The sequence below is a fragment of the Eumetopias jubatus genome, unplaced genomic scaffold (genome assembly GCF_037043125.1).
Source record: "Eumetopias jubatus isolate StellerSeaLion01/CBP00866 unplaced genomic scaffold, mEumJub1_p1.0 scaffold_9, whole genome shotgun sequence".
Classification (NCBI taxonomy): Eukaryota; Metazoa; Chordata; class Mammalia; order Carnivora; family Otariidae; genus Eumetopias; species Eumetopias jubatus.
The window spans coordinates 126,364,195-126,506,835 of record NW_028274815.1 but is presented as its reverse complement, the minus strand read 5'-3'; the positions used below and the strand labels follow the sequence as shown (position 1 = coordinate 126,506,835).

Below are 142,641 nucleotides of genomic sequence, written 5' to 3'. Positions count from 1 at the left end.
TGCTTGTCACAACTGAGGGACAAGGGTGCTACTTGTAGGGTAGAGGCCAGTGATGCTGCTGAACATCCTGCATCGTGCAGGACAGCCCCCACCGCAGAGAAGGATCCAGCCCCGAGGTGGAGAAGCCCTGCGGTCTAGGGCTTGTTTGTGAAGATCAGGTGAGGCCACGAGAGCGGGCACTGAGGGCTGGGCGGGGGTGCACCGCAAAGCTGCAAGGCAGGGAAGCGGAAGTGGCCTTGAAGTCAGGCCGACCTGGCTGGGCTGAGAGGTACTTAACCTCGCCAGGGCTTCCTCCCCGGGACAGGGGCGGTGGTAATAGTACCTCTCCCAGGAGGCGGTTGAGAGGCTGTGATGAGGTCACAGATACAGATGGCAGAGGAAGACAGCCACACAGCAAGTCGGGGGAGCCCCACTGCAAACACAAGCCCTAAGCCGCTAAGCACCAACTCTGGGGCCAGCCCTGCCACCCAGAGCCATGGGATCCCAGGCAACATAACCTCGCTGTGCCTCAGTGTCTCATCTGTACAACGGGGAGGACAACAGTAGCTGTATCACCCAGGCTTGGTGGGCAGATGAAAAACGAGGGAACAGATGTACAGCACTGGGAATGGCACAGAGTAAGTGCCATGCGGCGTCGGCCTTCCTCCTTCTCCTTCCATTGCTGCTGTTCTGTGGGTTCTGTCTGGAATGAGGCCAGCACTGGCCTCTGTGGGTACCATCTCTCCACAGCCGTCCGCCCGTCCCTCCTCCCAACCCGAGCCTCCCGCAGACCCCGCTGAGGCCGTCGGCCACCCAGCCTGGCTGCCAGCCTCCCTCCCAACGGCTCCCACCCTGCTTGTCGTGACTTCCAGGATGACTTCCCGGCTGCTGTCTCCACCCCCAGAGCCAGGGAGAGCCGAGAGAAGCTGCATCCATGGGGAGGGGCACGTGTGGGCACCTGCACCTCCCTCCATAACTCAGGCCCCATCACACCAGCAGTCAGCCCTGAACACCCATACCCGAGCCCTGGCCCCCCTGGATGGTCACCTGGCCAGCCCTTCAGAGAACGGATGAACTCTCTAAACAGGCTTCCTCAGCTTCAGTACTATTGATATGTGGGGCCAGATCATTCTTTGGGGGGGGGCGCGTCTCTGAACATCGTAGGGTATTTAACAGCATCCCTGGTCTCCACTCACTGGATACCAATAGCTTCCTTCCTCCTCCAGTTGCAACAACCAAAAATGAGCACGGGCATTGCCAAGTGTCCCCTGGGTGGCCAACTCACCCCCCGTGGAGAACCACTGTTCTAGAACTTTGCTATAAAATGTGAGTTTCTGTCTTACGGCGTCCTGGCAGAGAAACTTCTAAAACCTAACGAATGTCCTCAATTCGGGCCCCTGATGCCACCCTCAGCTTTATCCCATTTTCCGACCCAAGTTCCAATCCTTGACCCAAACCCCAAGCCAGCTGTTCACAAGCATCCAGGCCCAACTCCCAAACTCTCGGCCTTAACCAGAAACCCTGAATCTGAACCTCAAATCCAAAACTTCGACTTGTTCCCAACCTCGAACCTTAGCTCAAATCCTAATCCTCAACCCCTGATGTGTTTCAAAACCTCAGATTCCTTAACCTCAAACAGAATTCCCGATCCAAAATTTAGCCCCAGGAGGAAACCTGCACGTCCAGATCCTTCTAGCGTGAGCTCCTAATCTAGTCCCTGTCCCTCTGGCCTCTGGAGAGTCTCTGGCTCAAGCTTCCAGCCTCCTCCCTCCAAAGTAGCCCTAGGTCAGGGGGGAGAGGCAGGAAGGACCGCAGACGTAAAAGGCTCCAGGAGGCAGCTCTGTCCGTCTCATAACGCCTCCCTCAAAGCACCCCAGGAGCCCCTCTGGAAATCCCATTATTTATCCATTTGTTTATTCAGACATTTAATGGGCACCCACTCTGTGTGGGCTCTGCCTTGGACACCAGAAAAGCAGTGGCAAATTGGACCCTACCGCTGCCTTCTGTCCGCTGGGGGAGACAGAGAAATAGACAAGCAAGTAGACAGTTAAAAGCAATGGTTCCAGCATCATTCGAGAACTAGCCACTGAGCACCCATGCCACTGTTCTAAGCGCTGGTGATACAGCACTGAGCACAAAAGGCAAAGCCTCTACACAGACAGTTCTCATGAAAGGGCGAGGAGGCAGATCAGAAATAAGTAGAGTATAAAATACCCAACGGTGTTAAGTTCTAGGTGGCGGGGGGGCGGCGGAGCTGTTCTGGCTCAAGCTGTCAGGGAAAGTCAAGAAAGCCAACCTTGGAAGGAAGGGAGAGGGGGAGCCAGGCAGATGTCAGGGGCAAGGGTGTTCCAGGCAAGAGGACCAGCAGGCACAAAGGCCCGGAGGTGGGAACATGCCTGTTGTATTCAGAGAAGAGCCAGAAGGCCAGTGGGGCTGGAGCGGAGCGTGGGGATGGTAGGAGGAAGTCAGCGAAGTAACAAGAGGCCAGATCATGTCGTGCCTTATGAGCCATTCTACTCCGAGTAAGACAAGAAGTGGAAGGAATTTAAGAGGAAGAGTGTTACGCTCTGATTTATGTTATGACACCGTGACCGCGAACAGTCTGTAGGGGGCAAAGGCAGAAGCAGGGAGACCAGTGAGGGGGCTGTTGCAGTCACCGGGGTGAGAGATAGATGGTGGGGGCTTGGACCAGGCTCTTAACAGTGAAGGTGGTGAGAATGGCCAGATTCTGGATCTATTTTAAGGTAGAGCAGGAGGGATTTGCTGATGGATTGGATGCTGGGTGTGAGATGGCGTGAAGTCAGAAATGACTCCAAGACTTTTGGCGGAGGCAGCTGGAATGGAGTTGCCGGATACTGAAAAGGGGGAAGCAGGACAAGGAGCAGCGTAGAATTTATTTGATTTTCTTATTATCTGTGTGTGTGTCGGGGGTAGAAGTTGGGAGTTCAGTTTCAGATGTGATGAGTTTGAAGTGCGTTGGAGACATGCAGGCAAGTGGAGGTAGGAGGCAGGGTTGCAGGCACGGACCGCAGTTGGCCCCACACTCTTGGAAGCCAACAGCACGTTGCTGGCCTTTCAAGCCGTGGGATGGCATGTGGTCACATTGGGAGTGGGTGTTGACAGAGAAGAGGAGTGACCCAAAGGCTCAGCCTGGGACCCTCCAACCTACGGAGGGAGATGAGGTGGAGGCAGCAAAGGGAAAGGAGCCTTGAGGTCACTGAGGCATGGGGAGCTGGAAGGGCCACATGTTGTCCCTTACCTTTGCTGTCTTTGCTGCACTTCTTCATGAAGTTGTGCGTTCATACAGAGAACTTGATCCACAGAAGGGCAAGGCCCGATCTGGGGTAGCCAGGGAAGGCTTCATGTGTTGGAAGTGATGTTAGAACCTGACTGTGATTAATTAAAAATTCCCCATCAGACAAGACTGGGGAAGCGCATTCCAGGGAGAAGGAATAGCACATGCAAAGGCTCAGAGGCCTACAGCCACCAGGACATGCAAACTGAGCTCATGGTCCCCGACCCTCCACTCTCTCCCTCCGTTCCCCATGTCACCAATGGGCCACCTTGGAGGCCTCCCTGACAGGTGCATTCCTACTGTGTCCTGGGGATTCTGCCTCCCGTACATCCCTAGGAGCAGGCTTCTCCTCTCCACCCCCCACTGCCTCCAACTCACCTGGACAGTAGTAGCCTCTTCTCCTGTCTCCCTGTTTCTTTCTCAGCCACCCCAGGAGGGCCCCAGCTGGGCGAGGGGGGCCAGTCTGCTTTGCACACACACAGCATCCTGGGTAAGTTTGAAAACAGAATAAGGTTCCTGCCAATCTTCTGCTTCAGAAGCTTTCAATCACTTACCATCGCTCTCAGGACAAAAATATAAAGTGTGTCCCAGGCCAAGAGGGCCTGTGTGGTGTGGCCCTACTCCCCCTGCTTCTCCTGACCCATCACCTCCTGCCGCCTGTCGACTTTCTCACCTGGGCGGCCAGCCAGCCTCAGGACCTTTTTTTTTTTTTTTAAAGATTTTATTTATTTATTTGAGAGAGAGAATGAGAGATAGAGAGCACGAGAGGGAAGAGGGTCAGAGGGAGAAGCCGACTCCCCGCTGAGCAGGGAGCCCGATGTGGGACTCGATCCCGGGACTCCAGGACCATGACCTGAGCCGAAGGCAGTCGCTTAACCAACTGAGCCACCCAGGCGCCCCAGCCTCAGGACCTTGACCCATACTGTCCCCTCCACCTGACTGCTCTCCCCTCCCCACGCCCACTCCACCGCCACTTCACTTAGTGCACACTCATCCCTCCAGTCCGGGAGAGTTGGACTTCTGCAGGAAACCCTTCCCAGGGCCCCCCTGTTTGATGCCCCCTTTGCTCCCTGTACCTTTCCTTTGTAACCATCACCGTGCGATTTAATGAAGTCGTGAATTAATGATAATAATAACACGGTTATTGAGTACTTCATGCTCAACAATAAGTGAGAGTAAGTATATAACATCTTTTCATATAATTTTAGCTATCTAACTCCTCACACAACCCTCTGAGGTGGCTACTATTATGATTCCCATCCTATAGAGGAGGAAACTGAGGCCCGGAAGAGGTTCTGTGTACAACGTCACAGATACAAAAGAGCCAAACTGGGATGTGGACCCAGGCAGCCTGGCTCCAGAGCCCACAAATGTCTGTCTTTTCTGCTGGATGTTCAGCCCCACAAGACGAGGAACCATGTCTGTCTTGTTCATAGCTTTGTCCCCTGCATCCTTCAGAGAGCTCAGTAAATGTAGAATGAATGAATGAATGAATGAATGAATGAGTAGGAGTTGGAACAGTACACAAGGTTGGTGGTGTGGGAGTGTGAGCAAGGAGCCTGGAGCAGGAGAGAGGAGACAAGAACAACCCTGAATGGCAGCCAGATGAGTCCAGAGTTGGCTCTGGGCCCCGGACCCGTGTGGCTCTCTGGAGCAGAGGAGGGCGGAGCTCAGATAAGTATGTTAGAAAGAGCCCGCTGCTGGCTGGTGTGGAGGAGGGCCAGAGGTGGGGTCCTTCCCTGCCCAGCAGCCAAGCAAGATTGGCACCTGCCCCCTCCCACTTGGCCCTATTAGCATTCCGCGTGTGGCTTGGGCTCCACAATTAACACAAAGGTACAGTCATTCATTCTGACTGGCGGACTCAGGGGATCAGCCGATCGGGGGCTGGCTGCGCGGGGCTTCTGCTGGGAAGGCATGTCACAGCACAGCAGCCACCGAAATGAAAAGCTATTAATAATGATCCTGGAACTTCACTCCCATCAGCTGTTTGTTTAAAGGTGTTCGGTACTCGGAGCCGCCTGATTTATGTGGGCAATAACGCGCCCCGGTCGGTCCGCACTTTTTAAAGCAGCGCTAATGGGGTGAGACCGAGACCCCGGGGGGATGCTGGGGAATAAGCCTTGAAGGCCAGGCCTGGTCAGGCTCAGACCTCGACTCCCTGCCCTGTACCCCCTCAAAAGGCCCTGCAGATGGCAAAAAGGAGAGAACGAAAAGAGCCAGGAGAGCTGGGTTCAGATGCAGCAGCTCCACTTGACCAGCTTGAGCATGCGCTTCCCTTCCCTGAGCCTCAGTTTCCCCATCTGCACTTTGAGTGAAAGAACACCCACCTTACAGGGGTGATAGGAGGATCTGTGAGAAGCATACAGTTAGTGCTCAGGGATACCTTCGGTTTCTCCCCTCTCTCTTCTAATAGAACACTGTCCCTACCACTTGCGAAACCATCTCCACCACCTGCCCAGCCCTCTCCAGAAAGGAGAAGCATTCAGTCCACGGAAATGGTCATTGAGGTTCTATGGTGGTATTTGACATTTAGATTTCAGACAGCCTCACAACAACAGAGGAAGAAACATAGTATTGTGCCCACTTTAGCGACGAGAAAACAGACTCAGAGAGGGAAAGAGACAAATCTAAGGTGACCCAGCTCAGAATCCACTACACTGTGAGTTCCACATAGGCAGAAATTTTCTTTATTTTGTCCACTACTGAATACCCCGCACCTTACAAACGCCTGGCACATACTAGGAGCACAATATACGTCTGCTGATTTGAAAACAAAAAGTGTCAGAACCCTGAATCTTTGACTTGGAGGCTTACTGACCTTTCTACTGTTTAATCCTATGGGAGGCATAGTCAGAAGAGCTGGGTCCTGGGGCGCCTGGGTGGCTCAGTCAATTAAGCATCTGCCTTCAGCTCAGGTCATGATCCCAGGGTCCTGGGATTGAGCCCCGCATCGGGCCCCCTGCTCAGCGGGGATCCTGCTTCTCTCTCTGCTGCTCCCCCTGCTTAAGTTCTCTCTCTCTCTCTCAAATAAATAAAATCTTAAAAAAGAAGAGCTGGATCCTAGCTCTTAGGTAAGCTACTTAATGGGGCCATTGGATCAAATGATTCTGGGGAGGAGTTTCTCAGCTTTGGGACTGATGACATCCTGGGCTGGATGATTTTCTGCTGTGGGGCTGTCCTGTGTACTGTAGGATGGTCAGCAGTTTCCCTGGCCTCCACCCACTAGATGCCAGGAGCATCACCCTAGTTGGACAAGCGAAAATGTCTGCAGACATTGCACATGTCCTGTGGGGACAAAAATCACTGCTTGAGAACCACTGCACTAGGAGCTCTCTCCAAAAGAGGCACCAATTCTGAACAGCAGAGGTTTACTTTATGATTGGAGCTATAGAAGGGAGACAAGACTTGAATGCACAGCCTAGCCCATGACCGGAGGAGAAATGTCATATTGACATTTTCACAAAGTCCTATCTTCCCATTTGGCCTGTGAAAGAGCAGCTCTTCTCCTTGCCAGAGCCAGTCGTCAGGCAGTTTCTGCAGATGGCACTGACCTGGTCCACGCACAGTTCACTGGATATGCAAGGTTAAGCTTCCCAGAATGCACTGCAGCTAGAAGTGGGACCCCTGGGTTCCTTCTAGGTTCAAAGGTGAGGGAGAAAGCTGACACTGTTGGGGATGAAGGCCAGGAGCGATCAGGCTGGAGTCCAGGGAGGCTCTGGAGGATTTGGAGAGACAAGGGGAAGCTAGCGGCAGGTCAGGGGGTGGCCAGAGCCTAACAGAGATGAGGTGGCAGACTGGAGTGGCAAAGGAGAATGAGGGAGAAAATAGCCTGTGCCCATTTGAGAAAGACAGACACCAGTCCAGCCCTCCTTCTCCAGTAGGCCCCCCTCCCACTTTCCTACCTAGGGAAGCCCCCCTTTTCCGCAGGGGACCCCGCTTCTCCTGGCTCCAAGTCATCCCCTCCGAGCCCCCCCTCCAACCCAGGACTCATTACACAGAGGGCCAGAAATGGTGTGTGCCTCGGTGGGGGACGCCATGGGTTCCAGTTATAGACTGGAACTCACAGCCCTGTGGCCTTGGCCAAGGCACTTGACCAAAGGCGCTATTCAAAGTATTTAACAACAGAACAGAAGAGAACACCTGAAAACCACCAGTAGGACCAGCCGAGCATCCTCAGCTCTGCCTCTGAGCCTCCCGTCTCCACCTGTATACAACGGTGACAGTGGACTCCGGCATCCACCCCCTGGGGCTCTGGGGGGAAATGGAGATAAAGCACCCAGCATTGCAGCTTGCACGCAGTAGGCAATCAATGCATGTTCTTTAGCTTCCCTACAGGATCTAGAAGGTGCTGAGGTTTGAATTCCCTGCAGGGAGTCCCAGATCCTGGCAAAGACTTCTGTCTTTCCAGATGTTCAGGGAAGTTGTCTGGTGAGTGCCCCACCCTCCCATCCCCCAACCTGGGCCAGGGCCCGGGAGCACAGAGGCTGTTGGAGATGCGCTGGGTCCAAACACAGCAGCTGCAACCAGCGTCACTGAGCACCTACTCTGGAGAGGCCCTGAGCTGAGGCTCCCAGGGGTCTTCGTCCTGCCTGGGGTGGGGTTGGGGGCCTGGGACATCTGGCTGCCACACATCCCACATCCTGGGCGGACCTGGATCTGTCACTCCAACTCATCCCAGCCAGCCCCCTGTTGGGGCGTTCAGACAGCTTGTCATTACCAGATCCATTTTCTTATCTCCTACCATATCTATTTTTCTAATTCTTACTTAACGAGCTCCCCTGAAAATAAGAAAATCACTGGAACAATTTCCTTAAGTGTGAAAGATTAGTCTGAAATCGGCATTAAGGGGACTAATTACCTTCATTCTCCCACCTTTCCGAGAGCCGTTTGTTAACTGCTTGGATTCATTCATCTGCTGCTCAGGGAAGTCACAACGTTTGCTGCCAAGAGCTTCTCCACTCCCATTCTCACTCACAGGGCGTGTGTGAGTGTGTGTGCACCCGTGTGTGTGCATGTCTGTGAAAGAGAGACAGAGAAATGGGGAGCAGGGACAGACAAGAGCAGAATGTCCTGTGGGCGGGGCTGGGAGGGGAGGGATCCAGTTCAGCGGGGGCGGGGGGGGGGGACGGGGGTGGGGGCAGTGGGTGGTGAACCAGCAGCACATGGTCTGACAAGCTCCCAGAGACCTAGGTTCTCTGTCACTGATTCACAGAATGACTTTGGGGAAGTCACTTTGTTTCTTTGGACCTCAATTTCCTCATCTGTAAAATGAGTGTAATTTCTTGTCGCTCCAGGACCAGCAATGTCTGGCTTTCACTGAGGCCAGGCACTGTGCAGGGGACCCCACCGGCTCTTAATCCTCACTGGCCCCAAGGGTAGCTGTTCTCATCAGCGCGGTGTGCAGGGCAGAAAGCAGAGGACCAGAGAGGTTAGGTAACATGCCCCCATCACACAGGCAGTGAGTTCAGAGCTGGAATTGGAACCTGAGTCTGTCTGATTCTGGGGCTCATGCCCACTCTCCCCTGATTCTTGACCTCCATCTGCTCCCAGAATCACACTCCCAGTAAACGCGGAGTCTGAAGACCTGGGCTCCAGCCGCACCTCAGGCTCATACAGTGGTGAGACCAGAGGCACATCCAGGCGTCTCTCTGAACCTCAGTTTTCTGCTCTGTAAAATGGGCACGGTTATCACGCTCCCTGCCATAGAAGGATGTGGTGAGGCCCACATGTCAGAATGCATTCTGGAAACTGAAATGTGGGGCAGAAAAGTAAAAGATGGCAACGGAGAAGCTCGTGTAAGGGAGAAGGACCCAGAGAGGGGCAAAGACTTGCCCAAGAGCATGCTCAGAGTATGTGGAAGGAGGGGACAAGAACCCAGGTCTCCGGAATCCAGCTCCCCTACCCCTGGTCAGCTGTTCCCATTCCCGTTCCTGGAGTTGAGGGGCCTCCTTCCAAAGCAGCATGAAAGCTTGTGACCAGGGAGCAAGTGGACAAGTGGTGACACCCAGAGAGAGGCAGGGCTCCAGGGCCCGGGATCCCAGGCTGTGCCCGGCGTGGGGGAGGGGCCACCCCCCCCATCTCCCGGGGAGCTCATTGGGGGAGGTGGATAAGCTCCGAGAAGACGACGGGAACATCTTCCATTTTCCGTTTAACCACCCGATATTGAATTATAAATAATTCATACACCTGCCAAACATTTGATTAAAAGAACCCAATTCGCACTGCATTTGTCAAGGGGTAAGAATTGCATTTGGTGTTTTTATTTTAATCTGTCCTTTAACTCTTTTACGAATATTTATTTATACTTGGCTGTCAGATTTTATTCTATTTGCCCTGATTTTATTCTGGCTGTAGCTGGATTTTTTTCCTTTCCCTTTTTATTTTGTCACTTTTGCCTGGTAGTCATGCATCTGAGAGCCCAGAGGTAATAAATAAGGAAGCGAGACTCCTTCCCTGCTCCCTCCGTGCTCTCCTGCCCCGCCTCCATCTCCGCCCACTGTTTACAGCCCCTTCTCTCCCCAGGACTGCTCCCTACCCGGCCAAGGTCTAACCTGGCCAGTCCAGGGTGTCTTGGATACGTTGCACACACATCTCTGTCTCCCGACCTCTGCCCGCGCCTTTCCCCTGCCATCCTCCTTCCTCATTGCCAAGCAGAGAGTAGGTACTCAATAATTATTTTTTTAATGAATAAATGAAGCGACATCATTAAAATCATCAGTATCAGAGTCTTCGGGGACAGAAAGGAAAGTGTTGTTATTCATCAAGTCTGGTGATGAGAACAAGCTGTCACAGTGGACCTCCGAGCTCCACAAGCTCTAAACCCCCGCTCTGCCACCTAGCCGCTGCATGAATTTGGGTAAGATACTTAGATCGCCTACGTCTGCATCCACCTCGTCTGTAAAAGGCACGTATAAAATCGGCAGAGATTGAGACAAGACTTGGTGTATGTGTCCGGAACATAGTAAGCATTCGAAAAATGGCAGGCGCTGTTTTTACTAGAAGCTGTAACTTCCCTCCCCCACGCTGTCCATGCTCCCACCTGCCTTTCTGGCTTTTCCCTTGAATCTGAAGTTTTGGGCATGTGTGATATTATCCTGAATGCCGGGTGTAGGTCAACAGATGTGTCTGTGACAAACAAGAAAAAGGAAAACCGGCCATTCCCTTTAGCTGGCTACCCGCTTTTGCAATAATGTGCTGTATTTGTCAGAGGGCTTACATGGGTCGGTTTTGTGAGTTGACATAAAAACTTGTTTCTGCCAAGTGATTCAGGTGAGCTGGGAATTTGCTTGAGAGCTGTGTTGATGTTCCCTGAATACAAAGGGGCAGGGATGTTGTATGTCCAAGAAAGGCTGTGACCATGACAATGAGATCAGGGTGGATGTATGCAATTTTTTTTTTTTTTTTTTTTTTTGGTTTACAGAGCACATTCTCATATACATCACGTTTTTGTTTTTTTTTTAATCTCAGCTTCCTATAAAAGCCTAGCGTGTTTCAGAATCTAGTCCAGCCACCCACTCTTTCCTGGCTTTCCCCTGTCCCCCAGGTATCTCACAGGATGAGAAGGGACCTCAGGGCTCTGTTACCTGAACTGTTCACCACAGCCTCGTCACAGGTGGCCCCTGCCTCTTGGCCTGTCCATTCCAAAGCCACGCTCCACACCGTGTGTTCTTTCTGAGATCGACCTCACCATGTCACTGTCTTGATTAAACCTTCAATGGCTCCCCATTGTCCTCAAGGTAGAGTTCAAAATGGCCCTCTAACCCCGGCAATCAGCTAGGGTCGGGGAGGACTCTTGCTTATGAGGACCAGTTAAGATTGTGGTGACTTTCTCTGTCACCAATAATCTAATCCCATGAGACACCAAGCCACAGGCTTCCCTGGGCATCTACTTATATTGAGCACTATGCCTGACAGAGGGTTCCAGAGTGAATCCGGCCCCTGCTTAGACCTTAGCACCATACTGCCTCCCAGAAACTTGTGGGTGAGGGTCTCAAGAGAGAGGGCAGCCTCCTAACCCTGAGGCTGAGGTCTTCGGGGCCAGCTCAGGTGGGGCTATAGGGCTTCTGCCCGGAGACTACAGGGATTTTGTCCCTGAGAGGGAGCTTAGCAGTAGGATATGCCCCCATCGTCATTATCCTAATGACCATAGTGGCCTGGAGACTATCCAAAACGTATTTTCATCCCAGAGTCTGAAACAGTAGAAAGCGGGGCCAACCTATAGAACCACACAGCCTCAAGTTTGAATCCTACTTCTGGCCCCACCCCACATGTGTGACCTGGGACAAATGCTTCACCTCCCCGCGCCCCTGTTTCCTCCTGGATAGAACAGGCATTATAATCCATCCATCTCAAGTCTTGTTGAGAGGATGCCATAAGGTCACGTGGGTAAAAAATGCTCTAGAAAATGAATTACACATTCTCTGTGCACATATAATTCGATCCTCCAAACAATTTAGTGAAATAGGGAGGCTGGGATTTTTTAAAATTTCTTTTCATAAATTAATTTTAGTTTTATAAGAAATACACGAACCCATTTTCTTAGAAATCAGGACCTGCCGACAAAGCCGAGGACCCTTCTCCCACCACCTCCAATCTGGCCTCCTTCCCACCTTCTCAGGGGTCACTCCTGTCATGAGCTGGGTGGGTAGCTCCGTATTCCTGTTTTGATACTTGAGCGTATGATATGCACCCGCAGAAAGTAAGTAGCATTGTTTTGGATTTTTTAATACAAATGGATCCATACTAGATGCATAATCACTCTGCAACCTCCTTTTTTCTCTCCAACAATGTTTTTGAAAGCTAAATGTTAATATATCTAGCTCTGGCTTATTCCATTTAAGTGGCTATATTCCATTGTATGAATATACTCCATTTTTATTTGTCCACTCCCTTACCAAGAGACATGTAGAATGTTTTCCCTCTTCCCCTTATTATCAGCAGCGCGGTAGTGACTGTGTACATATCTCCTGGAACACAAGCTCGTGTTTGCCTAGTACAGACCTCTGGGTTATGGGTTTCAGACACTTTCAGTTTTCATAGATGGGGGTGCAGCTTATTAATAAGAGTTATCAGATACGGAGCTTTTGCTATATTTTAGGATCGTCACATGCATTGCCTCATTTAACCCTTGAAGTAAAACCACGTGGGAGCAATGATCATGTTCGCTTCTCAGATGAGAAGTCTGAGACCCAGAGAGCCCCCGTGAGATTTACTGACGGCCATGGCGCTGGGTGGGGAGAGAGTATGGACCGGGACCTGACTGTTTGAGGGCAAGAGTACCTAGGAAAAGCAAACGAGGCCGTTCTGGACCCAGAACCCGCGAAATTCCCAGTGGCAGGCATCTTCTGGTGATAGGAAAGCTGTCCAGGTCATCTCTGGGCCAGGAGGCTCATCTTGTTGGCTGGGAGAACCACCTCACCCCTCATGAGGTTTCCTTTAATGCTGATGTCGGGGCTGAGACATCAGGGGCAGAGACTGGCAGGCCCACTGAGCCATGCAATCCTAGGATCCTGGAGCTGGACTGACCTTTGAGGAGAAACTGAGGCCCAGCGGTGGGGGTAGGGAAGACTCGCTGCAGGTCACACTGCAAGCCGGAGGATGAGCACCATCAGGAGCCTGCCTTGTCCAGTGGCCCGAGCAGCTAACCAAAAGGGCCTGGAAGCGGGGCTTCTGTGGTCAACACGAGAAGCAAGCCAGGCACTGTCCCCAGAAAGCCACAACCCAATGGGATAGAGCAGGAGGGCTGGCCTTGGGCTGCTGAGGCCTGGCTTCTGCTCCCAGCTTCGCCCTCCCCTCCATGGGCCGCCAGTGATAGCAGAGGCATGTCCCCCCTCCACCTGGGCTACAGATACCTTGCCTCCTGCGTCTGCCCTCAGCCTTTGGTACCCCGTCTCCAGCCCTCCGGGCCCCTCCCCAGCAGCACCCTCACCACAGAGGCCTCCCCAGCTGCCCCCCAAGCCCTCCCCCTGCAGCGGGTCCCTTTCTCCCACTTCCTCCTCCAGCCACACCAGTCTTACACCTCCCACAGGGTCCCCGCAGGAGGCCGCTACACTGTGCCACAGCCCCCATCCCATCACCGCCCTGGGCCTCTTATGAACTTGGACGTCTCGACTGGTCTCTTCCCAAATCTCCCCCCTCTGATCTCCCCACCCCACTCTGTCAGGGTTTTCTCCCCACACGTCTGGTGGCTCCTTTGGAGTCATCCCCTCCTCCACCTGCCCCTTCATTTGTTAAAAACACCATTACGTTAAAAAAAAAAAAATACAAAGAAATACATAAAAATAAAACATGCAAAAATGACTTTAAATCTCACCAACCTCTCATTCCCCCGTTGGTGTTTTTGGAGAAATAGATGCGGCCCAAGTCTCAGATGTCTGGGAACATGTGTAGGATGAGGGCCCCTCCCCAACCCTGCCAGCTACTCTCCAGAGGTAAACCCTGTTCACACTTTCTCCGAATTCCTTCTAGAAGAATGTTTTGTTCATACTCCAGCACCCATGTCTGTATATTATTTTATTTTCTGTGAAGAGATCATGCCAACACGCCGTTTTCTTCTCCTGCCGCCCTGGAAATCTTGGGGCTCACCTGGGCTTTTTCTCTCTTCTCAGTCTGGTCTCCGACTGTCTCAGCTGCCATCGGGTGGTGTCTTTGGGGGCATAACACCCAAATCATTTGCTGCCACCTTTCATTTCTTCTCCGGATTCTGGACCCCCATATTCAACTGTCGGGTTGGCATCTCCACTTGGGTGGTCCCCAGAGCCTCACACTTTTTGTGGGTGCAGCATCTTCCCCTCACAAATTGGCTTCCCTCTTTCTTCCCCCAGCCCCGTCTCCCCAAATGGCTCTACCTCTCACCCAAGCCAACAACCTGGGGACCACCCTGGAAAGCCGAATGTCATCTGTAGAGTGTGTTGGAATCCTGGCTGCAGCATGTAGGTCACAGAGGCTCCCTGTGCCTCAGATCCCTCATGTAATTGTGTGGATTAAGAGATAGTACCGGCCAGGCGCTCGGAGCCTTCCCTGGCACACAGTATCTGCTCAGCAAATGCTGGCTGGGGCACTTATTATCCACGATCCCTCCCTTTCCCGAGCACCTATGTTCAATCCACCCCCCTCAACCGGCCATTCTCTCAGCGGGACTGGCATAAAGCCTCCTGCCCAGCCTCCCCGAATTCAGCACCGGTGCCTCCAATCTGTTCTGCCCCTGGCAGCCAGAGTGATCCTTTCAAAAGTATCACTGTTACTCTCCGGTTAAATCCTCCAGTGATCACTAACACGTCTGAACTCCAGGCTCTCTCTGTGGCGTAAGGCCCAGCAGAGATTCAGCTGGAATGTCCCAGCTGTTTATGGCCAACGTCTTTTCTGATTCTGTTTCGTACTTTGACTCCAGCCCACCTCACCAGCCCCGTGTCTCCCCCTTTACAGATTATGTTTCGACTGGAGCAACCTTCTCCCGTGTCTCCAAACAGGACACACTTTCTCTCTGGCCTCTGGGCACTCATGCATGCTGTTCCCTGGGCCTGAAATCCTCTTCCCTCCTCCCCAGTTGGCCAGTCCCTACTTAATCCATCAGGTCACTTGCCAAGAAGACCCTCCCTCGTCCTGCCCCCCATAACTGCCTTTTGTAAAGTTTGTCGTATTCCTGATTTCTTGGTGATGGGGCTTCCCTCCACTACTGGTTTAAAATATTTTCTTGCCTCCGGTCTCTCTGCCACTAAAATGTAAGCCACCCAGGGCGGAGAGCCCCGTTCACTGCTCTATGTCCAGCTCCTGGCACAGAGAGGGCATTCAGAAATCACGTATTAATTCATCCACTCAACAAATATTTATTGAGCCCCTTTCTGTGCCAGATATTGTTCTATGCCCTAAGGGTACATCAGTGAATCGAACCAACACGAATTCTTATCCCAGGGGAGCATATATGTGGGTGAAGAGAGAGAGGGACAAGCAATAAGCATAATAAATAAGTAAATCATAGGTTAAAATGTGATAAAGCTATGAAAAAATAAGGAAAGGGTGCTTGGCAGAGCCCTATGAAGGGCTACAATTTTAGATGGAGTGCTGGGGTTACTTTCCACTGAAAAGATCATATTTGAGCAAAGATATTAAAATGGTGAGGGAGGGAGCCCTGCAACTGTCTGGGGGGAGAACATCCCAGGCAGAGGGAACAGCCTGTGCAAAGGCTTTGTCAGGTGGGAGCACGTCCCTCCGTCCCCAGGCCAACCCAGAAGGCCCTCGGGGCTGGAGCTGAGGGGGAGGGGAGGGGAGGAGGTGGTAGGTCAGAGAGGCCACGGGCGCACATCATGTAGGGCCTTGGAGCCTTGTAGAAACTCGGGCTTTTATTCCGAGAGAAACGGGAGCTATTTTTCCCGACAGCTTTATTGAGGTATAATTTACATACTATCACATTCACTCATTGTAAGCGTTCAATACGCTGATTTTTAGTAAATTACAGAGTTGCGCAAGACTGCCACTATCCCGTTTTACATTTCTTTTACCCCAGAAAGATCCTTCGTGCCCATCTGCAGTCAATCCCCGTTCCTGCCACCAGCCCTAGGCAACCACTAATCTGTTTTCTATCTCTATAGATTCGCCTCTTCTGGACATTTCATGTAAATGAAGTCACACAATATGTGGGGTTTTTGCATCTGGCTTCTTTCATTGAGCGTGTAATGGTTGTGAGATGTGTCCCTATTATAGCATATATCCACAGTTTGTTCCTTTTTATTGCTTAATAGTATTCCTTTGTGTGGATATACCACACTGTTGTTTATCCGTTCATCCGTTGGTAGATTTTTAATTGTTTCCACTTCTTGGCTACTTTGAATCGGGCTGCTATGGAACATTTGCTTGCAAGGCTTTGCCGGGACATATGTTTTCATTTCTCTTGGGTAGATACCTAGGAGAGAAATTGCTGGACTGTGCGGTAATTCATGTTTAACTTTATAAGAAACTACCAAATTGTTCTCCAAATGGGCTGCTAAGTGTAGAATAGCCTACAGTAAAGCAAGGGTGGAAGCCAAGAGACCGGTTGTTTAATTAACATAATTAATTAAATAAACCCACTGAGTTCGAGGAGAAAAGAGTTAGGACAGTCTTCGGGTTGGCACCAAAAACACGATGGAGGACCCAGGCCAGGACACCCTGGGCTGCAAACCGAGCCTTCCTGGCCACAGAAAGGCACCGGGAGGCCTGTCCCACCCCCACCCCTCCCTCCGCACTGCCCAATCCCCAGACAGCTCCCACGCAGCCAAAGCGTGGAAATCTCCAGTTTGGCGAAAGAATCAGTGTCAGGCATGACTGTTCGAAGCTACAGAGCCCTCTCCCCCCGGGGAGATGACAAATTTTCTTTGCAATTAAAATTCCTTTGAAACTGGGACCAAGGAAAATTCAGAGGAGAGAGCTTTTTTAAACTGGGGGAGATACTCTTCTTAGCAATTACCATGTGTGCATTTTCACAAAAGCTGTTTCTCCCTCCTCCTGCCAGAGCCCTGCTTCTGCTTTCACATCGGACCCAGGGGTCTCCCTTGGCCTTCACGACTTTCCCCTGGCTGCCCGTGCTTCTCTGCCCCCTCTTGGTTGCTGAAACCCTTACGCGTCCCAGCCTTTGCTTTAGGCCTTTACTTACAACACCACCCCCACCCCCACCCCCGTGAGTCCTCTTTTCCTAAACTAATGGCCAGTTTGTCATCCAGTTCCATCTTTGCACTCACACTGGTCCTGTCCTCTACCCCCTGCCATTGTCCTTCCCGATCCCACAGACAACTTTCCCCTCCTCTGAGCTCACAGCCCTGCCTCTTTGCACAGCTCACTGACCACAGCGTTCTGTTGGTATCTTGGCCTGGGAGTGTGATGTCCAGTACATTAGAAGAGGCAGGGATGTTGGAGACCTGGGTCCACTTCATCCATTCAATCAATACATATTCATTGAGCCATTACAATGTGCCATGCATGGTGCTAAGCCCTAGAGATTAGCGTTTTCTGGGTTTAGAAACAGGAGGCTAGGTTTTTTGGACCAACCCTTCAGCTGAAAAGAGCTAAGAATGCTAGATAAAATAGAAAAGGCATCTTATTAAAGCATCAAAGCGCTGACAAGTAAGCTCTTTGTAAGGAATTACCTGGAATTATTAGGTCAAAACTGAAGGGAAAACAGAAACCCAGAGAAGTTAGAGAGCATAGAATCTGCTTTTGTCCTGAGGGCATTTGCTGATCTCAGAAATTTTGAATTTGTTTTTTGATGATCTCACAGCATAAAGGGAATTTAAATCAAAGTCCATGGCCTGCATAAAGTGGGCAGTCAAGTAGCAGATCCTTGTGGAAATAAGCAGGGACTCCAGAGGGCTTCACCCTTGGGGTAAGGGTGAACCAAAGGTAGGACAGCCTTGAATAATGGATTGGCAGCTTCATCCACACTACTTGGGTGTTCCAGGGAACCTCAAGCCTTGGATTTTTGTTTAAAGCAATCCCAGAATGGTAGCAGCACAGCCAAATGCAAATCCTTTTTAGAAAAAAAAAAATACCTTCATCCTGAATTTGAAATTCTTCCTAAAGAAAAAAAAAAATCCAATTACAATGGCCAACACACAGTCAAATATAACCAGACATGCCAGAAAACAATGCTAATGAGCTAAGCACTAGAGGTACAACGTGAGCAAACAAAAAATATTCCCTGCCTCGTGGGGCTTACAGTCCAGCAGAATAGACATCCTCAAGGCCACTAACAACCTCTGCATTGCCTAGGGGAGTCACTTCTCCATCCTCAGTTTACCTTGCCTCTCCACAGCTTTCAACTTGCTGATCTCTAGTTCCACTCTTGGTTTCCATGACACCACGGTCTCTTGGATGGCCCCCAAGCTCACTGGCAAGTTCTTCTCAGGCTTTGTGCCTCCTTTCCCCTCTATCTCATCTCTGATATTGGAGTGCCCCAGGGATCACTTCTGGGCCCACTTTCTGTCTCTCCCCAAGTGATCTCATTCATTTCTTCAGCATTAATATGCTGATGATCTCAGATTTATGTCCCCTCTCCTTGGAGCTCCAGACTGTTACATCCAACTGCCAGCTACACATCTCCACTTGCATGTCTCATGAATGTCTAAAACATACCTAAAAAAGAATTCTTATTTCCTTCCCCAGACTCCCCCCCCCCATTCACTCCATCATGGTCAGTGTCACACTATCCAGTGTCAAGCCAAAAATCTAAGAATCATCCTGAATCCCTGGTTTGAATTAGGGTGGCAATGGAGATGATGCAAAGTGGCCAACTTAAGGAGTTATTTAAGATGTAAAATGAACCTTACTTAATGATAGATTGCCCATTGGGGGTGCAGAGATGACAGTTGTCAAGCTCATGACTTCCAGCCTTCTGGCTTGGACCACTTGACAGAGATGGGTGCCATTAATGCAACAGGGCACCCAGGCAAAGGGCCAGTATTGAAGAAGAACATATGTTTGATATGGCGGGTTTGAGGTTTCACAGAGGCATCTAAGTGGGGATGTCGAGTGGGCAATTGTATTTTTATCCGTAGACTTCAGAAGGGAGGTTGAGCCTAAGTTGGGAGTAACCATGGTATTGATGGTAATTGGAGCCATTGGCACAGCTGAGATTGTGCGGGTAAAGACTAGGGATTCTGAAGGTGGGATGCAGGAATATAAGCCAGGAGATGCAGAGGCATAATTAGAGAGGTAGGAAGAAACCCCATTGTCCAGTTTGATGTCGCAAATACTGCTGACAGGTCCAGTGAAACGAAAGGTGGAGAACATCCATTGGATTCAGTAAGATGGAGGCCATTGGTGACCTCTGTGAGCCATTCTAATGAAGCATTGGGGGATGGGAGCTAGGTGGACAGTGGGTTAGGAAGTGAGTAGGAGGTGAGTAAAGGAGACACTGAGTACAGCCAACTTTCAGAGAAGTTTGATTGGTAAGGGAAGGGGCTGGGAGGTGTCGGGGGGTGTGCATCTTTTTTGTTCCTATTTTTTTAAGATTTTACTTATTTATTTGATAGAGAGAACAAGAGAGCACAAGCAGGGGAACAGTAGAGGGAGAAGGAGAAGCAGGCTCCCTGCTGAGCAGGGAGCCCCATGCGGGACTCGATCCCAGGACCCTGGGATCATGACCTGAGCCAAAGGTAGACATGGAACCATCTGAGCCACCCAGGCACCCCTGTTGCTGTTGCTTTTAAAAGGGAATCTACTTGAGCATGTGTTATGCCAGGAGCCCATCAGAGAGGGGTGAAGATAGGGCAGGAGAAATGAGAATCCATAGCGTAAGTTTTCTCAGATGCCAGGGAGGTGTGAGTGGACTGCAGAACCCAGATCAGGGGACAAGAGAGACATTTCCTCCATAGCAAAGGGCAGTGAAAATAGTGATAGCCAGGCTCCCTCATCTCTAAGACAGGGATATAACAGAGCCTGCCTTGGGGCGGTGGGGGTGGGGGTGGGGTAAGGGTGGGCACTCCGTGAATGGATGTTAGAACAGGCCCAGCCTGGGGAGGTAATGGCAGGTGGTAAAAGCTCTACAAAGAGCCACTATTATTATCTTTCACTCTCACAACTCTGAGAAATTTATTGTTACTCTCGCAAGTAGATAATAATAATCAAACCTCACCTGCACTCGACTTTTTCCAGAGGATTACTTTTATATTCATCATCTATTGGAGCCTCCCAACAAACCTGGAAAGATTTATTTTCCCCGTTTTACAGAGGAGAACACTGAGGCTCAGAGAGGTGACGTAATTTGCCTGGGGTCACATAGCTGAGAGCATCAGAGTCAGGAGTGCAGTCCAGGTCCAGCTCCTGCATTCTCCGTAAAGATGAGGCCAACTTTGGATCTCCCCACCTCCTCTGTGGCCCCAACGGTACGGCCCTGTGTGTGAGCTCCATTTTCTTCCACACTCACTCTGTTCCCTGGAGATGGGGAATCCATGACTAGAATCTGTAACTTTAAACTCAGGAAGGAGAAGATTAAGTTCTGAACAAGGTGCCAGGCTCAACTTGCTTCCTCGTTGCAGCCTGAGACGGAAGATTAGGGAAGAAGATGCTCTATCTGCCAGCTCCATCGCTTGTCAGGAGAGAGAATAAAGGAAAATCTCCCTCAGCCCCAGCATCAGCATTGTCTATCTGTCACCCCAGACGGGGCCTGGTGCATAGTTTGGCAGGGGGGTGATTTAGCCAAACTGGTTTGCAGACTGCAGCCCCAGCAGCCCCAACCTGTGAATGTAGAACCTGTGAGAAATATTCTCGCCCCATTCCCTTTCCCCATCTGTCCCAGGCACAAGTCATAAAGAGTGTTCCCACCTCCAAGTGAAGACCCAGCTCTTTGCCAAGGCGCTCAGCCTGGCCGCACCTTACTTTTCTGTCTTCTTTGCCGTCCCTCCCATCCCCTACTCCCGCACTCGGAATATCCCTTCCTACAAGACTTTGCTCCAGCCGGTCCCTCTGCCTGGCATCTGCTTTCCCCTTTGCTCTATATGGCAAAACCCTACTTCTTCCAGGAGCAGTTCAAATGTCCCCTGCTGTGGGAAGCCCTACTTGAGTCCCTTACATAAAAGCAAGTCTTTCCTGAGCACCTACTATGTGCCGGTCCCCAAGTTAGGCTCTGGGATGTAGAGATGCATCAGCTCCTGGTCCTGCCTCCAGGAGGGAGAAGTGACAATGCTGAAGATCCCTGGGACTGTGGATGGGAAGTTGCAGAGGACGTGGGAAGCAACAACCCGAATGAGCAGGCTTGGGGGCAGGGGGAATGTTGACTCTAGGCCCCAGGCTCAAGAACCCAAGTGACAGGCAGTTTCCCTGGCAGATCCACCATCCTTGCTTCTCGCTGGTATGTTGGCTCTTCTGGGCACCTGTGTCTGCTCCGCCATTCTCCAACAAGCCGAGTGGAGGGGGGGGTAGGCAGCGTGGAGCAGGGGAAGCACCTGGTTAGGAGCGTAGCTCTGATGTCAGAGTGCTCTGGGGACGTTAGGCAAATCACCTGACTTCTCCATGCCTCATCCCTCCGCAAAATAGCAATAGAATAGTATCTGCTTCATAGCGTCATTCAAGAATTAAGTGGATTACACATGTGAGATGCTTAGAATGGTGGTATCAAGCACTCAGTGCATGTTAGCTATTTTATGACTAGTTGTTATTTTAATTGGCAGAAGATTTGGCCCCATCATCAGCTCCCCCTGTGCACTAGGGAAATTCATCCCCTCTCTGAGCCTGTCTGCAACAGGAAAATGAGGAGGTAGTGCATTTCCAGCTCTGATATTCTGGGGTAGGAATGAAGGGAGGTAGCATTGTAAGGTGGGGGGTGGTATAATAAAAGACCCAAGGGCAAAGCTGAGCACTAAGCAGGAGGGGGTGGGGTGGGGTGCCCAGGCAGCCTACAGTGTTGGTGAGCCACGAAAAATAAGTTAGCAGGAGGGAGTTAGCAGCCGGATTACGGAGGACCTTCAATGCCAAAACAATGCTTCTGAGAGGTGACAGGGCTTGATCAATTATTTGGAGACTGTGTCTAGTCATTAGGGAGATAATGGGCCCTCCAGAGAGACAGTGATCTTCCCATCCCTGGTGGATATGAGCAGGGGCTGGGATCTAAGAGACAACCAGACATCAGATGGGGGAGCCAAGGTCTTGGAGGGCCTGAAACCCCCGGAGAGACTCTACACCCCTCCAAGAGCAGCCATTGGGGGAGGAGGCAGTGCCCCAGCCCTGGACTCAACTGCTTCCTTGGTGTGTGGCCTTGGCAAGTGACTTCACACTCGTTGGCCCCAGTTGGCCCATCTATAAAATGGGGGTGATGACAGTGTCTGCATCAGGGGTAGTGTGAGGGTTTGATGTGACAGCATCCATGCGCCCGTCGTTGACAGGGTTACTGCGACCTCTCTGACTCAGTCTCGGAGGCCCCTTCTGCTGGCTTGGCCTCTCCTCTCTCCTCCATCCTGGGAGGAAGCGACCGCACTGGAGTCTGGGGCTGACGAGGCTCCAGCCTGAAGCCTCCCTAAGGAGCTTGCCATGGTTACCAGCTGCCTGCAAGGAGAGGCCATAAATCCTGCGCCCGGGGTGGTGGGAGGGAGGGACCCACGTGTGGGGCAAGAAGGGGGGCAGCTAAGTGGAATTGAATCTTGTTTAAGGAGGAGGCCCACGCCTCCCCGGGCCTGTAATTTACTGTGAGGTTGACAAGATGAAAGCGGAATTTTCAGTGGCATAATCGCTGGGACCTCGGGGAAGCACGGGAGATGAGCTGCAAGGCCGGTGGTGGCGGCCAGGCGGTAAGCGAGCTCTAGGGCGCTGATCCCGCTGTGAACACAGCAGGCGGTGGACCCAGGGCACTGGGCTCAGAGCCGGCTAAGCCCAGGGCTCAGGCCACGTCATGTCTGCTGTCATCGCCAGAGCTGAGGCCAGACCCCGGGGTTTTCAGCAGATTTTATGTAGCAGAACGTACTGCCCAAGACAGCTGTGACAGTGGCTACTGACAGCCCTCAGCTCAAGCCCCTTCCTGGGGACTGCCCTCAGGCAAAGGGAGCTGCCTTGCTCAGGGTCACACCCTCTGGAGGGGTGGGCAGCCCACTTCCAGTGTCTGGTAGATGCATGGATTCGAAGGCCGGGCCCCTTCCCTCAACTGGGAGCATCGTTGCTCCGTGTGTTGCTCCATGTGTCCGTGGATTGGCTGAGGCCCCTGCTGGGACAGCATCGCCCCGTTCAACTTCCTCCCCACCCCCTCTGCGCTGTTCCCCACCACTCTCCCCAATAAACCTCCTGCAGGCGAATCTCTATCCCAGAGCCTGTTTCCAGGGAGCCAGACCTGAGGCCTTGCATCACGAGGAGGAGGCTTGTTTTATTTTGTTTTTAAGATTTACTTATTTATTTGAGAGAGAGTGTGTGCATGCAAGCAGGGGGGAGGGGCAGAGGGAGAGGGAGAGAGAACCCTCCTGCACACTCCCCTCTGAGCAGGAAGCCAGACGTGGGGCTCAATCCCAGGACCCCGAGATCATGACCTGAGCCGAAACCAAGAGTCGGATGCTTAACCAACTGAACCCCCCAAGAGCTCCCCAGGAGGCTTGTTTTAAAACAGCACATGTGTGTAGTGCTGGGATAAAGTCACAGAGACTTCTTTTCCCGATGGGGAGACTGAGGCCCAGAGAAGGAAGAGACATACCCAAGAACACAGGGTGTTAGGGGCAGAAGCTGGGACACTGGTCCAACCCCTCCATTTCACAGCTGGGAATGCTAAAGCCCAGAGGGTTGGGGGATATGATTGAGCATCTGTTAGCGGGGGCAGGGGAGGGCGGGTAACAGAAGCGGCATGCTAGGGTGAAAGCCCACGGCTTCAGAGTTGGACCCTTAGCCACATGGTCTGGAGCGCCACCTCTTCCCGTGTCTCTGGTTTTCATCAGTAACAGGCTGATGTTCTTCTGCTAAAGCCCATCTCGGGAGGGTGGTGTGGGGATGGCCTAAAGAATGAACCATAAGAGCTCGCATTGATTGTGTGTGTGTGTGGGGGGGGGGGGTGCCTTCACATACATCTTGATGACTCACGAAGATGTGTTGTTCATAGCAGGTGCACGATGCTTAAGCTCCATTACGCCACTTCCTGACCACGTGGCCCGGGGCTCCCAGGTCAGCATCAGAATGTGTTGGGGGCTGTCCCAGACCGAGGACAGGCTCAGACTTTCCTTGTTCAGGGCCCGGCTTCCCCACTTCCTGGCTGTAACCCAGAGTGAGTTCCTTCACCTCTCTGGGCCCCAGCTTCTTCATCTGTAAAATAATGATCAGCCTGTGGCACAGGGTAAACAAGGTAGCTCGTGTAAAGTACTTAGCACGGTGGTCAGTCAGCACAGCTTCTTACTTCCAGCTCCTGGCACACCTGGCGCCCTATAAATGTTGCCCTATTAGTATTACTACCATCCTCACTGAGCCAGGTGCTCTGGGGCCCCGGGGATATGCATTTTGAACAAGTCCATCTCGTTACATTGCCAGCACAACACTGGTCCTCTAATGACCCCTGGAAATCACAGTTTGACCTTTCCTTGTCAAGAAGCCCAGAGAGGGCGAGGACTTGCCCAAGGTCACCCAGCATGGCAGGATCAAAGCCAAGTTCCAACCTAGTCCACTCGCCTTCCAGTCTAGAGAGCTTTCTCCTGGACTGTAAAGGGACAGATTCCTTAATGTCATCTGCTCAGGTTGCAATAAAAATTAACTACCCTGAATATGTCATCATCTGAGCAGCTCCAAGACAGAGAAGGGACTCAGGGAGACAAACAAAATGTAGCAGATGTGCTCCTAAGACACAGAAACAGGATCTGTAGGGACTCTTTGGAAGGCCCCCTTCCATATCGGGCCCCCCACCATCTGCTGCTCTCCTCTGCTGTGAGGGGTGAGACTCACCGCTAGGCACAGGATGGGTGCTGCATGAGACACTGAGTGAACAGAGCTGAGGATGGGGCTTGGCCCTTGTCCAGCCCAGGCCCTCTCTCCCCGACCCTCTTTGTGCATCCTACTGACAGCTGCAGGGCCACTTGGGGCCCCCTTGGTTCTCACCCCGGGCCAGTGGGTAGTGTTTGACCATCCGGGTGGGGGCGAGAGGCGAGTCCTCCACTCCCAAGGCTGCTAGCATAGCAGCTGGATGCACCAGGGCAGAGGCTCTGCTGTGGGGCCCGGTCTCTGCCCCAGGGATCCTCTGCAAAAAGAAGCTGTCAGAGGCTCAGGTCTGGGAGACCCTCCCTCTGGCTGGAGCCCATGTTCCAGGAACTGGATGGGGGAGGGAGAGGCCCAGAGGGGGCACCAGGCCCCGGCTCAGATGGCAGAGCTGGGATCAGGTGTGGGCACGTGATGTGAGCAGATGCAGCAGACAGACCATCAAGGGGGTGGAACGGGGGAGAAGGAGGTGGAAGGGAAGGGAGTGGCTGACTAGAAGAAGACCGGGAGAGAGATGGAAAGAAGAGGAAGAAGAAGGAACATGAGCTGGAACGGAGGTAGAGATCGTGGTACATCCGTGCCGTGGACTGCTATACAGCAGTGAAAAGGAACATTGGACAGAACAAAGACGAATCTCAAAAACATAATGTGGAGAAAAAGAAGCAAAACGCAAAAATGTAGGATCCCATCTGCATCGAGCTCAAACACAAGGAAAACTAAACTGAGACTTTAGGAGGGCATAACTCGGTGATAAACTATAAAGAAAGGCGAGGCACTGGTTATCCTAAAAGCCAGGATGGAGGGAAGCAGGGGGTTGCGCTCAGGGAGGGACACAGCAGGGGCTCCTACGGGGGGGGGCTCCTAAAGAGGGGGGCCGTTTTCAGTGTTTTGATGGACGGGTGGATCCACAGGGTTCATTTTCTATTATTGACCACTAAGTGAGCACTGTGCTGAGTACTGTACATGAGTTACTTTGTTTAATTATTTGTTAAACTCCGCATTTATGATTTGTGCACTTTTTGGTAGGAATGTTGAATTTCACAATTTTCACCCATGACCAAAAAGCTGAGGAAGAGGAAGAGGGAGAGGGCAGGAGAGAGATAACAGATGAGGCGGCTCCGGCATGAGAGGGAGAAGGGGTTCCTGGGGCCACGCTTGGCTGGCACCACAGCGGGGCCCTGTCCCCCACTGGCCGCATTTGTAAAATGGAATAAATATTGACACGGCTGGGATGGTATTCAATTTGTCCTGATCACTGGGCTGAGGTGAGTTCTGACAGGGTGCCGTGTAAAACAGCAGTTCGGAATGTAATTTCTACTGTCAACATGATGTACAGTAGGCTCTGCCTGCGGCACCGGCGGGGGCAGGGCGGGGGCAGGGCGGGGAGACAGGTGCAGGCGGGGGGCATCTGGGCTGGAAGCTTCTGGGCAGGCCAGCCCTGGGTAGGTGAGCAGTGGCAGCCAAGGGGCGTGTGTTTGTGTGTGTGGGTGTGGGTGTGGGTGTGGGTGTGCATACCCGTGTGTGTTCATCACTTGCATGGGAGGTCAGGCCTTGAGAAGAGACCCGGGCGTAGGGTGAACAGTGTCAAGAGGTGGTGGTTGGGGGATGGGAGGGACATGGTTTCTGCGCAGAGCCAAATGCAAGCCTGTCCTTCCCGGCAGTCACCAAGCACCCCCTCTGCCCATCCTCATTTTCCTCCCCTACCACGGACTGTTTGAATGCCAGATCTGCCACCAACTAGCTGTGTGACCTTGGACAAGTCCCTCAACCTCTCTGAGCCACTGTCCCTTCTGAAATTTTGAAGAGAGCTGTGAGTTGTGAGAATTCAATCAAACCACTGACATAAAGTGCTCCTCATAGAACTAAGTGTTACATCTTATGATTAGCTAATTGGATGGCACCACACCTGGCACACAGTAAAAACTCTATAAATGCTGTCTGTCATTATTCTCACTGACTCAGAATCAGCTCAATATATGCAACCTGCCTTCCTCTCTGCCTTCGATTCCTTATATCCGCCAAGGCTGTCCCCCCAAAGGAGCAAGGCTTGGGACAAACCCCATCCAGTCCCACTGCCCCTGCATCCTTGCCAGAGGGAAGTGAGATTGTGAAGGGATGGAGTTACTGTGAGCAGTAAGGAAGGTGGGGCCCAAAGCCATAGAACAGTGCCCAGCTCTTAGCAGGTGATCGATAGACATCAGCTAAACAAAACAAAAGCCAGAAGTCATTCTTGATGTTGCCCGCCCCCCCGCACCACCCCATTCCTTACATCTGATCCATCACCAGGTCTGGTCCATTTGCTTCCTAAATATTTCATATCTGTCACCTGTTCTCCACCCCATGGTGGCCTCCCTGGTCTGAGCCCCTCCCCCCGCCTCTGGCCACACTGTCACCACCTTGCTCACTGGTCCCCTGCTTCCTGTCCTGCACATCAGCATTGTGGTCTTTAAGTGGCAGACTCAGTGATCTTAAAAAACACAAATTTGATCACGTCTCCTGTGCTCAATGCCTTCCCATTGCTCTTGAGCCAGAATCTAGACTCCTTAAGCTGCTTGTAAGCTGCCTCGCCCCCCAGTGCTGTGCTCTGGCCCCTGAGCTTTCAGGCCCTGGAATGTGGCTTTGCTGGGTCTGTTACCCACAACTTGTTTGTCTTCTCCTCCTTAAGACTCAGCTCAAAACCCCTTTCTCAGGGGACTGTCTCTCACTGGTCCCACGCATCCCTAATGAGATTGTGTGCCCCGCAAAATGCAGGGTCCTTATACTTTGTGGTTCTGGAACATTGTACATTTACCTGTGAGATACAGGATTAATGAACATCTCCCTTACACACACACACACACACACACACACCCCGGAAGGCCATGGCCCTGGGATTTTGGTTCACCCACTGCCACAACCTTAGCCTCCAGCACAGTGCCCGGCATATAGTCGGTGCTCAATAAATATTTGATGCTCAATAAGCAGACAAAGCAGAAGGAAACAGAGCCATCGAAGGGCATGTGGGGGAAAGTGATGTGGCGGTAACCAGGCCCCCCCATCACCTGTCCTTCTGTTCGTCCATCCATCCGCGCATTCTTTCATCCATGCCCGTACACATTCAGTAGTGCCTACTCTGAGCATGGCACGGAGGTATGAATCGAAGGGCATAGAGCGGTAAAGGAGGCGCCCACAGCCAGGAGGCCGGCTGCTGAGGCCAATCAAGGGAGAATTTGATTCTGAGCTAGGGCTCAGATGAGCGAGTTCACGGGGGTCTGAGGGAGGAGGCAGAGAGACTGCCTGGGGGAGAGGACAACTGGACTGGGCGCGGAGGGGTGGGCCAGGGTTGGTCGTGGAACCACAGGGCAGAAGGCATTCCTGGCAGGAGCGAAGGCCCCGAGGCATGCACGTAGGGAACAGTGGGTGGATCTTCCGCCCAGGAGACGAGCACAGGAAAAGAGGTGGTGGCAGTCACATAGCGTGAGCAGGTCCAGATCTCACGGGGCCTTGAGCAGGCATGGGTGGAGTGGCTGACAGTATGGGCTTTGGAGCTGACAGCCCAGGGCTCAAATCCCAGCTCCACAACATACCACACAACCTCTTTATGCCTCAGTTTGCTCATCTGGCAAACGAGGGCAAATAACAGTAGCCACCTCAAAGGACTGTGTGTGGAGTCATTGAGCATGAAGAATCCTTTGTTACTTTGGTGGGTAACTAATGAATGGTAACTAACTAACTTCATCTTGAAGGTGAAAGGGAGCCAGGTAAGGTTTTGAACTGGAGAACCTTCCAGACCGAGCCGGGCTTCATGAGGACATATCTGTTCTCAGCAGAGACTGGGGGACAAGACTGGGGGCCCTTGGAGCAGCCTTTGCCGATGGGGTGACCATGTGAATGGGGTGTGTATGGCCCCAGCTCTGCTCATGCCCTCTTCCCTGATCTCCCACCTTTGCCTCCCGAGGTAATGGTCCAGTTACCAAGCCCAGAAGCTTTCGTAGATCCTGACCCCACACACAAACACACTCAGAGATGTAACCGCACCCCAACCCAGCAGTACACTGCCGAGCTTAGAGGACACGGCATCACACCCACAGCCCCAGAAATAGCCCATGGGCTCAGCCCACACAGAGCAGACTCCCCTCCAGTGACTTACCCCACACTTACGGAGCACCTCCAATGTGCGGGGAGGGAGCTGTTCTAGGTGCTGGGCTGCAGAGCATGCATGATTACTGATGCAAAGGCACGCATGTGCTCAGGCACACACGTGCTCATGCCTGCCAAGGCACGCGAGGCAATAACTAGTCTGCTGTCTGGTTTAGGGCTTCACGGTGCCCTCCACCTGGGAGGTGTGGGGGCGGCAAGAGAGGTGAGCAGAGACAAGGTAGACCCTCCCTACCTCAACAGCTCCTGCATTACACTAGGATCCCTTCTGGCCTGAAGGGAGAGCACTGAGCTGGTAGAAATAATTTCCCCCCAGGGAGAAGACCGCAGCCAAGCACAGAGAGCTCTGGGCTCAGGATCCAACGGGCACAGTGCCCTGGGGACTCGAAAAGGGCAGACAGGAGCCAGGCTGCCAGGCCGGCTCCCACTGGCTACACTGCCCCACCCTTCTCGCAGGCACCAGCCTCGTACTGGTGCAGGAGGCACGGCCCTTGCTCCGGATACTTGGTACAAAACAGGGCTCCAGTAAGTAGTTGTCAGGTGACCAGAAAGGAGAACACTAGTCAGTATTCTCACATCAGCTAATATTTATTGCCAAACACCGTAGATCCCACCGTGTGCATCATCCCATTGATTCCTCACATGGACCCTCTACTAGCCCCATTTTTCAGATGAGAAAACCGAGACTCAGAGAAATGGAGCACCTTACCAAGGTCAAACATGCAGTAATGGACCTGGGACTTAAACCCTGGTCTGACTTTGGACCTCATCATCTTAGGTCCCCTGAACATTAAATTCTGCCCCAGAGATAGGGGCTAGGAAGATTACCAGGAACTTTAGGGAGGAGGCAGAGGTAAGGAGCTCCAGGCTGCACCATGAAGTCTCCCCTGCTTTATGTTGCCTGGGAGTCACTGTGCCCAGCCCCTCTTCTTGGTCTTGGCAGAGAGAGGCTAGGAAACAAATGTGGATGGATAGGACAAGAAGCCCTTCCTCTGTTCCCAGGAGACAGCCAGATGACAAAGAAGGGCCCAGAGCCTCTGAGCTGGCAGTCATACAGCCTTGGCAGCAATGATACCAGGGCATTGAGAAATCGAGAAAGGACACGCAGGCCACCCAGCCTAGACTCTGGAAGGACACAGTGTGGACAGTGACGGTGATGCCCAGAGCATAGACAAGGGCCACAGCAAATCAGCAAGGCTGGCAGGTCCTCACTGAGAGGGAAAGAATGTTGCCCGAGTAGCTCCCAGTATCTATCTGAGGCAAGACTCCAGAGTCCCTCCCAGGGTCCAGCTCTGGGCTTGGCTCTGCCAGGTGTGTGTGGGAAGGAACAGGGAGGGATGGAAGAAGGAAGAGTCATGGCTTCTCTCCTCTAGAAGCTTGCCATCACAACTGACACCAAACCCCAGGGATGACTCATCCAGACAGGTCTGAGGGAGTTCAGAGGAGAGAGAATGAGAGTCTGGAGAAAGTGGGAGCTGGAACTGGATCTTCAAGGCCCAAAGTGGGTAAAGTCAGTGGTTCAACAACATCATCAAAGCCACAGATTTGTACCATCTTTCTTAGTAAGTCCCTGTAGCCTCTTGGGGGTGGTGGTGGTGGGGGGTGGTTTCCCTCATTGTTCCAAAAATGCTGCTGTAGCTCTAGCCATCACCTCCTCAGACACGCAGAAAATGAAAAGCTTTTCCTCAAGTCATCTCTTTTTATGATTTTTTTAAAAAAAGTATTTATTTGAGAGAGAAAGAGAGAGCACAAGCAGGGGGAGTGGCAGAGGGAGAAGCAGGCTCCCCGCGGAGCAGGGAGCCCAATGCGGGGCTCCATCCCAAGACCCCGGGATCATGACCTGAGTCGAAGGCAGATGCTTAACCCACTGAGCCACCGAGGTGCCCTAAGGCATCTCTTTTTAAAGAGCAAAAAACAATTCCCAGAAGCTCTCTAGTAGTTATCCCTTTACATCTCACTGGCCAGAATTATGTCACATGACATTTTCTAAACCAAACACTGGTAGGGAGAGAGGAACTCATTGGTTTAGACTAATCAGTGTTCACGGGGTGGCACTGAGCACATGGCCAAGCTTGGGAGTGAATATTGAAACAGAATTGAAACAAGAAAGGACTAGGAAATGAATTGGCTATTAGCAGCTAACCAATCTATATTTCCCATCCCTCTCTTCTATATACCATAAAACTCAGCAGACTGCTGGGTTAGGGCTGGGGGCTGGGGGAGCAGGCAAAAGGAACCTTCAAATAATCCCCAGAGGGGCTGTCACCCACCCCCACCTACGTCTCTGCCTCCCTGCCTCCCAGTCTCTCTTGAACCCACTCCATTCGTGCCTGCACACCCCCCACACCACCAAATTAGCTTTGATCAAGGCTGCCCATGACCTCCGTGTTGCTGAAACCAATGGTCAATTCGAAGTCCACATCTGACTTGACCTGGCAGTAGGATGACCATATGATTCTTCCTCTAAACTGGGAGAAAAAGGGGGTGGGACAACAGAGGCAAAGCTGGACAGATGGTCACTCAGCCGACAGAGCATTCTGCACAGTTGATGACCCCTCCTCCTTCCAGCACTGTCTTCAGTGGGCTTCCAGGGTAGCTCCTCTCTCCTTGCCTCCCCTCCCCGGTCCTTCTCTTCCCTCCTCCTCAGCCTCCTTCGCTCGGCCCTCTTCATCTCCCTGATCTCTATAGTTAAGGTGCTGGGCCTCTTCCCTACTTGCACTCATGCCTTCGAGGGCTCATCTGGTCTCAGCTCTAAATACTATCCAAGTTCCCAGATGTACCCCTGCAGCCGGGCTCCTGCTCCTGACTCTAGGTGCACCGGCCGGCTGCACATCACTATTGGACGTCTAACAGGCATTTGAATGGAACACATCCAAAAGGGAGTTCCTGATCTCCCCATATCTGCGCTGCCCACAGCTGCCTTCAGCTCGGTGAGAGGGAACCACACTATTCCCTTTATTGAGGCAGCCTGATGGTCATGCTTGGTTCCTCTTTCCCATCTCGGACCCACGACGTAGCCCGCTGCACAGCTTCACTTCTCAGCACCTCCACTGCTCTGCCTTGGTCTAAGCCACCTTCACTTCTTGTCTGCATTATTGAAACGCCACCCCCCAGCCCCAGCCTCCCTCTATTTTCAACTCAATAGCTAGCCATGACGATCTTTTAAAATAGAAATTAGATCATGTCATTGTTCTGCTCAAACCCTCCCAGGGTAGGGGCTCCATCTCACGGTAAAAACCCAGAGCTGCGGACTCTGATGCCCACCTCCATATTTTCTCTGACCCCATCTCCTGCTGCTTACGCCCCATCACTCACTTCAGCAACAAGGGGGGCTCCTTGCTGTTCCTCCTGCACACCAAACACGCACTGACCTCAGGACCTTTGCACTTGCTGTTCCCCGCACCTGGAATTTTCTTCTTCTAGCTATGTGCACAGCTCCCTCCTTTCCTCACTTTGGATCTCTGTTCAAATGTCACCTTAGCCGTGAGGCCTTCCCTGACCACCTTGTATAAATTATCATTTATAACAGATGACTGAGAGAGAGAGAGAGCAAATCACCCCACTCCAGCACTTCCCGTGCCCCTTACCCTGCTTTGTTTTTCTTCACAGCATTTACCATGAACTGTCACGTTATTTATTTATTTGTTTGTTTTCTGTCCCCCATTAGACTTGCAAGGGCAAGGACTCTCCCCGTTTCTTTTCATTGTGCCTAGAACAGCACAGAGTGAAAATTCACAAGTATCTACGAAATGAATGAACCTGCGCCAGATATACACATATATGATGACATCCATGATTGCAGACACAGGCCCACATGCACATAGGAATCACGTTTGAGTACATGGTCGTGAGAGCACACGGATCAGGGGAGCTGAGGCTGAAAAGTAGAGAGGGCAAAGCCAACATTTTTTGAGCCAGGCTGGGGCTTGACATTTAATCCCATGGGATGAAACAGCTGTGCAGTAGGTTGAGACCTGTGGCCCAGAGAAAGCCACCAACATGCTCATGATCTCATGCGAAGGCCTGGCAGATCCGAATGCAGGCCCGAGGCTCCTCAGCATCCTCCCCTGAAGACTGGACGCCAAGATAGGGTCCTGTGGTTACACCGGGTCAGAAAACGCAGCTGGAGCAGGAAAGGGTGGGGGGAGAGGAGGCCCAAGTGTCTGCAGCAGTCCTGGCAGGGCCAGGCAGAGCGGTGGAGAATTGGCAGGTGGCCAGGAAAGCTGGCCAACACGTCTGGGAGAGGCCTCGTGGTTGGTATGAAGGCCTGGGAGGAGGGAGGGGCGGGGCTACCAAGGCCCCGCCCCTCAAACCATCTTGCGGGAAGAGCCAAGGGGGCAGGCCAGGGAGATGCAGCCAACCTGGTCCTGCCAAGCGCGCCCCCTGGGACTGGGCTGCAGCCGCTGAGAGGGGCCACTTTTGCTGTTCCTTCAAAGGGGCCCCACACCAAGGGGAATCCAAGCGTGGGTTCGAGACCGCACCCAGCCACCAAGGATTCTATGCAACTTTGGACAACACTCTCGATTCTACTTTGCCCTTCTCTAAAGTGGGACTTGATCTCTGGCCTTTGCCCCAGGCAGTCCTTCCACAGAGAGCTCCTTCTCCTCCCCTACACCCCAAATCCCACATGTCCAAATCTTTCTTGCACTTTAACTTCAAGTGCCACCTTTCTACGATGCCGTCCCTTGGCTGCGCCCCACTGCGCTGTGCTTGGCCCTCCTGTGTTGAAGGACTTCTATCATGAAATCCCCTTATGGCCAGAGACCATTTCGGTCTCCTGTGGTTTTTACTGTATTAAATTCCTCCAAGCACTTCTCTGCACACACAGAATACGATGGAAACTGCTTTCCCTCTCCCAGTCCTGCCTGATCTGGCCTGCGTCCCCCAGTCCTGACTCATCTTCAGCCACCTTCTTGCTCTGCACCAGCCACAGTAGCCTTCTTACTCTTCCTCAGCTTATTCCAGCCTCTGGACCTTTGTATGTGCTATTCTCTCTGCGTGGAACCATTTTGTGCCAGGCTCCTTCTCATCTTTCCAGACCAGCCAAATGTCACCTCCTCTGAGAGGCCCTCCCTGATATCACATCTATAATAAGACACCCACTCCAGCCCTTCCATCATTCTCTTCCTCTCCCTTTCCTGATTTATATTCCTTCTTAACACTTATCGCCCCCAGAAATTATATGGTAGATTTCTTTCCTTTATAACTAGAAAGCCAACCCCAAGAGGACCAGGACTATTTTGTTTATTGCTTCGTTCCCAGCGCCCAGCACAGGGGCTGGCATCAGGGAGGTGTGGTAAATATTTGTTGAAAGAGTAAATGAACAACCAGAAGAAATGCATCTCTCTCCTGATATATAGCTGAGTAATTGATTGTATCTTGCTGTCTTGAAAATTTGTTGAGTGAATGAATGAATGCATTTCTGTCTCCCCACTTGTAGTAGATGCTAATGTTTGATGAATGAATGAATGACAGAATCTTTGAAAAGGTGGTGTAGAGAAAGAAAAGGAAGAAGGGAGAGGGAAGGAGAGAGAGCAGCAATGGAGTGCCTGCAAACACTGGAGGATCACCCCTTGTTCCCACCTCCCGCACCCCCACTGCTCTCCCCAGAGGTGGCCCCAGCCTCTCCCCATGCCCACCCTCCCGCCAGCCCCTCCCCTCCGCGTCCCTGCAGGGCTGTGATGGGTCCTGGAACTGCCTGATGGAGTCAGGGGAACAGTTCCTGCCGAGCCCGCAGGGAAGTCATAAGCTGCAGGAAATGAAGGCTGCGGAGCAATGCCTCCCCCTCACCCATAACTCCAGCCTCGTTACGACCAGCCCAGGCTCTACCATGAGGAATCAAAGCCGGATCCCCAGAGGCGGCGGCACAGCTCCGGGATCTCAGAGCAGGGCCACAAGGGGAGGGGTGTGTCCGCATCCCCCCGCGCTGCCTTCATGCCTAGGCCCCACAGAGTGGGCGAGGAAGGGGTGCTGGGGATGCTCACACCAGGGTCACGGGCACTCTTGGCCTCCGTTCGTTCAGGGTGGGGCCTGAAGGGAAAGAGGGAACAGCATGGTCCCATGTTTGGGACTCCTCCCTCCTCTCTTCCCTAGGGACTGTGAGGTTTTCTCCTGTTCACTGCCCAGAAATGCAGCTTTAACCTCCTCACTGTCCCCCCTGCCAACAGATGACTCCCTACCCTGAACCCCTTCTGTAAGGAAGTTCCTTTGCACATGTGGGGAAAGAACACTGGGGAATCAAGCATCTGCAGAATGGGTATAAAACACCAGCCTCCACAGTTGCTATGACTCACACAAGTTAGTTAAAGGCGTGAGAGCCGCCCGCTGTGGGTGCTGGGTCACAGGAGGTGGTCTACATTTCTTCGGCCCTGAAGATTCCGGCCACCTCCTTGTTCCACAGGAGGACCTGGCCCATCCTCTGCCCAGCCATACACCCCATGCTTCCCACCGAACTTCCCCAACCAGCCAAACGCCCCCTAGGCTCCCTGCACACTCCTCTGCCACAACGCTCATCCCTTTCTTCCCATCCACCCAGAAGCCCCCTCCTCCAAGAAACAGCCAGGATTCCCTCCCACCCACCTTCTCCTTCCAGACACCAGTGCCCACTCCCTTCCCTGAGTCCTTCTTAGAGCCCCGCTCACACGCCACCTGGCATTTATGTTGCTCACCCCACTAAACTGGGAGCTTATTTATCTCTGTCCTAGCATCCAGCCCAAACCTGGCCGAGCCGATGTTCAGTGGAATTGAGTTGTTGAACTGAGCTGAACTGGGCTTGGGGAGAAGAGGGGGAATGAGCCCCTCACCTCCACTCACTCTTGTCAGTGCCTGAAATTCCTCCATTAAAGCAGCATTGCTGTCCCCTGTAAACACCCACATTAAGCCATTATTCATCATTATGGCTTGAGTAGGAGTTAGTCCCTCAGATCCTTTCTTGCTGAAAGCAGGATTTGATGGAGGTGAGGGAAAGAAAGATGGATTGATCTGGGGATGGCAGTGCTGGTCCAGGAGCAGGGAGGAGTGTCTCTCAGAAGCTGCAAAAGGAAGGTTTTCTGAGGGAATGTGGAGACACCATGGCAAGCTCAGAGGGGTTGTGGCCTTGCCCAAAGTCACTCAGGGCACCTCCAAGCAAGGCCCCCTGGGACTCAGGTGCCCCACTCCTGCAGGGGACTGTGCAGGATCTAGCATGAGATCAGAGGGCCTTCCCTGGGCTCCTGTTTTGGGTGGAATGACCTCTTACCTGCTTTGAGAAGGCGGGAATGTGGGTGGCCGGCTGGGTGCTGGACTCTGTGCACCCAGGAGGCCTGGGTCCTGGGAGCCCTTGAAGACCCCTTTTAGAATGGCCTCCTCCCTCTCTGGGGTGGGGGATTTCCAGGGGGTGGGCTGGGCTGGATAGATTGTCAGCCAGGGTCAGGGAAAGCAGCTGGTAAGGTCCCAGCTCCCGTGGGCATGGGGTCTGGTGAAGAACCATGCAGAAGGAGTTGGGCGAGGGGCTGTGAGAAAGTTGGGGGAGGTTGGGAGAGGACAGGTGTGTGATGGGAGTTGAAAGAAAGGATCCAGGGGCGCCTGGGTTGCTCAGTTGGTTAAGCGACTGCCTTCGGCTCAGGTCATGATCCTGGAGTCCCGGGATGGAGTCCCGCATTGGGCTCCCTGCTCAGCAAGGAGTCTGCTTCTCCCTCTGACCCTCCCCCCACTTGCTCTCTCTCTCTATCTCATGCTCGCTCTCAAATAAATAAATAAAATTAAAAAAGAAAAGAAAAGAAAGAAAGGATCCAGGACTGGGGGGGTGGGGGTGGGGGTGGGGGTGGGGGTGGGGCGGGGGCGGGGGTGGGGGCGGGGGCGGGGGTGGGGGCGGGGGTGGGGAGAGAAGGGGCAGAACTACTAGACGGGGGTGGGGGTGGGGGTGGGGGTGGGGGTGGGGGTGGGGGCGGGGGCGGGGGGGGCAAGAAGGCAGGGACCACTAGGGGTCACAGCAGTTGTTTAATTGGTACCTAAAAACTGAGGAGAGGTCGACTCAACCTGCCCTGCCCCCACAAGGCTCCTCCTCTTATGTTCTCTTGTTTCTCCCGCAGGCTCCGGGCCCGGGTCGGGACGGCCCCTGGCCCTCCAGGGATCCGCCGAGCCCCAACCAGCACCCCTCCGCGCGGGGACCATGGCGCACACCGGCCTCGGGAGCCGCGGAGGCCCCGCCTGGTGATCCGGCCGCGGCGGCAGCGAGGGGGGCGCGGGCGGGGACCCCCGGGGGGCCGTCCATGCCCCGGGTGCGGCCGCGCCCCCTCCCCCTGCAGCCGGGCGCCCCCGCCGCTGGGCGGCGCGCAGGGCCGCGGGCCTGTCCGGGTGCCCCGTCGGGGGGGGGGCGGGGGGTGGGGGGCGGCGCCCCGGCGGCCGCGCTGAGGCCAACCATGTGATGCCGCGCCGCTCCGTCGTGCCACCGAGCGGCGACGCCCCGGTGCCTCCCGTCCAGGCTCCTGGGTCCAGGCTCCTGGGCCCCGGCCCGGCGCAGGCCAAGCATGAGGCCGCGGCCCGACGGTCAGGGGCTCCGGGCGGGAGTCGCTCTGTCGCCCGCGCTGCTGCTGTTGCTGCTGCTGCTGCCGCCGCCGCCGCCGCTGCCGGGACGTCTGTGGGCGGCGGGCACCCCCGCGCCGGCGGCGCCCGGGGCTCGGCAGGACAGCGCGCCGGGCGCGGGCCGCGTGAAGCGCGGCTGGGTGTGGAACCAGTTCTTCGTGGTGGAGGAGTACACGGGCACCGAGCCCCTGTACGTGGGCAAGGTAAAGTGGGCCCCCACACCCGCTGCCCCGCGCCCAGGACCCCGGAGACACCCACCTGGAGACGCTAGGGACCCGCCCCCCCCACTCCCCAAGTCCCGGTCCCTGGTGCCTCCTCCCCAGCCCGCGCTTGGCCGGGCGCAGACAGCAGGGTGGCGCGCTCCGTGGGCCACCCCTGCCCCACGGCCTCCTCCAGTCCCCCTCCCCTGTGCATCTCAGAGCAGAGAGAGCTAGTAGGTAAACCCAGGCCATCTTTTAGCTGGATGCATCTAGAATGTAGAAACAAGTTTGCAAATCTGATCGTGTCACACACATACTGTCCCCACTCTGCTTAAAATTCTTCAATAGCTTCCCATGCGCTTGAGGTCAAGTCCAAATTTCACTGGGTTGCCTACAAAGATCTGGCTCCCCTGTAGCCTTACCACCTGCCACATTCCTCTTGAGTTTCAGGCCCAGGGCTCTTCTGATGGTTCTCACAGTGCCCTGCTCCTGCCACCACCCCTTCCCTTAGCCTGGGTTATTTCCTCCCCCTGAACAGGTCAGTCCTGCTCCTTCTGCTGTTTACTTTATACTGACACTCAGGTCTCCACTCAAATGCCACATGTCCTGAGAAGCTGGCCTGACCGCACCAGGCTTAGACAGATTCCCCCTGAATATGGCCATTCGTCTCTGTCACGTGCCCTCCAACGTCCCCACAGCTTTCCTTCACAACACTTAATTATGCATGTATTTGTTTGATTATGCAATTAATGTATATATTTCCTATCAGACCATGTTTGTTTTGCTCACTGTTATATCCAGCACCTAGTACACACGTTGTTCATAAACTGTTCATATTGAATGAATGAATGAATGAATGAATGAATGAAAGCTACTTTCTCAAACTGAGTAAATGCTGGTTAATGTGGCTAAGGATCTGTGCCTTAGGGGTATATGAAGCTGGGAAGGACTTTTGTTCAGCCATTCAATTCCTAGCCCCTCATGGGTGTGATGCTGGAGAGGCAGAGGCAAGTAAGATCCAGCCTCTGCCATTTGGGGCCCCCCCCAGAGTATCCGAGATGCTCTGGTACATGAAAAGCTTCACAGGTCAGCACCTAGCAGTGAGTATGCATTCAGTAAATGGTATCTGTTGGCTGGCTTGGGGAGGAGAACACACCTGAGCAGGGTTTTGATGTATGAGTAGGAGTTCATCGGGCTGATGAGAAAGAAGGCATACATAGCCTGTGCAAAGACTTGGAGGTCTGAGGGAGCCTGGCTTAGTCAGAGACTTGTCAGCAGTTGAAGTATTGAGGCAGAGGGTGCTGGTAGGGCACAGTTCTCTGGTTTCTGCCAGTCAGCTTTCTGGGAAGTTTTGGTCAGCAGAGTCGGGGGAGGGGACCAACCCTGGAATTTCCCATGTGCTTAATGGGTCTGAGAATTGGGAGGCTGATCAACCTGCTCAGGTCAGAGGCTCAGGAATCAGGGAGGGGAGGAAGGCCTTGATGTAAATCTCCCCGTTTGTCTTGCAGGAAATCTAGATTTTCTCTGGTCTAGACGTAGTAATCCCTGGTCCTTGGCTAATTTCCCCTCTATCCATGTCCTTGCTCAAGGTCACCCGGCAAACTAGTGCTAGAGCCTAGGGCTCCTGACTCCCAGCCAGGGTAGTGAGATGGTGGGGCTGGCAGGATGGGGTGAGGGGTTGGGAAAGGAGGGACCAGTTCCAGCTAGGCTGTAGCTGATGGTGAGGTGACTAAGAATGCAGGCTTGAGGGCCAGAAGCACCTGAACTTCAGTCCTGCCTCTGCTAACCCACAAACCGTATTACCTTGAACAAGTTACATCACCTCCCTGAACTTGTCTCTTCGTCTGTAATAGGGAGGCTAAGAGAGCCCTCTTCTTAGGGTTGCTGAAAGGATTAAGGAGGTAAACAGCAGATACGGTGTTCAGCCTGCAGCCTAGTTGGTTGTTCATCGTTGTTTTCTCATTATTCTCCTATGAAGCACTTAATCCTTAAACGGCAAGGTAGAAATCATCGTTCCCTTTTGTATCGAGGAAACCAGGGACTGAGAGAGGGCAAAGTCCTAGAGGGGGCGAGCGACTTGACCAGGACTTGAACCTGCGTGTGTCGGAGGCCAGTCCTGGCCTGATTCTCCCATCCTCTCTGAGACATCCGGGCTTGGGAGGTGGACTTGGGTCCAGGAAACCCCCAGAGAGGCAGGGAAGGACTCGCACATCTGCCTAAATGTCAGCTTGGTGCTGTCAGTTACCTGAGCTCTGTTGTCTGCCCAGCAGCTGGGGCTCCAAGGCCTCCCCAGCCACCCAAGTCCTGAAACCTTGAGAGAACCCACTGCTGATCCAGCACCTTGCACTGCATCCTGCTAGCCATTAGCATCTCAACAGCATGGGGGAATCCCACCCCTGTCTCCAGGAACCAGAGTCTGTGGCCTTAGAAAATCCCTTCATTATAAGGCCGGGAAACTGAGGCCGGAGGCAGAGAACATCAGACCAAGGTCACTCAGCAACACGGTGACAGAGCCAACCCTAGAGACCAGATTTCTGGACACCAGCTTGGGGCCCAGTGCAGTGTGACTGCCCTTGACCATGAGCCAAGCATTGTACCCGGTATTTCTTCTCCTTGGGGCAACCTCTCCTAACATCCTGACAGCTGACACGACCATGTTATTCCTCCTGCCATCATCTTCACCCAGAACCCCCTCTCTTATTCCCAGAGCCCACCTCTGTGCGGGGAAGAAAGAGAAGTTTCCATCTCTTTGCAAACATTTACCCAGAGCACACTTCCTGTGTTGTGGTATGTAGTATGTGGTTCAAGGGGACAGCTGGAGCCAGGCTTCCCGGGGCTCAAATCCCAACTCTGCCCCTTATTATCTCTCTGATCTTGGGCACATTACTTAACCTCTCTGAACCTCAGGTTCCTTATCTGTTGAGTGAGGCCGTTACTACCCCCACCTCCAAGGGTTGCGGTGAGGAATCACTGAGTTAGCATATGTCAAGAGCCTGGAAGAGCAAGCGCCTGGCACCTGGTGTGTGCTGGGTGTTAGCTTTTATCATTATAGGTCTCGTCTGGTATTCCCACCAGCTTGATCATCCCAGCTACACAGACACTCCCAACCCCTGCCCAAACCCTGAAAGCCTTCTCAGCAACCCATGTCCTGGTTTCTCACCCCCAAGTGGTGGGGGGCAGGGGAGAGGGAGGTGGTCACTTAGCCCACACCTCACTCAATATTCAATAGCAATATGAGGAATATGAGCTTGGACTTTTAAAAACCACCCGTCCCCTTGCCAACCGAGCCCCACCTTTGTGCAGGCGATTGTATGTGCACACATGCATGCATGCATACACTCTCTCTCTCTCTCTCTCTCTCTCTCTCATACCACGCTCTCTCGCTCTTTGGGGGAGAGAGGACTTCACGGTTTCAGTGAATTCACTGCTTCCCGGTCCCCCGCCCCAGGGAGCCGCTTGGAGCATCCGTCCTTGTTGAATTCCAAAGGTAGCTTAGCAACAGCACCATCCGCCGAGTGAACCCCGGGCGCCCAACGGTAACCTATTTTACAAGCGCCTTCTCCATCACTCACCGCCAGGCTCCTGTCGGCACCCGCAGGAACCGCTGCGGCCCCTGGTTGTCGCCTCAACCTCAGGACCCGAGGCTCCCTCCCTGGTCCTGCTCCCTGGGCAGCCTGGCCCGCCTCTTCCCCTCACCTGCCCCCAACCCCCACCCTCAAAGCAACCTCCCAGATTTCCATACAATCTGGGTACTTTGACTAATCCCTTTTCTGAACTGTAATTTCCCCCAAGGCTTCAGCTGGATGTGGATTTTGTAGGATTTTAAAATTTTTTTAAAAGGATGGAATTATGGGGTCAGCACTTATGACCAACTCCTGTGGGCCGTGAGATCTATTTTCGATATACAGCAGGATTAAAGTGGGGAGGAGAGCAGATTTAATTAAGTTGCTAATATTTAAAGAAAATTGATGAACTCCTGGTTTACAAGAAGCACAGGCGTGAACAGACCCCTCATTCCGGGGGAAGCTTTTTATTTGATTTGCTTTCCGTTTAAATCCTGGACTCGTTTTATTTGCGTAGCTGCGCTGTCCGTTTAATTGTCTTTAATAAGGAAAACGTACCCCTGCTCGCATTTAATTTTGATTTAATTAGGAGGAAGTAATTAATGGCCTCGTAAATCCCATTTTTCAGTTCCCCCCGGGATGAGAAGCCATCACTCTTGTGTTTTTCACGTTGTTTATGATACAGGGCTGGGACCTGAGGAGGGGTAATCTCTTCTGGGGCTGTCCACACTTGATGGCAATGGATAGAACCCAGGATGTGGAATCAGGCTTCAGGATTGTCCCTTGATGGCTGTGTGACTTTAGAGAAGATGTAGGCCCTCTCTGATCCTCCGCTTGCCAACCTGTGCAGCAGGGAGGGAATAACCTCTGATTCGCAAATTCCTAATGGGACATCAATGAGGTTCCAGTAAAGGGTCTAGAAGAGTGTCTAGTGACTCTTCTCTCTAGTCTAGCTCATGTGTACCTGGGATTTAACAGTGACTGGATCCTCCAGCAATCCCAGAAGGCAGGTGGGGAATTTTAGTGACTGTTGTATATTTCATTCTTCATTTATTTGATATGTTTGGTGCCATGCCTTGTGCTGGGTGCTGGGTAGAAGGAAACAAACAGCCATATGCTTGGTCCTCAAGGAGCTCACATCTCACACTTGCACATGTATATACTCTCACACACACACACTCTTTCTCACTTCCCCCGTATTTTCTCTGCAGGCCTACTCAGGACACCTATGTGTGCCAGGCATGGGGAGTTCAGACAGGCATGAATCAAAGTTAGTACACCCCCTGAGGCCCAGGACAGCTGGGGAGACAGATGTGCAACACTGAGGTGTTACAGGGGAGTGTGGAGCAGAAGGGAGTGTGCGTGGGGCAGGACGAAGGCTCTTCAACCACAGGACATGGGGGTGGGGGAGTCCCTAAGAGGACTGCCTGAAGGAGGAGACAAGCCCAGTTTAAAAGACAAGAAGGTACTAGACAATGCCCTTGTCTCTCCAATGGGTCAGGATTTCAGCCTACGGTCTTGTGTCAGGAGATGGGGGATGAAGTGGGTGGCCTTCAGACCCTCCTGAGCCCAGGGTGGGAAAAGGAGAGGGCAGTGATCTGCACTGAGCACCTACTTCCTGCCAGGAGCTTCCACACTTTATCTTATGAATCGTCAGAAGGCGTGGGAGCCATATTGTATCCTTTACAAATGAGAAGACTGAGGCTCAGAGAAGGGTAGCCTCTGGCTCAGGGCCATGGCACAGGCCAGTGGAAAGCCTAAGCTGGCACCCAGCTGTTCCTGATCCCGAAGCCCATCGTCTCTCCTGATTTGTGATTTGCAGTCCTTTTCCAAATGATGAAGTAGAGGCCCAGGTAGAAGAGGCCGCCTGGGACTGGCCGGCACAAGGCAAAAGGTGTGTCCAAGCCTCTCCCCCAGCCAGACTGACAGACTGCAGAGGCTGCAGAGGGACAAATTGCACTTTGGAGTCAAACAGACTTAGGCCTAGCTCAGTGTCCTCACCTGGAAAAGGGCGATACATCCACGTGTGCTCCGACTTTCAATTAGATTTCCGCAGAGGCCCACAACACACCTGGCACGTGGTAGGCGCTCCATAAACAAGAGCGCTGGCCTCCAGCCCCTACTCACTGCTGAGTGTCTTGGGAAATGTCCTTCTAGGGGTAGAAACACAGGCAACCCCTCTTCATTCCAGAGCTAGGACCCACGCGGGCAGGGCAGGCAGCCCCCGCTCCGCCCAGCCCCCCAGCTCGCAGCTCTTAGATCCCGCCCCCACCTCCATTCCCACTCCACCCCCCACACCCCCACCCTGGCGTTCAACTCTGTCTGACTCTGCAGTCCCCAGAGAGTGGCCACTGGGCCACCGCATGAGCACTATGTCATCCTTCACGGAAGAAGAACGTTGGTGACATCACCGCTGTCTTCCACTCCCTCCTCCCCGCTCCTCACTCGCGAGTGATCCCAGTCCCGGGTCTGAGTTCACATGTAAGGTCTGCAGGGACGTGATAGAGACCCAGGGGGACAGAAAGGGAAGGCAACAATGGCTTACCGAGTGTTCAGGCCATTACAAACATGCTCTCATTGAATCCTCACCATACCTGTGCCGGGGAGGGCTTGATCTGATTTCTCAGGTGGGAAAACAGAGAGGAAAAATGAACAAGCCCATGATCACAACGTTAGTGAGTGATGGGATCAGGAGATTGGCTTCCCGAACTCAGCTGTGTGACGCAGCAGGTGACCTCCCCTCTCTGCATTTCCATTTTCTCATCTGGGAAATGGGAAGAATAATGTTTCATAGGGCAGAGATGAAAACTGATAAGATTATCACTGTTAAGCGTCCCTCCACGTGGTGTCTATCCCACCATGGCTTGGCGGTGTTTGCTGACCGTGTAAGCAGACGCCAGGTCTGATTGGAAAGTGGGTGGAGGCACTGGAAGAGGGAGCAAGTTCACCCTCTCCTCTCCCCACGCCCCCTGGGCCAAGGTGGAGGGAAAGCATAAACAGCAAACAGGAGAGACAGGTCTCCTCATCCGCAGCATTGCCAATGATTCAGGGCTGACGTCCTGAGATAATTTTATTAGGGGCATTAAACTGAGTTATGAGGTTTTTACAATCCAGCCACTTATGAGAAATCTATTAACAGTAACTGGACAGGAAGAAGTCTTCTCAGTGGAGCCCAGAACGGGCATTAATTGGGGCAATCTATAACAGGACGGGGACCCGGGAAGGTTCCACCAGACGCCTCCATTTACTCCCCGCAATTTCTGCTGAGAATCAGCAGACTCGCCAAAAAGAGAGAGATGCCCATTAATCGGCTAATGAAATATGAAAATGTTTATGGGCCATTCAATCTTCCAAATGGCACTTCTATAATCCACCTTTCAGACACAGAGTTCCACCAGCAGAATTTATACCCAGCCTCCTCCTGCGTGGCAAGGGGTGGGTGGGCTTTCATCCCCCTTCGTGACGACTTCATTGGCACCTGTTGTCCTGCTGAGTGGGCTGGGGTATGTGGCATCCTGGCCTGAAAGGGGCCTTAGGGATTCTGTCACTCACACTCCATCTCTACGGAAGCTTAGAGCGGAGCAGGGACCCACCCAAGGTCACCAGCTTCATTGGACGCTTTTCCCTCTGCTTAGAGCCGCCTCAGAAATTTGGGCATCAGAGGATCAGGACCTAGATGTTTCTGTTTGGGAGAACAGTCTTGCTACTGCTTTCTCACCTAAGAGATCTCAGTTCAGTGAAAACAGCCAGGGATTTGGAGCCTGTTGGTGGCTGGATAAAATCCCAGTTATATATAGCTAACATTTAGTAAATAACATAATAGTAACAATAGCTACCATTTATTGGACACTTACTATGTCTCAGGCAGGGCTGATTTTCAACTAGTACATACCAGTGTCATTGTGCCAGTTGTTAAGATAGTGAAAAGGCTTCCCCTCCTGCCGTGGTAAATCGTCTTTCTCCTCTCCCTCACCCCAGTTCCCTCAGTTCCTCCGACCTCTCTCCGTGATCCAGCAGCCGGAGGGTCCTGCCTGGCCTGGCCAGGGTCCTGCTGCGGTATGCCTCTGTGGCAATGCCCCTGCTGGGCTGGCTGGTAGATTGCACGTGTCCCGTGTGCCAGGCAGGTGCTAGTGCCCTCTGTAGACTTTCAACTGTAGATAAGTCCGTGAATGGCTTAGCACAGCGCCTGGCATGGAGCGGGTGCTCCTTCAATGTGCCTTTCCTCCCTGTTCCCTTCACTCCCTGTCCCCACCAAGCTCAGAGTCTGGGGGCTGGGGTTGGACCCATAATTCAGAGTAGGGTCAGAGACAGCCATTTGGAAGCTTGATAGAAATGCAAACTCCAAGGCCCTGCCCCGGACCCACTGACTTTCCTCCCTGCCTCCCCAGATCCACTCGGACTCCGACGAGGGTGACGGGGCCATCAAGTACACCATCTCAGGCGAGGGTGCCGGGACCATCTTCCTGATCGATGAGCTGACGGGAGACATCCATGCCATGGAGCGCCTGGACCGGGAGCAGAAAACTTTCTACACACTGCGGGCTCAGGCTCGGGATCGTGCCACCAACCGCCTGCTAGAGCCCGAATCGGAGTTCATCATCAAGGTGCAGGACATCAACGACAGCGAGCCCCGTTTCCTGCATGGCCCCTACATTGGAAGTGTGGCCGAACTCTCACCCACAGGTGGGCGGCGGGCTGGGGTGAGGGGAGCCGCCGGGTCCTGAGTGAGAGCCTGCAGTGGGGACTGGCTGATAATCTGGGGAGAGGCCAGAGAGACAGGAGGGGCTGCCCCAGGCAGGGGGTACAGGCATGAGCCCAGGTGCCCACACGGGCTCAGGCATAGTGATGACACAGTCACGGCTGCACACATGACCTCAGACACATACATGGACACCATCCCCACGTGGACATGGACCTCCGGTGGCCATAGCAACACCCTTGGACATGGTCATCCCCACAGGCCCAGCCCCACACAGGCGCAGGCACAACTGAACACGGGCACGCCTACACCTGGAAAGAACCAGAGTGGATCACAGCTGGAACGAGGCCCAAGCACACAACCAGACATGGCCTCACACCCAACAGAGCCTCATACGACGCCCCTCGGGAAACAGCCCCGCACACAGATGGAGCTTATGGACAGACACGGCCACCTACGTAGCCACAGCCCAAAGCCACCAACAGACGTGACCTGCCCGGGGCCAGGCTTCACCAGAGTGTAGCCACAACAGGGATGAGCAGTCACAGAGGCAACAGCATCCAGGCAGCTTCATTCCCTGCCCCGGGGGGACCCCAGCACCCCAAGGCCCAGCCCCCTGGGAACACAGCTTCACAGAGACAGCTGAGCCCCAGACGCAGGTCAGCTGCATGTAGCTGGGTACGGCCGCTAGTGTGCAGGGGCACTGGGGACGCGCCGTGGTACAGGTAAACCAGGAGCCCACACACTAGAACCCCCACGTGCAAGAAGACCTCAGGCGAGGCCATACTCTGAAGCTCACCGCAACATAGCAGCGGGACACTGAAGCGAAAGGTTGGATGAATATGCCCGCTCCCACGGTGGGGCCCACTTAGCCCGGGGCTCCTGGGAGAAGCCGGAGTCATGGCCAAGGGGCACAGCCATCTTCTTCCACACGGGGTTAGCCCAGGCACCTGGTCAAGGGCTCAGGGCTGCCCCTCTCTGGGCCTTCCAGTCCAACTAGTGCATGTCAGAGACAGGGGGTGTCTGAGCTCGTGGGAGAGGGTACAGTCAGCCCCCGCGTCCCCAGATTGGACTAAATCTGGCATATTGGTGGGTAGAGAGCCGGCAGCCAGCGATGGAGAGGAGGAAGTGGACCAGAGATACGGGTGGGCACAGAAGGACAGTGGGAGGACAGGGAACAGTGAGGGCAGGGATGTGGGTGCAGGCTGGTGCACACACACGCACAGGTGCACACGGCTGCCTGGTGCGCATATGCGTTCACACATGCGTGTGCATGTACACGGCTAGTCAAACGGCACTTTAAGGCCTGTGCATGCATATGACATGCTATGTGTCTATTTGAGTGTATCCGTTTATTCATTTGACAAGTGTGTAGGAAGACCTACTATGTGCTGGGCACTGAGAACGTGGCATTGAAGAGACAGACAAGCCTCCCTCCCCAGAAGGGTACTTTCTGGCTGAGGAAGACAGGCAGTAAGCGAGTAAACAAGCAAATCGTTGGGCTGGGAAGGCTTCTCTGAGGAGGTGACATTGAAGTGGAGACCTGAAGAAAGTGAATGGTGGGCCCTGGGGGAAGAGCATTCCAGGCAGAGGGAACAGTACCTGCAAAGGCTCCAAGGAGAAGTGGAGAGGCGATCAGATTGTGCAGCCCTGGGGAGCATGGTCAGGGCTTTGCTTTTTACGCTGAGCAAGCTGGACAGTCAGCGAAGAGGCTTGTTCAGAAAAGTGACATGGTCCGACTTAGTTTTAACAGGATCCCATGCTGTTCTGTGAAGATCAGATGGTGGTGGGGTTGAGGTATGGGGCAAGGACAGAAGCAGAGGAGTATATTGTAATTACCTAGGTGGGAAATGATGGTGGCTTGGAACAAGGTGGGGCCAGGAAGGGTAGCGAGAAGAGGTCGACTTTGGGATATATTTTAAAAGTAGAGCTGAAAGCATTTGCTAATGGATGGGATGTGGGGTGTGAGAGAAAGACGATTCAGGGTTGGCTACCGAGGTGTTGACCTGGACAATTAAGTAGATGGGATTTCCATTTGCTGAGATGGGAGGAACAGCAGATCTGGGGATGGAGGGAAATCAGGAGTTTCGTTTCAGTTGTGCTAAGTTGGAAATACTTATTAGCCAAGTGGAGATCTTGCAAAAGGCACTTCAATATACAGGTTCAGTGGAGACATCATTGGAAGTTGTCAGTAGCAAAGACCCACGGACTTTCAGAGCCTAGTGATTACTTAGAAATCAGTTTTGCAAATGGGGGAAACTGAGGCTCAGAGAGGCGGTGATGTGTCCAAGGTCACACAGCAAGTCAGGGGCAGCTCAAGCCCCTGACGTCCCCCCGTCCATCAGCCCCTACTCACTGATTCAAACCCTGGCCCTGTGTCTCTTCCTCCCAAATGGACCTTTTCCACATGGAAAAGGCCAGAAAGGTGACACGAGGTGAGGCTGGAGAAGGAAGCAAGAGCCATACCCAAAGGACTTGAGGGAAGCATGGAATCTGGGAAAGGCTTAAGCAAGGGAGCCAACCAAGTGCAAAGGTCCTGAGGTGCATTTTAGAAAGCTCCCTCTACTACAGTTTGGAGAAAAGGTGGGGACAGGGGACTCCAGAGGGAGGTACCCGCCAGGTGTTCGTCCATCACTTCACTCCCACTTCAACTCTGAGAGGTGGTGGGACTGATGGTGGCATCCCCATTGAACAGATGGGAACACTGAGGCTCAGAGGGGAGAAAATGTGCCCACCGTCACATAGCAAGTCAGTGACTGAGCAAGTCAAGGCTTGGCTCCTAGACTGTTGGAGTGGCAAGAGTCCTTGCATCACACTTGGGGGAACTGAGGCCAAGAGAAGGGCAAGGATACATTCAAGGTCACCCAGATTGTAGGAGGCAGAGCCAGCCCCCAGGTTCATGAGTATCAGTCAGCCTGAGGAGCTCCTGCCCTGCCTCACCTCCCTCTCCCAGCCTACTGACTCTGACATTCAGCTCAGGAAAGAGGCATTGGATTCAACTTGGACAAGCCAAGGAACCCAGGAAGGGGGAGGGAGGAAGCAGAAATTAAATTAGTTTATTTCATTTAAGCAACTTTTTGAAGAGGAAGCAAATCTGACACCGGGGTACTTGCAGAGACTCCAGGCAGCTTTGAAAATCAGTCACAATGACTGAGCCTCCTGATCTGGGCTGAGGAGGGTGGGGCCGACAGGCGGCACCAGGGTCTGGGCAGCTTTGGAGATCAGAGGGAGCAGGGACACAGCTTGGGACATGAAAGGCAGCAGTGCTCGCAAATTAAACCACTCACAGCTTAAAAAGGAAGGGAAGTGTGCCGGGGGCCTCCGATGAGCCACGCTTCTGAGGAGGGGCACGCCAACCAAGCTGAGCCTAATGCAGCGAAGCAGGTCCTGCAGCTGACAGTTGGGAGGCCTGGCTCCCTACACAACCTTGGATGAGTCTCTGCCTCTCTCTAGGCACCAAGTTCCCTTCGAAGCATTGAAGGGGTTCATTCATGCAACAGATATTTACTGTCTACTCTGTGTCAGGCACTGTTCCAGGCATTGGGGATTCTTAGGAAGCCTATGTGCAGCGCAGAGAGACAGACAGGAAAGAAATACACAAGCCAATATGTTATAGGCCCTGTGGTGTAAGTGCTGTGAAACCAAGGGAAATTGGCATTATACTGGGGGAGTGCTATTTTAGATAGAGGAGTCAGGGAGGGCCTTTGTTTACAAAAGAGGACATTTGAACAAAGATCTGAAGGAACCAAGGAGCTATGTGAAACAGTGGTTCTCCTACTTGATTGTGCATCCACATTACTTGGAGGGCTTGCTAAAATACAGATTGATGCCCTTTCCCCCCAGGGTTTCTGATTCAGCAGGTCTGGCTATTAGAAATGTTTGCATTTTTAATAAATTCCATGGTGATGCTGCTGTTGTTGGCTCAGGGACCACACTTGGAGAATCACTAAGCTGGAGGAAGAATGTACAGGCAGAGGGAACAGCAAGTGCAAAGGTTCTGAGGCATAGTGTGTTTGTCATGTTTGAGGAATAGCAAGGGGTCAGTGTGGGTGAAGAGAGGAGTAAGTGAGGTGGGGAGTGTCCACTGAGATCGAAAGAGATACTGGAAACTGGATCATGTAGGACATGGTAACCATTGAAAGGATTTCTGTTGTACTCTGAGTGAGATACAGAGTCAATGAGTGATGTGATCCAACTTATACTTTTAAAGGCTGACTTGTTGGCCACCGTGTTGAAAATGGACTATAAGTGACAAGGTTGGAAGTAGGGAGATCAGTGAGGAGGCAGCTGCGATCATGCTGGCAAAGGTAATGCTGACGCAGACCAGTGTAGGAGGTGAGAAGGTATGGGATTCTGGATGTATGTTGAAGGTAGAGCCAACTGGGCTTGTGAGGGACTGGATATGGGGAGTGAGAGAGAGAAGGCAAGGATGATGTTGACCTGTGTGGCCTGAGCAACTGGATGGATGGAGCTGCCGAGATAGGGAATGCTCCAGGAAGAGCAAGATTACCGTGCAAAATTAAGACTCTTGGGCATGTCAAGATTGAGATGTCTACTAGAAATCCAAGTGGAGTCGTCAAGGGGAGAGTTGGGTCTCTGTCTGGAGGTCAGGAGCACGAACAGTCAGAGACACAATTTTGAAAGTCGTCAGCAGAGAGAAGGAACTTAAAGGTGAAGGCTAGATGAAACCAACAAGAGAGTGAGTTTTGAGACAAAAGAGTTAGACTAGAAAATCTCTTAATGTTGGGGGCAACAGACCCCTTCCCACCAGTATCACAACCTGACCAGTGGACAGCAAGATTTCACAGGGCTTTCATGCCCAGTTCAACTCTACCTACTTATTAATGCCAACTATGTATAAGACGATATGCTTGGCACTGTTGAGGATACAGAAATGAGAAGTTCAGTCCAACACACATCTATTAGCCACTACTTTATTCCGGGCACTGCAGGGGATGTAAAGATAAGTAATTGAATTAAATCCACAAATGTTTATTAGCACCCATTATGTACAAGGCCTCCAGTGTACTTGGCTCTGTAGGGGTTGCAAAGATGAGTCACCTAACTTAGCAAACATTTATTAGCACCTACTTTATATATAGCCCCAAGGGGATAGAAAAATGAGCAGTTGCTTCCAATTCAATAAACATGTATTGGTGCCTACTGTGTACATGGCACTTTGCTAGGTATGTGGGGGTTGCAAAGATGAGCAAGACCCTCCCCTGACCTCAAAATGGTGGCAGATCAGTTTCACCTCTAGGGCCAACTCTGGTCAATTGGTAGTGACCATAGGGTTGTGTTGAGAAGGAGTCTGAGGATCCCCATTCAAGCTCAGGAGAAAATGATGCAATCGATTAGTGATGTTTGCTGCGAGCAAAGGCAAGAGAATGGGATGGTTTGTTTGGCATAGGATTGGCATTGTTGGACCATGGGATTGGGGCTCAATGGGTTGTGGAAATGGGCAGGGGCTCTGCCAGAGTGGGGCTCCCATGTGTTCCAGTTCCTCTGTGAGCAGCATCTTTAGTAGGCGGAAAAGGGTTGTTTTGTAGTAGAGTCTGCACTTCTTGGGACATTTACTAAATAATAACTGTCAGCCAACACTGCTTTCACAGAGCTATTTCCCTTTATTCTCAACAATCCTGGGGAATAAGCAGGGCAGGTATTACTGTCCTCATTTAACCAACGAGGAAATAAATGTAAAAGAGCTAGAGTAACTTGCCTGAGTTTCCAGAGCTTGACCCAGAACCCGGAAGCAGAACCCAAGCCACTCACCTCGGCTTGTGTGGGCGAGAGCCATGCACAGGGACTTTACAGCTTGCAAAGCACTTTCACATCCCTGATCTTATTTCATCCCCTGGAGCTCTCGGGTCAGGTGTTAACATGCCCATTTCATAGCGGGAGAAACTGAGGCTCATGAACAGAAGGAGGTAAAATTGGAAGAGCACACTATCTGATTGCTGAATCCAGTGCTTGGCGGGGGACAGGGCAGGGAGGAAAGGAGGAAGGCAGGAGGCAGTGTGTTCCCCAAGGGTCTCATTTGGGGAGGGCAGCAACCAGCTGGGAGCCTCTGATTGTCCTGTCTGCAGCCAGAGAGAGTGTGCCTCAGCAGCCCTCAGGCCCAAGCCAGGAATCAATTGCTAGCCTCTGCAGAGACAACTTCTAAAGATGTTTTTAATTAAAGTCCAGGAAGATCTATATGTGCAATATCTCCTTGCTTAGCAACGGCACTGGCTCTCACCACCCAGGATTGGGGGCGGGGGGAACAGGACAAGAGATTTCTGGTGGGGAGAGGTGGCAAGGAAGAGCAGAGACCCTGGCCCTCAGGAATCATCCCCGTGGCCCAGGGAATCTGGACAGCGAAGACTGGATCCATGCCTTTCTTTGTCATCTCCATCAACAAATTATTCAACAAACACAAGCACCTTCTCTAAGCCAGGCCCATAGCAGTGGGTAAAAAGGTGAGAGAGCCACCATCCTTCCCACAAGGGTCTAGCACACAGTGGGTGCTCCATAGATGTAGGGTGACTGAATGGAACCGAATTATAAGCAAAAAATGTTTGCTTTCTGCAACAGGCAGAGGGATGCTATTGCAGATAGTTACAATGTTGCTATCCCAAACAAGGTGACCAGACTACTTACTAGAGGGTCCCATTTAAATGTGGAAAGGACAGAAGAATGTAAGGGTCTCAAATTGGGGTGGTAGGAGAATCCTCTCTCTCAGGGGGACAGATTAGATCCCACACACATTCATGGGTGAGTCCATGATTGGGATCTATGAGGAGAAAGTGAGGGGACAGTGTCCCAGAGGTCACTGGAGACTGGAGAAGCATGTTTGCAGCGTAGGGCACACTTATCCCATTGAGCCAAAATTGCTTCTTCTCTTTGTGCCCCCTCCCACTCTCTCCCACTCTCCTCTTGCTTAATATGTATCTCTGCCTGTCTCTGTTTCTATATAAGTCTACTTTCTGACTTTATCTCTGCATTTCTACCTCTTTCTGTCACATTCTGTGTTCCACTTTCTCCCTGTCTCTATGTATCTCTGCCTCTCTGATGCTCATCTCTCTGTCTCTATCCTAATTTCTTCCCTTGTATCTGGGTATCTGTTTTCCTACTTTCTCCCTGCCCATCTCTCTGAATCTCTGTCCCTCTGTCCCTTGTCTCTCTTTCTCTGACCCACTTTCTAGCCCCATCTCTTAGTGCCACCTTCTCTGTCACTTGTCTCTGGGCCTGCCTCCTACCCCTCCCTTCCCACCTCTCCCCACCCCAGCCATGTTCCTGCATCTCCTGCATATCATTAGGCTGCCCTGGCTGGGCAGCCGGAAGCTGTGGAGGCCAGCCCAGTGAGCCAGCATTATAAGTGATGATCAAAGCGGGAGTTGGGAGGGAGAGGTTTGAGAAGGGGTTTGCTTCCCGTGTAATTTGAATGTTCCCAGGGACTCGACAAGTGGTTTTTAATTTTTAATAGAAAGCATTCCACGCAGTTCTGGCAGCAGCAGGGGGTGGGACTCATTTTTTATAAATGCTTGAGAAGCCAAATGTGAGCTGAGGGTTTCCCCAGGCCCAGCAGGGCAGCAAAGGGAGGTAGGGAGGAGGCACGATGGTAATAATTACAAACATCCTCCTAACAATGACACTTGCTCACCTCGTTTGAAGACTCTGTTCTTTTGCAAAGTGCTTCATCTCTTTCATCTCATTAAAGGGCCTCCCTCCTCCAGGGAGGCCAGGAGGATGAAGTCCTATCTCCATTTTGCAGAAGGGGCACTGAGGCCCGGTCAGGTCAGTTTTCGCACAGCCGCAGAGCCCAGGAGAGGGCTGGGATGACTTCAGTCCTGTCCTGGAACTGCCCTTCCCACAGAACCACCTCCTCCCTGAGCCAACGGGGGCTCCTCCTGGGGGCTCTGGAGCCCAGGTCTGGGCAGCAGTTGGACCTCGCAGATAGCGAAGACAAGAGACAAGAAAGGAAAGAATTCTGGCTTGGGAGCCAGGCCATGGGTTCCAAGTCTGGGCCCATGACAAACCATGTCAGAGCCACCCAGATAAACCAGAGGTGAGGGGTGGGCATAACCCCTCCCTACTGATACTGGTGCCCAGGCATTTCCTACTCCAGGCCAAGGGCACAGCCCCAGAGACCTTCTGACCATGCAGAGAGACAAGAGAGGAATAAACTCCTGAGCACTGCTACATGCCCAGCTTTATCAGCCGTGTAAATCTATCCTTTCTAGTCCTCGGAGCATCCCTGGGAGCCAGAGGGGCCCCCTTTAGACTAAAGGTGAGGAAAGAGGTCAAACAGGGACAAAGACTTGACCAAGGGCACAGAGTGAAGAAGCAGTGGGATCTGAACCCAAGACTTTCTGTTGCCAAAGCCCACCCAGTCTCATCTCCTGGCAGGAGAGTCTGACGTCTTGTACCGATTTTGCCTGGGAAGAGCCCTGCTGACTTGGTGGCACGTGTTGTCCTTGCTTCTTCCTTCCTGGTGTCGGTCTCAGTACCGGCACAGTGAGTCCAGGAGGGTGACATACTGGCTCCACACACCTGGGCTGCAATTTTTCCCGACCACTTACAAATGATAGAACCTGGGGAAAGTCACTGAGCAGAGGCTCAATGACTCAGTTTCCTCATCAGTTCAGTCAGGGGTTTGGTCAGTTCTTAGCCTGCGATGCACTTTAGAATCGCTGTGGGAGCTTTTAAAAATACCCTTGACTGTGCTCCACCCCAGGAGAGTCCTACTGAATTGGTCTGGGGTGGGGCTCAGCATCAGTTTTATTTTAAAGCTCCTAAGAGATTCTAATGTGCAGCCAGGGTAAGAAACACTGGTTTCTGTGCTCCCCGAGGACCAGCTTTTCCACATATAACATTCCACGTGGAACCCTGCTCTGAGATCCTGTTTACCCAAGAATCATTTGGGCAACGCTTCCTATGCCAGCCTGGATAGAGGCCCTTAACCCCACGTAGCTGAAGAGCTGGCTGGCAGCACCACGGACAGCGACCAGCTCACCCTAGCCAGTCGCAGCCGTGCTTCTGGAAGTCTGAGCTTGAACCAGTTGTGGCGGGGAGAACACTGAATGCAGTTCCTTACCATTCCCCTCCTTTCTCTGACTCTTCCCTCTCTTACTAGCCTGTCTCCTTCTACTCCTATTGACCCCCCTTCTCCTACTTTATAAGCCCAGGCACATGTGGGTTTTGACATCAGATTGGCCTGGGTTTGAATCCTGCCTCTCCTATTTCCTTGCCAGGTCAACTTGGCCAGGCACTGTTCTCGGTTCTGAACTCAAACTATTTGAGTTCTCACAGTGATCCTGAGAGCTTAGCAGTAATATTACCTTCATTTCACAAATGAGGAAACTGAGGCACAACGGGCTTCATTACTTCACTCAGCCTCCTTTTTTCATCTGTAAAGTGGAAATCTCAATAGAGCTTACTTCAAGCTTATTTTATAAATTCCATAAGATAACATACATAAAGGGCTTCTCGTAGGATCTAGCACAAAGTAGTTATTCAGTAAACATAATCTATCATGATCATCGAATAATGATATGTAATAATGGGTTTCATCATTATTATTAATTCACATTTTCACCCTTCACTGTGCATAGCAGTTTCCTCGTCTGTAAAATGGGAATGATGCAGGATTGTACTGTGTTGGTTCATATCAGCTTGATTTTCTGTTTTGGGAGCCACTTGATATCAATTGGTAGCTTGAAGTGGGCCATGGTGAGAGTCTCTACACCATGGAAATCAACAAACACTACAAGACAGGGCATTTCTCCCCACCCCTCTAGCCCTCAGAGCCGATACCAGCATACCACTGCATCTATATAATAGAATTGGCCTGAGGACTAAAGGAGGGAGTGGATGTGATGGTCATTATAAAAATACAAACTGCTGAATGGAGGGGGGATGACCCTGAGGTCCTGTAGCAGCCACAAGCCCGGCACCCTTTTATCTGCCCATTCTGGGGAGCTGCTGACTTGCGAAGAATGTAGGAGGGGGTCTGGAGTCTGGGGAGCCACTGGTGAATCACTGACCCTTCACCATCCCCACGTGTCGGCATTAACTGTAATGGCTGCAATAAAGAATCTGGGATTGGGGAAATGATTCCATCATCCCCGCAGGAGTCCCTGGGATGCAGCCAGGGAGAGAGAGAGAGAGAGAGAGAGAGACAGAGATCAGCCATTACCCTGGGGAGTCACTCAGCCCGATATTGTGCCTTGCCCAAGGGATGGAGGGAACAAGCAGAGTGGAGTGACAGGGAGACCCTCTCTCATAACAGTTACAACAGCCACTATTTATTGAGCACCCACCATGAGCCCGATGCTTTATGTATCTTCCCCCTTTTCAGTATGTCTGTGAGGGAGGCATGATTGTGCTATCGTATACTGGCGTGTCATGCCTCCCGAGACAAAACAACCTGCATTTATTGAGTTCTTAGCATGGGCCAGGCACTGTCCGCGGTGCTGAACATGGAAGTCTATTTGAATTCTCAAAACAATCCCAGGAGTTTGGTAGTACTATCATCTTCATTTCACAAATGAGAAAAATTGAGGCACAAGGGGGTTTGTGACATGTTCAAGGTCAAACTGCTAGTAAGTGGCAGAGTCATCATTGATTGTGATTCAGTACACTGGGCCACCATCCCCAGAGCCGCTCTGCCTGTGCTGATTCTGTCACCCAGGAGGGCTTTGACCTCAGAGAGTCCTGGGTTCAAATTCCACCACTTCCTCTCTCAGTGCTCTTGGTCAAGTCTTTCTACCTGTTTCCTCCCATGTAACTTAGAGGGGCCCACTCTGCCTCTCAGAAACACTATGAGGATTAGAGATGATGAATTTAAGTGGTTGGTGAAGTTGGACATGCAGTGGGTGCCAATAGGCATTTATTCCTTTCTCCTTTATCTGTATAATAGGAGGCACCTGGGGTTATGTCCTTGGCCCTGAGTAGGAGACCCTGGGCACCAAGCATCAAGAGGGAGGGGGCTTGCTCAAATCCCTTCCCTAGCTTCTCTGGGCAACCCCGATATGGTTGACATGGAACAGGAGCTGCCAAAGAGAGGCGCATTGCAGGGCCGGGTTAGGAGGCTCAGGCTGGGAGGGGGGACATGGAGAGGGAAATGAGAAATGCAAAAGAGTGAAAAATAAATACATGTGTCTGTCTGGAATGATTGAGGGCCCCAGGCTGGAGGCGGGAGAGGCAGGCGGCAGGCTGGGCTTAGCAGAATTGCTGCAGTAGCACTTCCAGAGCCTCACTCATTAGCCAAGCCGTGAATGGGCCTTACCCCCCAGCATGCCGCCCTCCTGGCCCAGAGTCCAACCCAGCCCCAGGAGTGCCCCACTCAGAACCTCAGCAGGTCTGGGCCCCTTCCCCTCACCAGCAGGGCACTCAAAAGAAGGCATCACCTTGAAGTGATGTCTGAGTCTCATCCCCTTGGGTCATATCCTGAGCCCCCAAGACTCCCTCTTGGGTCTTCTACCTCACCCCCTCCTTTCTGGAAAGGTTCAGAGGGACCAGAAGGCTTTGCCTGCTTCTCCATCCAACACCTCCCCCACCCTGCCCTCACCCCCATCCTGTCCAGCCTCACGTCCCAAGCCTGATTTCGTCAAATTGAACATGATGTCAAATTAGAGCCATCTCTGGGACAGGCCAAGAGAAGCTCCTAGTTTAATGAGGCAGCGTCAAAAATCAATAACTTAATTGCCGCTGTTTGATGGACTTTTATCCAATTTATACTCTCCCCAGCAGCCTACGTGCAGAGCATGTGGAGAAGTGTGTGTGTGTGTGTGTGTGTGTGTGTGTGTGTGTGCGCGCGCGTGCCTGGGGCGGGGACTGTCTGGGCACCTAGGGGGAGGGGTGAGGAGGGCACCAGGACCCACAGCCAACTATTTCCCAAAGGGAAAGCTGGATCTTGCCATCCTCCTGCCCCAGATCCAAAAGACACTGGCCTCTGAGCCCCAGTGAACTTGGTTATCCTTCTGGGCTGCCCAACTCCCATCCTGTGGAGGGTGCTGAAAGAGGGAGGGAAGAGAGGCAGAATTCCCTTGAGAAATCAGGAGAGGCTGGGGTGGGTAGAAAGACCCCTGCTTTGGGAGTCTGGTGCCTGGTTTCCAGTCCTGGCTCTAACTCTGACCATGATGACTTAACTGGTGAAGATGACCATTGCCACCACCCACTGAGACTGAGCCCCATCTGCACTGAGAATTTAAAGTGCATTCCCTTAACCTCAAGAACCAAGGACTAGGATTATCCCCCATTTGCTGAAGAGGAAACAGATTCAGAGAGGCTGCCTTCCCTTGCCAGAGTCCTACAGCTGGGAGCCACCAAAGGGAGATTTGAACTCAGATCTGACTCCATGATCACGCTTGTGCCACGGGAAGGCCCCAGATCAGGAAGCGGGTTGGGAGTCGGTGTGGGGATGGGGACTGTAAGGGGACTAGTTTCCATGATCTTTAGCTTGGATCTCCTCCCCCAGCTTCCCTGGGGTGGGGAGGACAAGCGCAGCGGCCCCAGGTGACCCCTGTCTCGCTTGGTCCCCCGGGCCCAGGCACGTCGGTGATGCAGGTGATGGCCTCGGATGCGGATGACCCCGCGTACGGCAGCAGCGCTCGGCTGGTGTACAGCGTGCTGGATGGCGAGCATCACTTCACGGTGGACCCCAAGACCGGTGAGGGGCGGGGCCAGGCCGGAGGGGGCGGGGCCAGGGCAGGACCGAGGGAGGGGCACGGAGGCGTGGGGCCAGAGGGTCGGGGGAGGTCCGCTAGCAGCCTTCTAACAGGACAGCGCTGAGGGTAGGACCGGACCAGGAGGTGTCTAGCTTGTACCAGGGTTGCAGAGAGGAAGGGGCGGCCAGGCAGAAAGAAGGAAGGGCTGAGGAACAGAAAAGGATGGGGCAGGGGTGGGGGTCCCTGCAATACTGGCAGAGAAACAAAAAGGCAGGATGCCTCCACCATGGGCGCCCTGAGGGACTTTGGAGGTCCCAACTAAGCAGCCCTCTTGTCTTTGGAGCTTAACTAAAGCAAGCGTGTCTGCAGCCCTTAGGGGTCAGCTGGTGAAGGGCACCTTTGCAGCAGTTGTGAAAGCTCTGTTCAAAGTGCAGTTATTAAGGATCTGATGGAAAGACAGGGATGGAGACCGATAAGGAAGAATGGCTTCTTGACTTCTTTTCCCTCCCCCAACGCCACCAGACACAGTCCCCAATTCACTTTCTCTGAGGTTAGAACCAGATTATGTCTCTGAGGAGCCCGGCCAGAGTGGCAGGGAGGGCAGAGCAGGAGACTGAGGCTCAGAGGAGTGAAGTGCCTCACTGAGGTTGCACAGCTGGGCGTAGCTGCCGCTGCCAAGGGCAGTGTTCTCCCCGTCCCTGCGATGGGTCGGGGCGCCAGGGAGACCTCACACCACAGAATGTTTATCAGATGCCGTCATGGGGCTCACAGCCCGGGTGGGGGCCAGGGCAACAGGCATATGCATGGGCAATCAGTATGCAAGGTTCTGGGAGGTGGAAGAAGCTGATCTCCAAAGGATAAGAAGGTGTTGGCCAGACTGGGATTCAGAGACGGGCATTCCAGGCAGAGGGCATGGTGCAGGCAAAACCAGGAGGGAAAGAACAGCCTGAGGCATGAGGGGAATTGTAAGTAACTCAGGACTGGGGAAGCAGGCAGGCTGGGAATGCGGGCTGGTTGGCAGGGGCCCGACTGGGCACAGTAGAAGCGAGGTTTAAGACCTTGGATTTTATTCTAAGGGTAATGGGGGGGTAAAGGGTAATTCTAAGGATTATTCTAAGGGTAATGGTGTGTGTGTGTGTGTGTGATGGATCTGGGTTTTGGGGTTTTGTTTTTGTGTTTGATTTTTTGGGGTGGGGGATTGAGGATTCCAGGTTATGAGCTCAGTTGTAATTGTATTATCTTACACATAATATCTTTGTCATTTTTTTCTCCTTGCAAAAGTAATACATTTTAGGAAACATTCAAACATTGAAGAAATGTTGAAAGAAAGAAAGAAAGAAAGAAAGAGAGAGAGAAAGATGCTTCCCACTCTCATCCCCTAATTGCAGCCCCAAAGGTAGCCACTTGGTGTATATCTCCTATGAGATCTTAGACTCATTCACTTGAAAAATATTAAGTTTTTTAAAATAGATAACACATTTCAAGGTTCAAAATTTATCCAAACAGATATTTAGTGGAAATTCTTTACCCCTTCCAGTCCCCCAGCCACCCAGTCTGGGTCCCCAAGGCAACCAATGTAATTTTCTTGGGTATCTTTCCAGAGCTATTCTATGCATGTACAAGAAAATAGGTACATGTATTTGTTTTATTTTTTTACACAAATGGTAGCTATAAACACACACTATGCACACTGCTTGCCTTTTTCACTTAACAATACATCTTGAAGATTATTGTATATCAGTACATAAAGAGCTTCCTCATTCTTTTATTTAACAGCTGTTGTGGATACACTAAAATTTATTTCACCAGTCCCCTATTGATGGACACTTACGCTGTTCCCAATCTTTTGCTACAACGAACAATGCTACAGTGAATAACCTCATACATATATCATTTTGTGCTTGTGTGAGTATATCTGCAGGATAATTTTCAGGAAGCAGAAAAGCTGGGTCAAAGAGCCCATGCATTTGGAATCTGGATAGATAATGCCGAAATGTACCAGATTACACTCCCGAGAGCCACCCAGGAAGGTGCCTGCTTCTCCTCCTCCTCACCAACACTCTGGGTTCATTGATGACTTTTAGGCAGGGAAGTGACATGCTCAGGTTTTCATTTTAACAAGATCTCTCGGGCTGCCCTCTATACCATGGCTCAGAGGCAGGCATTGAATTCAGGGAGACTCGGTAGCCTGGGGTGCCCATCACAGAGCCCCAAAGGACAAACACCAAGGCCTGCGCCTTTCCCCGGCCCCCACCCAGACTCCTGAACCTGTTCCATCTAGCTAGGGAGCCAGAGATGACACAGGATTGGTGGCAAGGGTTAGTTGAGATGCTGAGGAGGGAGAACGGGGGATGACAGTGAGATCCTGTCAAGGGCAAACCTTGGGGACCTGGGTGAATGTAGGGAACTAGATTGAGGGAAGAATCTGGGGGTTCCCAGCTTTGGGCCCTGGGATGGGAAGGGGCACCATCTAGGGAAACAGAAGGAGGAGTGTCGATTAAAAAACTAGGAGCAGAAAAATTAGTGAATGTGCCCTGGAATCAGGCGCAGAGCTAATTCATTCCATTTTAACCACGGCGGGTTTAAGAGGAGAGAGGAGGAGGAAAGAAACATTTGGAACATCTAGCAGGCCATCTGAAATACGGGCCGGAGCTCTCTGAGTAGCTGGGGCTCTCTAAGCTTTGGTTTCCCATGTGCACAAGAAGGGTAATAATTCCCATCTCACGTGACTCTTGTGACCATCCAATGGGAGAGTTCCTTCCTTCATTCAGCAACTCCTTAGCGAGTGCCTGCTATGTGCCTGGCTCTGTTCTAGGCTCTAAGCATATGGCAGGAGGCAAATCCAAGACCCTACCCTATGGAGCTTTAATTCAAGTAGGGAATACAGAAAATAAGCCTATCCATGCATAGCATAACGTCAAGTAGCAACGAGTGCTAGGAAGACACAGAAAGCAGGGTAAAGGGATAGACTTCGATGAAGAAACCAGGATGGGCCTTTCTGGGGAGGTGACCTTGGGCAGAGACGTGAATGAAGGGAAGGTATGAGCCCCTCGGTATCTAGGAAGGAGTGTGCAGGCCAAGGGAAGAGCGAAGGTATGAAGTGCTCGGCACAATCCCTGGTACCTCCTGGCAAGCCAAGGGGCTGCTATTGCTACTGAAGCCTTCATTCGTTCAGCCGGAGGAGGGGGCCCTTTGAGTTGATCTCCCTCCAGAAAGGGAGGAAGTGACTGAAATAAGGGAGGGGCCAGGACTGAGTCTGGGAGATGGCAGGGGTGAGCCAAATTCCAAGAGAATGAGGAGGACGGCCAGGTTCTCAGAAGGAGCATCCCCCGCTGCAGGGAGTCGGGAAGAGGGTGGCAAGCAGGAGGCCGTGGAGACCCCGGGAGGGCAGGAACGGTTCGCAAGAGGCCAGCGAGTGGCACCAGGCAAGGCAGGTGAAGCAGCGCAAATGAGGTTCTTGTTCTAGGGTCCTCCACTTTCTCAGTCTGAGAGGGTCTTTGCTGACATCTCCCAGGAAGAACCAGATTTTTCCTCCCCTTGCCTTCAGCCCCACTGCAGGAGCCACCCTGGTGCCATTCCCAGCCCCAGCTCCATTTCCCCAGCCAGGAATATTCCGCTGATGCGGGTCTATATTTAGCAGCTGCTGTGAGGTACAGTCTGTTCTCGCTGTGCCGATAGCAGGGAGCAGAGCCGGAACGGGCCCTGAGAGGAAGGTGTGAGGGAGAGGAGGGGGCGGGGCTCCATGGGGCCGAGTGCCAGAGGAGGAATTCACTTGTGTGTTTGAAAGGCCAGGCCTGCCAGCAAGCCCCCCCCCCCCCACAGGGGCGACAGGGATGGCATTTGCAGGCTAATGAGGCATCGCTTGGGCTCCAGGGCCCCTTCTGAAGAATTTGGGGGTGGCGAGGACAACAGCTGGAACTGGAGGTGATGAGTGAGGACAAGGCTGCAGGGAGCAGTGGCCAGGTTCTAATTTTCAGCCCCCGCCCACCACCACCCCCACAAGACTAGAAAGATGCTCTCAGAGACTCCCAAGTTATCTGCTGAAAATTCTCAACTGGGCCAGAGATGTCTGTTTTCCTGGGATGAATGAAACAAACCTTTGCTGAGCACCTTCTAAGTGCCAGATCCTGGGATCAGGATGATAAACTAGATCTGGTTTCTGCCCCCGTGGGGCTTTTGTTCCAACAGAGAAGCCAGAAACAATGACACCCAGCCTGTGAGATGGGGAGACAGAGGGTCTGTGGCAGTAGGTCAGACAGTCCAGGTGTTTATTGAACACCCCCAATGTGCCAGACCCTATAGGTAAAATGATGAACAAGGCCGGTAGGAATCTCTGCCCTCATGGAACATATTGATCGGGTACCCAATCCAGGACTTGGGGAGGGAGGGATCATCATGGCATCCCCAGAATGTGCCAGAGGAGGGGGCCCTTTGAGTTGATCTCCCTCCAGAAAGGGAGGAAGCGATGGAAACTGCTGCTGGAAACTTTGTCTTATTTAGTTCTCTTAAAAGCCTTCCAACTGGGTAGCCCCATTTTATAGAATAAGAAACTCAGGCTCAGAGGCACTCAAAAAACTTGCCCAAGGTCAGATAGCATGTAAATAAATGGTGGAAAGAAGAGTTAAACCAGTCAGTCTGACCCCAAAGTCCCTCCTTTCTGTACGGCCTCATATCTGACTCTGTGACCCCTACACATAGTATGTTCTCAGTAAGCATCTAATAAATGAGTGAATGAAGTGATTTGCAGAGCCAGAAGTTTTCAAGGACAACTGCATGGGCCGATTTGGGGAATTTTACCCCAGAGCCGGGAGAAAGGCACCAGCCCCCAGGGTGCTTGTCCCAGCGTCAGGAGGTGGAGTGGGGAGCAGAACATAGCAGGTAACAGAATATGCCATCAATTCCTCCCACCCCTCTAGGTAAAGTGACTTTGCCACTGCTCCTATCAAGAGGTGAAGTCTTGAGAGGTGCCTGGCTGGCTGAGATGATAGAGCATGGGACTCTTGCTCTCAAGGTCATGGGTTTGAGCCTAATGTTGGGCATGGAACCTACTTAAAAAGAGAGAGAGAGGTGGAGTCTTGAATCTGGGAGCAGAAATGATGTTCTGCCAAGTCCCAGATTAGGCCTTAAGAGGCCTTGCCACCTTCCCTCTTCTCTCCCAAGACCACCATCTAATGAAATGAGCCCAGCCAGCTGAAGCCCGGAGATGCTCTAGCTGACAGCCAGGAACCCCCCCCCGCCCCCCGCCAGACCTATGCCCCAGGCCACGCTGGGCCTTCTGGACAGCTGAGCCTCTAGTGAAATGTGACTGCATGAGCGAGCCCAGGCAGGAGAACATGATCTCTCCATCAGATATCTACTGCTCTGTGACAAACTGCCCCCAAACACGGTGACTTAAAACAGCAACAGTTTTTTATTGACATAATCCTGTGGGCTGGCTGCGTAGTTCTTTTCGCCGGGGTCACTCGTGTGGCGACAGTCCACTGGCAGATCGGCTAGGACAGCTGGTGTGCCTGGGCCCCTCCCTCCATGTGGCCTTCCATCTGGGGCTTTTTCTCAGCAAGGTGGTCTCGGGGCTTCTAGAGGACAGGCCCCAGGACACAAGGGCTTATCAAGCCTCTGCTTTTTGTCCTGCTTGCTGATGTCCCATTGGCCAAAGCAAGTTGCGGGGCTAAGGCCAGGGTCGGTGTCCGAGGGGGTGACCCAAGAGTGTGCCTATCAGCAGGTGTGCTTTATTGGGAGCAGGCATCCCAGCCTGTCACTGGGTGTGAGCCCAGGGCCAGGTCCGGAGGCAGCATGGCCTCTGGGTGCCCACCTCCTGGTCTCCCAGAGATGGCACCTGATCGTCTTGAAGGCTTCATGACCAGTTGCCAAGTGAAAAGAGGTTAGTATCCCTACTTCCTCTGGAGCTAGAAGTGGCAAGGACGGCAAGGAGGCAGTCACATGAGCAGGGCTCCTCACCCGCAGGGGTAGACCTCATCCAGAGCCCTGCTCTAAGCCCCACGCAGGACTTTTTGGTGCACAGGCTCACAGATGCACCGTGGCCGCAAATCCCAGCACCACCTCTGCATTCTGTGAGGTCCTGGGTGCAAAGCGCGTGCACACGGCTTAGCACGCGGTACGGGCTCCACTGGTCGGCTCCCTTCCCTGCCCTTCCGACTGGTTCACTCAGGGAGCCCTTGTCTCTGGCCTGGTTGGCCACTCCACCGTCAGTCTGTCTGTCTGCCCTCTCCTGTCCTCCCTGCACCATCTTTCTTCCCCGCTTCCCGACCCTGGGCCTCCCTGCTGTCTTCGAGAAGGGCAGTTCACTCAGTCTCTATTGTTCTCTGCCTTCCTTTCTCCCCTCTGTTCTTTCCCTGTTCATCTGTCTCCAGGTTTCCAGCGCTCTGTTCCTCTGTCTCACTGTCCCTCCTGAGTGCGCATTTCCCTCTGGCTTGACCACTTACCTCTCTCCTTCTCTCTGTCCCAGCCCTTTAGGTGTCCCTTGCTCTCTGTTCCCTCTCCAGGGCTGCAAAGCCTCAGCTGACAGACCAATGGAGGCCTGGGCCCTAGCCTCATCGCCAGAAGGGCGCCTCGCTCACAGTCCCAGTGTTGAGGCAGGTCAAGGAGGGCCTGTTCTGACCAGAACTGGGGTCGGTGGGGAGCGCACTGCTACTGGCAGCCGGTGGGTAGCGTTATCCCACCCCAAACATCAGTAGTGCCAAGGTTGGTAATTCCTGCTCTGTATGCAGTTGTCCCATTGTCCAGATAAGGAAACAGGTTCAGAGGAAGGGATTTGCTCAAGATCACATGATCAAAAAAATGGCAGATCTGGGATTTATCCCAATTTCATGTGTTTCCAAGACTCCTCCATCCTTGGGAGGACCACTCTCCATAAAGGAGGGGTCAGCAGGGAGCCCAGGGAGGGGTCTCGGAGGCCACCGATGGAGAGTCTGTACGACTCTTGATTAGATAGACTACACATTTTCCGTATCTCCCTGTGATCCCACAAAAGCAAGGCCACTTCCTAGATGCCCTACCTCCGGCTCCCCCAGCTACACATACGAATACACACATAAGCGCACACACTGCAGCCTCTCCCCTCGTTCTAGCACCTTTATTGGAGTCTGGGGGCTGTTTGGGGACATCAGGAGTCGGAGATTGGGTTTTATGGGGCGCATCATGGGGCTGCTGGTGCATGACTCCACCTGGCATGCAGGCCCCGGGCACCACCTGTCACCACCTGGTACTCGGCAGGTTGGAGCGAGTGGCGGGGGAGGCTGTGAACGCCTCATCGACTCTCCCCTCCACCTTGGTCTCCCACTGGCAGGGAGACAAGCTCAGTCTTCTGCTCGGCAGAATTAATTTGTGGTCACCCCCATTCCTGCGGCCCCTGCCCCTCTTGCATCAACAGCTCGAAGGGCTGTCTGATCAGTGATTAGCTGGTGCCTGGACGGAGAATCTAGGGCTGGGCCAGGGCACAGGGACCTCAGGGGCTGGGGGCCGACTCCATCATGGAGAGGGGCGTGGGAAAATAAGAGTGTGCGTTCATAGCTGCGAGTGTGCACACGTGTGGGTGTGGGTGTGAGTCCAGTTCACCACATTAGCACTCAGCAAGCTGCTGTTCCATGCCTGACTCTGCTGAGGGCCACTGACAGAGGGATGAAAGAGTGGATCTGAGCAGGTGTGAGTGTGCGTTATCCGTGAGCACGTGGGTGAGTGTGCGTGAGCATGCGTGGTGGCCGCTGAGCCTGCACCCGCACTGTCCCCACACCCGTGTCTTCATGTTCCCCTCCTGTATTTGCCTGAGCCCTGCTTCTGCCTGTGGAGGGGTCTCTGTATCAGCTCGCAGCTTCGGCGAGGGCATCCCTGGCCTCACTCTCACTCACCCGCAGGCGTGATCCGGACGGCCGTGCCCGACCTCGACCGCGAGAGCCAGGAGCGTTACGAGGTGGTGATCCAGGCCACAGACATGGCAGGCCAGCTGGGTGGCCTCTCCGGCTCCACCACCGTCACCATCGTGGTCACCGATGTCAATGACAACCCACCCCGTTTCCCGCAGAGTAAGTGAGGCCTTCCTAGAGGGTGATGGCCGCATGCATCTGCATCCACCTGGTAGACCCCCAGCACCCCTCCCATCAGGCTTCCATGGCAGGTACTGTGGGTGTTCGTTCATCCTTCCAGCCGCCCACCGAGCTCATGCTTCCCTTTAGGCTTCCACCAAAAGAGGAGCTTGATTCTGTCTGTCTATCCATCCAAGGCACCTATTTCCCCCCAGTGCCCCTCCAATCATGCTTCCTGCTGAGGAAATCCTCAAAGTTGTCTGATTGCCCACAAGCCAAGTAACATGGTTACCTTCCTACCCCTCACCTTGCTTCCTGCCGCGGAGGAGCCCCCATCTGTCCACCTACTCCAGTCCCTCACTGGCCCCCGCACACACCCCACTCTTCCCTATTCCATGTGATCTGCCACTGACCCAAGCTTGCAAAGGGAAGGGCCGGGGAGGGGGGCTGGAGTGACAGGTCTGTCCCCACAATGAGCCTGGAGGGCAGGGTGCCGCGCTTCTGAATTAGGTCTTTCCACTCTCTGCCTCTCCAGGCGCAACAGGGGACAGGGGGTGGGGGTGTTCTCTGGCCAAGTCCCCCACCTCCCCCTCAGCCAGCCCCTCATCCAGCCTTGGGCCCAGAGATGCGCTGGGGAAGCCGCCGAAGCTGGCAGAGACTAAATGCTGCAGGGAGCCGGGCTGATCCCTATCGGGGAGTCATTACTTGAGGTCTGCTGCTCTCACATTAGGCCCGCCACAGGGGACTGACCCCCGCGAGATAAGGGAATCCAATCCCTTAGCTGAGAGCGCACCGTCATCGGGGCCTAGTGCCTCAGCCCGGACTCCGAGCGGGGTGGGCAGAGCCGTCAGCTGGCTTCGCATCGCCAGGAAGCCGGGCGCAGTAGCCAGGGCCCCCCCCCGCCCCCCGACATGGATGGGGGAGCTTTGAGGCGCCATGTGGAGCGATGGGGGCCACCCAGGCTTCTGCCCCGTTGTGCGAGGCTCTGTGCCAGTTCTGAGCAGGGAACAGTGGGGCAGAGCAGAGAAGAGGGACCCCAGGCCCCAGGAAGACTCTTGTTTATTCGTTCATTGATTCATCCCCTCTTTATTTTGAACATTTCTTTATTGTGAAATATGCACACAAACGGAAGGGTTTAAATAGAAATGTCCAGTTTGGCAACTAATTATAAAGCAAACCCTCCTAGAGACCACACTCCTGGACCCCAGAAGCCTCCAGGTGTCTTTCCTGAAGCTAGCTGCCCCCCGCACCCCCACTTCCAGAGATAACCATGATCCGCTATTTTGATGGCTGCCTCCTTGCTTTAGAGTCAGTTTACCTACATATGCATCACCTAACACTATAGTTTAATTTCCCCTGGTTTTTTAACCTTAGATGAGCAGAATCATATCATATAACCTCTTTGTGTCTTGCTTTTTTTTCTCTCTTAAAATTATGTTTATGAAATCACATGTATTCATTTTCGTTGCTGCACAGTGTCCCATCATTTATCTCTTCTATGTTGATGGACATTTGGTTTGTTCCCAGTTTGAGGCTATGATGAAGGACACTGCTCTGAACATTGTTGCACCTTGTGGAACATCTCCAAGTACCGGTTTGCACGCATTTCTCTGGTGTATCTACACACTGGAACAGAATAGCTGGCTCATGGGCTATACTTATCTTCAGCTTTACTAAACAAAGCCAAACTGTTCCCCCCATGAAAAAAATGCACGTGTCCATTGTAGCTCCGCCTCCCCAACACTTGCTATTGTCAGACTCTAATTTGTGTTAACCCAGTGAGTGTAGACCCATGCTCCTTTTCATTCATTCACTCCCTAGTCACTCACACATTTCATTTATGCGACAGTCTGGTGTTCTGCCAGGCTCGGAGAATGCCTGATGAATAAGAGATGTGGTTCCTGCCTTCCAGGAGCTCACACTCTGGACAGAGGAGAGAGGAGAGAGCAGGGAGAGAAGAAGCAGAAACTGATAGGGAAAGGCAGGAAACCTTACAATGGGATAAGCTTGGTGGCCCTGGGGCACAAGACCAGAGCCTGGAGGTCAGTCTGAAGAGGCTCCCTGGAGGAGGGAACATTCTGTGAGACTGTAGGAATTGGGGAGGGCACAGCAGAAAGGAGAATAAAGAGAGGGGATGCCTAGAGATGAGGAATTATAAGAACCTCAGGCAGGCTGAAGCCGGGGTCAGGGAGAGGGAGGCTGAGGCTGCAGAAGTCGGCAGTGGCCAGGCAATGACCATCCTGTAGGGCAGGCCAAAGGGCTGTAGGGCTCCATCACAGGGCAGCCGGGAGCTACGGAAGGGATTCCAGCGGGAGAGTGGCACAGCCAGCGTGTTTTAGAAACAGCCCCTCTGGCTGCCATGTGAGAATGATTCAGACGCCACCGCTCCACACAAGGGGTATCCAGACCTTGGGGACTCCAAGAGGCACATCCTCAGCTCCACAGACCCTGCTTCACCTGCACTGGCCCCTCATTTAGCAAATCACCCTCATCTTGACCTCAACTCTGGGAGGAGAGCAGGGTACCGTTTGTGTCCCATCTGACCTCATTCCCTCACGTTTCTGCTCTGCTTCTCCCCTCTAGCCACAAAGGCCATCTTGCCATTCTTCAAACATACTGGGCATTGCACCCGCGTCAGGGCCTTTGCACCTGCTGTTCCCTCTGTCTGGAATGCTCTTTCCCCCAAATCTGCTTGGCTTACTCCCTCACTTCCCTCAGACTTTTGCAGAAATGTCATCTTCCTAGTGAGGCCTTTCTTGATTACCCTATTTAAAACTCCACACACACCCTCACTGGCATTCCCCGTGCCCCTTTCCTTACTTTATTTTTCTCCAAAGCACCTATCACCATTTGATATACCACATGTTTTCCTGATGTGATTGTTTGTGTCTTTCTCTGCCTGTTGAGAGGAAAGCACTGTGAGAACTGGGATTTGGGTCTGCTCTGCTTGTTGCTATAACCCCAGTCCCCAAACTGCATCTGGGACATCATAGGTACTTAATAAATACATGGGAATGAAGGAATCCATGTCATTAACATCAACAGCAACAGGAAATGGGCATGAAGCCCCCCTCTTTTACCATAATTTGTTCCATTTATTGAAGAGCTACCATAAGCTAGGCACTGTACTAAGCGCTTTCCGTGCCTCCTCGTCTAAGTTAACAGGGATTGTGACAGTGCCATTAGGAAGGCAGGCACTACTTCCATTCTACAGATGAGGAAACCAAGAATCAGAATTACACAGCCAGGACTGACTCCAGAGCCTGAGCCTTGATCAGTGGGATCCTCTGCGCCCCTCATGGGCAGAAGGAGAAACTGAAGCCCCAGACATTGCAGGCACTTTTCCTATCAGTCAGCAAATCAACCCAGGGTCAGAATTAGGACCCTCCTCTTTGCACTGCCCGCTCGGGAGACCCTTGCAAACACTGCCCTCCCGGGAGCCCATCTGGGCCCCCTTCTTCTCTCCCCTGAAGCTGGTGGGAGTTGGGGTAGGGGCTGCCCCCCATCTCTGTTCACAGCCGTCTCCCCTACAGAAATGTACCAGTTCAGCATTCAGGAGTCGGCCCCCATCGGCACGGCTGTGGGACGAGTGAAGGCTGAGGACTCAGACGTGGGCGAGAACACAGATATGACTTACCACCTCAAGGAGGAGAGCGGCAGCGGCGGCCATGTGTTCAAGGTCACCACGGACAGCGACACTCAGGAGGCCATCATTGTAGTGCAGAAGGTGCTGCTTGGGGGGGGGCAGACCCAGGGTGGCGGGATGGGGGGCGGTGGCCTCAGAGCAGCCATGTGGCCCCCCCACTCCACTCCAGGGATTGGGTCTCTCTGGGGACCCAGGACCCACCTGGGGGAAACAGCGATGGTATCAGTCCCATTTTACAAATGAGAAAATGAGGCACAAAGAAGATAAGCCGCACAGCTGGTTGTGAAAGCCCAGATTCAAACCAGATTTGGATCCATGCTCAGAATCACTGTGCTGTGCTCCTTTGAGTCCATGCCCTTCACACTCATCGTTTCTTTTAGTCCTCATGCTTCCCTCTGAAGAGACATCCATTGTTAAGCCCATTTTTACAAGTGAGAAAACAGCGGCACAGAAAAAGAAAAGGGCTCACCCAAGATCACACCTGTAAGGGGCAGAGTCAGGATTTGAACCCAGGTCTGGTGACTCCAAGCTCTTTCCTTCCTGAGTCTAACAGCCCTCCTCCCCTACTGACTAGCCCAGGAACCAGAAGCTAAAAGAACAAATTCAGGGGTCCCTAGGAAGGGGATGGAGGTCAAATGAAAAGCACAAATCCATCTTCTAGAACTTGGTTGTGGGCTTGGCAACTCAGGGCTACTCAGGCCTTTGAGACCATCGCCCCAGCCCTGCTCTCCCACAAGAGGTTAATCCTCTGTGCTGGCCTGAGAATGATGGTAGGCCTTTGTACACCTCCAGGTTGGGAAGCTCACTCCCTGCCATTGTCCAGCTATTTCTCCTCCCATTCAGCCAGAATCTGTCTCCTAAATCTGCTCCCATCAGCCTGGGCCTTGCCTTCTGCCACCCACAGAAACATTTGCAGTCTACAGCCCTTCATTCACTCAATAAGCACATAATGACTGGTCTCTACCTGGCCGGGAGGGTTTGAAAAGAGAGAAGACTCCCAGTTTTTTCAGCTACTCCCCAGAAGATTAAAATATAGTAGCTATTACTTATAATAAATGTATACTATGTGCCAGGCACCCTTCAACTGCTTTTCATGTATTAATCAATCCCTACGACAACCCTCTGAGGTACTATTATGGCCCATTTTATGGAAGAGAAACTGAGGCTGTGGCAATGCAACAATTCACATCCAAGATCATGCATCTTGCAGAGCATACTAGGGCTATGAGCCCAGGCAGTCTGGCTCCAGAATCCACCCTTTTAAGCATTATATGGCTTTCAGTCTTCAGAGTTCCATTTATCCTCTGGAAGATGAGCCCATTTCACAGATGGGGTCCAGCATCACAGAGCAGCAGAGTGGCCCTAAGTGGCCCTAAGCCCAGCCTCTGCATTTGCTCTTACCCGCAGGCTGCCCCTAACCCCCTCCTCCGTCTCAGCGCCCCCCCCACCTGCTCCAGCAGTGGCGCCTGAGGTGTCTCGGGGCACAGAGCCCACGCCTGATTGATGACCTGGCTCCAGAGCCCATCGCTCACTCATAGGCCCGGCTCCGGCCTGCCTCCCTGCATCCTGATTTCCCAGGCAACAGGACAGAGGAAGGAGGTGGCCGTGTTTACTGCTGGAGAAGGTGGGGGCAGGAGGTTCTGAAAGAAAAGAGGGGGTCTCTACGCACAGGGCAGAGGAAGGTCCCTTGCCACCCAAATAGCTCCCCCGACACGTCGGAGGCGCCCAAACCCCACCACTATTTCCCTTTGCTATAAGGCGTTGTCTTCAGAAGGCCAGAGCCAACACATGGCCATGGAGCTCATTCATCAGAAGGTCACCCATTAGCACTCCCTGATGAGAAGCAAGGCTCAGCACGGGTTTAGCCAGATTTCCAAGGAAAGCTGTAAGGCAGCCTGGCTTATAAGGCTCAACTCACATTAGTTGCTGCCGCCTAGGGACCTGGGAAATGTCTTAAGGAGACCCTCACAACTGAGGCTCAGAGAGGCTCAGAGAGGTTAAATAGATTGCCCACAGACACACAGCGAGTCAGCAGCAAATCCAGTGCGCTCTCCTGTCGTGGGGTTAAGGACCAGGACTTGGGAGCAGCACTGCCTGGGTCTGAATCCTGCCTCTGCCAGTGCCTAACTGCTAAGTGACCTTGGGCCTCGATTTCCTCTTGTGTAAAAGGAGATAATCACAATACAGGCCTCTTAAGGATGTCGTAAAATTAGATGGGTAATGCACTGGTACACAGTAAGTGCTCCGTGAATTAATAAATGAATGACATCGGGCGCCTGGGTGGCTCAGTTGGTTAAGCTACTGCCTTGGGCTCAGGTCATGATCCTGGGGTCCCGGGATCGAGTCCAGCTCCCTGCTCAGCGGGGAGTCTGCTTCTCCCTCTGACCCTCCCCCCTCACTCTTTCTCTCTTTTACTCATTCTCTCTCTCAAATAAATAAAATCTTTTTTAAATAAATAAATAAATAAATGCATGAAATGGCCCAACCTACTGTGCTGGGGGTGGGTGCGGGAAGTCAGATGTCAGCAGCCTTTAGCCCTGACGGGCTGTGTCCCTTGGCAAGACTGTCCCCCGCAGTCTCGCTTCGTCCACCTGCAACCAGGGAGGGATGATTCGGGGGTCTCCCAACAGCCTGTTCCCTGGTGCAGCCCACAACTCCCCGCGCCCCTGCAGAGTCATCGCGACCCTGGGACCGCCCTGCCCTCTCTGGGCCCTCCTCCCCGACGTCCTCTTTCCGTGCGGAGCCCACCCGGCCCACTCACCTGCCCTCTGCTCCCTCCCCGCAGCGCCTGGACTTCGAGTCCCAGCCCGTGCACACCGTGGTCCTGGAGGCCCTCAACAAGTTCGTGGACCCCCGCTTCGCTGACCTGGGCACGTTCCGCGACCAGGCGATCGTGCGCGTGGCCGTGACCGACGTGGACGAGCCCCCAGAGTTCCGGCCGCCCTCCGGCCTCCTGGAGGTGCAGGAGGACGCGCAGGTGGGCTCCCTGGTCGGCGTGGTGACGGCGCGGGACCCCGACGCCGCCAACCGGCCCGTCCGGTGAGACCCCCGCCTGGGGCCACGCCTGCTGCCTGCTCTCCCGCCACGGCCCCGCGGACAGACCTCGGGCAGAGGGGGAGGGGCGGGGGGCGGAGAAGGGGGGTATGGACACAGAGATGCAGCTCAGAGACAAGGGAGACAGATGTGAGAGTGGTCACAGGGAGTCAGGGGACTCAGGACAAGGAGGGAGACCCAGGTTTGACAGACACGGCAGAGTGAACAGGGCTCGGCCCCGGTCCTCTCTGTCCGCGGTGGCTCCCTCGGTGTCCTCGGTCTGTCCATCCACATGCCTATGACCCCCGAGTCCACTCTCTTGCCTACCCTGCCGTCTCAGCAGCTCCCCTTGGCTCCCCTAGGCACCCAGAACTCACCACGTTCGGAACTGAGCTCCAGGTCCCTCCACCAAAAACAAGGACCCCAACCTTCCAGTTGTTGAGATCAAAAATGTTGGAGACACCCTGCCTCCTGTCTCTGTCTCGCACCTCCCTCCAGTCCGTCAGCAAATCCGGAATCCCACCACCTTCTCCACCTGCGCTGCTACCCACCTGCTACCCCCTGGTCCGGGCCACCATTTTCTCTTATCCGGACCTGGATCCGGATTCCGGCACTCCCCCCTCCCCCCAACTGGTCTCCCTGCTTCTGCCCTGCCCCTCTTTAATCTAGAACTGGCCTGGGGCCAGACTGATCCTGTCCAAAGGGAAATCAGAACTTGGCCCTCCTCTGCTCAGAGCCCCCGAAAGGCACCCATCTGGCTCAGAACAAAAGACCAAGCTCTCACAATGCCCCCCAGACCCATGAGATCTGGCCTCACTGTAGCCTCTCAGACCATTCCTCCCGAGGTCCTCCTTCCTAGTTCAGGGGGCTCAGCCACACTGGCCTCCTCACTGCTCCACGGATACACCAAGCTCACTCCACCTCAGGGCCTTTGCAACTGCTGATCCCTCTGCCTAGAATGTTACCCGCTTAATATCCCCACGATTGGTCCGCTGGCTTCCTCCAGGTCTTTGCTCAAGAGTCACCTTCTCAGTGAGGCCTTCCCTGACCACTCTTTCTAAAATTTCATCCCCACCCCAACCCCCAGCCCCAACACTTCACATCCCCTTTCCTCATGTTACTCTGTCCTCAGTAGCCTTCACCATCTAACATGTCACCTAGTTTTCTGACTCCATCGTGTGTCTCTCCCGCTACCAGATAAGCCCCGTGAGAGCAGGGAGTTCTGTGTGTTCACCACTTTACCTGATGCCCTGCACTCGGTGGACACTCGCTGACTGCCCTGATGAGTGAATGAAACATAAAAGAGAAAAACTGAGAAAAGAGAGAGAGGCTCAGGGGCCTGGGGAGAGCCTCACAGTGAGAGGAGGAGGTCGGAGAGAGGGGGAGCCAGTGGGAGGACCACGAGAGGAACTAAAAGAGGCAGAGGACCTGCCTGACCATGTAGAAAGCGAGGAGATCTGCTGAGAAAGCCAGAAAGGGAAAGAAAGAGAAATAGACACAGGGAGAGAGAGGGGTGAGTGGGGGCGGGGGGAGGCAGGTGGGTGGAGGGGAGGGGATGCTGCAGCTCTGTTGATGTTTCTGGAAGGGTTTGCGAAGTCCCTGACTGTGGCCCAAATTGGAAGAAGGTCAGGTAGAAGAGACGGGAAGAAAGGTTGTAGCAGAAATGATCCAGAGGAGGTCAGGGATGGGGGGAAGGGCCATTGTTGGGACAGACGGGAAGGAGATTCCTGAGCTCCCTGCTTCCTCCCTGAAACCCCTGGACATAATCAGTAAGTAATCCCAGAACCAACTATGTGCCAGGATCTGTGCTGAGCATTGAAGAGAGGGAGAAGAGAAGTTAATTTGAGGATCTATGCATTACATTGTTCCAGATGGGTAACGTTTCCCTCATCATCTATGTGAATGGTTCTCTGAGTTGTACAGTGCACAGCATGTGCAATCTTACATGGCAGCCCTGGGTGACGACAGAGAGATGCCTCCCTGCCTAACTGCCTAAAGGCTCTCAGACTGGGAAATACCCTCAGGGGTCTTAAAAGACTTCCTGGAGGAGGCAGGAAATGAGCTGAGCTGGTACTTGGGTATGGTCAGGTGTACATACGAGGTGAAGGGCATTCCAGGCAGAGGAACAGCCTGTGCAGGCATATGGAGGCCGAGGTAGCTGTGCCTGGAGAAGAACAGACCATGATGGCTACAGTGGACTGAGGGAGATGAGGCAGCAAAAGTGAAGTCTGGCAGGCCTCAGGGCAAGCTGAGGAGCTCAGACTCAGGCCAGAGGGCCAGAGGGCCCGGGGTTGCCTCTGCCCTCCTCACTGCCCAAAGCATCCTGCTGCCTCTGAGCTCCTCTGCCGCCCTTCCACTCAGGCTGTCGGGACAGTCTGTCAGCAGCCCCCTAGCCTCTGGCTGGGCCACAGAGCTCTCTCTCTCCAGGAAGGGATTATCACCCATGTGTGTGAGGAAACCAAGGCCCAGGGAGGGAAGGAGGCGTTCCTGGGCTCCCCCGGGTAGTTGAGAGCCAAGAGTAGGAGCTGAGTCCTCACCTCCCAGGTTAGTGCTCCTGCCTGCCTGCTCCCCTCCCCTGCACTGTCACGCTCACACCCGCTCTCAGTCTTCTCCCTGCTCCCCCTGTTGGCTTCCCTTCCCTCCAGCTTTTATCTGCACTGAAAGGGCCAACTTTGAAACCAGCTTCTCACCTTCTTTCATCTCTCTTTGCTGGCCCCTTCCCTGGGGCTCCTCAGATGTGGAGGCAGTGAGGAGCTTGCGACAGGTCCAATTTAACACCACAAACATTTACCCAACTCCTCCTCCTCGTCGTCCTCTGGGAGCCAGGCCCGGGGACAGGCAGATGACTCAGCCAAGGGCAGAGCTGGGGATGAGCACCCTCTCTGCAGGGGACAGATGCGGAAATAGGAGGCCAGTGAGGGGCCACTGAGAGACAGAAGGGCTCCTCATGGGGCACATGTGCTGCCCAGAGCCCAGCTTGCATCCTCAGCTCCTGGGTTTGCAGGGTCATGGACTCAGTCAGCGCCTACACATTGAGTCAAGGGGGAAACAGTGGTAATAAGACCTCATCCCTGCCCACAGAGAGTTTGCCTTCTCCTGGGGAGAGACAGTCATCGAGTCGTGAAACATTTGTTGACACAAGTTGTGAAATAATTGCTGATAAGAGCTATGAAGGAGTTAAACAGGGTAATAAGATAGGGCAACAGGGGCTACTATGGATTGAGTAGTCCAGGAGTTGACAGATGAGCTGAGATCAGAATGATAAAGTGAGAGCCAACGTGCAAAGATGTGAGGAAGAGCATTCCAGGTAGTGGGAACAGCAACTGCAAAGGTCCTGGGGCAGAGGAGCTTGGTGTGTTCCTGGAGATGAAGATATTAAGTGGTATCCTGGGAGATTTTATAGGTAAAATCTAGGCACACTAGGCACCTGGGAAATACAGAGATGCAGATATGCAGAGTGGTTTTCTGAGTTCCTACACTGGGGAGTTGTTGCATTTTCCCCTCAGGAGGCATCATACGCAGTTTACAGATGAAGAAACTGAAGGTCAGAAAGGAGAAGTGACTCTCCCAGTGTCATTCAGCTTGAAGGGGAGAGGAATGATTTAACCCATGATTGTCTGCTTTCTGAATTCAGCCTCCTGTTATTTTACCCCAGCTTCTTACTCTCTCTGTGGTTAGGTGTCCTCCCCTGTGCATAAGGCACAGAGATGAATCAGACATAGGCTGACAGGAAGGCTAGGCCCCCATGTGAAGGCATCTAGTGACAGATCTAAGTCGAGTGGTCTTGGGCTGAGACCGGGGCTTGAGGACTACAGAACTCCATGGAGGGGCGAGTACTCGATGCACCACCAAGGGGAATGAGCACAGGCTTCCGCATATGGCCCCCAAGCGAGGCTGAAGAGGTGAGGTTGGAACAGGGAGAGGATGCTCCAGGTTGGAGTGATGGTAAGGGCCGGGAAGCAGGAACATAGTCGTGGATTCAGCAGGTTAAGTTCAACAGCAGGGTGATCAGCTGGATGAGCTCATGTCAAGGTGGGCAGAGAGGAGTACAGAGGGGCACTTGGGCCAGGCTGGGAAGGACCTTGAATGTCAGGTGGAGAAGCAGGACTCCATGCTTAGGCGATGGGGAGCCTTGGAAGCTTTGGAGGGAGAGAAGAGAGAGCTCAGAGGGGCCCATCTCTGGGTTAGGCAGCCTTGCAGATAGTCAGGCCCTTGATCAGCCCAGCATAGCCCTACACCCTGGTGAGTCTTCTTCGAACATCAAAACCAGCAAAGCCCACACTGGACCAGTGGGAGCAAACACCTCATTTCCTCCCAGCACTCCACAGTGGGGTGCAGCAGAAAGTACATGGGCTCTGGAATCAAAGAAGACTTGGGTCGGAATCTCAGCTCAGTTGTAGAACCATGGGACGATCACTGGACCTACTGCAAGCCTCAGTTTTCCCATCTCTATAATGGGCATCATGATAGTACCTGCCTCATTCATTTATTCAAAAATTAGGTATTAAATGTCTACTGTGTTCACTAGGTTCTGTGCTCGGTGCTCCCAGGGTTGGAGGGAGGCTTGTTTGGCACCTAGTAGGCCCTCAGGAAATGAACATTAAACATTTTCCTTTGTGGCCTGGACACCCATTTCTACCCTTCAATCTGCAACCTGTATTAATCACATACAAATTCCCAGGCATCATGTTTGGGCTTTGAGTGTGTGTCTTAAGCTGGGGTGGGGGGCAGGTGTGTAGAAAGAATCGGAGATGGGGTGGAGTGAGCAGAGAGGAATCCCTGGTGGGGGGAAGGGGAGCCCCTTCTGCATCTGAAGAGACTCTACCTCTAGTCGCTCGGGTGGGGGCTGCCTCATTCAGCCTGCTGCGCACATGTGTACATGAGCCCCCACAAGGGAGCCCTGGGAAGGCTGCACACACAGGAGCCTGTTGCCTTCCGTATCTCTCATGCCTGTGCGTGCGCTGTATGCACATATTTATGCGGACAAAACCCACATAGTGCACGCCCAGGCCAAGAAGCAGGACCCTCCCCACATCCCCCATCCTAACCTTGACAACGGCAGCCCTTTGTGCCATTGGAGTGTGTGCGAGTGTCTGCAGGTGTGCCTGGCCGGCCCTCAGGAGAGTGCCCTATGGATTGAGACAAGGCCTTAGACAAGGCCCTGCACAGACCTGGGTGTCCACTAACCAGCCCTTTTGACCCAGGGCAAGGCACTTGGCTTCTCTTAGCCCAGTCTCCTCATCTGTGAAATGGGGGTGATAACAGTGCCTGGGAAGATGGGAGGAGCTCATGCACGTAAAGGCCTTCTGCAGGCCTGGCACGAAGTCTTGCTGGCAAAAAAACGTGAGAGCAAATCCACAGGTCATGTGGCAGGCGCCCAGCACTGCTAGAAGTGTTCCATGGGTAGCTACTTGTCCAACCCTCGGAGCTGCTCAGTAAGGTAGGCATTGTTATTATCTCCATTTTCAAGAGGAGGAAGCTGAAGAACAGAGAGATCAAGTGATTTACCCAAGGCCACACAGCTAGGTTTCAAACAGGCAGATGGGCACCAGATCCACACTCCTGACCATCATTCTGGGTCCTCCCTTGCACGCATGCACAGACATGCACACACAAGCACCACACACTACCCGACACCTACCCACACCCTCTGTCTGCACTCCTCCACCCGCACATGCTCCCGTTCCCCTCCCTGCCGTCCAGGTCCTGGCTGACTGAATGAGGAGCCGGACCTTCTAGATCCACGGCTGCCTCCCACCCTTCTCAGCCTGCTGGAGATACTCCAACGGTCCGCTGTCAGCACATGGGGCCTCCCACCCCCGGGGCACACAGGCCACACACCGGTTGGAGGGGACTTGCCTGTCCCCCTTACTAGATGTTTCTGAATAATAATTAGAATAACAATCATCCTCTCTCACGGAGTAATTTTCCTGGAGCTCAGCTAGGCACCTTATCCCCCCAGCTAGGCATTTAATCCTCCCGGCAACTTGCAAGGTAGGATTATCATCTCCATTTTGCTCAAAATTAAAGTTCAAAGATTGAAGTGACTCATCAGGGGCATCGCGGACTTGGATCCACACCCAGGGCTAAGCAGCTGCCTCTTGAGCCTTAGGTTTTCCAACAGCAAAGCAGTATCACACACACACAGACACACATGCACACCACTCACATATTCAGGTCACACACACACACACACACACTTTCCGCCCACAACACCGACCAGACGCACAACTCATGCACCTACACGCGAGGTCCATAAGCTTCCCCTCTCCCGCCCCCCATGTTTGCCAGGCCACGCTCCTTGCTTCATGCCGCGCCCCTCCACCCCTCCCTCCCACTCACTGGCTGGCTTCCTGAGCTGGAACAAAACCACCTGGGCTCAGCCAGCCACACTGACCTGCAGCCCCAAGTCTTTTGCTGGTTAATGGCAGGTCCCTGCGGCCCACCCCACAGCCTTGGGAACGGCTGCCTCCACTTAGATTCAGCACCCCCCTTCCCCTCCAGGAGGGAACAGAAGAGAAAAACTGGGAGAAAAGACGAGGGAGTTCTAAGTAGGAACGGGAGAAGCAAGAAGATGGCAGGCATCCTCCCACAAGCCCTGCCTCATGCCCAGGCCCGACCCAGTGATCAGGAGACCCAGGCTGTATCAGGCCCTGGCCCTCTCCTGGACTCTGTTCTCCCAGGAGAATCGGGGAGGTTCCTTCCAGCCGAGCTGACACTCGGAGCCTGGTTCTACCTCCTTTGGACCCAAACATCTGACAGGCCCAGGCTGGGGACGCAGAGGATCTGAGGCTCCATGCTTTGCAGCTTTGGGTGGTTCAATGAGCTATAAAAGAACTCTGGGTAGAGAGTCCCAAATTTGGGTACAAATACCAATTCTGCGACAGCTCCTGTGCAGTTTTGAGCAGGGTCATCACTAGCCCACAGGGCATCTTTGGATAAATAAGAAAAGATCCCTTTTGAGAAGATCCTCCCTCAGCTAGGATGGCAAGCTGAACACTGGTTAGACTTTAACCCCATTTCACCCCTTCAGCCTGGTTGGTACCTTTGTGCAGGATACAACCTGCTCAACCATATTGGCAGTCCTAAGCTTGGCAGGTTTCCTTTCTGAGCCTCAGTGTCTTCATCTGCAAAATAGGGAAGATCCCATCAGCTTCCCAGGGTGCCAGGCAGGGACTTCATCTGTCTCATTTGCTCTTTTATCCCGGGACCTAGCACAGAGCAGAACAGAGAAGGCACTCAGTTAATGTCTAAGCATAAAGAAATGCAGGGAGGGATGGCTAAAGGAAAAGCAGGCTACAAATTATTAAGTGCTGTGCTAGTGGAAGGAAGTATCATCTTGGGTCTGAAGTCCCCCATACACTTTTGCCCAGGTCAGGAGGCCCCAGGTTGGTCAGGGGCAAGGGGGATGTGGGCTTAGCAGCTTAGGGACAGGGAGGAGAGTTGATGGGAGCTCAGGAAACTGGCAGTAATGCCCACCATACCCATACACACAGCCTTTTACAAGTTGGCCGTAGCTTTCACCATCTTTGCGTAGCTTTCACCATCTTTGCCTCCACCCCAGTAACTATGAAAAGAATAAGGGATGTCACCTATGCGTATGCCCAGACTCATGAATTAGCCCCTCTAACTCACACCAGTGTGAGGGAGTACAGGGGAGTACACCCCCTTTTCCAGATAAGCAAACGGAGGCCAGGGAGGTCCAGTGACTTGTCCAAGGTCACACAGGTGAAGTAAGTAGCCTAGGATTCAAACGCAGCTCTGATTACTCTCAGATGCGGGCAGTCCCACTGGGTGTCATTATTCCCATTCAACAGATGAGGAAACTGAGGCCCCCGGGACGTTGTAATGCAGCTAAGCCCCACTATAGGGTCGCTTCAGGGCTTTGCGCCTCCAGCAGCGGGCGTTTCTGGCGCCCTCGCCTCCCTGGGCCTCAGTTTCCTCCTCTAGGAGATGGGGAAAGGGTCCCTTTCCTCCCTGTGGGAGGGGCCGGGTGGCTCAGGCTGAGCTCCGCCCCGCCAAGCTTCTTTGTCCTCGCCGCACAATGCATGCGCCCTTGCTTGGCGTTCGAGGCCTTTGTGGGCCGCGCAGCCTGGCGGCGCCCCCGCCCGCGTTATCAGCGCTGGGAAGCGGCGGCCGGAGCTGGCTGGGCCTCTCTGGGCCGCCGCCCGAGACATATGTTGGACACGGGCCTTTCAGGCCTGGAGTCGCCGCACAAAGGCCCGGGAAGAAGGCGGAACAAAGGGCTTTTTCACGCGGCAACTGAAAAGCCGCAGATTAGCTCGCGCGTGCTGCGCCGGCCGGGAAGGGCCGCCGGCCGTCTCCCCCGGACCTCTCGCCACCAATTTCGCTCAGCCGTGTGGCCGGGCTGGGGCCTCCACGCCGACCCCCTTTCTCCTGCTCAGAATTCCCCTCGCGCCTCCCCGCCCAGGACATGTCCAAGCCCTGGATCCCGCGCCCCGCGGGTGCCCGTGCCACACTCTGCCTGCTCCTCCGTTCGACGCGTTGGGCGCCGTTAGCCGTTCTCTGAATTATTCCTGCCCGCCATTCTCTGAATGATTCATTGCACCTCTGTTCCCCCCATCCGCCCCCCAACCCATGCCAGCCCCGCCCCCTCCCCAAGCCCAATTCGAGGGTCAGCTCTTAGGGAAAGATAATCGAATATGCAGTGAGTGCCAGGGACTTTGCCCACTTCCAGCCTCACAACTGTGGGGTGCAAATTATTAGCCCCATTACCCAGCAGAGGAAACCGAGGCTTAGAAAGGTTGAGCGTGGCCCGTGGTCACACAGCCGGTACTGGTGCCGCAGAAAGGCAAACCCACATCCCTTTCCACCCCTCCTCTCTTGGAAAGGGTTTCTCTGCTCCTGATGTCTCCCAGGCAGATGATGCCTCTTTTGGGCGGCGGGGAGGCTGGTGGACTTGGGCACGGGCTCCACCTGGCGCCAGGGCACCTTCAATCAGCCCCACCCTGCCTCCCTCAGGTACGCCATTGACCGCGACTCGGATTTAGACCAGATCTTTGATATCGATGCAGACACGGGCGCCATTGTGACGGGCAAGGGGCTGGACCGCGAGACGGCCGGCTGGCACAATATCACGGTGCTGGCCATGGAGGCGGGTGAGCCGGGGGGCGGGGCGAATATCGGGGCGGGGCGAAGGCCGTGTGAGGGGCGGGGCTGAGGCGGGGCAAAGAGGAAGAAACCGGGCACAGATGGCCGGGTTGCGGGAGGCAAAAACTGATGCGGAGGAACAAAGACCTGGGAAGGATCCCAAGCCAAAAGGCGAGAGCTGGTCTGGAAGCTGACTTCCTTCCTCAGCATTTATTGAGCACCCACTACATACGAAGCCCTGTTTTAGAGACTGAGGATACAGCCTTGAACAAGACAGAAAAGCTCCTGTCTTTGTGGGGGAGCGCTAGACTGTCAACAAACAGGTGTACATATGCCGGATGATGTGAAGGGCTAGTGAGAAACCGGGAAGGAAGAGAGCCGGGGAAGGGGACTGGGAAGAAGAGGGTGTTGTTCCTCTTAGAAGAAGGCCTCTCTCAGAAGGAGCCATTTCAACAGAGACCTTAGGAAAGTGAGGAAGTCATGCCCATGTCCGAGGGAAGAGTGTTCGAAGCAGAGAGAACAGCCAGTGCAAAGGCCCTGAGGTGTTAGTTTGCCCAGCATGTTGGAGGAATAGCGAGGAAACCAGTGTGGTTGGCGAGGGGCAGAGTGATCGGCCCTTGTAAGTTCTTTGGACTTTGCTCTGAATAAGGCGGGAATCACAGGACAGGGGCGCCATTTGGGCTGAGGAGGGACATTACCGGACTGGATACCTCTGGCTGCTGCATGAGAATGGATCCTTTGGGGGGTGAGGGGGAACTTAAATGTGACAGTGGCAGGAAGACAAGACCGTGGCCTGGCCCAGGGCGACAGCCATGGAGGAGGTGAGATGTGGTCAGCTTTGGGGGACAGGCTGAAAATGGCACCCTGGGATTTTCTGATGGAATGACTGGCGTGGAGATAAGAGATAGAGAGGGGGTCCGGGACTACTTCAAGGTGCTTGGCCCGGCTTCCCGGAAGAGCGTGCGTGTGTGTGCGCGCGCGCGCTTGTGTGCGCGCGTGCACCGCGGGCAGCTTGGTGCAGCTGGCACGGGTGAGCGGCAAGAGGAAGAGGGGAGGCTCTATGCATGGGGTCCAGATAAGTAAGCCGTAGAGGTGAGGAGCTAAGACCGCAGGGTTCACAGAGGCCCAGGAGAGGGGAGGGGGCAGCTCCAGGCCTCCTCCAAAACCAGAGCAATGCTGCCTGGACCTGGTCTCCAAGCACCCCCCACCCCAACCCCCATCGGCTCTCAAGGTCCAGGAGCTTGCAGAGCTGCCAATAAGCAGTCATGACAACAGAGAGACTCAGAGCCTCTGAGCCTCCGGTGCGTGGGCGGGCGACATTCCAACTTGCCCCTGCGCGCACTTGGTGGGGGGGGGGCCCAAGTCCCTCCTGGCCCCGCGAGCCCCCTGCCAGCCTTCCTCCTTCTCCCCGTGCTGGCGCCCTCCCCCTTTGCAGGCCGGTGGGCCAAGGAAGTCCCTAGGCTGAAGTTCCCTCCGTCTCTTTCAACTTCAGTTTAAAAGAAAATACAAAGCTGGCTCAAACCTCAGTGCCTGCTACTCGGGAGCCTTTGAATCCACTCCTCCACCTCATGAAAGGAAAGTAACAAAGGTGGCTGGAGAGGAAGTGGCGGCTGGACTGGGGGGGAGGAGAGCTCCCCCTCCTTCCCTCCCTGAGCCTGCTCCCTGGGCGGCCAGGGGAGACTGGCCTGGCTGCTGGGCAGAGAGCCCCCTCTCCCTGCCTGCAGATACATCTCCCCCCACGCGTCCGGCTGCGCCACCCTGCCTGACGTCCCACTCGGGTTAAGCATTGTGCTTCTGCCCAGTGGGTCTCTTTGCAGAGAGCAGCTAGAGTGGTATACAAAGTCTATAATGCTGCCATTTCACAGAAGAAAGAATGTGGAGGGGACTCTCCCACAAACATTTTACAGTGTTTACCTCATCCATATTCTGGGCTAGAGGCTTTCTAGTGTGGACTTCTATTGAATCATGATCAGTAACCGATCAGCACCACTTTACTGATGAGAAGATCGAGGCTGGGAGAGGAAACTTGCCCAAGGATGTGCGGTGGCAGAGCTGGGATTTGGAGCAAGTCTGCCTAGTTCCCTCCGCAGCAAGGCCACGTGAGCTCCTTTTCCTGGGTACTCTCTGCAATCTGAGCCCCACCTCTCTCCCACCCACCAATGCCTAGCAACCGACCATGGGGAAGATGAGGCTCTGGAAGGAGACTGATCACTGGGCTAGAGACCCTCCCCCCTAAGCTGCAATCAACAACCCCTGCCCAACCCTGACCAGGTATTAATCAATGAGAAAACGAATGGCTCCCGCTTCACAGAGCTAATGGGAGGATTCAATAGGATCATGCATGGAAAGAACTTGCCTAGTACTTAATAAGTGCTCAATTAGAGGTATCTATCGATCTTGACTCTGGGCACTTGACTTCGAGCACTGACTCTGCACAAGGCATTTTACAGTAGTGCGCTCGCTCGTTGAATCTTCCCACCTAAGAGGTGTCGGTTCTGCCCTTATCCCCAACCTATGGATGAGAAGTGAAGTCATCTGTCTAAATTTCCAGCCCCAGCCTGTCTGACTCCAAAGCCCTGCTCTCACCCAGATGCCCCTCAAGTCATGTTTTTTTGGTGCCAGGCACGAATCCAGGAGTGTCACAAATAATCCACCACTCCAGCTTCTTGCCATCTCTGCAAGACAAGGGCAAAATTATTATCCCCACTTTACAGAAGAGGAAATAAAGGCTCAGGGTGGAACAGCGATGGTTCCAAGGTCATGGAGCAAATCCACGCAGGGTCAGGGCTCCAGCCCCAGACCTCCTGCTTCCCAGCAGCCAGCCCAAGCCCCAAGTTCAATGCCAGGAGGTCTGCCTGTCCATGGCCTCCTGCTAAGCATCCATTTGGCTTCCTCAGAAACAGAGGATGCTGGTGGAGTCACAGTGGCCCTGCTTGCTCCGGGCATAACAAACCCGAGGTGACAAGAATCAGAGGGGAAATATTTATACACAGTGGCGGAGCTTGGCGAGCACCTTGGAGAAGGCTGAGCTGGGTCGGGAGCCGCCGCCTGCTGTCATACTGGATTACCTCAAAGACTCCCCAGCCACTTAGTATGCCGGCTCCTTCTCCCCGAACTTCTGAGTCATCCATTCTGCCCATGCAAACGCTCCTTCCACTGACATTATCTTTAACGTTTTGTAATCATGAAATATTAATGACCGATATTGAATTTAAAGTACAATTTGTGTCTGAATCCTTCGGTGGAAAGGGCAGTTGTAAAGGGACAGTCTTCAAAGAGATGGCGGTGCAGACTTGGAAGGCCAGTCCTGGGGTGAGGGTTCCAGGGGCCGCATCCGGCCCCCCTCCTCCAGGGTCGGCTGGCCCTAAGCTGGTCTGTAGTGGGGGAGGGGCAGGTCTCTAGCCACCAGGAACAGCAAAGAGTTAACCAGATTAGCGAGACGCTTCCCCATCTGGGTCACCCCAGGCCAAGTACGTCTTACAGCACCCCGGTTTTTCTTACAAACTACGGAGCGCTCGTCATGATTTATGTATGTATTTGTGTATTTAGTTAATCTCTTCTCCCCGGGAAGCTGTACCTTCTACGAGGGCAGGGTCTTGTCTGCATCTGCGCTATTTATACCAGGCCTGGCACTTAGTGGGCATGTGTAAATATTTACTGAACGAACCGATAAAGGCGCTGGCCCACCCAGTGAGGAAAGTAGGGTGGCATGACGCGCGAAAACGGGTCAGTTGCACCGTTCCCAGCTCTCTGCACTTGGACGGGTCACTCTCCCTTTCATTGCCTTACTTTTCTCATCTGTAAAATGGCACTGTGTTAGATGGCTGTAGATAATAATTTTTTTTAAGATTTTTATTTATTTATTTATTTGAGAAACAGAGAGCGAGCAAGAGAGAGCAAGCACGAGCAGAGGGAGAGGGAGAAGCAGACTCTCCACTGAGCAGGGAGCCCGACATGGGGCCTGATCCCAGGGCCCTGGGATCATGACCTGAGCTGAAAGCAGACGCTTTACCGACTGAGCTACCCAGATGCCCCAAAGATTATAATTTACGATATCTTTACAATAATAGCAGCTTCTGTTTGTTTGAAGCTTACGATGTGCCAGACATCATACTGAATGTTGTACATAAAGCATCTCATGTCATGTACGTTAGAATCTGTGTATGTAAAATGACTAGCATGGTTCCTGACACACGGTACTTGTGATTCATAGCCAGAGAAAAGAATCTGAGGGAAGAAGGAATGTCAGAGATGATGGACTCCAGCCCCCACCCCCACCCTCACTTCACAGCTGGGGAGACTAAGCCCAAGGAAGGGAAGCAACTGGCCCAAGTCCAGCAGTGAGGCCTTATGACTCCCAGTCCAATGCTCCTTAGGAGGACAATAGGGATGGGGGTGAGAGCTTGCAGTGGGATGAGATGCAGAGTGCTCAGTTGCCACAAGGACACCCTCCGCTCCCCACGTGTCTACCCCCAGCTAGTGTTTTCAGAGGGCCTCTCCTCACTGCCCATCCCGGTCTGGGTGCTGCGATCTGGTGGTAAGCAAGGCTCGGCCGCTGACCTCGGAGCTCACAGGTAGGCGGGGGAGAGACACATCAACAGCCAGTGACAACACGGAGCGGAAGGGGGCAGTGGGCACTCAGGAGGAGCAGGGAGGGACTTGCCTACCCAGAGGGGAAGGAGGCAAAAATCTTTCCCAAAGGAGGGGATATCTGAATTGGGTCTCAAAGGCTGAGGAAAGGGAGTTTGGGTGCTCGAGGCAGAAAGACTCAGAAGCTCAGCCGTGCGCTGGCCATTCTGAGAAACAGGGAGACTGGGGCGGGGGCAGAGGCTGGGGTGGGGGATGGCTGGAGCAGGCGAGGTGAGGTGAGCATGCAGACCCTCACTGGTTCTCTGCAGGAAGGGCCTTCAATGTCCTCTGAGGAGCCAGACATCTCCTGGAGACAACAGGGAACCAAGGCAGGTCTTGGAGCAGCAGAGTGACATGGTCAGACGTGCGGGCCCAGTGTTCACTCGTGAACAGGACGGGGCTGGCCTGGAGCAGGAGGGCACATGGGAGGCTGTGGTGAAGCCTCAGGCTTAGACAGGAGCTGGGGGTGTCAGGGCAGGGCTAGGGCGGGCAGGGAAGCTGAGTGTGGTGCCATCTGGGGAAGAGGCTTGGCACGGTCCTACACGGAAGGGGCTGCTTCAGGAGGCACTGAGCTCCCCATCGCCAGAGGTGTAAATCAGGCCTGGGCTCCTCTTGGACTGGGTAACTCCCGGAATCCTGTGGTCCCTGAGTACCCAACAGAGGCAGACCGGAATAAAGATTCTGTCGTGTCCATGGGGTCTCCAGAGGACAGCCCAGAACATCAGGACCAGCTCAGCCCTAGGAAGGAAAGCTTTCTCCCACCCCACCCCCATTCCAGAGTCCCTGATTCACCCCGAAGTCCTCCTTTACCCTTTGGAGGACTACACAACGCCCCCCCCCAACAACGAAGCCTCCGGTCTCCCCTGGGAAGCCAAAGGGATCATCAAAGCCCTGAGAGAGACAGAGAAGGGTGCCCAAACCTCCTGCTCCCACTAAAGGTGAGTGAGGACAGGGCAGGGGTCTGCAAGGAGTCCACTTTTGGCAGCCCTGACACCCCTCCCCTGGAGCGCCCCCACTTCTTCAGCCAGCTTGTCTTGGCCAGCGGGTAATTGGGATGATAAATCTTCCTGCCCAGCTGGCCAGCTCTAATCAGAGCCTGGTGTCTGGATGCAATTTAATTCTCTCGGGAAGGGGAGGAGCTGGGGGGGACTGAAAAAGAGGGTCCGCTCTGCTGCCCACCCTCCACTGCAAGTGAGTGAGAAGGAGGTGCCTCTGAGCTGCCCCCCAAGCTCTCTCCCTCCCCCGCCCCTGTCCCCTCCCCCTCTCCTTTCCCCACCAGTCCCTCCTTCCTCCCGCCACTTCTCACTCTTACTCTTGCAACCTCCCTTGCCTCCTTCTCTCTGGGCTTCTCCTTCTCTCTCTCCATTTGTTTTACTGATGAGAAAACCTTAGTCCAAAGAGAGAGGCAGGAACAGCAGCACATAGCTTGACTCTTGCCCAGATGGAGGGGCCCTGGAGGGGGTGCACCCCCTACAGAATTAGTCCACCCGAGGAGGTATTAGTCTCTCCCTGTGGCCTCCCCGGTACCCCAGCATAGTCAGGGGTGCCACAGGCAATGAAACCCATTCATTCAACAATCTTTATTAAGCACCTACTATGTGCCACGCACATAGCAGTAAACAAAATAGAAATTCTGCTTACTTTCTAGGGGGGAGACAAGTGATGAGCAAGTTAAGAGTTAAGTAAGTAAAGACATAGGGGGTGTTGGGTAAGTGCTATGGAGAGAAAGCAGGGAAGGGGGTGTCTGGTGGGATGGCAAGGGACACATTTAAAGAAGGTCATCAGGGGAGGCTCTCTGAGAAGGCATCTGGGGAAAGATCTGAAGGTGAGAATGGAGCAAACTTGGAGCAGAGCTCAAGAGAGGGGTGAGCAGGGTGCCTGGGTGGCTCAGTTGGTTAAGCAATTGCCTTCGGCTGAGGTCATGATCCCAGGGTCCTGGGATCGAGCCCCACATCGGGCTCCCTGCTCTGCGGGAAGCCTGCTTCTCCCTTTCCCACTCCCCCTGCTTGTGTTCCCTCTCTCACTGTCTCTCTCTCTGTCAAATAAATAAATAAAATCTTAAAAAAAAAAAAAAGAGAGAGGGGCTGAGGGACAAGGCCAGGGAGCTAGCTGGAAGATCATGTGCATGTGGGCATGTGGGCATGCAGGACTTGGGCTAATATTCTGGTGGCCGGGGACTGAGGCAGTCAGGGAGACCTTCCAGGAGGAGGCAGAGACATTTGTTAGGACGTTTAGGACGCTGAGGCAAGTGGGACTCTGACAGCTAAAGATGGCAAGAAAGGCAGTACCATCTGATGATTAGAAACTCCCCCTCTGGAACCAGACCCGGGTTCGAGTCCCAGATTGATCAGTTGTTCCCTACGAGACCTTGGGCAAGTTCCTTACCTCTCTGAACGGGTTTCCTCCTCAGTAAAATGTCAATAATACTAGTCTCCACCTCCCACAAAGGTTGACAGGAGGAAACGGGGCAGCACAGAGCCTGGCCCACAGCACATGCCTCGCATGTGTTTGCTGATGTCTTTCTGGGAAGGAGCACGTTCCTAGCAGTGCCCTTAACAGAGTCACCAGGCCAGCTCCCATTTCCTCTTCCCTTCCCAGTGGCCCCCCAGCCCTCCAAGCCTAGTTTGGTTGAGATACCAGGTGAGTACCTGCCAGGGGCTGGGGTCTTCCTTGGAAGGGATCCAGAGTCTCATTATCTACAGCCTCTTCCTCTTCTCCCGGGTGTTTGCATATGCTGTCCCCATTCCCTGGGGCACTCTTTCCCTCGCATGCCGGTCACCTGATTCCTTCCTAGTTGGATCTCAGCCTAAAGGTCACTTACCCCAGGGAAAACATCCCTGCACCCACCCTGCTCTTGAACCTTTATCTCTTAGCTCTTGTCAGAGTCTGGAGTACTGTCTGTCCCTGCCTCAAGACCGAGAGACCGTTATAGGTCTTGCTCACTGTTATGTCCTTGGCACAAAGGAGGCGCTCAATTCCTAATCATCAGCAAAATCCAGCAGCCTCAGCTCCAAATGGCCCAGTCCGATCCCCTGGCCGTTATACGTCAGGGTCTCCAAGGCCCAGAGAAGGTAGGAGACCTGCCCACGGTGCACAGCAGTGCTCCCGCCCCTGGTCCAGGGGCCCACTGAACAGCCCACCTCCTCGGGCCCCAGGCCCCCAGGGTTTCACCTGCCACCTTCCTGGATTCCTAGCGAGGTAGCTCAGAGAGGGAGCCCCAGGCCGAAGCACGTTTAATTTTCATCTAGGAACTGGTTAAGGCTGCAGGCCTGCTCAGCTCTGGGCTGTCAATCAGCCTTCCTCAAGGCTGCATCAATTAGTTTAAAAATATTGAATGCAATTTTGCCTGACACAACATATTGCAGCTACTGCAAAATATAATTTATTTTAGAAGAAGAAATAATTAAACTAATTTGCATGTCAGTCAGCTGAACTGAGATGCCAAGAGGGGGGTTGGGACCCATGAGGAACCCAGCCCTGGGAGAGGGCACCTGCTGCTGGGCTTTGGGGAAGGGCCACTTGGACCTGGGTCCGAGCAGTAGCTGGTGCTAGATGGACAGATACCCAGGCAGCAGGAGGGCCTACTGGCCTTGGATCTAGACCAAGCATTGGCCGTAGAGGCAGGAGACCCAGGACCCAACCCAGCTCTGTGCTGACTCCCTTATGGCTCTGGGCGAGGTCCTGGCCCTCTCTGGGCCTCAGTTTTCTCATCTACAAAATGGGTTTAACAAGACCTCCTTTACAGGTTGTTTTGAGAATCAAATGAGGTCATAGATAAGAAAGTTTGTTATTGATTGGAAAGTCCTGCGCAGGGTGAAGATTAATTAATTGATGGAGTCTTTGTTTTATCCCAGAAACATTTAAGACGGTAAACTTATGAATTAATTATTAACAGTGATCACAAATGTGGCTAACTGTGATCAGGAGGGGTTTAAAGGAAGTCCACCAGAAGTAAGATAACAGGTTGGACTCCCCCACCTGCCAGTGGTTGGCAATCCCCCGCCACATATTAGATTCCTACAGCCATTAAAAAACCTCAGTGACCACGCCTTGGGCATCACTGTGTTTCAAAGCCTTCCCAGGTGATTCTTTTTTTTTTTTTTAAAGATTTTATTTATTTATTTGACAGAGAGAGAGAGACAGCGAGAGCAGGAACACAAGCAGGGGGAGTGGGAGAGGGAGAAGCAGGCGTCCCGCAGAGCAGGGAGCCCGATGTGGGACTCGATCCCAGGACCCTGGGATCATGACCTGAGCCGAAGGCAGACGCTTAACGACTGAGCCACCCAGGCGCCCATTCCCAGGTGATTCTAACGTGCAGCCAGGCTGGACGCCACTGCGATGTCATGGGCACACAGGCTCTGGGGGTTCCAGGCCAGCCCCAAATCCAGGGGTCCCTGGGATCAGTTCTGCCGGTGGTAACTTGGCAACATAGAGGCACACCCCTTCCCTGCTCACTCAGCTGCCCCACCTCTGAGACCTGGGATCCACAGCCATGCCAAAGGGTTCAGGGCTTTCCCAGGAGGTGACCTGTAGCATTTTTAAAAAGGAGGTAAGAGGGGTGCCTGGGTGGCTCAGTCGGTGAAGCGTCTGACTCTTGGTTTCAGCTCAGGTCATGATCTCAGGGTCATGAGATCGAGCCCCACGTCGGACTCTGCACTGGGCGAGGAGCCTGCTTCAGTCTCTCTCTCCCTCTCCCTCGGCCCCACCCCTCCTCGAAAAAATAAAATAAAATAATAAAAGAGGAGGCAGGACAACAACGAAAAGGTAATTATGTGAGGTGAAGGATGTGTTAGCTAACCTGATTGTGGGAAACATCCCACAATATATATGTGTATAAAATCATTACATTGCACACCTTATATCACGTTGTCAATCCTATCTCAATAAAGCTAGAAATTAAAAAAAAAAAAAAAAGAGCAGCTAGAAGAGGCCCAGCAGATTGTAAAGGAATGGCTCAATAGTGGGGGTCTCGCCAGTAGTGGACCCGGCCCCCCTGCAGCATGTCCCCCTCAGAGGAGCTGGCCCTGCTCTGGGGTCGCCCTTTTGCATGGCACATAGGCCCCTGCGCCCCCTCCCTCTGCCTCAGCGGGGAGAGAGGTGCCTGGTCCTGGCAGCGGGCCTCACCCTCCCCACCTCCCCTCCTCCCAAACACACCCACCTTCTGTCTGTTTAAGTTCTTCAGCAACACACTTTTAAAAATAACGGCTTGCCCGGCATTCCCAGTCACGACTCCGATCTCCCGCCCCCAGAAAAGCCCCCTCTAATCACTGAAGCGGCAGATCTGGGTGAGCTGAGAAGATAAGGTGCCCCTGGCTAAGGGGAGCTCCAGAGAGGGGTTGGGGGTCTGCGTTAATTAAGGACTCGCCCCCCTCCCATCCCTGACCCCAGGAGGTGGCTCCACCTGCCCCCGGATCCCATTTCTCCTTATCAACACACACGCAGCTGCAGGCCAGGGCGGCCCTGATCAGAGAAAGAGGCAGCCCACCAGCCCCATTCCCCCCAGAACTCATGGGGTTCCTGGCTGCTGGGAAGCTTCCAGGCTGCCCCCAAAAGAGCTCCCTGCCCGCCAGGTTAGATGCCTAGCCACCCTGCTTGGAAGAGGGTGGCTTCCTCTCCCGGTCCTTGAGGTTGCTGGTGGATAGAACTTGTCGGTAACGAACTCATGACTAAGATAGCTGAGAGCAGGGCACCAATGAGCACCCAAGAGGTCCAGGGGGCAAGGGACAGAAAAGGCCAACATTCCAGGTACTGCTCAGAGAGGGCAGGCTGGGACAAGCTATCCTTCAATCACTTGATGTCATTGCTGAAAGGACACTTCAAGGATGTCTGTTTATTTAACAAATCCTTATATAGCACTTGTTATGTGTTATATACACAGTTTAAAAAAATGCTTCCCAGATAGGAACTCAATCTTTCCTCTTAACCAACCCATTACTAGTAGCTCCATGTTGCCGGTGAGAAAACAGAGGCACCGAGAGGCCAAGTAACCTGGCATAGACCACACAGCTACTAAGTGGCAGAGTTGAGATCAGAACAACTTGCCTCGGAGACTTTACTCTTAATCACTGTGCTCCGTTCATTTTCCAAATGTGGAAAGGGATATCAGGGAGGGAGGACCAAACACTGGGTCAAGGACAGAGCCATGCCTGGAACTCAAGCCTCTTTCCATCCATGTTCTTCCAGGCTTCATTCATTCGTTCAACAGATGTATTAGAACTTACTCTGTGCTGTATCCCACAATGCTGGAACCTGGGGGTCAATACATCAGGGACCTTGACCTCAAAGACATCACAGGTGGGGGTGTCATGGTTTTGCTGAAGACCCTGGCCAAGACCCACATCCAGTGGACTTGTCTTGCCCTCTCAGAATCAGGTCTTAAAAGAGCAGAGGTTTGAGAGCCTAGTTGCCAACTGACCAGTTCTTTAAAGTTTCTCACGCTTTGTTTCTCTTCTGCAATGTGGAGATAGAAATTGACCCAAGCACAAATTGACCCAAGCACAGGATTTCCACATGGATACCTGAAATGATGGATGTGGATGCTCCGGGTGCGTTCTGCGCCCTTGATGGTGATGGGATGTCGAGAATAGGATGTTGGTTGATGGCAGTGGTGATGATCGTGTTGCCGGAGGTGGGAGCGGGGGTAGCTATGTGATGGTGACGTGGGTGTTTATGGGGGTGGGTAACGGTAGTAAGGGCGGGGCTGGTAATGGTGTTTGTGGTAGAGAGAGTGACCGCATGGGTGGTGATGATGGTGGTGGTAAGGGCGCTGATTAGGGATGGCCTTGGTGTTCGTGATAATAGAGTTGAGGACGGTGGTGCCTTAGGTAGGGCAGTGGGGACACCATCATTCCGATGGCAATGGTCTAATGGCGAAGCCAGCAGGCTGGTGACTGCGAGAGTGGTGGGATTGGAGATGGTGGTACTGGTGGTCATGTTGGTACAAGGACAATGCTAATGAGGGCAGTGGAAACAGGACTGGTGACGGTGATGGCGAAAGTAGTGGTGGGGATGGTGTTGACGACAGTGCCAGGTGGCACTGGGGGTGATGGTGGTGGAGGCAGTGGTGGTCATGCAGGGACGGTGGTGGTGACGGTGACAGCAGTGATGGTGGTGACCCCGTCATGCCCGCTGTCCTCAGTGCTAATCCTGTTCCCTGCCGGGTCAACCCACAGATCTCTCAGTGTGACCCTGCTGCCTCTCCTTGTCCTCATGGCAGATGGGGGGTTGTCTAGGTCTCACACTTGATGCTGCTCACCCCGCTCCTGTGCTCTCACTGCAGACAATCATGCCCAGCTCTCCCGGGCATCCCTAAGGATCCGAATCCTGGATGTGAACGACAATCCCCCAGAGCTGGCCACTCCCTACGAGGCAGCCGTGTGTGAGGACGCGAAGCCAGGACAGGTACGTGGAGGGGCTGGGGCCTGGGGGTTCTTGGGACTGGCTGGGACACCCTCTACCCAGGTCCAGTGTGGACTAGGCCTCACATCATCTCCCTGCCCCATCCTCCCCCTTCAGCTGATCCAGACCATCAGCGTGGTGGACAGAGATGAGCCTCAGGGTGGGCACCGCTTTTATTTCCGCCTGGTGCCCGAAGCTCCCAGCAACCCTCACTTCTCCTTGCTTGATATCCAAGGTGAGTTACCTTGGTGAGTTACCACCAAATCCTAGGATGCACGAGGGAGGGGCCTAGCCTCCTCCCCTCCCCTTCCCGTATTACCAGTGGAGAGACTGAGGCACCCAGAGAGCCAGTGTTGGGTCCAAGATCACACAGAAAATCTGGGTCAAGCTAGAGCTGTTCCCCAGCCCACTGGCCAAACCCTGAAGAACAAGCCAGGGGCGGGTGGGCGGAGTGGAGAGGGGGCACCCCAAGAGAAGAGAATGGAAAGATACAGGGAGGGAACAGATGAGGAGTAGGTGGGCCAGAGTCCTGGATGGAAAGAGCCCCCTGGTCTAACTGAAGATTGAAATAAGTCACGTGCGCACACTCCCACCCTTCAGTTTAAAAAGCGCTGTATTCCACTCATGTTTCCCTTTGCATCCTCACGGCCACCCTAGGGGGTGGTTTCCTTACCCCTCCCCCTATTTTACGCGTGATAAAACGGAGACTCTAGGAGGAAAGGGACCCACCCAGGGCCGTATGGGGAGTCAGCGGCAGGCTGGGAATCCAACCCACCCCTGTCTCAGATCCAGAGTGCTTCCTGCTTTCGCTCTCTTGCCACCTTGAAAGGGACTGCCCTGCCCAGCCTGAGCTGATCCCACTGTGAGATGTGCCCCAGCAAGTTCCTCAAGAGGCCGAAGTCTGAGCCTTCGAGCACTGAACTGGGGGTGGGGGGGCGTCAGTGGATTGGGAGTGAGGGCCCTGGGTCCCAGGCCAGGCTCAGCTGGGGGCTTTCTGTGCAGCCCCAGCAAGGTCTGCACTTCCTAAGCCTCCATTTTGTCATCTGTAAAATGGGGCTAAAAGGGCCTGCCCCTGAGATGGCTAGGTGGCCCCAGCAAGATGAGGGTATATTGTTAGTACCTGGAACACGTCATCTCCTGCATTCAGCAATTATTTACTGAAACACGGTGCCTCTATATCAGGCACTGTTCTGGGCCCTGAAATACAGTGGCAAACAAGACAAAATCCCTGCCCTCATGGAGGTGACATTCTGGTGAGGGGAGGTAGAAATCAGACAAGTGAATAGTATGTTGGGGCTGCTAAGTGGCTGGAGGGTAGATAATGCAATCGCAACAAGAGTCTAGACTTGATTTTGTTCAGTGCTGGGCCCCGAGTGCCTAGAGCAGTGCCTGGCACATAGTGGGTGTTCCATAAAATGTGTTAAACAAAACAGGGGAAAATAAAGCAGAGTGACAATAGGAGCTATTTTAAATAAAGGGGCCTGGGAAACCATCTCTGAAGGAATCAATAGTGAGTATAACTCTAAAGGAAATTAGGGAGTGAGCCATGCTGATAACTGGATCAAGAATGATCCAGGTGGAGGGAACAGCAAGTGCAAAGCCCTGAGGTGCGAGCAGGCCCAGGATGTCCAAGGAACAGGGGGCCTGCGTGGTTGGAATGAGTGGATACCAGGACTATGAGATCAGGTCATGGTGGTTCTTTCTGACCCTGGAACAGGTCTGGGATCACCCCCAAGATCCTTACAACCCTTCCCTCCAAAAGGAGGGACCTCAGTGGCCTCCGAAGCCAGGCCCTCTGTATTTCCGAGAGTAATATTAAAAATATTTCACAACCAGTGCAGTTCAGATGACCAACCGAAAGGGACACTGACCATAAATAACCTGGAGCAGGCCCCTGGAGCCCCCACTGTGCCAGGCTTTACCCCCTTAGTGGCTTGATTGTGTCAAAGTTGGGGGTGGGCACGGGGGGAAGGCTGAGGCAGCAGGAAGGACTTGGGCCTCATAGCGTCAGAGCTATTTAGACCTTTTTGGAAGCATTTCAATGCTTTAACAACCGGTAGTACCTTGCCCACGCATTATTCCAGTGGTATCCTGAGTTGGCCCCAGGAGATACAAACAGCCCCGCCTTGACCTCGCCAAGTTCACAAGTCTTTCCAACCCGAGGGCCTGAAGTTCTGTCCCAACTGCCTCTCTTTGATGGGGAGCCGCCAGGTGCTCCCATCCTGCGTGACCCCCCTGGAAGGAGCTCCAGGAGCGAGGGTGGCAGCCGTGTGCTAAGCTCAGCACAGCCGTGGAAGGGCTCCTCTGCCAGGCCCCTAGCCCCTTCCCACGGCCTGCCAAGCCCCCTCCTCCTCACCATATAAATATCCTGGGTGACAAACAGCTACCCCAACCCATCTGTTTCTCTGTACACATTTGTAGCCAGTTTGGAAACGTGATTTATAAATATTGCTTTTGCAGCCAGGGATTGACACTGATGTATGTCAGGCCAGATGGATGGATACAATGCTGGGTGCAGTTCCTGCCTGGAAGGGTGGGGAAAGGGGCTGGGGTGACCAGCAGCTTCCCCAGGTGAAGCCAGCCGCTGCCCCGGAGGGCTGCTCGGGAGGTTCAGGGATGGTGCCCAGGGATCCCCTTTGGTCAGGTGGAGGAGTGGCACGGACCAGAGCTCTGAGAACATATGCCTCCATGGCCAAAGGCGGCAACCCTGAGAAACAAACATCGCCTCTCCACTCCTCTGTTCTTGCTTGGGAATTTGAGGCTGAGCCAGAGCCAGCCACTCATTTTTCAAATCTGTCTACTTCTCTGTGCTTCTACTACTACTATCCTCTCACACCTCAGACACACATCTTCCTAACTCATCTTCCACATCCACTCTCGTGTTTTAGATTAGAAACGCCCTTGCCTAGAATGGAGGCTCAGCAAGGGCAGGGACTATGTCTGTCTTATTCATGCTCTAGCTTCAGGGGCTAGGATAATCCTCACATCCAGAGGGTGTGAATGGATGATTTGTCGCCCGGTCTCTTCTTGGCTTAAAACCCACCAATCGATGGCCTCCCGTTGCTTTTAAGAAAATAACCCCAATTCCTTACTATGGCCTCTAAGACTTTCCATGATGAGCCCCTGCCGCACCCTGCCCCGGTTTGACCTTGACTCACTCTAGCCATCACCTTCATCCCTCCAGTCACAAAGGACTGCTTTAGTTCCTTGAGCATAATGATGCTTCTTCCAACCTCTAGGCCTTTGCATCGGCTGTCCCCTCTCCTTGAACTCATCATTCAGGACTAGGCAATAATATCACTTCTTCCGAGAAGATCTCCCTGACCTCTCTCAGACTAAGTCAGGTCCTCTGTTAGGTGCTCTTCCTGTACTTTTCCTTCTTAGCACTCACCATGGTTTGCAATTGTAGACTAAATTGTGGGTTTATTCAATTAACATTTGTCTCTCACATTAGAATATAAGCTCACATCCAGGAGTATGGTTGGTTTAGCTCCCCACTGTTTTCTCCCTGCGACTAGAATGGTGCCTAGGACATAGTAGTTACTCAATAAAGATTTATTGGATGGCTGGATGGATGGAGGATGGATGGATGGATGGATGGGTGGTTGGAGGATGGATGGATGGATGGATGGATGGATGGATGGAGGATGGATGGATGAGGGATGGATAGATGGTTGGATGGATGGATGGATGGTTGAGGGATGGATAGATGGATGGTTTGATGGGTGAATGGGAAAAAGAGCTACGTCACCAATTCACTGGATAAATTCAGACAAGCCACTTCTCTCTGAACCTCAATTTCCACACGTATAAAATGGAAATAATGTCACAACTCTTGGTGGTTGGGACAATTAAATATCACTATCTATTTAAAGCATCCACACAGTCCTTGATGCATAGAAAGCCTGTAGTCAGAGCAGAAGAGTCCCACATCATTCCCTTTCCCTCATCTTGCTCTTGAGTCTCCTTTCCTCCCCTTGGGAAGGCAGATATTTTCACAGCCGGCATTGATTTACCCTTTGACAGGCAGCTGAAGCCAGAGATTGAGGAGCTGACCCGGGACAACAGTTACCCCAAAAGTTGCAGTTCATTCAAGGGTCATTCTTCAGGTCTGGCTTGGTGCCAGGGCAGAGACAGGCACACGCTAACCTAACGCAATGTGACAAGCACTATAGCAGAAATGTGCGTGGCACCTGCATAGTCAGAGCAGGGTGGGGGAAGCCATAAATCCTTCCTTCCCAGGGAAGCGGAGAAAGGAGGCCACAGAAAGGAGGTGACATTTAGCTGGAGCGTGACAGATGAGGAATTTGCCCAGCAGGAAGGTGGGGAGGGTGTTCCCACTAGCGGGAACGAGGTGAGGAGAGGCAGGGCAGCCTACACGGAGAGCAGGCCCATGGTGCAGCGCAGGGAACGTGGGGGTGGGGCACGACCAAAAGAACAGCCAGCATTTATGGGGAATTTCCAGGGGCTGGGACCCATTCTGAGGGTTAGGCATGAATTTCACCATAATCCTCACGCTGATGTGCTACTGTTTTCCTCAGTTACAGGTGAGAAAACTGAGGTCCAGGGAAACTAAGTGAGCTCCCAAGCGAGTAAATGATCGACTAGGCATGATTTTTTTTTTAACATTTTAATGGAGATTTTCAAATGCGTGTAAAAGTAGATAGAATAATATCACAAAACGTCATGATACCATCACATGAGCTTCAACCCATGACCAATCTTGTTTGAGCTGGACCTCAAGTTCACGTCACAGATGTGTTCAAGGTCACAAGTCAGCTCTTTTCTCCTGCACTGTGTCCACGACTGGGGGAGGCCCGGAACTGATTTGGGTTGACGGGCCACAGAGCTGGGGAAGGGACCCAGCCTACTGAAGTCTGAGGGCAGAGAGACTAGACGGAAGGCCGTGAGGGCAGGAGGAGGACTCAGGAGGGAAGCCTGGACCCCCCCACAGGACGGCCGGGCACCCTGGTGTGGAGCTGGCTGTGAAGGGTGGGGGTAGCAGCCAGCCTGGCTCAGAGTAGGAGCCTCCACACTGGCATCAAAATGATGGAGGCTCAGGGATGGCCTGACCCATACAGGAGAGGGTGGGAGAGGCAGGAAGGGCAGGGGAAAGTGGGCACCACCTGTCGCCAAAGCCCATGCTCCGAGACCAGAGAGCCACCTGAGTCCTACCTGGCATTCCCAGCAGCTGACTGAAGTGGTGTCATGAGTATGACTTGTGTTAGTTCACTGTCCTCTCTGGTCGCACATGTAGGAAGGAGACCCTGGTGCACGCGAATCCCTCATCAGGCCCCAGGGGCCGTGCCCCAAGCCCTCCAGGCTCAGCCTCTTAGACTCCCGACAGAAAGCTCCCTCAGCCAAACCCAGGTGCCAGAGAAGACATTCCCAGTCTTCTCTGTGACCCAGGACTTGTCAGGGGCCCAGTAAGCCATAACCCAAGGACCCCAGGACCCCAGAGTCAGGGTGCATTGGGTAGCTGGGGTAGAACAAAAGAAGGCCACTGAGATGAACGAGGGAAAAAATTAACATAGCCGGGGACAGGACCTTGGCCCAGCTGGGGACAAAACCTTGGAATAGCTGAAAACAGAATCTTGAGACAGCTGGGAATAGCATCTTGTGACAGCTAAGGACAGAACTGTGGGCTACACGGCTGGGAGCAGGTTTGTCAGGCAGCTGGGGGCAGAAGCTGCGGAGATTGGGGAGCAGATCCATGGGTCACCCGGGAGGCAGGAGCTCGGGGTGAAGGGCGGCAAATCCCGAGGGGGCATCAGGAGGTGGCTGGGACAGGGGAGGCCGACCCGCCTCACCTGCCACTCCCTCTTTCCGGAGCAGACAATACGGCGGCGGTGCACACGCAGCACCTGGGCTTCAACCGGCAGGAGCAAGACGTGTTCTTCCTGCCCATCCTGGTGGTGGACAGCGGGCCGCCCACGCTGAGCAGCACGGGCACGCTCACCATCCGCATTTGCGGCTGTGACAGCTCGGGGACCATCCAGTCCTGCAACACCACAGCCTTCGTCATGGCCACTTCCCTGAGCCCCGGCGCCCTCATCGCGCTCCTGGTCTGCGTCCTCATCCTGGTCGGTGAGTCCGGCCAGAGCCACACCCCCGCCCCGCTGGCCTTCACCTTGGGGCCCTGGATGTCCTTCCTGGGAACCCCCGTGGGGGCCTCAGCTTCCCTCTCCCACCAGGAAGGGCGGCCCAAATGATGTCCGAGCTCTACCGTGTGGGTCCCGTGACAAGTCTTCTAAGAACCGAGCAGCTCCACCACCAGTTCCAGAAAATGTCAGCCCCACCTGACACTCCTTGCATGCTGGCCACACTCTACATTTTTAAAAACAAGCATATTATTTTAAAAATCTCTCATGTCCACCGTCCTTTTTTATTCTCCATGTAGGACTTTTAGTAAAGTCCTTCTAGTGAAAAAAGGCTCTTGTGTTCCTCACAACCATGAAGCCAGGTGTATCATCCCCATTTTTCCGAGGAGGAAAGTGAGGCTCGCAGGGGTTAAGTGGCTTGTATAAGGGTACATAGTCTTCCAACTTGACATCAGGCCTCCTCACCCTGTGTTCCCTTTTACTACGCCACCTGCTATGAATCTCAGCTGGGGCAAAACCCCGGTGGCAGCTGGGGCAAAATCTTAAGACATTTGGGGAGGCAAAATCTACTCCGGCAGCAACCCCATCAGCAGCCAGTGGAACCCACAAAGTGTCGCCAGTGAAGAGGTCAAGTTCTAGGAGCTAAGCTGGATTCCAGTGGCCATAAATCCACCTCCCCCTGTTGCAGCAGAAAGGCCTCACCTCTGCTCTGGCTGCTGGACTTCAGCGACCAGCCAGAGCGCGGGGAACCCAAGAGTGGTCCAGATTGCAGATACCAGCTCTGCTCAGTTCCCTGGGAGATGTCAGCCGCCTGACCCCTGCCACTGGCGTGGTGGCCACTGTCCACCCCACCGAGAACCTGCCAGTTGCCAAGCCGCAACTCCTCGGGTCCCTGCAGAGGCCCTGGGCAGGCTCCTCCTAGCTGCGAGGCCCGGGCCCCCCTTCTCTCCCCTCCCCAGCCCATGGCTCAGAAGCCCTTTTTCCAGAGGGTGCACTTTACAGCGGTTTCATTTTCTGAGGCAGTGCAAACAAATTTCTGCCTAATTGCCCACAAACGAAGAAAGTGCACATCAGTGCTCTAAAGGTGACGGGCGGAATCGCTGATCAGGCCTGGCACATCTGTTGCCTGCCGCCCGCACTCCCCACCATCTGCTCTCTCGGGCATCCCCCTCTGCAGCTCCCAGCCTCCGCTCCGAAAGCTGTCCATCCATCTTTCCCACTTCTCTCCTGACACCTTCCCTCCCTCCGGACCTGTTCCCGGGCCCCACCCCCTTCCCTGTCATGTGCCACCTTGTTAGGTCATGGGCTGGAACCCGGCCCCATGGCCCTAGCAGCTGGCTCTGGCCACTGGCCTGGCTGGAGATGTTAGGAGCAACAAGAAGAATCCAGTGCCTGGCATGGTACCCAGCGTGCGTCTCTCCATCCACCCACTCACCTACCCATTTAATCCTCTCAGTGGTTCATCAGCTCCTTATTTATCCATCCAGCGAGTCCCCCCGCCCCAACCCCATGTGCTAAACTATTGCAGGGGCTGGGATCCATCCACGAACAAAAAAAACCCACAAAGCCCTGAGTAACAGGAAAGTTAGGGTTGCCATCACAGAGATGGGGGAGACGGAGGGCAGGGAAGGGGGAAGATTATTTCAAGGTTAGACGTGTTCAGTGTGAGATTCTCTTGGTCAGCCCAGAAGACTTGTTGAGGAAACTGGACGGATGATCTAGGTTTCAGGGGAGAAGTAAGTCCAAGCTGAAGGCTGAGATGTGGGCGCGGTCAGCCTCGAAATGGACTGCAGGATAGCCCCCACAGAGGGGTGTGGATAAGGCCCAAGGACCAAATCCAGGGACGGCTGATGTTAAGGGGTCAGACAGGCGAGGAGAAGCCTGTTTAGAAGGCGGAGAATGAGTGATCAGCGAGGCGGGAGGAGGAGAGAATGTGGAGTCCTGGAAGTCAAGTGCAGAAAGCAAAGAAGGAGCAGTGCTCTCATTCTTCATCCTGACACTCACCACATCTCCATCCACCTCTACAGTCAGTCATTCACTCAACAAGCACCCTTCAAGGGCTTACTGCCTGCCAGGCACCGAGCTAGGGGAACACTTCCTGGGGTCCCAAGGGGGAGTTTAGAGTGTGTGTTTGGGGTGGGGGAAGCTGTGGTTCACAAACCTGAGCTGCCTGGGCATCACCTGGAGGCTTCATCAAGACAGACTGCCAGTAGGTCTAGCACAGGATCTGAGATGTCACATTTCTAGCAAGTTCCCAGGAGATGCTGCTGCTGGTGGTCCAGCAGCTGCGCTCTGAGAACCCATGTGACAGAGGGAGAAACTCCTCACCAGGGGAGTTTGGAGGTGAAGGCACTGAACCTGACCTGGAGCTCGTCGGCGGGGGGGGTCCCTCCTGCAGAGGTCATCTTGACCTGAGACCCAAAGGGCTAAGAAGGTGCTCAGGACTTCTGGAATAGATAGAGGAGAGCGAGGGTAAAAAAGAAGTCAGGTTCAAGACATCTTTCATTCCCCTAGCCCCATCTGCCCCTCAACTGCCCCCTTTGCACCCCCCAGAGCCTAGAGACCTCTCAAGTTGTCTCTCTTCATAGAGTTGAGGATGGAGACATCAGAGGTTGGGTCCAGCCCCAAACACCCAGGAAATCTCTTAACACTGCCGTCAGTACTGCCACCGCAGCCTGGTGGTCTAGCCTCGATTTGCACACCTCCCAAGATGGGTGACTCACTACCTATCCATATAGCCAGTGCAGTTCTGACTGTAGGAAACGTCTTTTTGCACAGAAATCTAGGAAATTTGCACCAGCGGTTAGGCTGGGCCAGCACTGCTGTGTGTGAGGGGTGAGGGGTAGGGGTCCCCGGAATGTCCTAGGCAGGCCTCGGCCCTCACTTGCCCCTTCTGTCCCCCCCGCAGTGCTGGTGCTGCTGATCCTCACCCTCAGGCGCCACCACAAGAGCCACCTGAGCTCCGACGAGGACGAGGACATGCGGGACAACGTCATCAAATACAACGACGAGGGCGGCGGCGAGCAGGACACCGAGGCCTATGACATGTCGGCGCTGCGGAGCCTCTACGACTTCGGCGGCGAACTCAAGGGCGGCGACGGGGGCGGAGGCGGCGGGGGCCCGGGAGGGAGCGGGGCCGCGGGCAGCCCCCCGCAGGCCCGCCTGCCCTCAGAGCGCCACTCCCTCCCGCAGGGGCCACCGAGCCCCGAGCAGGACTTCTCGGTGTTCAGGGACTTCATCAGCCGCAAGGTGGCGCTGGCGGACGGGGACCTGTCGGTGCCGCCCTACGACGCCTTCCAGACCTACGCCTTCGAGGGCGCGGACTCGCCGGCCGCCTCGCTCAGCTCGCTGCACAGCGGCTCTTCGGGCTCCGAGCAGGACTTTGCCTATCTCAGCGGCTGGGGCCCGCGCTTTCGGCCCCTGGCCGCGCTCTACGCGGGCCACCGCGCGGACGACGAGGCCCAGGCCTCCTAGCCTACCACCCACCACCCCCCTCCCCCCGGCCCTGCCGTCGAGCGCGCCTCCCGGCCCACTCAGGGCCCCACGGCGCCCCAGGACGAAGCACTTCCCGGGCTCACCCCCTTCCCCAGCCCTCCCACCCTCCGAGGGCTGGCGGACAGGAGGCGGACTTGTAGGGGGATGGACTCCCCAACGCACACCCCCACGCCCCGCCCCGGGGTGGGGTGGTGCGTGGTGCAGCTTTCGCCCAGACGTGCCGGAATTACCAGCCACGTCATTAAAACTGCAATGGGACTGGGCACTGCGTGGCTCTCGGGATAGAGGGGAGATGGCGCGGCGTGGCTGTGTGAAGGGGCGGGTTACCCACTCCCGGCTGGGGGAAGAACTCTGGAGGGAGGGTGCTGCTGAGGTGTCCCCCCCTCCCAGGTCTCCCCCATCGGAGTTAAGAGAGAAGGAAGGCTGTTCATTTACTAAGCGCCTACTGTGTGCTGGGACACTGTACAGAGACCATCTTAGTCGTCATGGAAACCATGAGGTGGGGCCCTGCAGGCAATAGATGGAGAAGGCCACCCAGAGAAGTGGCTGTGGCCCGTCCAAGGACACCTAGCCAGAACGGTGGAGCCTCTGGTACTGACTTCCCAGCTGCCTGGCCTTGGGCAAGTTACCTCACTTCTCTGGGCCTCACTTCCCTCGTGTGTCACATGAGGCTCATAACAGAACCTACCTCGAAGAGTTGTGAGGATAAAAAGCGGTCATGTGTCACGTGGTTAGGACAGAGCCTGGCACATAGTAGGTGTTCAATAAATGCTAGCCTTTGATACTATTGTTATTTTTGTCATTATCAGAAGCCCGCCGGCCGGGCTCTCTCCCTCACCCAGTCGCTCTCCCCTTCTCCCAACATCTCCAACGGAGAAGGAAATGGCCCCAATTGTCAGCTCTGTTCCTGCCCAGAGTAGGGGATAACGACATTCCCAGTGACTGTGGAGCCTTCTCGAGTCTCAGGGGGGACTGGGAGAGGACCCCTGGCAGGGATGCCAAGAGAGGACAAGCTGGGCCGCTCTGGGACTGGGGTGACGTGGGAGGGTTGGCAGGAGATGAGGGGCCGGAAGCCACTGGGCATGATGGGGACCTTATCTGTTTGGTCCGGGAGCCCATCAGTCTCCCCATCCATGGACCCTCCCCAGGTTAAGAACTTCAGGGTTGTCTTCAAGAGCCTCCAGCTCTAAATCCCTTTGATGACAAGATATAAGTCAATTGTCCTCCCAGCCCACCCCCAAGTGAGTCATTCATTCTGCATTGATCGGCTATGAATACCCGCTCCTGCTAGCTGGGCAGCCTTCATCAAGGTCCTCAACTGCTGAAGCCTCAGTTTACTCATCTGTAAAATGGGGCTAATGATAGTCCCTCCCTTAAAGGGTTGTTAAGAGGCTTAAAGGAGATAATGCATATTAAGCTCTGATCCCAGTGCCTTCCTGACGCATTGAAAATGCTTAATGGATGCTCATTAGCTTTATTTTTATTTATTCACTTATTTATTTTTACTCTCCCAGGGATCGTTCATTGATTCCCTCCACATTTGCCAAGGTCCACTGTGACAGATCCAGAGATGGTCATCATGCCCGAGTGCCTTACCTGTATTATTTCATCGAAATTAGATACTGTCAGCCCCACTTCACAGGTGAGGAAACTGAGGCCCAGAAGGTAGTAACACACCCAAGGTTACACAGGTCGGAAGTACTTCCTGCCTTCCAGCAACTCAAGGCCCCAGAGGGCTGGGCGTGATGAGCAGAAGCAGCCAATAATAATGCACCTGATAAGAGTTATAGCAGAACTAACAGAACAACGTCCTGAAAACACTGAAGAAAGATTGAATAATTTATGGAGGGCTTCCCAGAGGAGGTGACTCCAGCTGCCTCTTGAAGAATGACATGTATGAGATGACCAAGCAAACAAGAGCATTCCATGCAGAGAGAAAAGCATCTGCAAAGGCAGGGGGAGGGGAGAGGCCAGAAGCCTGTGGTGGTTTCAGGGACCATGTGTGGTCCCAGGGGCTGGATCACTGGGTGGAGCAACAGTGAGATGTGAGGCAGGGATGGCTGGTTGGAGGCAGGTGGAGAAAGAACTCCAAGGCCAAGCCAAGGAACTGGATGCTTTGCTGCATTTGAGCATGTGTCCTGATGGCAGGTATATGGGCCGAGCGAGGTAGTCCCAAATTGGGTGATATTAGGACCCTCATCCCGTGTAGGACGCTTTGTCCATGTTCCTGTATCTATCGCTTCTACAAATGGGCATGGTAACTCGGGGACCCTTGGGGAGACAGGTGGTCCCCTCTCTCATTGCATGTGCTCAGCTGTCACATACAGAATCCCAGTGACATTTCTCAGATTGGTTTTTGCTCTCTCCATTGTAGAGGGGAAACTGAGATCCAGAGGAGTAAAGTGACTGGCTCAAGGTCACCCAGCTGGTCTAGGACAGAGCTGGGACAACACAGGACCCCTAATTCCAAGTCTCTGTTCTTTCCACGTAAGCCGGTTGCCTTGACAGATTCTGCCCCTGCCGAGAAGGAGGATACAGTCAGTTTACCTGTCCAGAGGGACGTACAAACGTGGAGTCACAAGCATCCTTGAACATCTTCCAAATCGCTCACATGGGGAGTGACCTTCCCAGGGTCACACAGAGTTAAAATCCTGCCAGAAATAAAGAATATTATTCATCTAGATTCACCTTCTGAGCCTCTGGCTCTATACCATTTACCAGCGGTGTGACTTTGGACGTGTTATTTACCTTCTCTGTGCTTCTGTTTTCTTATCCATAAAGTGTACATACTCAGAACACCTACTCCATAGGGTGCTAGTGAGGATAAAATGCAGTAATGACCGCTGATACCTGATACTTACGGAGCATCTCCCATGTGCCAGGCACTGCTGCAAGCATATCACATGAACTAACTCATCTAACCCCACAACCACCCAATAAGTACCCTCATTTTATGGGTGAGGAACTGAGGCACAAAAAGTTTGAGTCCCTTGCCCGAGATCAAATAACTGATAAAGAGAGACGCCAGGATTTCACGGAGGTGCTCTGGCGCTCGGCACCTCCCACATCAGCAGCACACACAGTGGGGGGCACACAGGAAGCACCGGACACGTGGCCTGGGTGCATCTGATGTTGCCATCTGTGCCCCGGAGAGCTTGTTCTCTGCTCACTGCTGCGTAGTCCGGCCTGTGCGAGTCCTCAGCCTCCTCATGATTTCTTCTCGTTCTGGAGTGGGGCTTGGAGGGAAAGGCCATGCTCCCTCAGTCCCCTCTGCTTCCAACTCCTGTGTCCCCACAGGGCCCTGAGCCAGCCCAAGAGTGAAATCCAATGAGTCCAGCCTCCGTCCTGGGCTCCACCAGGTGTCCACGAACACCAAGGATGGCAAGCATTTTGTGAGCAACTGTTCTGAGGGTCTGGGGTCACAGAGAAGGGTCTTGTAGTAGAGTACACAGCCTTTGGCCATCTGTCTCTTTCGTTCCCACCAAATTCCCCCAGAAGCTCCAAATCCTCTCCCTGTGCTGAGCAGAGAGCACGGCTGCCCCAGACTCTCCCAGCTCCGTGCTCTAATTGGCCACACCCAACTCTATCAAGGCGCTCAGAAAGCAATGAGCCTTCCATTTACCATGGCTGCCCTCTTTTCAAAGCCTCAGGGAAAATGAAAAGAATTCCCCTTTACTGTCATTGTCTCTGTCACCGTCATCATCACAGGATAAAGGAGGATTCAGGGTCATGAGCAAGAATTGGCCTATAATTGGCCAGGAATTTGAGAGCCGAGGATATTAATGACAGCGACAACAGCAACAGTTAACAGGGACCACATACTTCCCTAGCCCCTGCTGCATGCCGGGCGCTGTTCTAAGCCCTGCATGTAATCGTCACCAGCACAGGTAAAACCCATGGAGGGTGGACTCTATGTTTACTGTGTTTAGCTCTTTGCATAAGTTGCATTGTTTAATTTTAAGCAGGTACATGATTCTCCCTATTTTACAGATGAGGGATCCAGGGCTCACAGACGAGGAGAGGCTTGCTCGAGGGCACGGAGCTTGTAAGGGCGGGCCATTGCACACACACGCCCCACGAGTCCGCACAGGACCAGGACAACTCAGATTCTGAGCAGAGTTTGGGGCGGAGGGGGTGTGGGGAGAAGAGCGGCTGGGGAGAGGGGAGGCACGGCAGACAGATGGCTGAGCCGGGGAGCAAGGTGGAGGTGGGGCTGCCGTGCACGCCCAGGTCCGCGTCTCCGGCGTGTACCAACGTGCGTGTGTCAGCATGTGGCTGTGGGCATGCGCCGGGGAAGGGGCAGGCCGGCGCCGAGCACCCAGGTCAAGAACTAACCTCCCACCTCCTGATTCAGGCAGCGGAGAGAGCCAGCTGCTGTCATAAGGGGCGGCTAAGCGCCCGCATCCATCAGCCAGCCGTCATCACGGCCCACCCCCGGGGTCACGAATCAGCAGCTCCACTTACCTCCTGCCAGCAAGCGCTCTCGGGCCAGCTTGTCCCCGGCCGCTGAGCCTCTGGGAAATGTAACCCTGTCAAGCCCTCACTCTGAGGGCAGAGGGTTTACGCTTCAGTGTGTGCACATGGGTGCACGCGCGCAGCCACGTGCTCTTGCCAGCACAGGATGCCTGCACGTGTGGACCCTCAGACATGCTCCCACCTGGGTGCACAGTGCAAACCCATGCCTGCTCACAGCCATGCACACAAAACACATCTGCAGCTCTGCATATGTGCTCACGCGCCCGCGCTCTCCATGGGGGCTGCAGGCCAGCTCTCACGGGTGCACTCGCATTTGTACACAAAGCATACACGTACCTTCCATGGGTGTGTTCTCTTACATATGTGTGCGTGTGTGTCCGCTGATACGCTTCCAATGTCCCATGCAAGCATGCACTCACACACATTCATGACGCTCCCATGCGGTTACCCAGTACGTATATGTGTCTCCCCTCAGATGTGCTTGTGTGCACGAACTCCTAGCCCCAGGCACACATTCATACTGCTATTTGCACATTTGCATGCTTGCATGGGAAAGCATGTGTAGCCTCAGGAGCAGTCAGTTACAAACTCTAAATTCCAGGGCATAATGCCTATAGACCTGTTTGAACACGTGAGCACTTGAGTCTGGGAGTACAAAATAAACATGATCACTCACAAACATCTAAACAACAAGGCATCCTCCAACAAGCGTTCAGAACTTCACCAAGCAGGGGCGCCTGGGTGATTCAGTCGGTTAAGCATCCAATTCTTGGTATCAGCTCAGGTCATGATCTCAGAGTCATGGGATCGAGCCCCACATCGGGCTCTGCGTGGAGCATGGGACTTTCTTGGGATTCTCTCTCTCTCTCTCTCTCTCCCCCTCTGCCCCTTCCCGCTCTCTTTCTCTCTCTCTCTCAAAAAAAAAAAAGAAAAGAAAAGAAAAGAAAAGAAAAACAACGATATATACCCCCCCACGTCTGCCTGCCTGCATGTGTGTACCTCCACTTCCAGACTGCAGTCCTCAGGCATCTAAGCACCTCTAGCCACGTGTACCTTCAGGCAGGCCCAGCATGGTTCGCACACAGCCACGCCACATGAGCCTGGCTCCACACACATGCATGCACACACACAGACATGTGCCTCTGAAGCCCATCTCCCACGCGTGCATGGGGTCAGAGCCCTGGCACGCGGGTGCACACAGCCCCCGCTTGGGTGCAGCCTGCCCTGGTCCCAGATTGTCAGGTGTGCTGGGGACAGCAGGAATAGTGCCCACACACAGAAATCGCCACTCATGCAGAATTGCATCTGCCGCAAACTTCTCATTTGCTGTGCAAATGATGATTAAATGTTATTGTGCAAGAGAAACCGGCAAGGAGGGATTCATTAGCTTTATTGTCAGGAAGGACTCCATGGGCTCCAGCGTCCAACTCCAAGGCTGGCTTAACCCCCTGTGTGCCAGGGGGCGCCATGCTCACAGAGCATGAAAGCCCAGGAGATGAATCCCAGCACTGGGCCCACGTGAGCCAGCCAGCGTGCAGAGAGCACTGGGGAGAGAGTCGTGAGTCCAGGTGGCCACTCCAACCTCGTTGCTTGGACTTACTTCATTCATCAAATAATCTCTCACCCCATGTCACAGGAACACGGAAACACAGGTGCCATGGTCCCTCCTGAATGCACAGGGCTTCTTGGATGGAGAATTGCTTCCAGGCCAATGGAACAACTTAAGCAAGGACTGGAAGGCTTGGAAACACAGTAGCTGGCAGGACTTGTCCAGGAAACACTGGGCTGGGCTGGGCAGGGCAGGTGGAGGGCAGATTGTAAGGGGCCCAGAAAAACCCTTCCCAAGAGCTTAGGCCTTTTCCGGAGAACAGTGGAGAACCACGAAAGGTACTTAGGGCTGACAGATAAAATAAAAGGATCCCAGTTCAATTTGAATTTCAGATAAATACCAAATAATTATTTTAGCATTAGTATGTTCTAATTATTGCACAGGACATACTTAAACTAAAACACTTAGTCATTGTTTATCTGAAATTCACATTGAACTGGGAATCTTGTATTTTTATTTGCCATATCTGGCAAATCTATATATGGATTAGCATCTTAGACAGATCCCCCTGGCTGCTGTGTCCAAGGTAGATTAGAGGGTGAGAGAAGAGAGAGGAAGACCTGTGAAGAGGTGAGGAGGTCACAGTCTCACTTTCCTCTTTAATCAAAGAACCCCCCATTTTCAGCTGGGCACATGGCCACTATCACAAGGACCACATTTCCTGGCCTCCATCACAATTGTGTATTGTGTGGACTGACTTGCAGCCAATACAATCCAAGCAGAATTGTCACATGGCACTTCTGGGACACCTCCTCCAAAGACTGTTGACCAATGCTTTTTGCCTTTTTCCCCTGCTTATCCTCCTTTCTGCTGGGTGAATACAGCTGAGATGGCTGGAGCTCAAGCAGCTACCTTGGGCCATGAGGACAACGGCTGTACCCCATGGAGGGCCAAACAATGAACTAGAAGGAGACTTAGTTCCTTTCAACTTCATGGGGCCACCATACCAGCCCCAAACTGCCCCCACCCAAACCTGGATTCCATGAGAGAGAAATAAATTTCCAATTGTTGGAGTCACTGTTATTTTGTTTTTCTGTCCCGAGCAACCAAGTGTAATTCTAGCAGGTACAAGTAACTGACACAGGAACCTCAGTGAGAGATATTGAGGCCTAATCTGGGCCAGCAACAGTGGATTCAAGAAATACTTAAGAGGAAGACCCAGCAGGAGTAGGGTGGGTATATAGGGATGGGGGTAGAGAAGGTCCAAGGTCAAAGGATATAGAAGGTATCCAGGCTTGAGGGATAAGGACAGTGGAGCTCGTAATGGGCCAGGGAACTCAGGAGAAGCCTATGATCCGGGATCATGGGAAGTCAGTGTGGTTTGGGTATGTTGAGTTTGAGAGGCCTACAGGCCATGTGCACTAGATGTGGAAATACAGGGCTGGAGCTCAGGAAAGAGGAGGGGCTCACGAGCTTTGCTGGTCACCCTCATCTACAGGATAGCTAGAGTCCTAAGAACAAGGGAGGCCCGAGCAGAATGCAGAGTCATGGGATCAGAGGGTCCAGGTGAACTCTGAGAAAGCATCAGGTGTGGGTGGAAGGAGAAGAGCCATTGTGACCTCAGTTTCCCCAACTGTAAAATGGGGGCAGGGGAGAAGGGTAACCTAACTGACCCCTAAAGTTCCTTCCCAATCTAACATTCGAGAATTCTAAGGTGTGATCTTAGACCATTTATTTCCCCTCCCTGTGATCAGGTTCTCCTTTGGAAAATGGGGCTAAAAATAGTACCTACCTCACAGGGTTGTTTGGAGGACAAAGTGATCCACACTCGTGCCCAGCTCCGCCCCAGGATAGCGTAAGAGCAAAACGAACGACAGCTGCCAGGACATGGACGAGAGGCTTCATGTGGGTGAGTGAGCAGTGGGATTGAGTCCCCTTCCCACTCCAAGCACAGAAAGAGGCCGCAAGCCTGGGGCCCTTCACTGTGACCTCTAGTGGGCACCTGCTATATGCAGAACACAGAACCAGGTGGGGGAGAGGGGAAAAAAATGGGGAGAAGGCGTGCTCACCCCTGGAAAGGTGAAAAAGCCCAAACTTGCCGGGAGAGGTTGGAGAAAGCTAAGACCCCGGGACAGGAGAGGGCTTGGGAGAGGGGCAGAGGTAGGGTTATCTAACCCAGAAGAAGGGCCGATAAACTGAGGCTTTGGGGCTGAGGGCTCCGAGCTGGATCCCGCTGGGCAGAATGAAGATGTGCCGGCCAGCTGAGGACCATGGAGAAACCTGTGAAATGGGTCTTCTGGGAGCAGAAGAGGCCGGAAGGAGAAGCACTTTTGACCTCACACGTCCCCCACCGCCGCTTGGTAGGGCAGCTGCAAAAAAGCACCAGAAGCCGAGTAGTCTAAACAGGCGGGCTTTACTATTCCACGGTCCTGGAGGCAGGATGGCTGAAATGCAGGTGTTAGCAGAGTTGGTTCCTTTGGAAGGCTGAGAGGGAAGGTCTGTGAGGGTCAGGCCTCTCTCCCCCCTTCCCTCTGCGTGCTGCCTTCTCCCGTGTCTCTTCATACTGTCTTCCCCCTCTGTTTCTGTCTCTCGTCCAGATTTCCCCTTCTGAGGACACCAGTCACATCCGATGAGGGCACCACCCAACCCCAGTGTGACCTCATCTTGACCAATCACATCTGCAATGACCCTATTTCCATCTAAGGTCACATTCTAAAGTACGGCCGGTTAGGACAGCAACACGTGAATTTTAGGGGGACATCCCCCATCCCAGGCTCAGCAGCAGCCGTCACCACAGACCCCTCGCTGGGCTCCCTTACCGGGGCTGTGTGTGTCCTCCGCCCTCTGGTGCAGGCTTGTGCAATCTGAGGGAGGAGGCCTTGGGAGTCTGATGCCAGCTGGGATGGGGTAGGGATGGGGTAGAATTTCCTCTCGTGTTCTTCCTTCATACGCATCGATTCCCTCAGAACCTCACATTTAACCGCAGACACACACTCACACACACACACACACACACACACACACACACAGACTCTCCATTCAGAGAAAACCTCAGAGCCCCACTCATACACAAAGGCACACAAAGACACTCACATGGAACCCGCACACACAAAGACACACGTAGACTCTTACGCATCTTAATCTCATGCACCTGCTCAGAGCCATGGAGACATGCACACCCCCCAGACACACAGCTGCATGCTGACACACCCACACAGGCACAGTGACAGTTGTGTTGAGATGGATGCGCAGAGACACATCTCTGACCTCACGATCACACATGACACAGCTCTGCTCCTGTGCATTCTCATTAGCCTATACACCCACACACAAAGACACAAAACACAAGGACACAGGCATTCACGTGCACACACACACACAGAGGCTGTCTGCATACACAGGACTTTTTAATCCCGTTGTGGTTGGCAGATCCTGGCATGCACACAGCATCCCTGTGGCCTCACCACTCACCACTCTCTCCCTAGTAATTGGAGGCAATTTAATCCCCATCCCGCCCCACCAATCACAGGCTCCACAGGGCAGACAGCCATCAGAATGCCCCACCATGAGGGCAGCAAAGCAGTGAGCCCCCGCCTCATTCCGGTTTCCCCATCTACCTCTGTAGTCGAAAAGGGATTTGCAAACCTAGACACACACACACACACACACACACACACACACACACAGAACTCCTGAGACTATATACACACATACACATAATCACATATACACAGAAACACACACAATTGCACGCGCACACACAACCACGCGTGGAGGCATAGGAAGAGAGTGTACACGACACAGAAAAGGCCCCCTGAGATAGATGATGTCTGTATCCACCCGGATACACACAGTTTCATGTTTAGTTAGGGAGACGATGTGTACATCTTTCCAGGAGTTCTACTTATGTGTTTCAACACGCAGGCAGACGGACAGTGACACCTCAAGATGGAGGACACCCAAACACAGCCACACACAGATCTCAGCCCGTCCTCAGGGAACATCCACCCAGGGTGGCTGAGGTGTGACACCGACACGCGATGACAATGAGGCGGTATTCGGGCAGAGAGACACGGGAGCAGGGGTACACACACATGCGCACAAAACACACAGGACCCCTCGCCGGCCCTCTGCATGTCCCCATGGAGACCCACGGTCCCTGCCAGTGGAGCCCAGATATGGCGCCATTCCCTCACCCTCCAGGGCGATTTCCCAGGAGAGGGGGGGCCGACCCCCCCACCCCCAGCCATCAACCTGCTGTTTGTCACTCCATCCCGGCCGGTGCGCTGACATTCATAGCCCAGCACTGAGATGATCACATTTAGCTGTAATGTACCACAGATTGCACTGACATTTGGAAAATATCCCACCTCGGGACCCATTCGACTTCAAACTTTTTTCCTGGAAAAGGAGAGAAATGGCAGAGAGGGGCCAGCGAGGGCCTGCAATGTTCTGAAAAGGAGCTGCTTCCCAGCCCAGACCCCAGAAGCTGAGCCTCTCAGCCTCTCCTCCCACAGACCCAGGGGCACTGGCTGCCCCATCGGCATCTACCTGGGGACAGAGGGATAGAGAGGAGGAATGGGGGTTCCCAAGACAGAGACACAGTTCCAGACCACACAGCAGGTCTTCACGGATGATCCACTGGGAGTCTGTCCATCAGGTCTGAGGCCTGGGGCCTGCTATCAGTCGAGCACCTACTAAGTGCCGGGCTTTGTTCTAAACATGTTACATACATGACCTCATTGGGGATCGGAAAACCTCACGAGGTAGGAACTGCTATCGGTTCCTTTAAATGAAGAGGGACCTAAAACTCAGAGAGCTGAAGTAACTTGCTCAAGGTCACACAGCCAGGAAAAGCTGGAGCTGATATCTGAACTCCATACCTGCCCTTTTTCTGCCCGCACAGAGTGAAGACATCAGGCGCACAGCAGAGTCGGGCAGATGTTGAATCCTACCCTGGAGCCTTTCCCCTTTTCCTCCTTCCAGTCTTCTCCGCTGCCTCTCTCTGGCTCCCTTACTCTCCTCTCATCTCCACCCCCCCCCACCTCTCTGAGCAAAACCAGTGTCACCAGCATGACGGCACCGTCTGGAAAGGCCTCCTGGAAGGGAGGGGGAGGACGAGGGCCTGAGTTGCGCCTGGAAACTCGGGTGTGCATGGGTAGGACTGACGTCTGCAGAACTGATGTGCTAGCCTCACAGAAAAGCCGCTGGAAACAGAATGTTTGGACCCTCCTTATGTGACAGCAGCAGAGCAGGGCTTGAATGACGGAGACTTGCCTGGGGTGGCCCGGGCCTCTCTGAGGTTATGCCCAGATGGGGGGTCTGGGCAATGGGGCTGTCCGGGTAAACGAATGGCAGCCAGAGATGTGCCTACCTTTTCCCCAAACAGGAGCCCACAGAGGACCCCGCTTAACTGAACTGGGTAGTAATGGTGGAAATGCACACAGCGTGGTGGAAAAAAGACATTTCAAAGGCAGAGTGAAAATGACATAGTCCCAGGTAGCCCAAAAAGAATAGAAGAGGCGGGAAGATTGTCTGGTTCTCTGATGAGCTGATTAATCTCCTTAAATAACTTACAGTCCAACTTCCCAAAAGGCAAAAGAAAGTTAGGTTAATCTACTCTAAATGATTCCTGAGCTTTCTCAGGGGTGGTAATCAATACACACACACTCTCTCTCTTTATAAGTAATTCTCAGTAATTGCAAGAAAGAGGGTTTTTCTGTGGAAAATGACATTCTAGCCACAGAGAGAATCCCAGGCAAGGGGATCAATTGGCTTCCAGCTGGGGAGCCAGCCCTGCCAGTGGGGGGACACAGTGGGATGACCACCATCACATCACATGGTGGACCACAGGGTCATCCCAAGGTCTGTCTTCCTGCAGAAGCTGTCATTGACTGGGGAAAGGGAGACCAGATGGGGAAGGTGAACTGAGATCTGCAGCAGAAGCAAAGACTGATCCCTCGCAGTGCCCATCGCTAATGTCATCAAGAGCACCACTAGTGCTCAGCACCAGTGCCCATCCCTTGTACGATAAGAGCACCATCAATGGCCATTACCAATGTCCTTGGGAGCACAACAATGCCTAGCACCAATCCCCTGAGGACACTGTCAGTGACTTTGGGACACCACCAAGGTTCACCAGTGCCCTGCAAACCCATCATCTATATTTTCAGGAGTATCCATCAGTGTCCATCTCCGAAGCCCCGGGCAGGCAACCTCACTGATACCCCCAAGCATGGGGACTGTGTCCTTGGTAGTCATCTCTGTATCTCCATTAGCCACAGTGCCTGGCACATAATAGGAACTCAATAAATATCCTTTGAATAGATGAATAAGTGAGTGAATGGGAAGGACAGGAACTTCTTCTTTGCCCTGTTGGCCACCCTACTACATTATCCTCAGAAACTTACTCAGTGCCTAGCCAAGGAGAATGCTCCATAACTGCTCGCTGGATGGACAAGCTGGTGGATGGATGGATGGTGGATGAATGGTGAATGGATGGTGGGTGGATGGGTGGACAGAGGATGGAATGTGGATGGATGGATGGATGGATGGATGGATGGATGGATGGTGGATGGTAAACGGATGCTGAGTGGGTGGATGGTAGTGGGTAGATGGCTGGATGGGTGGATAGTGGGTGGATGGTGAATGGGTGGATGGATGGATGGGTGGATGGATGGATGGATGGATGGAAGAAAGGATGACCTTTGGAGCAAAGTCAGTGCCATCTGTAATTCCAGGCAATCAGCCCCCAAGACCAGAGTTCAATATGAAGTAATCCTGAAACAGAAGACAAGCCCGCCTACTGCCCCACCCCTAGTGGTTCTGGGACCCCATGTGAGTCTGATGGCTTCACCTGATTCTCTCCTTTGCAGTGGGGATGGGAGTGGGGATGGAGATGGGGAGAGGCAGGGAGGGCCTCTCACCTCCCCACCCTACTCTCCCTGCTCCCACTCTCCAATTTTGAATACCATTTTCTAGAATGTCCCCAGGTACTGGAAGGAAAGCTCATTACCTGTGATCTGCCCACAATAACGTCAGTAGCTTCCTGCAGGCTGGGGAGCCAGTTGCCATCAATTCTGGCTGGCAGCAGGGTGGGCAGGTAGGCTGAGGTGGGGGTACACAAGCTCTCATCATCAGCCCAGCCTCTCTGCAGATGCCAGCGTTGCGCAGATCCAGCCATGACCCCTAGCAGAGCTGACAGCCCAGTACCTCCCAGAGGGCCACCCCGGGATGGGGAAGACTCAGTCCACCTACCACGTATTCCACACCCACTGCATGCCACCCACTGCCCGGCACCACCTAATCCAGACCCTCAGGGCAACCCTAGGAGTCAGGCCCCATCACTAAGGAGCCCCACTTCACAGTTGAGGAAATGAGCTCAGAGAGATGAAGGAAGTTGCTTAAGGTCACACAGCAAGGATGTGGCAGAGTCAGCACGTGAACCCAAACTGATCTGACTTCAGAGCCTGGCTCCTGTGGATGGCGGTTGGCAGCCCCTGAAGCCAGGTCACCCAATGCCACCAAGGTCATTGCCACACAGCAGCTTGGGATGAGAGCACTCTCATTGCAGATGGGGTTGACCACATGGCAACAGAGAACAATCTCTCTCTCTCTCTCTCTCTCTCTCTCTCTCTCTCTCTCTCTCTCTCTCGGCAACATCCAACCTCTGATCTCTGTCAGTCACCTGGCTGTCTCCAAGATCCGAGCCCCATGGGATCTGTATCTCAGGTCAGAAGGCAGGGCTGATGGAACCTGGCAGGGGAGTCTGCTAGCCCATAGCACACCTTCCCATGAATTAGAAAAAGTGGCCCCCCTTCGTCCAGGGGGAATGCCTGGCAACCTTGTGCAGTGGCCAGGCTGCACCTCCATGCACAGCAGCCCTACCTTTGCTTTGAAATGAGATCTGCTGTTAAATCACAGAACCTTGGAACTCCGACTCTAGAAATATTATTGAATCGATCCAGGTTTTCCCCATTTCAGCCATTCAAATACCATATTCATGATTTCTGCCATATCCAAGTAGCACCTGGATTACTATTTACTGAATCTTATTCTTCCAACGACCCCCTTTTTATACTTAATTTTATTTGGGAAGCAAAACATTCATCAATACATTAAATGGAAAAACAGTAACAGAGGACATAGACGGAGACGTAAAAACAAATACACTCAGATAAAACGCTGTTATCACTACCTGTTCTGATAATGCTGTCAGCAGAAGTCTTCAGTCTGCCTCACGCCCTCTTTATAACAAAGGAAGGTTACCGAGAATTAGCGAGGTGTGCAGACACGTCAGCACCGGGCCCATCCTTTCTCTGACCCAGTCGGAGAAGAAGGAACGAGAGCTGAGAAGGAGCCCCCCCGTCTCCCGCCAGGTGGTAGTTCAGTGTTATTTAATGCTGTTGTGGGTCTTGGGGCCACGCAAGTCACACTTGTGGAAGCACTAGGCTTGATGCTGTCAGGGTTCCCCAAGGCTGACCTGCCTGGCCACCGCCATGGCCCAACGCAAGAGCTGAGGAGGGTTCTCGCTCACCTTGATTCTTTCACTATTGGCTGTGTGTCTTTGGGTGAATCTCTGCCCCACTCTGTGCCTCAGTTGGACCAAATATCCTTTACGGATGCTTTCAGCTCTGATAGTCTAAAATTCTGAGACCTAAAAGGGGATGATTGTATTGTCTAGGATGAGGGTTGGCAAACTTTTCTTGTAAAGGGCCAGATCAGATAGTAAACATTTTCCACTTTAGGAGCCAGGCCGTATCTGACAACCACTCATCTGTGCCGCTGTAGTGTGAACGCAGCCACAGACAATGCGGGTGGGCATGGCTGTGTTCCAGTAGACCTTGCTTGACAAGGACAGACAGGGACCAGCCACAGGTGGTAGTTTGCGAAACCCTAGTATAGATCTGGAAGGACAGAGGAGGCCCCAGGATCAGGGGCAATCGGTCAGGGTCAAGGTCTGCGGTGGGTCGGGTATAAGCCCCCTGTGAGGCCCCAGCCTCCCCTCCAGGAAGGCCCACCACGTGCGTCCCAGGCAGCCATGACCCCGCTCCTTCTCTTCCCTTCCAAAACCCTACTATTCATAGGAAAAGTTCGAAGTCATTCTTCGAGGTGAAATCGTGGACCCCCTCAGAGCTGACAGGGAGTAGCCAAGACACACACAAATTTCTGGACACTGCCCAGTTTGGACCTGAAATCTCACTCCCCTTCCTCACTTGTCATGAAGACAAGTGTCTTTACCCTCTGGACCTGGTTTTTTCCAACTACAAAAAAGAAAAGAGAGGACTGATACATACCCATCCTCATAAAGTTAATTGCAACGGGGGAAAAATTAATCTTTACAAAGCACTCAGCCCACGCTAAGCCCTCCACACCTTACCTGTTATTATTATGAATAACAATACCGAAAACCCAGGGTGGCCCAGCTCCCACCATACAGCCCCGCCCTCGGTCCAGCAGGGCTTGCCCGCCGCACGTCTGCTGCACAAATCACGGCCATCGATTTCTTGGAAGGCAGCTTTAGGGGTTTTGTGATTTTTTTTTTTTTTTTTTTTAGTTTGATTTTAAATCCTGGTTTATTCTTAGTGCCTTAAAAGAGGAAGTGGAGATTTGGAGGCAGGCTGGATCTTTCTTGAAGCTTGATTTTCCTGCTCTTCCACCCCTTCATCCCCACCCTCCCAAGCCCTAAACCCAGCCCACCTCTGCTACTCCCTTTACTTGTCTCTTCCCCCAAAGAGGGAGGCATGAGGACCTCTGCCCTGCCCTGGCATGGGAGGAAGGGATGGGGTCAAAGATAGTGACTTGGAGCCCAGGCACTGTCCCCTGTCCTCCTGGTGACTACCCCCACCCAAGCCCCAGTCAGCATCTTTCTGGGCCTCCCCTTGCCATCCACTCCCAGCCTTGGGCCGGCACAGGCTCAAGAGCCCCCTAACACTCTGCCGCTTCCTAGTTGTGTGGCCTTGGACATATCATTAAAACTCTCAGGGCCTCTGTTTCTTCTTCTGCAAAATGGGTACAAAGGTGGCACCTCCCAGCACTATGGGAGGAGGTCATCGGGTGGTGGGGCCTTCGCGAGTCCTCCGGGGTATGCGGGGGGGTGGTCTCAGTGATCATTGCCGGACCAGGAACAGGGTCTGGCTGCCTCCCGGGGGCCGCTGGGTTCAGGTGGAATCAGGCAGAGAGGTCTCCCCAGCTGAGTGTTTCAAGCTCAGGCTCTGGAAATGTTTCAGCGGCTGCTCTGCTACGACCCAGCTGGGGCCCACTGACAGCATCTTAATTTCAGCCCCAGCTCTTTTCCAGATGGGCTGTAATTAGGACTAATGGGCAGCTCTCCCCTCTGGCTGCAGGTGCCTCCTCCTCTAGAAAGCGGGCCACTGAGCAGGGTCATTGGGCTAATGCCCCAGGCCCCTTGGCCAGTCAGTCCCCTGGGGTAGACATTGCTCTCCACATCACTTGGCAAGGGTGAGCCTGACAAATAGGAGGCAGGGGAAGGGGCGATGTTCATCCAGGCGGGCAGGCACCCCTTCAGTGACCAGGTACCCACTGCCTCCTTTATGCCGGGCCTGTGTGAGGCACTGAGGACATGCAGATAGGCTGAACCAGAAGCCAGATATTCCTGGACTCGAAGCTTAATTTAATCTCATTTTGGCTGTGTGACCTTGGGCACAGTTACCTAACCTCTCCGTACCCAGGTCTCCACGTGTATTATAAAATAGTCCCTACCTCCCAGGGACGCCGTAAAGGATGAGATGAGATGGGACGGGCTGAGCACAGAGGCCAGCACCACAGCCTCGAGGCTGGCCGATGTCAGAGGAAGCATAAAGGGCCTTGAGTGCCATCTTGAGAAGCCAGAACTTCAGGACCAGAGAGCAATAAACAGTGACTATTATTCTTACCATGTTTACTTCTGTTCAATGTTTACTAAGCATCTCCAGAGTGCTGAGACTATGATAATAGCTACACTTACGTAGCATTTACTGTACACCAGGCCCTGTCCTAAGTTCTAACTCATTTAACCTGTACAACAACCCGACAAGATAGCTGTGATTATTAGCCCCATTTTACAGATATAGAAACTGAGACACAGGTCACGTAACTTGCCCCTGATCACCCAGTCAGTATGGAGTCACCTACTGCTATATGACAAATTAGATCAAAACACAGCAGCTTAGCACAATCAACATTTATTATCTCAGTTTCTGTAGGTCAGGAATCCAGACACCATTTAGCTGGATGCCTCAGGCCTCCTGGCTCTTGGCCAGAGACGTCAGCTCCTTGGCATGTGGGCCTCCCCATAGCGCAGTTCACAACATGGCAGCCGGCTTCCCTCAAGCAGGAGAGAGTGTCCAAGATGGAAGCCTCCAGCTGTTTATAACCCACTCTCAGAAGTGATATCCCATCATTCTTGCTGTATTGATTTATTCAAAGCAAGTCAACTAGGTCCAACCCTCACTCAACAAAAAGGTACCACACAAAGGCAGGGATACCAGATGCCGCCACCCCATTGGGGGCCATCTTAGTGGGTATCCAGCACAACCAGTAAATAGGGGAGCTGGGGTATGAATCCAGGGAGGCTGGCTCCAGAATCCATGTTCTTAATCCAGAATCTGATGGATATCCCAGCTCCACGATTGTTAGATGATTGAATGATGAGAAATTAGACACGACCCCCACCCTCCTGAAGCTCTCCATCTAGAGAAAAGCAGAAAAGTAAGAGAGTGAGATGCAAGTGCATTCATGGAGGAAGGCAAAGCAGATTAAGCAGGAAGCCTGCCTGGAGGATGTGATGCCCAATCTGAGAAACAAAAGACAAGGTGGAGTTGGCCAAGCAAAGAGAAATATGGGAGAGAATTCGGCAGCTAGAACAATCTGTGCCAAGGCTCCTGGGGAAGACTGGTGCTTTGTGTGAAGGCCAACGTGTGTGTGTGGGAGGAAGAGAGCCAGGGTGGACAGAGAAGGAGCAGGAGAGGTAAACAGGCCAGGTTGCAAAGGGGCAGGTAAAGGAAAGTGGATATTATTCCAAATAACTAGGGAGCCATGGAAGTTTGTCCACAGTAAGATGTGTGTTTTTAAAAGATTATCCTAAATGGTGTGGACAATGGGAGAGGGTGGCTGGGGACAGAGAGGGGGAGTGAGGAGGCTCTTCCTTCCTTTATTCCTTCATTCAGGCAATGTATATTTAGCAAGGCCAGCTATGTACTGTTCTAGGCTCCGGAGATACAGCAATAAGTAACACAAGGCTATTCTGTCTTGGAAGTCACATTCTGGCGGGAGGAAAAAAATTAAACTTACAAAACTAATAAATAAAAAGGGAAATTACCAAAGTGATAGATGCCATGAAAGAAAGAAGTGAGTAGCATTAGCCACATTGACTTCAAACCTGAATGACAAGAAAGAGCTGGCTGTGGGAACACAGCATTCCAGGCAGAGAAACAGCTAGTGCAAAGGTCCTGGGGTGGAGCGGGTTTGGTTGGAGGCCAGTACAGCTGAGGCCTAGCAGCCAAGAGGGAGAAGAAGTAGATGGAAGCCAGAACAAGAAAGGATGGTGCCAGAGGCCGAGCCCTGGCAGCAGGGATGAGCGATGGGAACGCTGAGGATCAGTATAAAGAAGGCAAAATCCACCGGCCATGGGTAAGCAAATCGGAGTAACAATGCTGGACAGGCCCCATGGAGCAGGGGAGCCCTAGCAAGCGAGGGAGAGGCTGGCCCAGCCCTGATCCACTTTGCGAACAGGCTTCCTCCGCATGGCCCCGACCACAGATGAACTGTCATCCCCATGGCAGACCCAGGCGAAGGCAGCCGGTTAGGCAGCATTTGCATATTTGTTTAATAAAAAGTTATGGATGTACAAAGACGGATAATTAATTACCCAGCATATTTTCCCTCCGCTCCCTCCCCTCCTTCCCACATTGCCACCATGGCCCCAATTGCCTTCCTCTCCTTCTGGCTGAGTCAGCAGAATCCTTGCCTCTTCTGTGGGGGGGGTGGTTTACAGACCCAATAAATATGTACTTATTAAGTGTGCATTGCAGCCAGTCAGGCCCTGCACAAGCAGCAGTCCCAGACCGTTCTGCCTGAAGTATTTATGCCGGTACCTAGGGCCACTTTAGCTATTTATTTTCACAAAGAAATTAAATTAGATAGTTTGATAGCTTTCAGTGTAATTATGAAAGAAATTTACATGAGATGTTTATGAGGAGGGGATCATTAGGCATGCGAACCCCGACGATATCCATTTGTTGGGACCCTCCCCCACTATTTCCTCCCCAGCCAAGGGGGTGGGGAAGTGTCCCTCCCTGGGAGGGCTGTGACTTGGGGTGGTGGCTCAAATTGCTGGAACCTGAGCCCCAAGAGGGTGGGAGCTGTCTGTTTCAGCAGTGGGCTTGGAGCTCCGAGGGAATGGATGCCAGTTCCGCAAAGCCAGGGGGCTCCTCCTCTTGAAGACTCAGTTTCCTCATCTGTAACAATGCCTCACTGTTCTGGGAATTAAATGAGATAATGCAAGCAAAATGCTCCCTAGCCAGAGCTGCTCTTTATTGGGTTCTTGCGTGTCAGGAACAACTCCAAGGACTGTCATTCATCCTCGTAACAATCATTTTAAGCAGATGTCAGCAGCACCTGGGTGGCTCAGTCAGCTGAGCATCTGACTCTTAGTTTCGGCTGGGGTCATGATCTCGGGGTTGTGGGATCGAGCCCTGTGTGGGGCTCTGGGCTCAGCACGGAGTCTGCTTGTCCCTCTCCCTCTGCTCCTCTCCCCCACTCACTCTCTCTCTCAAATAAATAAATAAAATTTGTAAGCAGATGTCAGTACTTTAAGCTTATCCCCATCTGATGGATGGGAAAAGTGAGACCAGGCTAAATTAGTCACCCCAGCAGTTCAGGGCAGGGCCAGGTTTCAAACCGGGCAGCTGGACTGAGCCCACCCCTCGGGTCAGGAGCTATGCAGCCACGCTGGCTTTCTGTGAGGTAGGGGGCTAGGCTCTTCCCCTTGCATTTCAGAGTTAAAGACCTCCTGCCTTCACCCACGCCGGTGTGTAGCCAGGGAAACCCAGACCCAGAAAGGAAAAGAGTTGTGCCAGCGTCCCACTGAGCGAGCCGCTGGGCTGGAACCCTCCTAGTGTCTCCGCTTGCTCACCTCCCCATGGGCTAAGTAATTAGCCAGGCTGATTAGCACTGATTGCAGCCCCTGCTCGGCAGGGCAGAGAGGGAGCCCTGCCTGGGGCCTGGGCCTGCAGGGTGGGGGAGTGCAGGGCACTAGGGGTCCCTCTCATCCACCTGGTCCTTCTCTCATCAGCCCTGAAGGCAGCTGGCTCCTGGGGGCTACCATCTGAGCTGCAGAGGGACGGGCCAGAAACCCTGGGCCGGGAGACACACTCTTATGTCCAAAACTGGGAAACTGAGGCTGGTTTGAGGGGGCTCCATGGGCCAAAGCACCTGAATTCTAATTCTGGCCCTGCCACTTAAACGAGCCATGAGGCAATTACTTGACCTTCCTGAGCCTCAGTTTCTTCATCCATAAAATGGGAAGATGATAATAATCCCTTCCTCTCTGGGCTGTCATGAGGACAAAATAAGCTTCTGCAGGTGACACGCCTGATAGGACATGAGCACTCAAGAAACATCATTTTCATTATATATATTTCTTGTTTGTTTGTTTTTTAAGATTTTATTTATTTGAGAGAGAGAGAGAGAGCATGAGAGGGTTGAGGAGCCAAGGGAGAGAGAGACAAGCAGACTCCATGCTGAGCGTGGAGCCCACCTCAGGGCTAGATCCCACGACCCTGAGATCATGACCTGAGCTGAAATCAAGGACTCAGATGCTTAACCGACTGAGTCACCCAGGCGCCCTCAACATCATTTTCATTATTAATTACCCAAATCCCTGGAAGTGGGAAAAACAGCGAATTATCTTCCTAACAGAGGCTAGATGGCTGATGGGCACAGGAGAAAGCTCTGCCCACAGGGCATAAAGGCAGGGCTTATAAAAACCATATGAAGGTCCCCCCAGATCCTGGAGGTGGGCTGAAGAAGGAAACACCAGGTATTGACTGTATGTACCAGGTAAAATCATTCAGGTGAATCCCAGATGAGGACGTGGGCCTAGCCAGCAGGGTGGCTTGCACAGAGCACCAGGCAGAAATCAAAATTCTGAAGTGGACCACTCTGACCCCAGAGCCTCTAGGGCAGCTGGGGCACCAGCCTAAAGCCCCCTTCTCTATGTCCAGAGTCACCTCGGGGCCTGCGGAGGGCAGGAAACTGGCTAAACAGAGCACAGAGGAATTAATGGAGGAAGCGAATCAGGGAATCCTAGAGAGGACGCCAGACAAGATCCAATTAAAATGCCAGGCTGTGTGAGTTCCCCATTTTAATTTTCCACAAATTAGCTTAAAAAGGGGGGGTGGAAATGAAGATATTAGTTTTTCTTTTTTTTTCTTTCTTTTCTTTTCTCTTTCTCTCTTTTTTTTTTCTTTAGAGCCAAGAGGGAAAAATCCTTGGAGGATTGTATTACTTGTTTCTCTTTTAAAAAAAATAAAATCACTCTCAGCTGAGGGATTTGGGTTCTGACTCTACCCTGGTTGGAGGCAATTTCCAGGGTCTGCTTATTAAAGTGTAGACATGGTAAGCCCTTTATAATATAAAGCATCATTTTCTGAATGAGCACTTACTGTATACCTTCCAACCCTCACAACCCCAAGGTCGGCAGCATTGCACCTGTTTACACGTAACTGAGGCTCAGAGAGGTGAAATGATTGCCCGAAGTCACACAGTGGGGAGTCGGTAGAGCCTTGTCACGTCCTCCCCACTGCAGCCAGGCTCCTGTTCCCACTCCCACTCCCCGTCCCGCAGGAACCTGCCCAGTGGAGGATGGGGACACATGCGGGCTTCAGGCCGCCTGCTGCATCCTACAGGGCCGGTCAGAAGTCATCAGCAGTCCGGGGGCCTCACGGACTCCCGGTCTTAGCTCCAGGTGGCGTAGTCCCCGCTCCTGGCTTCTCCAGGATGGCAGTGATTTCTGACACCCCTCCACACACACCTAGGAACCAAGTCTCCATTTGCCCTTCTGCAGCACCCCACAGCTGGCTGCGACCCAGCCTATTCATCACTGTCTCCTGGCAAAGGCCACCCCCCACCACAGTGACTGGCCAGGGCAACCGGTGCCCTTGACCTCACTGCAGTTTTCTCTGCTCCCACGCCTCCCTCTCCCCCATCCTCTGGTCTCCTGGAAAGAATTCATTTAGCTAGTGTGGAAATAATACAAACTTGGGCTCAATGACAATAGCCCCCCCACCCCAGTCTCCTACCCAAAGCCTGAGGGCTCTCCAGAGCTTTGCTCCAAATCTTGGGGCAGGATCCTAGCAGAGACAAAGCTCTCACCCTTCTGAGCTGTGTGCCTTTGGACAAGTGACTTAACCTCTCTGTGCCTCCGTTTCCTCATCTGCAGAAGGGGATAATAAAAATCTAGCTGGAAATGTTTCGGTGAAGGTTCCATGAGACCACAGACAGGCAAGGCCCTAGCACATCAGATGCTTAGTAAATGTGACCTTCCTCCCTCCGAAAACTGGGAGGTGAAGGGCCCCCTGGGATGAGGATCCCAGATGGAAGAAGATGCAGGAAAAGGCTAAAGGGTGAAACAAGACTTCCCTTCATGGAGTTCTGAGACACTGAAAGGGGGAAAAGATGAAGCATCAGGGGCTGGGTGACAAGTGCTGCCTCCCTGGCCTGCCAGGAAGGGCCAGGACAGACCTGAAACATCCCAGGCCATCTCCAGTGAAGCAGCATCCCTGCACCCGGGAGGCACCGGGAGAGCCAGGGCCAGCAGGGAGGCTGCCCAAGGCTCGGTACAAGCTTTATCTGGGGGGATCCGGGGTGACCCCTCAGAATCTGGTGGTAGCCCAAGGCTAGGGGGAGCCCAAGCCAGGGTTTGGAGTCTAGTTTAGGGAGATGTCTAAATCTGTAGTTGTGCCAAATCTGTGTGTAAGCCCGGGTTTGGGGGATGTCAGTATTGGACGGTAAGCTCTGAACTTGGGGCTGACTCTGGTGTGATGCTCCAGGTTTAGGGGTCTACACATCCACATTTGGTATTATCGGGATGACGCTTAGCCCCAAGTCTGCCTGACAGCCCAAGCCTGGGACATATCAGAATTTGAAGGGAGCTCTGAATTGGGGTACACTGATAGTGAACCTCAAAAGCTTGGAGTATCTGCAAGCCCAAGTATGTGAGCCCCACATCTGAGGGATGGAGTCTTTGGGTGCCCTGCTGTGAGGGTCCGCGCCAGCCCTGGAGGTGTGTTCAGGAAGGAGCCGGGCAGCTCAGGGCAGTAAAGGTGTGAGTCTTTGGTGGATCCCTGGGCAGCAGGTGAAGACCCGCCAGGTTCCCCATCTTTTGTTTCTTCCTTCCTCCTCTACCAGTACACACAATCTCCTATTTTTGGTCTCGCCCTCCACCACCCATTTGGCCCCCCTCCTTCACCCCCACCTCTGCCCAGAACTGCTGACTCTCTAGGAGCTACTGTTCTGAACCCCAAGGCTCGGGAGCCTCCACATTGCTTCCCTGGGGTGAGGAGGATCAAGGGATGAGGCGGGGAGAGAACCCACCATCCCTTCCTCCTCCCATAGGGCAAATCCTCCCCAAAGCCCCCTTTGGGGCCCAGGGAAGATAGATCCTATTCTTGGGGAGCTCAGAGGCCTGCTGCCTTATCTAAGTCTCTGGAACAAGCATTTTGCATTTATTCCCCCAAATGTGTTGCCGAATTGCGTTCCAGCCCATGGCTCCCAGCCATCTGCAGAGAGAAATCCAGTTAGACCTTGTATAATAAGTTCCTGACAATCTTGCCGAGGACGCTGGGTCATAAAAGTCTCCTGGTTTTATCACCGGTAACAGACACGGAGTGAAATTAAGTTGTCTTATCAAATTTAGATAATATATATCCCTCTAGTGTAGAAGGCTCTGCATGGGGCTTTCATGGTATGAGCCCAGGAGGGGACCGGGGAGTGGGGGAATGTTCCTAGGGATGTGGCACGGGGTGGGGGCTGTCCTGGAGAGCCTGGCAGGACTGAGCGGCAGTCGGAAAGAGTTACTGGCATTCCAGGTTGCAGTGTCAGCCCGGCCTGGATTTGAGACCTGCCTCTGTCATTTCCATGCTGGATAAACTTGAACAACTTAACTTCACTTCTGAGGGCCTCAGCTTCTTCATCTGTACAGTGGGTGGGACAAGAGCAATGCCTGCCTCCTGGGCTGTGGTGATGTTTAAATGAGATGCTACATGCAACAGGCTTAGCTCTGTGTGTGGAATGTCCTGAGCGCCCAATGCATGTTTTTGGTAATTTGGGAGTGGGAGAAGGGAGACAAGGCCGGACGCTGATAGTATCTGGCCCATTCTCTTCCCATTTTAACGAGGGATTAAAAGTCACCCCTCCAAGTCACCCCTTCAAGACCGAGCCATCCCAACTGTCTCCTACCCCAACATGGACCCCCACAGAGGGGCTGGAGGCTGCCGCATTCCTGCCTCTGCCTGCAGTCCTACCGTCCAGTGCCTTGCCCCAGGGAATGGGCATGCACGGTAGGAAGCTTGGCTGTCCCTTTGCTAGTGGAATGGACTTCCAGGACATTACCCAGTGCTGCAGCTGGCTCTGGGAAACTTGTGCCACTGTCCCAGGAGGGGGCTGTCACACCCCCCAAGTAGTATCTGCCTGATGGAATTGACCCGCCTTTATCTCACACCTGGGATCCTCTCTGTGACAACCTCACACTTTGGCATACCTCCAGTGATGAAGAGCTCACTACCTGACCAGGCAATCATTCCATTTCCCAGCCTGGGCTTAAAACAACCTCACCTCCTCTGACTCCTAAGCTAAGACTCATTCATTCACCATGGCTTTCTTCCAGCACAGCCTGAGTGTATTTGAGCTTGTATATGTTAATGGATTTCTCTGTTCCACACCCTGAGTTCCAAAGGGAGGGAAAACTGGACAGGTACAGCTGCGTTCCCAAGGAACACACAATAAGACTCAAAAAAAAAAAAAAGCTAAACTCTATTGAGCACCTACTATGTGTCAGGCATGAGTTACATGCATTAACTCATTTAATCACTATATTAACCCTGAGATGCTGTTGCCATTATTATCACCAATTTAGAGAGAGGAAACAGAGAGGCTAAGTGACTTGCCCAAGGTCACGCAGCCAGTACATGGTAGAACAGTGTGAGTCCAGGGCTATTATTCTCATTTCCCGGGTACTCCTAAAGACTATTTGGAATGAAGGAAGGAAAAGTAAAAAGGAAGGGCAGACTGAACTGTGTATATCCATCTCTTTCAAGTAATCTGGGCTCCTGGAGTGCAGGAAATGTATATTATTCATATCTCTCTTCCCCAGCTCCTAACACAGTGCTCGGCAAACATTAGGTGCTCAATAAATATTTGCGAAATGACTATTTACTCATCATCAGCATATTTTTCTCCCCCATTATCCCAGGAGCCCTTGGATCAGGAACTGAATCCTATTCATCTCTCCAGTGCCGTCACTAGCCCACTCTGTGTGGATTAGAAAAAGCAGCCACAATCCTGTGAGTGAGTATGGCTTGCCAAGTTAATGGCCCATTGTGGGAAGAGGAAGAAAAATTCCTTTCCTCTGGCCTCAGGAGTTCCAGGTTGACAAATGGAGTCCCGCTCTCCCGGGGATGAGGCTTTGTGCAGTACACAACCTGAATGACCGTCCATGGAAATCCTGCCCTGGCTCCCTGGGGCCCCACACCGGGCCTGAACATGCAGTAGGCACGGTGTTTGTTGAACAACTATTTGCCAGGATTCGCCGCTCTTCCGCCCTGTTTTGCCCATAGCCAGTCTAAGCCCCAGGAGAACAATTGGTGGAAGAACCCCCAGCTGGGTGTCATACGCCATGGTGCTGATCGGGGCGGGGGGGGGGGTCTGCAGACATAAGGGGGACAGACAGGGTCAAACATAATTGGTAAATATTTGTCTATCTAATCAGAGGGCCTTTTAATTAGCAATTTCATCCTTGCAACTGTTTTTTTTTTCTTTCTGCGGGAAGTCAATTAAATGTAACAGATGGAGGAGAACATGGGAGTTTCCTTGTCTCCTACCATCTGTCCCATCCCAGCACCAGCACCACCAGCCCCCAAGCAGCACCCACACCTCATTGGTGGAGCTGCCTGCCAGTTTCCAGAGGAGGGTGGGGCTAGGGCACTGAAGAGGGGAGGGGGGCAGGGTCTCTGAACCTGCCCAGCCTTCCCCTTCCCAGGAAGCCCTCCCTGGGGCTCCTGGTCTCCCTGGCTACCCCACACATCTAGGCTGATCCTGTGGGCTCACCTATGACCCTCAGGTCCTGAGACCCTTTGCCAGCTGGGCATCTCCCCATCCTGCCTGGGAGCCAATATCATGGTATGCTTGTCTCAGCCCTCACTGCAGGCCTGCCTGGGGCCCCCATCCAGAGGAGCCTCTTGTTTAGTTCAACAAACCTTTCCTGAGGGTCTGCTCTCTGCCAGGCAATGTATCAGGCACTGGGGATATAAATCGGGCAGTCCCTGCCCTTCAGGAATTTGTGGCTCATTGGGGAGGAGGGCACATTCATTCATTCACTTATTCTTTAAATATTTATTAAGCAGCATGTATATGCCAAGCTCTGTGTAGACCCCAAGAACACAGGGATGAATCCATCTCTCCCCTTGCTTTAAATAAGTCAGTCAAGCAGAGGAGACGGCACGTGAATGCACGCAGTCAGTAAGTATTTGTTGAGTGACTACATGAGTCAGGCACTGTTCTGGCTGTGGGGGACACAGCAGTGAACAGCGCCGAGTCCACGTCCTTTCTAGCAGAAGGAGAGACAATAAGCAGATGGACGTGTAATGGCAGGGGTGATCAGTGATTTGGAAAAATTGCCCATCATATTGTGTAGTGTGGAATCTGAGCTCCAAAATGAGAAGTCCGGAGTCTCCAGCACGGCCTGCCAAGGCTCTGATCATGGCCCAACTTTCTCTGTAGGATCATTTCTTGCCGCTACCCACTTCCCAGGCTACATTGCAGCCACATCTGCCTTCTGATGATTCCTCCAACCTGCCATGCTCTGTCCTCAGACCTGCCCCAGATTGTTCCCTCGGCCTGCCATGCTCTTTCCCTTATTGTTTGCCCAGCTAATTCCTTGGCTGAAATGTCCCTCTCTGTCCCCTCTGGGTCCCTCAGGCCATGTTCAGTTTCTTCCATTGCATTCCTGCAGCCCAGGTCCTCCTTCTAGGTTGGCTGTTCCCAGAGACTCCTCTGTCTCCCTCGTCCTGTGTGGGAGCCAGCCCAGGGGCCGGACCGTGTCTGTCCTCCTGTGCAATGTATCTGTCCCCAGCCCCAGGCCCGGTGCCTGGCACATGCCTGATCACCTAGCCCACCAGTATTGACGGGACTGAATTCAACCAAGTAGAGAAGAGGAGAGAGGACATCCCAGCTAGGGGCCAAGATTTGCAAAGACAAGGCAGCTTGAAAGATTCTTAAGTGTTTCAGAAATAGGCAGCACCCCGATGTGGCCAGATTAAGGAGAAGAGCAGCATCCGAAGCTGGAGTTAAGCCTTGACTGTTAAACTGAAATGTCTAGACTTTATCCTTATTAAGCCTATAAGCCAACTTCAATCACTCACATTCCTCTTCCATGATTTTGCCCAAGAGCCATGTGTTTCTGTACTATTTTGGGCTTTTTTCTTCAAATGGTCACTTTTTTTTGCTTTATTTTTTAAAGAATAGCTTTATTGAGATATAATCCACGTGACATAAAATCCACCCTTTTTTTTAAAGAGTTTATTTATTTATTTAGAAAGAGAGTGTGAGCAGGGAGAGGGTTAGAAGGAGAGGGAGAGAGAATCTCCAGCAGACTCCCCGCTGAGCACAGAGCCCAACGTGGGGCTCGATCCCAGGACCCTGAGATCATGACCTGTGCTGAAATCAAGAATCGGACGCTTAACCCTACTGAGCCACCCAGGAGCCCCTAAGATCTACCCTTTGAAAGTGTACAATTCAGTGGGTTCTCAGCATATGTAGAGTCATACATCCCTCGCATCTAATCCCAGAACATTTTCAACACCCCCAAAAGAAATCCTGTACCCATTTATCAGTTACTCCTGTTCCACTCCCCGTTCCACACCTCCACAGCCCCTGGCAACCTCTAATCTATTTTCTGTTTCTATGGATTTGCCTATTCTGGATATTTCATATGCACAGAGTCATACAATGTGTGGGTTTTAATGACTGGCTTTTTTCAATTAGCAAACTGGTTTCCAGATTCATCCATGTTGTAGCACGCATCAGGTCTTGATGTCTACTCCCTTTCTACTGCTCCCTCCCTTTCTACTGCTGACGACTATTCCAGTGTTTGGATCTACCACACTTCGTTCATCCAGTCATCAGCTGATGGAGTTGAGTCGTTTCCACTTCTTGGCTATTTCGATTAGCGCCGCTATCAACATTCCTATGCAAGTTTGTGTGCAGTTGTGTGTGTACCCAGTTCTCTTGGGTATACACCTCCTAGGAGTGGAATTGCTGGGTCATGCCCTAACCCCATGTTTAACCTTTTGAGGAAGAGAAACTACCTGACTCCTTCCCAAGGGACTGGGCCATTTTACAATTTCACTGGCAACGGCTGAGCACTCCGATGTTTCTCCAACCTCGCTTACACGTGTCTTTTTCATTTTAGCCATCCTGTAGCTAAATTCTAGTGGATGTGAAGTGGTAGCTCATTGTGGTTTGATTTGCATCTCCCTAATGATTAACGATGTTGAGCATCTTTTCATGTGTTTATTGGCCATTGGTATGTCATCTTTGGAGAAATGTCTATTTAAATCCTTTGCCCAATTTTCAGTTGTGTTATTTGTCCCTTATGGTTGAGTTGTAAGAGTTCTTCATATGTTTTGCATACAAGTCTTTTATCAGATCTTTTTTGTTTTACCTTAAAGTTTGTCACTACCTAAAATGGGGGAAAAAACAGTAACAGATGTCATAAATCAAAGGCGATTCTAAAAATAAATATAATTCATTAATTCAATCAACAAACATTAATCATCTCTGATGACCTAGGCACCATTCATGACACTGGGGAATACAGCAATGAACCAGACAGGTAGAGATCCTACTTAAACTTCCTGGTTTATAATGATATGGGGAAAAGCCAAAACCAAACAAAGGAAATAAATAAAAATGTCCTGCTCTGCAGAGAAGAGGCATCTATGGTTGCGTCTAGGGGCAATTTTGCCGTTGGATGATCAGGAAAGGCCTCTCTGAGGAAGTGGCCCTCAAGCAGACAGCTAAAGGACAGAGAGAATAAGGCAGAACTGAGCTTCGTGTGAGTGGAACAGAGCAGACAAGGGGATGAAGAGGGAGAAACAGACAAAAGGGCCCCCATCACACAGGGCCTTGTAAACCACAGGGAAGAGCTTGGAATCGTTCGTTGTAAGCACAGAAAATGCCCTTTGAGACATTTAAGCAGTGGAGCAACATAGTCTGATTGATGATTTTAAAAGCTGGTCCAGCTACTGCGTGGTGGATTGTTGGGGTGCAAGGGAGAAGTAGCAAGACCGGTGCTGAGGCTACGCCGATGTGCAGATGAGGCATGATGACCGCTTGGGCCAGGGCCAGAAGCAATAAAGAGAAGTGGCTATTTCAGGATAGGTTTCACAGGTGAAGTTGACAGGCATGGCTGATGGATTGGATGGGGCAGGCAAGCAAGAGAGAGCCCTCAAGGATAACTCTTGGATGTTCAGCCATCTACTGCAACGGCCCACAGGAGGGGAGGCAGAGCTGTGGGGTGACTCCAGGCTCTGTTTTGGACTTCCAGGTAGAGATACCTGTTGACTTCCAAGGGGAGACGTCAAGAAGGCAGCCGGCAATTTCTGGGTCTGGAGAGTTGCATCTGGGAATCACGGGTGGTGTTCAAGGCCATAGGACTTCCCAGCTCTAGAGGGCCAGCTGCAGAGGGAAAACCAAAACAGGACACCGGGAAGGAGCAGCCAGTGAGTGAAGAGGAGGCAAACAAGAAACGATGGAGTAAAGGAGCCCCAAGGAGAAGATATTTTGAGGAGAAGGAAATGATTGGAAAAATCTAGTTTTGAAACCCATTGTGTTATTGAGTCCTAACTGGATATACTGGTTTGCTCAAGGCTCTGGGTCTGAGTCTGATCTCTCTGTGGCAAGAAGTGTGAAAGACAAACCACCCCCAACCCGAGATGTCCTCTCTAGCATTGAAAGAGAACTGGGAAGTTCCCAAGGGACCCAGATCACGTACCACCTAATGTTATCCCGTAACTTCCCGGGTTCTCCTGGCGCACTTGGAGGACCACTTCTGTGGGCAAAGGGGAGTCCTGGGAGGCTGTGGGTGAGGGCAGTGATGGGGTCAGATTAATAAGGGTGGAGAATGGACTGGAGGAGGGGAGAAAAGGCAGGAGGAGAAGAGAGGAAGGAGGAACACTGGCCCCAGTGGGAGATGTGAGGTCTGGACTAAAGCAGAGGGGACTAGAGATCTTCAAGGGGTCACCTGCACCCCCACTCAGAGCCGAAACTTGCATTTCTACTTTGTTTTCTGTTCACCTCAAGTCCCATCATCCCTCCAGCTCTCCCTGGCCCTCCACACCTACCCATCCATTCTCACTCTGCCCCAAACTCTACCATGCTAGAGTTTATTGGGTGCTTACTACATGCCAGGTACTGTTCTAAGCACTTTACATGCATTATCCGTTCAATCCTCACACCCCTCCATTTTACACTGGAGAAAACAGAAGCACAGAGAGGACTAGCAAGCTGCCCAAGTTCACACAGTAAGTGAACAGTGGAGGTGGGATTCAAACCCAGGAGCTCTGACTCAAGTCCACATTACAGTGACAGAGAAAATGGAACCCAGTGTCCTCTCCTGCCAGAAGCCCTTTGTCAGTGAGTCAGTCACTCCTGGCCTACCTCCGGTGATGGGCATTTCACCACCTCCCAGTCAGTCTGCTTTGCTGATGAAGTTGATTCCTAAATCTCTCTTTTTCTGTCCCTGCAATCCGTCCCCTGTAACTTCTCCCTACAGATGATACAGCAAAAGGCAAGGGGGTGGCACGGTGACATAAAGGTTAATAGGAGGGCCCTAAAATCAAGTTGACCTGGACTAGTAGCTGTCTCCTCACCTCTCTGGGCATCCGTTTCCTCATTTGGGAACCTGGCTAATGACAGAGCCCACCTCCCTGTTGTGAGGATTAGGGGACAGATGCTTAGTCTGTGGTCTGGCGCACTGTGAGCTCTAGGGAGGACAGAGCTGCCGGGGTGATGGTGGTATCTGTTCTGTACAGACTGACCCTTCCTCCCTGGGACCCCTAGCTCCTCCCCTCAAGGTCACCAGTCCAGGTCCTCAGCCTCAGGCCCTGCTGCAGTCTGTCCCCTGGCCGGCTGTCCCTGGACGTCCCCCCTCGGCCCCCAGGCTGCCTGCCCTCCTGTGGCTCAGGTGAGCCCAGCTGCACCTGCTCTCTAATCAAGATGCCAGGGCCCCCCACCCCCTGCAGGGCCCCGCAAGGCTCCTCACTAATTCCCCTTCCTCAATCAGTCGGCACTCTCCACTCTCCACTGATTGCCCCTTTGTTCCCTGCCAGGCACCGCCTCCAGGGCCCAGCTCACCCCAGACCGCCCTCTGGGTGCCCAGCCCACCAGGCTCGTCCCTTAGGCTATGTCGGGGCCTGTAGGCTTCTGAGGGGGCTGGAGTGTGACTGGTGTGTGGACAAAACCACCAGGAGTGTGTGGTTGTGCGCACACACGCACGCACACATACACACACTAAAGAGAAATATCAACACACATGGGCAGGAAGCAAAGCACTTATACACGTTCTCTTAAAGGACATCCCCACAAACCAGGAAAATACATACTTTTGGAGACAAAAACACACAAATACATACCACGCAGGTGCACGCGAGTGCACGCGTGCGCGCGCACACACACACATACACATACACACACACACACACTCTGCGGCAGGTTCTCTATCCATTCCAGCCTATTTCAGCTCCCCCCACCCTTCTGCTTCTAGCTTCTCCCCACTTCTTAACTCTGTGGATGGGTTGGTTAATGCCCAAGGCCCTCGGCCTGAGCGAGCACAGATAACAAGGCAAATCTCATTTTCAGAGCGCGTGTGAATCCGGCTGCCACCCCCCCCACTACTGTGTCCCTCAGGGCGGCACTCACCACCAGCCCCCCACCAAGCCCGCGACATCAGCAGTGCTGATGGTCTGGCTGTCTGGCTCTTCATCCCCCAAACTCTTCCTGGGAAGAGGAGGCGAAGGGAGTCCCAGGGCAAGACCAGGGCAAGCTGGGGACAGCCTGTCCTGTCCAGTGACCCCAACAGGGCCTCAGCCCTCATTGTTTCCCCCTGGTTGGGGCTGGCCTTGCTCAGGAGGCAAATGATCACATCCCAGCCGGCTGACTGCATCCACTTCCAGCTCAGTGCTCAGGGTGGACGGGGGTCCCCTGAGAGCTGGGAGAGGGAGGCAGGAAGGCTCTGGCACTCTGGGCTTGGCGAGTCCCCATGTGCCCTTCGGCCCATCCCGCTGATGCACCTGGCCTAAAGCCCAGCGGTCCTGTAGGGTCTTTGGGGAGGGGCCCCAGACACTGCTGGCCAAAAGGGAGGGATAGGGGGCACCAGGGCTTTTGGGACCTGCCGCCCCAACCCTTGACCTGTTCCAAGCCTGACTTTCAACTGTAACACACCAGTCCTGACGTAGAGGATGTTAAAATAACTGAACCACTTCCACCATGTTGTCAAATGGGTGCTGCCCCGAGCTCTCCAAGTAGCCCCAAAACACGCATCCCTTCCCTGGCTCTCCCCTCCTTCCCGGAAATTAAGGAGTTAACACCTTCATGCAGGTGGGTAACCAAAGATGTGGAGTGTTACCCAGGACCAGGGGCCTGCCCCTGACTCTGACTCCCACCCCCTCACCCTGGACCCCATCCCTCTCCCCCACCCCTCACACCTCACACCTCCCCCACTCCAGCCCAGCTGCCCGGTTTGGTTTGCCCTGCCCCTTCTCCCTGACTCTGGGAGTCTGGAGGAGTGGCTGATTCAGATCCAATCACAAGCCCCAGGGTCCTGCATCCAGCCCCGTAGATAAGAGTCTTATCAGGCAGGGGGCCTCAAGGAAGAGTTGGGGGCATAAATGGAACACAGCCCCCCCAGCCAAAGCTCTGAAAGGGAGGAAAGCCAGCAGTCTTCTCTCTGGGTCTCAGGCAAGGAGGAGGGCAGTGGCCCCCCCCACCTGAGCCCCAACTTCTTCTGCCACTCACACTTGTGGCCGTCCCCACCCCCACCAGTACCTCCATCATCTATACAGATTTATTTCACGATAATTTCATTTCGTCCCTGGCTCCGGAAAGATGGATTGCCCGGCGAGGTGACTGGGGAATCTGTGTCGGGCTCATAAATCCGCTGCCCCTCTATGAAGCTCCTGTGAAGTGTCCCGCACTTGGTGGGGGTTGGATGGAGTGGGGTGAATGTGACTGCCTTCCATCTCTCCCTGCCACCTGGGGGAGCAGGGTATGGCAGGAAAGCATAGGAAAGGGGGAATTTCCGTGCCCTAGAACCAGTGGGGTTCTCTTTCTCCACCTTTGTTACAAACAAGGCTATTTGTCACTTGGCTGGCAGGATGACCGGCCTTCCTCCACCCCTCACCAGCCCCCCACACACAAGGGGAGGCCTTCTCCTGCTGAGCGGGGGGCTGAGGAAAGGGGGCAAGAAGCAGCAGGGGTGACTGCCCCCTCCTTCCTGCTCTCACTGGTCAGCAGGAGGCACTGTGCTGGGAGGGAGTGGGAGGCTTGTGGAAAGCTGGCCCCTTTCAGGAGGGAGACCACATGCACACACACACACACACACACACAGAATAGTAGCACGCCCACACCAACACCTGCTAGAAAGAGATTACAAACGCAATAGAAAAATCAAAGCAGCGTAGGAGAAATGAGTATGGGACTAAGAATCTAGGAGAGCCAGAAATTGGATACTGGCTATCCTGTGTTCCCTTGGACCACTAACTCAACCTCTCTGAGCTTCACCTTGTTCAGCTGTAAGGATAACCCATATTCCCACCAAGGGTTGTTGTCAGGATCAAATGAGATGCTATGTGAGAAGTGCCTGGCACATAAACACATGAATGGGAGGCGGAATCATGATTACCGTGCCCCCCACACGCAGGCACGCATGCACATGTATGCACCTGCGTACACTTGCCTCTACCTAACTGACCTTTCGCCTCTGACCTCCAGGCAAGGCCCAGAATGGTGCAGCTGAGAGCCCCCTGGGACCACATTCAGGCCCTGTTCCCTCTCCTCCCTCCCCCACCCAAGTCCCCTTTATCAGCCCAAGCCACACAGACCCTCCTGCCCCCATCCTTCACGCTCCTGGGTGACAGGGAAGGCTGTGGGATGTGCAGGATGAGAACACAGAAGTGAGTGGAGGAAGGGAAGCCACGAAGGGCAAAAATTCAAAAATCTGGAGCAGAGACTCCAATAGGGGACTTAGGCCAAAGCCGGCAGTTTTCAGTCCCCAGGGGCTGGACAGGGAGCGGGGGCGGGGGGGGGGGGGAATGTTAGCATCACCAGGAAGCTCTTAAAAATTACAGATGCCTGAACGAACAGCATCACTATGCCCCCAGCCCAAGGACATTTTCTGTAGTTGGTCCAGGATGAGGCCTGAGTCACTCTAGGGGTTAGGAACTGGGAGCCAGCGGGTCCCCGCAGCTCTGGGTGGGATGGAGCTCCCCCCACCAACTCCATCCCAGCATATCCCCTGCAGGCCCCACCTGCTGTGCTCTCCTGCCTCTCTCCACATTACACATTAGCCCCCTGCCTGCCTCCAGCCCCAGCATTTCATTTCTCCAGCCCTCCTCCCCACCTTAACCCTTCCTTGGGGTCCAGGGTGGGCCCAGGCCTGCTGTTGGATTCCCCCAAGGATCTTCTTCCAACCCCAGCTTCCCAGGTGGGAGGGGGACAGGAGAGGCACTCAGTTCCCAGTTGGATCCCGTGGCTCCTGCCTAATTAGTATTCCACGGAGAACTGGCTCCACAGGCCCCCGGATTTGCCAGCCGGCCAGTTCCCTGTCTCCCCAGTTCAGAGTGAGTAATTCTGTCCCTCCCAGGCCCATTTAAGGGAGTGAATAATTAGTTACATTCAATTAGGCCTCTCGCTGCCACTGTGGCTCCTGCCTGCCTCACTTGGGGGGATAGACACACTGATGAGCCGGCGCCTGTCTGACACGGGGGAGCGGGTGTTAAATACTGGCGACCACTCCACCCCTCCACTGGGTGAGGGCTTGGAGGTGAGAAAGGAGGCTGGAACCCTGGGGGTGAAGGCAGGAGAGGAGGGGTGGAGAGGAAGAGGGGAAGCAGGAAGGGACTCAGGAGGAAAAGGAAAGAGAGAAACCACGCAGATGTCCATCAGTATAGAGTCCTTACATGAAGCAGCCTCAGCCCTACATGGAATCCTATGCAGCACTTAAAAAGTATACATTTAAAAAAATGTACGGGCACGGAGAGACGCCTGCCGTATACTGCTAGGCAAATAAGCCTGCTTACAACAAAGCGTATGTAATAATAGCCCAAGTTAAAAAAAGTATTTTTGGCACAAAAAACAAGTCTGGAAGGACCTGTAACTTGTGGTTTGACAGGGTTGGTGTGGAGGCTTACAGGTGGTCTTATTTTCCTGTTTATTGCTTAGATGGGGGCGGTGCAATGCACAGGTATGATTTTCATAATTAACCAAAATAACACTTGTTCGAACGAGAACAAGGGGAGATGGAATTGCCTGGAGAAGGAAGGAGGTGGGTGGGCAGGGAGCAGGCAGACCGCAGGGAGGGGGGTGGAGGGATGGGCAGAGACTGCAGGTGGAGTGGGCCGAGTCCTGGAGGGAGGCAGCCGCAGGGAAGTCTCTGGGCACCGAGGCCCAGCGGGTCGCGCCTGTCTGCAGGGAGAGAGGCAGAGAGCCCAAGGGATAGGAAGGGGGACAGGAATGAAGAAGTGTTCCCGGCCCATTGGCCCCATCTGTCTGGGCAGAAGCTGCTCACTGACCTTGCTGAGCCCCTCCCAGAACCCCCTTCCCTTAACAGCGCTGCAGTGTCTCAGAGGAGCCTTCCCCTCAACTTCCCCCAGCCCCCAGACCCCAGGACCACAGCATAGGTTGTTTTTTTTTTTAACGAATTAAAACTGTATCTCCCCACCCCTGCTGGTGGGTTTTTAATTTTCTGTTCCAGAATCACTCTGGGGGAGAGAAATCCTTCGGGGCAGAGTCTTTAATAACTTCTGCTGCCCAAGGAATCTGCCACAGGCCCTGCAGGCTGCAGGGGAGGGTTTGTGCGTGCCTGCCTGCCTGGGGGGAAGGTGAGCTGGCAGTGGGGGGCAGGAAGGGGGGCAGCGCAGAATGGAAAGGACACAGACACCCAGCTCCTCACCGCAGTCCCAAGGCAATTCCCTGAGTCCTAGAGCTTTTCAATACCTTAGATGTGGGTGGAACCTAGGCCCCCAGGAGCTCCCTCCAGCCTCCCAGCTGAGATGTGGAGGCAGGAGACAGCCTGCCTCTGACCCTCAGCCTCACTTGGTTCTGGACCTTCCCAGGGCCTCAGTTTCCATACATATAAAACAAACGGATCAGACACAATGACGTTCCCAGTCTCTTAATTCCAACCCTCTATGACATGCTTTCTTGGGTTCTCACCGACTTTTTAAATTCTTAGAACTGGTAGCCGTTCAACATTGAGAGATTTCACATGGAAATCTGGATTTGAAGCAATATCCAACTCCCATTCCTGCAGGGCAACATGGAAAGGGACTGATGGACACTGCCCCCCCCCCCCAGAGATAGGCAGAGCCTCCCCACTCTGTCATAGTCTCTGCCTTCCTGACTTCCTGCCCAGGGCCCCGCTTCACTCTGAGCTCCTGTGCAAGTGACTTTGCTACCCCTGTCCTGGAGGTTAGCTGCTCCGGGCTTTTGCTCTGCTGTGGACAGTCACACTCCCTCTTAATGGCCCTGCGTGACATGCACCTGTTCCCCTGCTCCATGAACCGGCAAAAGCCGCAGGCTGTGGGTCAGCCCAAATCCTGGCTCTAACTTTCGGACCTTAGCAAGTCATTCAGCCTCTGAGCCTCACCCGTAAAATGGGTGTTACGAGACTGTGCATTATGGACGGTCGTCCTCTGGACTAAGACGATGTGTATGAAATTCTTAGCACGGTGCCTAGTGCATAGCGAGCACTCGATCCACGCGCACTCTCAGCGACTCCGTGCACAGCCCTAGCTCGGCATGAGGCCTCAGTAGGAATGTAGTTGATGCCTGTCCAAGGAAGGAGGCAGTGGAGAAGGTGGCCTCCAAACCGCCAGCAACGGAGGAAGATGCAGGATACAGGTAGCAGGAGGCTCAGACCTAGGGGGCCCGAGAGAGGAAAGGCCTCTTCTCCAGAGTGAGCGGGGGACGTAGCTTCAAAGTCCGCAAAAAAACCAGCCGCCAGGGTCTTCGCATGTTACGTTGGCGCCACCTTCTGGCTGATACAGGCCTCACACCCACCCCACCCCACCCTGCCTCAACCACAAGCCAGAGCGGCTCCTGCAGCGGGTTGATTTTCTTCACTTACTTTTAGAATTGGCGGGACCCTTAGAATTCCTAGGGCACCAGCCCTTCATCACACATCGGGAGGGAAAATTTCCAGAACCAGAGAGTAACTTTCCCAAGGCCACAAAGAAAGTTTCTGGCTGAGCTCCGTTTAGAACCCAGAGCTTGCTACAGATGTCAAGAACTCCTTCCCTTTGTCAGGGACGCTGAGATATATAAAATTGTAGCTTCTCATGCATGAGCTCTACTGACTCTTAGGAGGAGCCCCTCCCAGAAACAGACTTTGTGATAAGGAAAGAACGCAGATAGTTTATTGGAGGGGGTGAAGTCAAGAAGCATCAGTGCGGGAATGCGGGGTGGGGAAGATGGGGAGGGAAGGAAGCCAGGAGGGGCACCCAGGGCTCGATCCTGCTAAGAAACCTAGGAAAATCTGCACCACCCTTCAGATTTGTCCCTCCCAAGGGTAAGGAGGCTGGAGCATCTATCCTCCACCTCTCATTCCTATTTGGTTGAGTATTCTGGGGCCTTAACTCTCCCAGGTACAGCTGACCCTCGGCACACCTGCACCAAGCATGCTTTCGAGACCAGGGAAAGCCCCAAGGCAATTGATCCCAAGTGCTTGTAATAGGAAACCAACTGCTTATCTGGAAATATGAATGCCGAGGGAAGGCGGTAGTTCTCAAAGTGAGGTCCCTGGACCAGCAGCATCAGCATCACCTAGGGAACTTGTTTAAAATGCAAATGGCTGAGCTCTGTCCCAGACCTACTCAATCAAACACTAGCTGTGGGGCCCAGCAATCTTTTAATAAGTCTGATAAGTGGTTCTGACCCATGCTCAAGATTGAGAACCTCTGACCCAGAAGAACACAAAGAGGACTCAATACTACCTACTACAGGTATCAGGTATGGTCTCCATTTGCCGGATGAGGAAACTGAGCTGCTCGGAGATGAAAATGACACACCCAAGGTCACACAGACAATAGGGGACAGAGGAGGGTCTTTTGCCTCTTTCCACCATACCACCCTGCACAGAAGCGAGTGACACTAGGATTTGAACACTAGGTAGAAGATAAGGGTGCGGTCC

General features: G+C 53.3%; 1 protein-coding gene across 1 annotated transcript; it reads left to right on the top strand.

Annotated features, from left to right (window-relative positions):
* The first annotated feature begins 37,314 nt into the window (after positions 1 to 37,314).
* Positions 37,315 to 103,912, top strand: CDH22 (cadherin 22). Its single transcript, XM_028122059.2, has 11 exons — positions 37,315 to 37,572; positions 45,521 to 45,815; positions 58,364 to 58,483; positions 66,353 to 66,520; positions 70,054 to 70,247; positions 72,952 to 73,205; positions 82,182 to 82,318; positions 94,219 to 94,340; positions 94,455 to 94,572; positions 100,173 to 100,424; positions 103,347 to 103,912. Exons 1-11 carry the CDS (start codon positions 37,315 to 37,317, stop codon positions 103,910 to 103,912), a joined length of 2,484 nt encoding a protein of 827 aa, XP_027977860.1.
* Positions 103,913 to 142,641: the final 38,729 nt, after the last annotated feature.

Coding starts and splice junctions, on each gene's coding strand:
- CDH22 (XM_028122059.2), top strand. CDS start 37,315: ATGAGGCCGCGGCCCGACGGTCAGGGGCTCCGGGCGGGAGTCGCTCTG. Junction 70,248..72,951: donor CCATCATTGTAGTGCAGAAG/GTGCTGCTTGGG, acceptor CCCTCCCCGCAG/CGCCTGGACTTCGAGTCCCA. Junction 73,206..82,181: donor GCCGCCAACCGGCCCGTCCG/GTGAGACCCCCG, acceptor TGCCTCCCTCAG/GTACGCCATTGACCGCGACT.